The sequence below is a fragment of the Gambusia affinis genome, linkage group LG18, assembly GCF_019740435.1.
Source record: "Gambusia affinis linkage group LG18, SWU_Gaff_1.0, whole genome shotgun sequence".
Taxonomy (NCBI): domain Eukaryota; kingdom Metazoa; phylum Chordata; class Actinopteri; order Cyprinodontiformes; family Poeciliidae; genus Gambusia; species Gambusia affinis.
Window position 1 is genome coordinate 3,312,070 of NC_057885.1, and position 126,945 is coordinate 3,439,014.

The 126,945-nt window shown below is 38.4% G+C and overlaps 8 protein-coding genes and 1 long non-coding RNA gene across 11 annotated transcripts; 7 read left to right on the forward strand and 2 right to left on the reverse strand.

Moving 5' to 3' along the window:
* The first annotated feature begins 21,787 nt into the window (after window positions 1-21,787).
* Window positions 21,788-26,367, forward strand: serpine1 (serpin peptidase inhibitor, clade E (nexin, plasminogen activator inhibitor type 1), member 1). The gene is made up of 9 exons (XM_044097900.1): window positions 21,788-21,903; window positions 22,661-22,899; window positions 23,161-23,385; window positions 23,823-24,017; window positions 24,127-24,325; window positions 24,424-24,524; window positions 24,773-24,859; window positions 25,694-25,777; window positions 25,868-26,367. The coding sequence occupies exons 1-9, from the start codon at window positions 21,803-21,805 to the stop codon at window positions 25,909-25,911; spliced, it is 1,275 nt and encodes a 424-aa protein (XP_043953835.1). The 5' UTR covers window positions 21,788-21,802; the 3' UTR covers window positions 25,912-26,367.
* Window positions 26,368-27,580: 1,213 nt separating this feature from the next.
* ap1s1 (adaptor related protein complex 1 subunit sigma 1) lies at window positions 27,581-33,857 on the forward strand. 2 transcript variants are annotated; one of them, XM_044097902.1, is made up of 6 exons: window positions 27,581-27,876; window positions 28,708-28,818; window positions 30,858-31,036; window positions 31,538-31,646; window positions 31,739-31,876; window positions 33,021-33,857. In XM_044097902.1, the coding sequence occupies exons 2-6, from the start codon at window positions 28,816-28,818 to the stop codon at window positions 33,066-33,068; spliced, it is 477 nt and encodes a 158-aa protein (XP_043953837.1). In that variant the 5' UTR covers window positions 27,581-27,876; window positions 28,708-28,815; the 3' UTR covers window positions 33,069-33,857. The 2 variants fall into 2 exon arrangements, with proteins under 2 accessions (XP_043953837.1, XP_043953836.1); XM_044097901.1 differs by lacking the exon at window positions 27,581-27,876 and having other exon boundaries at window positions 28,626-28,818.
* A 3,257-nt stretch (window positions 33,858-37,114) lies between these two features.
* Window positions 37,115-47,564, forward strand: vgf (VGF nerve growth factor inducible). Its single transcript, XM_044097903.1, has 2 exons — window positions 37,115-37,357; window positions 45,317-47,564. Exon 2 carries the CDS (start codon window positions 45,367-45,369, stop codon window positions 47,518-47,520), a length of 2,154 nt encoding a protein of 717 aa, XP_043953838.1. The 5' UTR covers window positions 37,115-37,357; window positions 45,317-45,366; the 3' UTR covers window positions 47,521-47,564.
* On the forward strand, window positions 42,012-44,667 carry LOC122820462. The gene is made up of 3 exons (XM_044097906.1): window positions 42,012-42,798; window positions 43,042-43,210; window positions 43,358-44,667. Exons 1-3 carry the CDS (start codon window positions 42,030-42,032, stop codon window positions 43,485-43,487), a joined length of 1,068 nt encoding a protein of 355 aa, XP_043953841.1. The 5' UTR covers window positions 42,012-42,029; the 3' UTR covers window positions 43,488-44,667.
* Window positions 47,565-54,708: 7,144 nt separating the features above from the next.
* Window positions 54,709-64,974, forward strand: snapc2 (small nuclear RNA activating complex, polypeptide 2). Its single transcript, XM_044097907.1, has 7 exons — window positions 54,709-54,817; window positions 54,905-55,141; window positions 56,993-57,166; window positions 57,492-57,600; window positions 59,351-59,890; window positions 63,403-63,491; window positions 64,528-64,974. Exons 2-7 carry the CDS (start codon window positions 54,929-54,931, stop codon window positions 64,798-64,800), a joined length of 1,398 nt encoding a protein of 465 aa, XP_043953842.1. The 5' UTR covers window positions 54,709-54,817; window positions 54,905-54,928; the 3' UTR covers window positions 64,801-64,974.
* A 7,824-nt stretch (window positions 64,975-72,798) lies between these two features.
* On the reverse strand, window positions 72,799-73,289 carry LOC122820464. The gene is made up of 3 exons (XR_006368801.1): window positions 73,270-73,289; window positions 72,934-72,977; window positions 72,799-72,853 (listed from the first exon to the last, which is right to left on the reverse strand). It is a non-coding gene; the product is annotated as an uncharacterized LOC122820464 (long non-coding RNA).
* Window positions 73,290-73,298: 9 nt separating this feature from the next.
* LOC122820631 (golgin subfamily A member 6-like protein 22) lies at window positions 73,299-76,005 on the reverse strand. Its single transcript, XM_044098205.1, has 3 exons — window positions 74,296-76,005; window positions 73,361-74,253; window positions 73,299-73,308 (listed from the first exon to the last, which is right to left on the reverse strand). Exons 1-3 carry the CDS (start codon window positions 75,889-75,891, stop codon window positions 73,299-73,301), a joined length of 2,499 nt encoding a protein of 832 aa, XP_043954140.1. The 5' UTR covers window positions 75,892-76,005.
* A 19,031-nt stretch (window positions 76,006-95,036) lies between these two features.
* ache (acetylcholinesterase) lies at window positions 95,037-116,488 on the forward strand. Its single transcript, XM_044097908.1, has 9 exons — window positions 95,037-95,296; window positions 106,729-107,249; window positions 107,635-107,858; window positions 107,958-108,218; window positions 109,794-110,016; window positions 111,582-111,812; window positions 111,892-112,084; window positions 112,589-112,758; window positions 113,517-116,488. The coding sequence occupies exons 2-9, from the start codon at window positions 106,823-106,825 to the stop codon at window positions 113,636-113,638; spliced, it is 1,851 nt and encodes a 616-aa protein (XP_043953843.1). The 5' UTR covers window positions 95,037-95,296; window positions 106,729-106,822; the 3' UTR covers window positions 113,639-116,488.
* A 2,293-nt stretch (window positions 116,489-118,781) lies between these two features.
* si:dkey-6n21.12 (schwannomin-interacting protein 1) lies at window positions 118,782-125,944 on the forward strand. Of its 2 annotated transcripts, none has more exons than XM_044097909.1 (7): window positions 118,782-119,158; window positions 119,674-119,919; window positions 121,415-121,539; window positions 122,486-122,600; window positions 122,690-122,818; window positions 123,873-123,990; window positions 124,067-125,944. In XM_044097909.1, exons 2-7 carry the CDS (start codon window positions 119,674-119,676, stop codon window positions 124,165-124,167), a joined length of 834 nt encoding a protein of 277 aa, XP_043953844.1. In that variant the 5' UTR covers window positions 118,782-119,158; the 3' UTR covers window positions 124,168-125,944. The 2 variants fall into 2 exon arrangements, with proteins under 2 accessions (XP_043953844.1, XP_043953845.1); XM_044097910.1 differs by having other exon boundaries at window positions 122,693-122,818.
* The last annotated feature ends 1,001 nt before the right edge of the window (window positions 125,945-126,945 follow it).

Below are 126,945 nucleotides of genomic sequence, written 5' to 3' on the forward strand. Positions count from 1 at the left end.
TGACAAGTCATAATTGTTATGACTAATCCTCTGTCGTATCTTTTAAACCGTATCTTTTAAAATAATATTTTATCCAGATATGCCAGATACTATATCATAAATATAGGTGTGATAGGCCTGGAAAGTAACACCGATTTGGTAATTAGGATTTTTCTTTTTATAAAATTATGAGTATTTTTAAATATGGTCAATAATAATTCCGGCATTGACGACCAAGCCTTTCATAATTAGGAGTAAATGTTATAAATAAAAAATGCAAATGTAATAAATAAAAAAATAATAAATAAATAAAACTGTAATAACTCGTAATAACTCAAAGAGTAAAAGCAACATAAAATAGTTTTAAAAGCATAATATTTCAAAATCAAATCTACCCAATGGGGAATGCAGAAAAACTGTTTCAGCCATTTAAATAAGCAGATCTATTCATAATTCCATACATAATAAGAATAAACAATGAAGCCAGATTGTACAGGACCTTTAGACCAATACCTTCTTGGTTAGCATGTTCCTCCAGTCTCCATTCAGTGGAAACATTTTGTGCATAAAAGCTTTCATTAGTAACCTTTAATGAAGATTTCAAACTAAGTCAAGAATGCTAGATTTTATGAGCAGAACTAATCAAACAATGGGACGGTATTTCTAATTGAAAATAATATATCCTTTTTTAGAAAATCTAGATTAAAATGTAAGCAAAGATTTGCTTAAAAACATCTATTGGAAATGTTGAAATAATAAAGTGCCTTGTCCTTTCTGACTTGTGAACTCTCAGTGTGAGTTTTATAGTGGCATAAAATTTCTAAGCTGAAAGCATTTCTTTGTAAGAAGCAGTACCTGAATGATTTATGAATGCATTGAAGACGATTTGGGTTGTACATTAAATTGTGTAACTTAGCAGCAATAAAAATCCCTTTGCAGGGCTCTATATTTGGTCACATTTTTTATGGCAAAATCACTCTCCCAGCACCCCACTACCAAATCCCAAAGACCCAATCCTGAAATTCCTCCTTGCAGGAACACACACAAAAAAGAACATGTTGTCATGGAGAGCAGACATCTGTGAATCATTTGAGACTGTAAAGGGTCTTTTTTTTCCTCTCTTTGAGCTGAAAATACAGGAACTTTTCAACTTTCCATTTATCAGTGTTCTTAAAATAGAAGCACACACATCTTCAGTGTGTAGTGGATATGTTTTCCATGAGTAACTTCCTGGTTCTTATCCTCAAAACAGGCTTCTTTTTGGCTTCCTATGCCCTAACCACATACCTACTCTATTAGTACAACAGTCATCATTTGGATCAAACATAATGTTCCTTTAGTTATCTGCCTTGTCATGACAAATGCAACCATAGGCCAAAGTCACTAACAACAAAAAAATGTAACTCCGTCCTGCAAAAAATATCCCCACCTTACTAGTTAACTTTGTCTTTTCTAAAGAAATTCACCTGATGTTTAACAATTAAAAGACTGGTTCGGCAAAGCATCGGGGGCTGATGGTGCGATGTGTTACAGTAGTGATGGTTTCCATTAATGTACCATGAGTTCAGAGTTAAAAAGAGAGTTTATTAGCAACAGGTCCACCATCGAGAACATTTAACATAATCAACAAACAATAGACAGAAACAAAGTTCAGTTCAATCATAATTCAGTTCAATTATATTCACAAAATGTCATCTCAAGTCGTTTTGTTGAAAAAGCCAATCTAATCAGATCTATTCCAGTTTACATACGTATCAAACCGTGTTAGTTCAGTTCATTACTCAAACTAGTTTTGAAAGTTTTCTATCTAATTTAGCAGATTGGAGATTTAGCAAAAATGATTTTGTATTCATTGACTTTTAAAAACTGGAATACAACAAAATGACCAAAGAAAGTTGATTAAACACAGAACCCGTAAGCAGAACGGCTCCAGTTTTCTTGCTACAAGGATTCTGGGAAAGAGGAGTAAGAGCTGCTGAAAAGCAGTTATGGTTTTTGGTTATTATTGGCTGAGATGTATTTGTGAACAAACCATCATCAAGAACACAGAAAAGATTGTAGCATATGATCGCTCTTCTGCTGCAGTCCTCTGGGTTCCATGTCCTGATCTTCTTGTCTCACAGCTGTAAACTCTCCTTGTTTTCTGGTTGTTAAAGCTCAGTTTTTGACCCTGGGTCGTCTTTTAAACTTTACAACATGACAGTAACCATTTTAAGAAAATAAACCAAGATTCTGCTTTTAACTTTCTCAAAGTAAACTTGATACAACCTTTAAATCTTATGTTCAAATTTTAAAAGTTTCATTTTTTAAAAATTCTGCCTATTCTGAAATTCAAGCTTTTATGGATGGCCCCTGATGGTTTGGGCTCCTAAAGCTTGGTTTGTTTGTGCCTTGGGCTGGCTTTGAATCGACAGCAGGACATTGTTGAGCAGATGAAATCATTTGTTTTGTTGGAGGAGATGAAAGGCGACAGCGAACACGTCTGTGTTCCAGATCCCACTCTGAGAGAACGTTGGGCCGGAAAGCGTCCTCCCACATCCAGAAAACAGAGTTACCACATCTGAGTGGGTGGCAGGGAGGCTTGGGGTCTTTCCACACCCATGTTGTCTGTTCACCATCTGGACTTGGAGACTGGGAGCAGGAGCATTTTCTCTACCACTGCTGCAGTGGTAGAGAAAATGCTCCTGCTCCCAGGACTGAGTGCTTGGTGTGGTGAGGGGGGCACAATGCCTTTTCCAGCATGATGGAGCACCTTGCCATAAAGCAAAGGTGATATCTAACTGGCTCAGGGAACAAAACATAGAGATTTGGGGTCCATGGCCTGAAAACTCCCCTGATCTTAATCCCATTGAAAACCTGTGGTCAATCATCAAGAGACGGGTGGACAAACGAAAACCTAGGAATTCTGACAAAATGCAAGCATTGATTGTGCAAGAATGGACTATTTTCAGTCAGGATTTGGTCCAGAAATTGATTGAGAGCATGCCAGGGAGAATTGCAGAGGTCCTGAAGAAGAGGGGTCAACACTGTAAATATTGACTTGCTGCATTAACTCATTCTAACTGTCATTAAAGGCTTTTGTTACTCATAATATGATTGCAATTGTATTTCTGCATGTGATGACAACATCTGACATACACACATGAAAACCAGAGGGGAGCAGATCATGTGAAAATATAATATTTGTGTCATTCTCAATACTTTTGGCCATGACTGTACATTACATTAGTTCAATGTAATATTCTAATTTCAAATGTTCTGTTTTCGTTAACTTTTGTGAAATCAACCCATATGATGTTTCACTAGGTGATAAAGTTCCTGAAATAAATGGACTCTTCAATCAAATTCTAATTTGTGAAATGACTGTATTTCTTACTTTACGATCTGTACAGTGTTACTCATGGATGGTCACTTCTGGAAACAGAGACAAACCCAATAAAACTCTATTTTTTCACTCTTTCTGGATTCTACATTTTTAGTAGCTTTATTAGTTTCATTAACATGGATTATTTATTTTTAATTATTGCTTTTCATGTTTTGTGTTTTTAGGTCTATGGCCCATTGGAAGAGGATAAAAAAAAAGAATTCTGACTTTAATCTCAGAAGTCAGAATTCTGAGAAGCAAAAGTTATCACATACGTATGTTTCACCTCAGAATCCTGAGATTAAAGTCAGAATTCTTTTTTTTATTTATTTATTTATTTTTTTTTTGTCCAGTGGCCCTAATCCTCTTCCAAAGGTTACAGACTGAACAGGACTTGAATTTAATTTGTTTGCTTTGAAATATTTTTTCCTTGATCCTACAAAACACAAACATCCTTAAGAGAGGCTGTGGATAAAATCTCACCAGTTACACAATATTATTCTTTATTAGTGTGAATAGCTTTTCCATGAGAGTCAAGGCGGGTTGGTAAACACAGAAAGTTAAGTAATCCTGGTGGGTGTCTGGTTGAGTAAACACACAGACCGCAACAGCAGCGTATTTCAGTTATTTGATGTTTTCCTCTGTTCAGCAGAAACAATTTTGTGGTTTCCTCACTCCCTCCACTTTTACTGAAAGCATTAATGTTTGCTGACGGCAACTGCACAAGATGCTATTTGAGGAAACGTGACACAAGGCCAACTCCTGATCTCTAACAGATCTGAAAAGTTTCTCTTTCGGTTGCCAAGGAAAGCAGGAGAAACAGCAGAGGAAAGTTTTCTGTGGTAAAAGGGCTGGTGACTCATCAGACTCAGCTCTGTTTAGTCACTTTTAGAACAGTTTCTCTTCTAAAACAGGATGCCGGCAATTTTACATTTCGCATTTTGTTCTAAATATTTGAATGAGTGTTTGAAGTGTGAATTTCAGAGACACAAATAAAACAAACATTACCGCATCACATGTTTCAGCATGAAATGTCAAACGAAGAAAGGAACACAAACAACATCACTGAACAGATCATTTACAAAAATGGGACTGATTCATTTCCAGAAACCTTCCAGCATCTGGAAGCGCGCTCTGCATTTCTCTGCTCAGTGTCACTGAGTCTGTGGAATACAGATAAGATAAAAATCTGCTCCAAAGGGGGCGGAGGCACAGGAACAGGGCCTTATGTCATCTTCACATTTTCTGAGAGAATGAATTTTAGAATGTTACTGTCTGTACTGTACATCAGAATCAAAAGTAACAAAAAATAGACTTGAAATGTTTCACTCAATGTAATACACAACAATGGGTTACAAAAAAACTATTCTTTGAAAGTTGTCTTTGCTTTTTCAACTTGATTCTGAGTATATTTGCACCACTTATTGAAAAAATTACATCCATTTTTCTCAGTCAGGTCAGGTTGTTATTCTAATTTGATTTGGAGAAATTTGATCTTCTGACTAAATTGATGACATTTTGGTGACATTATCAGTTCATTTGCGTTAATGTTTCTCATTCAAAAGAGGTTTTAGAGAGGAAAAAATTGTTTTCCAACAGAGTGTATTAATTAAAGGTTAGAAACTTGTATTTCTGTAGATTGAGTAATAAACACTGATAAGGGTGAGTACATGTGAACTGAACGTTACGTCTTGATTGTGTAAAATCCTCCGTCTGTTTTCTGTCCTGATGGAATCTCTCCTCCTGCTCATCACTCATTGATCAGAGTCTCCAGATGTGAGAACAAGTCCTGCATTTTGATGCTCATGTTGCTCCACAGTTCAGAAAGTTGACCTGATTGAGTTGAAAAACTCCAGATAATTTTTTGGCTATTAGATTAGTCGCGCTTACACATCAAACTCTCCAAACTTAAGGTGTTGGAGGATAAGAAATTACATAAAATTAATCATCTAACAAAAATTTAAGCCATGACAAGGCTTGCATTTGGTAATATCTTGCTGAGTTTATTGTATATCTAAGTGCCTTTATATTGATGAGATTAATTTCCCATCAGCTGGCAAATAATAGCTGCCAGTTTAAACCTCATTAATAATCTGGATTTTACGTCACTTGACAGCCAAAGACTCTTATCTTCTGCCTCCATCACTTCCATTAACATCAGATATATCATATACACCTAAAGCTCAACAGACCCTCACATTATCTCAAAATTACTTTTGAATGATCATCATGTGTAAGATGATCATTAATTTTTGTCTGCTAAATAACAAGCACATTAAAAGTTGGTGTTTCATGGTGTTTTTGTTGTTGTTGTTGTTGTTTTTTTAATGCAAAAATATTGTCAGCAATATTGTTATCTGTCCCACTCAAACATCTCTTTCCCGCACAATTTGTGGAACAGGCAGCAAGTAATATCTGCGCTGCGTTTTGGTTTTAGACCCAAATCATCCTGATAGCGCTGCTGTGCCGTAAAATGATGATACGATGGGAATATTATGTTGTCCTACTGCTCTAAATCGCCTGAGATTCAAAGTGCGTAACAGAGGTGGCGAAAACACCCCCGCTCCACCACCACCTCAAAAATGAACCCGGCGCCTCTGCTACTGACCCGTCCACTCCTAAGTGAAGTTAAAGCTGCAGTATGTAACTTTTATAAAAATATATATATATATTTTTACATATTTGTTAAAACTGTCATTATGTTGTGACAGTATAGTATGAGAGATAATCTGTAAAAAATCAATTTCCTCTGACTTCTCCCATACTGAAAAAAAAACAAACTCTTTGGATGAACAGGTTTTCCACCTGATTGCTTTGCTTTATTTCAGCACCATGTAATTCTGTTACTACTATTTAAAGCAAATGTGTTAGGTCAACTTAATTTATTAAGGTTATTCCAATGTAAAGCTATTGTGTTGGCTCAAATTATGTTATTGTGGTTATTCTATGGTTGATTTAGAATCAACCAAATCAACCAAAATATTAAGTTCAGTGTTGGCTGAACATAATATATTATGGTTATTCTATTAAGTGTTGGCTTAACTTAATTTATTAAGGTTGATTCATCACTGTAACAGTGCAGTTCTTAAACACCAATAGTGCCCTGCAGAGAAAAACAAATATCTATAGTTTAATGTGTAACTAAAACCGCTTTGAAGTTTTCCCAGGCGCAAAACAGTTATGTCTCATAATCTCTCGTGATCCCATGATCTTGCTAGATCCTCTTCGGAGGGAAATGAATCTGACTAAATTGAATCATGTTATCTCAACATGATTAAATTTCATAAATGTGAAGTTGTTGAATTTCTTGTTTATCCAACATGATTGTATCACGTTTTTGTTTGAAACATGAAATTATTTAGTTAAAAGTACATGATATTCTTTTGTTAATGTAATAATCCCCTAAATTCATTTTTTACAGTGCAGTGCTCTGTAGAAACAACTAATCAGAGACAGGAGAGTTTTAGTGCTGTCAATCACAATCTCACGTGGCTGATCATCCCTAGGCAGTGGTAGCATAGCTCAGTCTAGTTAGCATAGCCACTAATAACAGTAGATAAACAATTTTCCTGTATGATAAGTTGTTTCCCTGCCATTAGCACAGTTAGCAGAGAGTGAAAGAGCTTCAGTCATTGCTAAATAAGTGCAACGGGTGTACCTCATTGCACTAATTTAGCAATGAGTGAACCTCACTGGACTAATTTAGTAATGAATGAACCTCATTGCAGAAATTTAGCAATGAGTGAACCTCATTTGATTAATTTAGCAATGGGTGTACCTCACTGGACTAATTTAGTAATGAATGAACCTCATTGCAGAAATTTAGCAATGAGTGTACCTCATTGGACTAATTTAGCAATGAGTGTACCTCATTGGACTAATTTAGCTATGAGTGTACCTCATTGGACTAATTTAGCTATGAGTGTACCTCATTGGACTAATTTAGCAATGAGTGTACCTCATTGCACTAATTTAGCAATGAGTGTACCTCATTGGACTAATTTAGCAATGAGTGTACCTCATTGGACTAATTTAGCAATGAGTGTACCTCATTGGACTAATTTAGCAATGAGTGTACCTCATTGCACTAATTTAGCAATGAGTGTACCTCATTGGACTAATTTAGCAATGAGTGTACCTCATTGGACTAATTTAGCAATGAGTGTACCTCATTGGATTAATTTAGCAATGAGTGAACCTCACTGGACTAATTTAGTAATGAATGAACCTCATTGCAGAAATTTAGCAATGAGTGAACCTCATTTGATTAATTTAGCAATGGGTGAACCTCATTGGACTAATTTAGCAATGAGTGTACCTCATTGGACTAATTTAGCAATGAGTGTACCTCATTGCACTAATTTAGCAATGAGTGTACCTCACTGGACTAATTTAGCAATGAGTGAACCTCACTGGACTAATTTAGTAATGAATGAACCTCATTGCAGAAATTTAGCAATGAGTGAACCCCATTGCACTAATTTAGCAATGAGTGAACCTCATTTGATTAATTTAGCAGTGTCTAAAGTGCAATGAAGTGCAATTAGTGCTTTTGTGTTGCACTCTTTGCAACACAAAAGCTTTATATTCATTATAAAGTATTCGTCTAAAAATTGATTTCTTCTTGTAATGGAAATGATTTCTGTTTAAGTTCTCTGTTTTCATACTTTTGTGAATTGTTCTTATATTTTACCTTTTCTACAGTTTTCATGTTAAATTGGACTTTTTTAAAAGTTTGTTATACTATCTTGAATCTGTTATTCTAAATAAAGACAAACAGAAAGATCACACAGTAACTTGTTACTGTGTGATCCTTTTGGTAATCTTCTTTAAAATACAAATTTAATATAGTATTACAAGCTACAATCCAGTGCAATTTAATATGAAGAGTGAGTAGAAAAAGTAAGCTAAAGGACAAACACAGACTGTTTATTTTCACAAGTGCGGTGAAAATAAACAGAATTCATTACTATTAAAAGAAATGTTGTTGTTGTGGCACTATGCCATCTTCCACTCAAACAGCGAAGGGAAAAGAGCTAATGTACGGCTAATTTGATTAATTTTATTAGTTTAACAATAATACTGCACTTGTGTTTGGAGTTTCTTAAACTCTTTTGGGAGCAATTTACAGTGACCAACTAACCTGACCTACATGTTTTAGGAGATGTGGGGGGAAACCGGAGCACCCGGAGAAAACCCACACAAACACCGGGAGAACATGAAAACTCCACACAGATCATGTCTGTGAAGACGCAGTGATAACCGCTTCACCACCGAGCTGCCCACGTTTTTCCAACTGGGTTGGGAAGGGATCTATCTTCTAGTTAGTCAATGGAGGAAAAACTTTGCTTTTTTAAATTTCCTCTTGACGGAGCGCCGCATTACAAACCTTTGACTTTTTCGAACTCAGCTGGGGCGCTCCTTTCCTTCTCTTCAGTTTCTGTTGTTGCATTTTCTTGGAGGACGGCATACTTTGGTCTCACATCGTCCTTTTCAGCTCTCGGATTCTCCCGGAGCTGTTGTTCTTCGCTAAGCCTCGCTTCATGACACTTTTGTGTCCCGGCCTCCTGCCTCACCAGAGCAACGTTGGCTTCATACCTAGAGCTCAGCTCCTCAAAGGAAGTCTGGAGTTGTTCCAGCTCTTCTTGGAGCGCCTTACTTTTCTTTCTCTCAGCCTGAATTTCTGCTACGAATGCTTCCTGGCTGAGGAGATGGGCCACCTTTAGCTCCACAAAGTCTTCTTGCAAGGGCTTCTTCTTCCTGTATTTCACATCGCTGTGAACCTTGGAAGCGATGACCGCAGCATTAAGGACAGCTGGATCACTGAACTTCTTTAGTCTTTCAAGTTCCCTCTTTGTGTCTTTGGCCTGGTTGATAAACATTTCTTTGAGAACTTTTTGCCTTTTCAACTGGACCTTCGTCTCTTCCAGCTCAGCCTCCAGTTGGGCCAGTTTTTGATTGTCTTCAATCCTCCTGGCGCTTTCCATTTCCAGACGGGCGCTCAGTCTTTGGATTTCCCCGTCAAAGGCTATCGGCTGTGCAGGAGGGAACCTGCTTTGGGAGATTTGCTGGACTCCCCTTCTCCCATGGGGTCCCATCATTCCACCGTGATATCTGGGCGTAGGATGAGACATTTTCTCTTAAATACAATCCCTAAACTCGTCAATCGGTAAACTACTTGAAGGAGCTTTGCGTGCGTCTGAACTGGTCAGTAATGCTGCAAGCAATGAAAAATATGCAGAATTGCGTTACATGCAATTCTGCAGTTGATGACATCACAGACTGCATCGCCAGTGACATCACAGAATCTTCCTTTGCTGGTGGAGTGACATCATTCCACCACCAAATGTCATATTCTTTATTCTTGTTTACATTCAAAATAGTCCATGATTCACTTGTTTTTATCCCACATGTCAGAACATCAAACTTATTTCCATTTTGGGCCAGATGAAAAATCTGTATTATTCATAAAGGTCCTGTTGTACCAGATCGTATTGATAAAAACCAATTCAATCGTTACAATATCAATAAATAGGCGTTTCAGCATTCAATAAGTGTTTCTTAAAATAACATAATAATAAACATCTTTTCACACTAATGAGTCCATCCAGGATTTTGCGACTGTTTTTGTGGTTTTCTGCAATCAACATCACAGATTTTATGGTGCTTATTTAGAAATATTTGTAAGGAATTTTTTAGGATATTTGCGCTAATATATAATGTTAAATGTAATTTCTTTACTTATCGCTCTATTGGTCAGGGGCTATATATAACTTGACATCAAGTAAGGCAGCAGTCACTTGAACCCAAATGTTTAGTTTGAAAGTTGGTTAGGAATGATTAAACCTTGTTCTTAATGTCAGGCTTATTATTCAAAAACTGTAAATGAGTAATAGTTGTAATGTACTACTATTGTTGTGGCTTGTTTATTGTTGTCATAGCAACTGCCCACCAGGATGACTGTCAGTTAAAACAAAGAATGTTGTAATCTATGTTTTCAGTATGTTTTCGTTAGCTTTTTTAAAGGCACGATGTAGTTCTTATTATAAATAGTTTCTAGTGAGCAAATAAATGTGTGTATTTTTTTATCCGGTTTCAACTGTAAATCATCTTTTCCAAATTTTTATCTTCTAATCAAAGTTAAATTACACGTTATCACAAAACTGTTCAGTTAGAATGTCAATAACTTTCAAGGACTAGAAGCAAAGTTTAGTGCTTTGATTACTGATTAAGCACAAAATTAAAGCACCACTTTCACATTGTTTTTACCGTGAAAACTGGTGAAAAGTCTGGCAGAAAAGGACACAATGGATGTGGTGAGCCCCAGTTACAGTGAATAAACTCACACAGAGACATGAGTGGGTGGCACCAACCAAGTTCCCCTTCACAACCTTTTATGGAATCTATCAGATCCTTGAGGATGTGGAAGTTTTTCCATGTTACAGTAAGAATGTTGATCATCTCTCTTGACAATGAAGGGAAAGCGAACTGAAGGAACAGCAAGGTGACCTCAGCTGCAGCAGCACTGCTGAAAAAAAGGATTCTTCTGACATGAATCAGTTGCCTGTTGATCTGTAGGGCTTCAAATGAACTGTCAGGTTTCGTGCTTTTCTGACAACAACTTCAGTAACCTGACAGTCCTAAAATGTTTGTGTTTTTTTGTTGTTGCCAAAGTCACTTTTGGCAAATAAATGACTGACATGATATAGCTATAAACACTTCCTAAAATCCATTAAATGTTGTAAAGAAAATCCCCATTGGCAACAACTAGAAAATAAAATCATATCTATTATTTGTCTCTGGAAGAAGTTTGTTACTTCATGTGTAGTGGAGTAAGTTTCCCTTAATCACTACTGAATTCTGGGAGACGACGCTACCTGCTGTCTGCTACACACACTAACAAAAAATTGATCATTGTTTGCATATTAATTGGTTGGAGTGCAGCAGGTGGGGCTTGCAGAACTGCAGACATGTTTACAAAGTTAGACGTAGAGATTAATTGTGCACTGTTAGCCGTTGCTGTATTTTCTACAGCTAAATACCGCAAAATGCCCAGTAAAACTAACATAAAACATCTTTACAATTAGTTACTGTAATTTGCATTGCATTATGGGTAAAGGACATAGTATTACAGTAACTTACTGTATGTTTTGAAGTTGCAGTAATTTACTGTTTACACATTGCAGTAGTGGTACTGTATTTATAATATCTTGCACTGTTAGCCTTTACTGTATTTTTTACAGCTAAATACCGCAAAATGCCCAGTAAACTAACATAAAACATCTTTACAATTAGTTACTGTAATTTGCATTGCATTATGGGTATAGTACATAGCATTACAGTAACTTACTGTATGTTTTGAAGTTGCCGTAATTTACTGTTTACACATTGCAGTAGTGGTACTGCACTTATAATGTCTTTGCGCTGGCCATGTAAGAATTCTATTTGATTTCCAACGGTCATCATAGATGTTTCATCGTGGTTCCCTGTTTCTGTATTTTTACTCCTTTAGTGGTTAACATATTTTTAAGGCAGAAAGAGAGCATGTACTTTTGTTTTTTTCACATCCTAGCTAACATTAATATGCAGTTTATCTGGCTACGTCATCAAGGGTGGCTTCGCTTCCAACGTTTTTCTGATGACGTTTGTTTTAAACTCCGAAGCTTTTTCCGTCCAAGTGCAAGTGCAGCTCTGTCGCTGTGGGCTCACACTGCTTCAGCTCTTCGCAAGACAGGTAAAAAAAACACTTAGAAAACTGTTTGAAGCCAATGTATATTTTAGATGGAGCTAACGTAACTTATAGCATCATGCTATAATGCTATAACTTAGCATGAGGTGAAAGATAGAAAAATATGATAGTGTTATTTTTTGAGCTGGTTCGGAATTAACGTTAGCTAAGGTGCTAATTTTACCAAGGTTTTAGCTTGGCTTTTGCCGCTAAATCTTCCTCGAGCGACTAGCTTTGGGTTGAGATAAGCTCAGTGCTGAGTGTCTGTTAGCATTGTTGTTACATCCTTTGTCGAACAATATAACGTTAACTTTTAATTTAACCACCCCCCCCCCCCCCCCCCCCTTTTTAAAACAATATATCTAATAACTGTTCATTTGTTTAAACCAGGGGTCTCAAACTCAATTTCCCCGGGGGCCGCTGGAGGTGGAGTCTGGGTGAGGCTGGGCCGCATCGGGTTTTCCACAAGAAAAGCTCTCACAAAAACATTCCAATGTTATCAAATGTCTTTATTTTTATTTTTTAAACACAAAATAAGATGAAAAAATAAATAAATTAACAATTCATAAGAAAAAAAAATTAATCAGTAATAAATAAATAAAATATAATAATAACACAGCAGCTATAGAAGACTAGATAAATGTAATTATTATAATTCAGATTCAAATGGCTGTATTAACAGTTCTTTAACCTTTAACTTTCTGAACATGAATGGAACATTGAACATAAACTGTTATGAATATAACAGTTTATAACTGTTATGAATATAACAGTTTATAAACTGTTTCTTCTGCCTACTTCATACAGCGAGAGGTCTGGCAGCGCTTCCTCTCGCATAGCCGAGCCACATTTGGCTTAAGGGAGGAGGCAGTCGAGACCCTAAGTAGAGCTTGAAGATGCTCGTCAGTAAGTCTGGACCTGTACTTGGACTTATTGAAGTTCAAGGTAGAGAAGAGCTTTTCGCACAAGTATGTGCTCCCAAAAAGACACATGGTCCGCTTGAACATTTGGGAAAGCTCAGGGAAGCTGGGTGGCAATTCTCTCAAAAATTGCCCAAGCTTGTCTGCTTTTCCACTCACCTCCCTGAACTTGGCTTTGAGTTCAGAGAGGCACTGCGGGTCAATGAGCTCCATTTGAAGCACTGTAATTGGTAAGTTAGTTCAGCTCCGCACACAACACTGAAAAGTGCCAATCATATCAAACTCGCGGGCAGTGTTGGTATAGTTACTTTGAAAAAGTAACTTTAATCGGACTACTGATTACTCCTTGAAAAAGTAACTTAGTTAGATTACTGACTACTTGATTTGGAAAGTAACTAAGTTACACTAAAAGTAATTTTTTAGTTACTTTCAGCAGCTGCTAACAACAACGCTCTGCCTCCTGGGAAAATCACATTGAGCTTTGCCAATACTTTTTTGTAAGCTATTTTATAATGGCAACATCAACAATGTGTCTCCACTGATAAGGTTGAACTGAAGAGGAGATTGTAGAAAAATAAAAAACGTGAGTAGTTTGTGTGGTCCACTGTTGTCTGGAAAACTCTAAGAAGGATTTTAAAGCCCCCCCTTTCCCTCCCCCCCAGCCTCCAGGTTCTGTGTTACGGCCCTGCATTTGGTGTCACTGCGCACAGATCTCCTCCTGCAGCTCACAGCTCAGATGGCTGCACAGATTTGCGACACTTATCTTAGTATTAATAATTAGAATTAAGTTGCCATTATAATTATTGGCAACTACGGACACGTTCATTCGTGGCTGTTTTCACGTTTATTGCGCTGTTCATATTGGTCTCGATGTTTGCAGTTTTCTGGAGCGCAACGCGAAGCTCGACGTTATTCAGAGGTAATATATTAACTTGACATTAACAAAGACACAGCGGGACGATCATCTGAGAAATGATGAACAGGAGAGACTGACTAAAACTACCTTAATGACGGACAAATTCTGGGATTTATTATGAGTCTCTGATTATTTCCAAGCCCAAATGAGAAACTTCACGTTCAAAAACGAGCCCAAAAAGGCGCAACCCGCCGCTCATTAAATCGGCAAGCGACTTTAAAAAATGAAGCCCAAAGCCGCTTATAATAATCGGACTTGGCGACAGAAACTCAAAATAGTTCCAGTTTTTCCACCAACAAAATGCGCATCTCCCTCCATTGTTTACATTTCCGTCGCATAGAGACGTCGGTCACTCGACAAGACGAGTAGAGGAAATACGATTAAATAACAAAAGACGATAGTAACGCAAAAATGATTTTGATAAGTAACTGTAGTCTGACTACTGGATTTGAAATAGCAACGTTAGATTACTGGTTACTGAAAAAGTGGTCCGACGTCAGTAACGCATTACAAATTAACGCGTTACTGACATCACTGCTCGCGGGCCACACTAACATTAAACTTTCATATTAAGGTGGGGGCCACAAACTATCGTCCCGAGGGCCGCAGTTGGCCCGCGGGCCGCGAGTCTGAGACCCCTGGTTTAAACCATGACCTTGCAAATGTTAAGAGTGCAGATTAGCTAGGTCAACAAGGATGAATTCTAACGTTGTTCTTTTTTTTCTTTTTGTCAGATGACTTTTTTTAGCTCCCAAGCTTTTTCCCTCCAAGTGGCTGCGCAGTTTTGTCCTGCTGAGTGCTAACATAGTTTCAACTCTTGAAAAGACAAGACAACAGGTAAAAAGACAGCTCTTCAAACATATTTGAAGCCACAAAATAATCTGGAAATGTAGAGGAGCAGCTAACCTAATCTATAACTTTGAGCTTGCTACAGCTAGCTAGCCTGCTAAAGTATCATTACATCTCCAACATAGTGTATAAGAGTCTGTAAATGAGGACAAAGGTGGAAAACATTCAAGTGGTTTCTGTTATTTTTTGAGTTGGTTCAGCCACAGTGGCAGGTGGACAAAAAAGTTAATTTCCAACCCTGGTTCCATATAAGGACTGTTCACCTGTTTAAACCATGCTCTTGCAAATTTAAAGTTAAGTCAGTACTAACAGGTGCAATTATGTACAGGTGTAAATTCTGCAGTATTTGTACTTCATAATTTAGAGAATTTTGTAGTCATGTGAAGAAACATCAACACACAGCTAATTATCGGTTTCGTTGTGGAATAGAGCAATGTCCTACTTCCGTCAGAGAAAAATAAAACATTTAGAAGAAAAAGACTCAATCTTCATCTGGGTTGATGTAATTTTATATCGACTCTTAACTTAAAACACACATCTTAAATCAGAATTGTTCAATTAATTTGTTAAAGGGATCAATTCACCCAAATTACAAACATTTTGTTAACCCATATTGTACTTAGCCATTCAGATACTGTATTTGTGGAATGTAATGCTTTAAAAAATCCGTTTAGCCTCACAAACTGTCATTCACATCCGCTGTTTCAGAGTGGTAGCAGGATGTAGGGGTAAAGTCTAGTCTAGTCTCCGGGTGAGGTTCTCAAAAACCTGTTGTAATCTGGGTGAACTGGCCCTTTAAATATAAATTACTACCAGTAATTCATATTTAAGAGTTTTCCTTTTATGTTTCAAAGGTATCTTCCACCAAGATGTCTGTTGAGATGGAAATGACCTTACCTACAACACTAAGGGTAATCATGCTTGGTAAGAGGAATATTTTCTATCACTATAATTTTTTGTAGCAATGTATGTAATAGTTATGGTAGTCTGTACTTTTACTCACTAGCGTTAGCCTGACAAGGGTTTGTCTATTTTAGGAAATAGCTTGATGTCTGCAACCCGGTGGATGGTCAGTATGGAGGTGAAGGTATTTTTCGAACCTGAGCAACTACATGACTTTGCCAGTGTCCTTGCTGTCTTTTTTGGGTCATATTATGACTTCAATCTGGAGTATCAGGAGTCAGCATCCACCACGCTGGAGATGATACAACGGTAAGTACTCTACACCAAGCCGTTTATGAATTAAATTTAATGACAGTTTGACTGATGATGAAGATCCATAGCTGATTGCTGTATTGTATGTCTTCATTTTAAAAAATACAATTAATATATTTTATTTCTGTTAAAAGATTCTTTGTGAGGATCAATCCAGATGTTGATACCAAATGCACAGCCAAAGTCAGTACAAGCTGTAAGATGGGAAGTCTTGTCAAGAGGAAAGTAGTCAGTGTCAACTCCCAGATCAACACCTTCCTCAAATGACTCGCTGAATTTGAATGGAGGACTTCCAACTAGGTAAGCATTTTACCAAATGTTTATTATTTTATTGTCTTTTCCTCCTATCTTGCATGTTCTGACTTTACTTTAGGCTTTTTAATATGATTTTAATGATTATTTATAAATAGCATGTGATTCCTACACAATAGCCCTTTAGAGTAGCCTGCATCTTTTCTGTGTCCGTGGTAAAAAGTGAATGTCGCTGCATCTCTTACTAAATCACAGAAATGTTTAAGTGTGTAGTCGTTTAAGTGAGGTGTTTTTTTATACTATGCAGATTTCAGTTTATTAGGCACACCTTTGCAGTAATCCGTCAGCACCACCAAAATGACTAAAAAGATTGTTATGACATGTTGTATTTCATCGTCTCCTTGGGGACATTTGCAGGGTCTCAATACAGTACGCAATCGTTTGAATTAGTGAAGACTGACTGACTGCTTTTGCCATAAACAATCCAAAAACCTGAAGTGAAGCCAGTCCTGCTCATTCTTTATGCAGCTTCTATTATCACTTCAGTGTAATTGATTTTTTTTTTAAACAAATTATCAACTTAATGCTGCTTTATGCCAATGATTTTATGCATTTGGACATTGTCACTTCAGTTTAATTTGTCAGCCTTCCTGTTGATTTGAAAATGTAGATAACTTCCTGACCATCTCATGACCTCCCACATTTTCTGTCTTATTCTTTACAGTTCAGCTTCCACAAGATGGATCTCACTGATTTTGTTTGACAAATGGAATAAAAGTTCTTCTGATGTAGGAAATGCATCTGATATAACAATATTTATTGATATGAATGCCTACCATATAGTACATTATCGCACTTGCACTGTTATTGTGATGTATTGTGTAACAGAGCACATTTAAGCTACTGTTAACTGCTTTCTGACAATGCAGCCTCTGCTGGTTTTTTAAATGAAGTATATTCTATATATTTTTTAAAAGTCAGTCTTTAATAGTTTATGGCTGGTACTTGATGCACACATTCATGTTGCTACATACATGTGCCATAAAAAATATTGAGATGACCTGTAGTGTGTTCTATGGTTTTGTTGTTTTATAGCACATTATATTGTATTGTGACATTGTTCTTTATGACATTGTGAATATATAAATGGATTTTATTTCAACAAATCTGCTGAAAATAAATACCTGTTTTTATTCACAGTACTTGGACTAAAATTTCTTTTGTGAAACTTTTCGGTTTATGGTAAAATATTCTTGTATTAAAAAATGTAAACTTTAATTTACAGTAAAACTGACATTATGTTGTGAAACAAGTTTACAGTAGACCAGCTTTACTATAAAATGCACTTACAGTTTTATGCTATAAACTACATTTACAGTAAAGCAGTCATAACTGTAAATCACACTCACAGTAAAAATTAACTGTGAAATATCATAACAGTAAAGGTACTGTAGAATGGTAATTACAGTAACTTACTGGCAACACTGTTGCCAGTACGTTGCCAGTAAGTTACTGTAGAATGGTGATTACAGTAACTTACTGGCAACACTGTTGCCAGTAAGTCGCCAGTAAGTTACTGTAGAATGGTGATTACAGTAACTTATGGCAACACTGTTGCCAGTAAGTCGCCAGTAAGTTACTGTAGAATGGTAATTACAGTACCTTGCTGGCAACTTACTGGCAACACTGTTGCCAGTAAGTTACTGTAATTACCATTCTACAGTACCTTACTGGCAACAGTGTTGCCAGTAAGGTACTGTAAAATTACAATAAAAAGTCTAACAGTGTGATTATTCGTGATTAATCACAGTGCCAGAGTGTGATTATTGGATAATTTTTTTTGATGTGTTGAAAGTAATAATCTTTACATAATACTGCCCCTTTAATGTTTTTTTATTTTTAAATTAAGGTTTTCTTTTAAATCGTTTCTGTTCATTTTGATTTGTTTTTATTTTTTGTTTAATTCACAGAATTTAGGCTATGATGTTTGAAAAGATGGGACTTCTAACCATTTTCCTGTCAGGATTTGTGATGTCAGAATCATTTTAGTAAAGGACAGGGTAGAGTTATGATCAGGCCTAAGATATCCAGCTCGACCAGAACCAGTCCCAGAAGCACTGTGTCTGTACCCGATCAAACCCCACTAATTAACTTTAATTATCTGCCTGAGCCTAAAACAGACTCAATATATTACATAAATTAAGGTATTACTGCTTTTGGTTTTAGGTTACACTTTGAATGAGCATTTTAACCTCTCCTGTTTTTAGCTGTGGTGTAACAGCTCCATGTTGTTGCTTGTTGTAACTGCAGGGTGAGTCAAGCGCAAATCAGGGATGATTGAGTTGTTGCAGTCTGATGAACTTCTGCACCTTCATTTCTTTCTTTCCTCAACAGAGTCGACACTACAGGAAGTAGATTAACATAACTTTTATAGGGAGCATTCCCGTTCAAAGTTTAATAAACACACCACAGAAGCGCGGGCACCACCGCACCCTGAACTCACCATCAAGCTGGTTATTTTTGTCTCAACTCGGTCCGAATTTTGGGTCAGCTCAGGCCTAAAATTTATGCTTTAGCTTGGGGTAATAATTCTTCCCCAAAACACGATGTCCATGCAAAGACGTGCAACGTGTATAGACAAGAAGGCAGCATGGGATAAATAAATACTGTGAAGAGTATCAGTGTGAACTTTATTGAAGGATTTCTGATGACGTTGCCTGAGGGAACTGACCCACAAAGCTTGGACAAATAATAAAATTGTTCTCTACATGCAAAAAGTGCCAGTTCAATTTCAATTCAGTTTATTTATATATTGCCCATTAACAACAAACATTGTCTCAAGGCAGTTAAAAGAAATCCCTTCAATTCAATCCCACATAAAACATTCCAGTTAACCAACAGTACAGCAGGCTCAGTTAATTATTCAAAGGTGTTTCTATCTAATAACACCCAGCAGATTGCACTGAGTCACACAACCACATCAGATATTCTGCCTCCAAGCTGTGCAGGTTCCTCACCGTGTTGATGAGTTTTTACTAAGGACTTCTGCTAGGACACACACATGTTCAGCAAGGTGAATGAGTAATGATCTGTCTTCTGCTTGTGACTGATACGACCAGTCTTGACAAGTTAGGAACATTTGAAAATGCTACCTGAGCAGCCAGAAACCCAAACAATCCAGATGATTTATTTTTATTTATTTATTTTTTTTTGCGTTGTCTTTTACAGATAAACAGATTTCAGATCTACAGGAAGACAGGCAGGATGCTGCGTTCAAGTCATGCTGTGCTTGTGGAAACATGCTCCGTCCGGAAATACAAGGTCACAAGTGTTTTACAATTCTTTTTTAAAGTTCTTTTCAGCTCTTGTAGCCTTCATTTGAACATGCTAAGACAGGAAAATAAGTAAAGAGAGAGAGAGAAGACATGCAGCAAAGGTCCCCAGGTCAGGAATCGAACCTGCGATTGCCGCTTTGAGAACTAAGGCCTCCTTTTGTGGGTTGTGCTTAACCCCTGAGCCACCACAGCACCCATGTGTTTATAACTCTTATTGTGTTAATTAATGAACACATTCTGTAAACACCATATTTGTCAAATTCACCAGTATTTAGATGAGAGCGATGGTGATCAGAGTTTCCAGGTAAATTTGAAGTTCTGAGCGTTTGTTCCTGTTCTCCATCCTGTCTGCTCGTGTATCAGTGAGTAATATTAGAAACAACAACACATTATGACAAGATGGCTGTAACACAGAGGCATTACAGTTAATTCCCCACAAATAACTAGAACTCTTGGATCTTTACTGTGCGCAGGAAAATTTCATGATTAGTCAGAGCAGCTCATCATTCTGCATAATTCATCCTGTCGTCCTCCAGACAAAACAGCTCCTGGATCCTGAGGACAAACAGAATCACATCAGCACATTTCTTATTCTGTGTGAAAATTCTTGTAAATAAACCCTTCAGCCTTTTAGCATGTCTGTAGCGTGTGATTCTGCATGTGGTCGGGAAACTCAACCTGACTATTACATTGTCTGTCTTGTTTTGCATGTAAAGAACAAGAAAAATTCACATATGTCAGAGAGAGACGAGGTTTTTGTTTTAATTATGTTGCAGCTCTTCTTTAGTTTCTTCTGTAGTCAAAACTCTAACTTAAATATAAAAACATGATCAACTCAGTAAAAACCCCAGTACATGATCAATGGACCTGCTTTTAAACACTGTTGGTGTGGTATAGTATATTTAATCAGTATGAATGTGGCTGTATTTTTATTATTGTCTCTCTGTGTTTTTTGATAATATTCTGTGTTCTGTTACGTAATGTTTTAATGTGAACATGTGGTTGCTGAAAATTACCTGGTTAAATAAAGGTTAAGTAAATAAAATAAAAATTAGTTTAACAATATCTGGCTGCCAATTTGACCATGTTGCTCTTCCTGGGTCTAATGGACTGGGGTGTGTGTGTGTGTGTGTGTGTGTGTGTGTGGCCGTTCATGTGTGTCGCTAACAGTCTAGGTAGATCTAAGAGGAAGTTCCTGCATTGACCAGTTGCTGCTGCTCTTTGTTTTTTTAATCTTTGCTCTGAGGGGAGTGTTGGTGAGGGTTTTCTTCCTTACCTGGTGTTTAATGAAACTTTCACACAGATCGGCTGGTTTTCTTACGGCTGGTTGTCCGGCCGTCGTCCAGGCTGCTGCGGAGGTTTGGGCGCTCTGCTCCTCTCCACCCCAGAAAGGAGGGAAGCAGCTCCTCTTTCTGGGACATGTTGTCCCACTGGGGGGATGTTACCTGGATCTGCCGGCACAGAGTTTGTTTGGGGAGTGCAAGTGGGAATATGACGTCCATTTTTGTGTGTGTTTACGTTGGGTGAATTGGTGTGAATGTCTGTGTGAGAATGGTGGGGGAGTTATCGTGTGTGTTATTGTGCCTGTTTTTGTTTTGGGCCGCCCCTCTACTGGATCTAGTTAAAGGCGACGCACTGCAGTCCACTCCAGGTGGTAAAAACTGTTTTGGGTTAAGAAAAAAAAAAGTCCCTGAACTTTAGTATCAACTGCTCCAAATCTTATTTGAATGCACTTTAATGTTTTATTTGTGTTTTTTATACTTAAAAGATCACATATGGTGGCATTAATCATGACGTTACTAACAAATAAATGCATCAAGAATTTCATAACAAAAGAAGAAAAAAAAAACATTCAAGGCATGGCCGTGTGCTTTAATCTTGAATGTTTATTTCTCAAGGGAGAAAGCCGTGAGAATAAATTGTCAGACAGTTTATTTATTCCTCACTTCAGCAACTTTTATCTCTTTCAGACGTTCAGGGACAAAGAAAATCCATGAATTTCCCGTCCATTTCTCCTGCATGACTCACAGGGGCACAGAGATTCGTACAAGTTTAAGCTGAAAAACAGTTCTCCAACTTTCCATATGCTCTGTCATGCTTTAGTCAGTAGAGGCATTGGAAAGGCTGTGTGTTCGTAAAAAGGAAGTGTCTCCAGACAGCATCAAGATGACATCAGAGTGTCTAATGGCTTTTCTGTGTGTGCACGTACACGTGTGTGTGTGTGTTGAGGAGTGGGGCGGGGTTATGCCTACAGTACAAAAAGACAGATTGGTTCAGTTCTTCAGAGTGAAGCAGCAGCAGCAGCAGCAGACAGCTCCAGTTTTATTTCTGAATCCAAGCCAAAGGTAAGAATCACAGTCAGCTGTTAAATCGATGCAGGCAAATGTTTAGATGGTTGTATTTGAAATCTGACATTTCAATTAGTTAGATTTTTCCAGAAATATCTTTAGTGCCTTTTTGTTTCTGTTTGTTTGTTTGTTTGTTTGTTTGTTTGCTTCTTTGTAATACACACGGAAACAGAAGTTCATCTCCATAAATACGACCACTGTCGGTGGCCTTTGTTTGAATTTGAAAACTTGACCATAGAAATAAGCTGGACACACACTAATGTGGGTGTGTCTCACACCCAGGCTCAGCTATGTATTTCTAAGAAGGAATGAGTTTAAAATACATTTAAAATATTTTAATAAAAGCAAAATGCACTAATTTAGAATGCTTATTGTCATATTACTGATATAGATTCTTTATTGTTTTCCTCCTGTTATGAAATCTTACATCTATTAACCATAAAGATTAAGGACAGTTTTTTAATCAATGCTGAACAATGTAAGATACCACAGATTTATAGTACTGTGTCAAACTAACATGTTTATAACTTTTAAGAATTCATGCTCAATTTTAAAAAAATATTTTCTTTTGAAATCTTGCGTCATTTCTATTAGATGTTCCCATGTCTGTAACATCTTACAGGTGTGTGTTAGGATGAGTCAGAGCAGTTTAAACAGTGCAGTGTGCAGTCAGTAGAAGACGTGAGTGGTTTATACAAACATTCAGTTTTTATGCAGACAACCACAGCTTTTTTTTCTGGTTCTGTCTCCCCAGCATGATCTGTGTGAGCATATTTGTGCTGCTGGCCCTCAGCAGTGGGGCCCTCGGGTCTCTGCAAGATAAGCAGACAGACTTCGGACTGAAGGTTTTCTCTCAGCTCGCTACGGACGCTGCAGACACAAACCTGGCGTTCTCCCCCTATGGCATGGCGAGCATTATGGCCATGGCTCAGCTTGGCGCGAATGGAAACACACACAGTGCCTTGACTGCAGCTATGGGCTTTTCTCTACAAGGTGAGTGGTAAATAAATGAAGTACAGAAGTGCTAAAGTCCTGAAGTACCTCAGATCTGTTAGATCAACTGCAACATTACCCTAAACATGTATCTCAAAATCTATAACCGTATCAATTTAAGGTAAGGACATCTAATCAAGTCAACAAGTTCTTGTTTTGTGGATTGGAATCAGCCATTTGCTGCCTCCCCTCTTGCATCTCCTCCTAGCATGTCCACATTATTGTTTTGTGTCAGCTAAACCAAAAATGCTCCTCTTGCAGGGCGAGGAATGCCTCGGCAGCAGCGCCTCCTGCAACGCGATCTGGCGAGTGAGGATGGGGTGGAGATAGCCAGCGGGGTGATGGTGGAGCGGAAGATGAGTCTGGAGAAGCGATTCCGCCGGGCCCTGGCCAAGACCTTCCAGACTCACCCTCACCAGATGGATTTCACCAAACCAGAACAGGCTGTCAGCATTATCAATGCGTGGGTCTCAGATCACACTGCAGGTACTAACTTCTGTCTGTTAACAGCTATCAACCATCTTCAGAGAGGCAGAACTCTTGGAGTACTGGTTAAAAGTAGAAGACCAAGATTTAGGGCACAGAAGGGGAAACTCTCATGTCCAGAGTTTCTTTCATCACAGCTTCAGATAGATGACAGACTGGTCAAATACCCTGACCTTTCAGGCACATCAAGGAACTCAATAATACAACCAAAACATAGATGCTAAGAGAAAACCAAAAGTACACTGAGAAACCTTTAAGGACACAAGTTCACAGACAGTTCAATAAATTTCAACAAAGTTCTGTTCTGAGATTTCTGTTTTGTTCAAAGTTCTGAGAGGCAGGCACACCCTTCCACAGCACCAGTCCCTGAAGTCTCTTATGGTTAATGAAGCATTTTATATCAACAGCTAAGTGGAATGTATTCTTCCTTCCTGTAGGTGCCATCCCAGAGTTCTTGTCCTCTGGATCCCTGGACGATGAGACTCGCCTGGTCTTCCTTAATGCTCTCCACTTCCAGCGTCTGTGGAAAGTTCCCTTTGACCCCAAACTAACACAGGAGAGAATGTTTCATTGTGCCAATGGCAGCACTGTTCCTGTACACATGATGAAACTCACGAACCTCTTCAACTATGGTACGCTGTGCCAACGATCTAAACTGCAGGTTCTAGAAGAAAACATCTTTATTTGTTCTTCCCAACCCAAACGCAAAATTCTACCTTTTTATTCCTTCTAAATCCTCAGGTGAATTTGTAACTGCTGATGGGGTGGATTACGATGTGATAGAGGTGCCGTATGAGGGTGACTCACTGAGTATGCTCCTGGTTTCACCCTTTGAGCCCGAAATTCCTCTGAGTGTCCTCAGTAAGGATCTGAGCAGCCAGAAGATTCAGCAGTGGAGGTCAGAGCTGAGGAAGGTCAACAGACAGCTGGCTCTCCCCAGGTGAGGAAGAAGGCCTGTGGCCATGGACTACATTCGTTTGCTTCTCTTGTCGCATGTTAAGCCTCTGTTAGCAAACTAAAGAATGTGTGTTTCTTCAGGTTTTCTCTAAACTCTGACATAAATATGAAAAGTGCTCTACTTAAAATGGGACTTGGAGGCGTGTTCAACCTGGCGACTGCTGACTTTACACGGATAACATGTAAGTTGATGTTTGTTTGAAGCTTTACTCAACAGACTCTTGTTCCACATGAATGTAAAACTCCTTATTAACTTTCAGATCATTCCATTGGTTGTAGCCAACAATACCTCTCCTTTACATATTCTGCTTTGTACTAATCGCTTTTTTTGTGGAATAGCTTTGGTTTGTGCAGCTTTTCTATAACAAAATAAAAGAAGGCGATTTATACACTTTGTGTCTGATCCGTTTCCATTTTTTTTTTACACCAGCTGATGAGAGGCTTTGCATTTCAAAAGTGCTGCAGAGAGTGAAGATTGAGGTGGACGAGCGTGGAACCAAGGGAGCATCAGTAACAGGTAGACTCCTCACTGAATATTTCATATTGAAATGAAAACAGGTCATCTAACTTAAAAATAATAAATAAAAAAAAAGAGTTAATTTGTTACAAGTAATCTAATTAAGTATATTCAAATAAATATATTAAGTTTATTCAGTTTTTATATGTTAAACAACCATAAATTCAATTGCTATGTAACAAATTAACACAATGTTTTGAAGTTGGAGTTCCATAACAATTTTCAGGTCAACAATAAATGGTGCTGCTATTTACAATGGTCCTCATTCATTCATCGACTCACACACACGCAGACACGCCCACACACACGCATACACACACACACACACACACGCAGACATGCCTATACACACACACGACTGTGATATTTTTAACTTAGCTGCAAAAGTTTGAGTTCAGAGATTTTTCCAAACACATGAAGGATCCAGGGTGAGCCTGTGACTGCTGGAAGTCATTTCAACTCTGACAATCTGTTGACAGCAAGAATCGAACCAAGTCAGAGTGGATGCATTTTATTGCAAAACAACACAAAGTTAATATACACTTGTGGCGGATAAAGGTATTTACAGATACATTGTGCAAACTTTCCTTTGGACGTAGGAGTGAGAGTGAGAATAAGAAATAATCCAGGTTAAAGTATTCTCAAAACTATCACTCATTTCGGTCTAAGATTATAAACTATAAATCCTCCCATTGATAGTTTCTCATGCTGACTGCTGGCTCACACAGACAACACACTACAATAATCAGTGTTCAGAATGAGGTTTCTGTAAAGTCTGAACGGAAATGATTGACTGATCAATTTGATTTTTTTTTCTCTTCTTGTCTTTGTTAGCTGCTGTCATGTTCTCCCGTATGGCAGTTCAGGAGATCACACTGGACCGACCTTTCCTCTTCCTCATTCAGCATAAGCAAACTGGTAACAGCCCTAAATATGTTTTATATATTCCCATAAAATAAAAGACCAGTAGAGAAGATTGATTCTGATTGTTTTCTCGTTTCTTTTCAGGTGCTATTCTCTTCATGGGTCAGTTGAACCAACCTCAGCAGTAACACTCAGCACACTTTCTCTTATCCGCACTGTGACTACTACTGTTTATAACTCCTCATGATGACCTACGGACCTGTGACACTCAGTGACTCTACATGTGTCAGCGATGGTTCAATTCACTGACACCCTTATTTATAATGACTGATACTTGGGGCTGCTTTGACTTTCCATGAGAACGTTTTTATATCTAAACTGTTTATTTATTTTTCTACATTCAAACTGAAGCAAAGTGAGATGCTACTATTGCTAATGACAGTGTTGCACCTTTAGAGACATGTCTGCATTTGTACCAAAACATTAAGTATTTTTTATCTGATTTGTGTCTCATTACATGTATGTGTATTTTTGGATTGGTTTCATTAAAAATGAATGGAATCATAAATGGTCTCGTGAGTTGACATTTGCAACCAAAAATGAAGAAGAATTTTGTTGACTTTGACTAAAGCCAATGAAAAAACGAAGTCTTAACTTAATCGGTTTTTCAAAAATGTCAACAGCACATATGCTTTCAAAATCATTCAATTATTTTTCACTTTAAGCGCAAAGGGTGATCAGCCTGGACAGCTGTAACTGCCATGAAGTGTTCTTTCTGCAAGATCAAATAAATATGGTCCAAGGAAGGAAAACGGGTGAACTGGTGACCGGGCCGTACCAAACACATACTGATGAAGGAGGGCAGTAAAGGTTGTCTGAGTTATTTGATCCATCAGAAAAGTTATTGCAGCTCAAATTATTGAAATCATTTCAATTTGCTTTTGGAGAAAGATGAAGATGAGCAAATTGATGCACAACTGGCCAATGTTTTAAATCTGCCTTGTAGCCCTCCATTAACAATTGTAATGGGTAGAGCTGTTACTTGAGTCTATTTAAGTTTTTAATGGAATCAACTGTTTTTACACAGAACCAGGCTCAAGATGAGAAGTCATTGCCTCAACTTCCTGTTGTGTCCAGACACTCTCTCCAAATGGTTGAATGCAAGTGTTCTAATTATTTCCCCTGCCTCTGGTGTAAAAAAATAATCAATCATCTACTGTAGATATGGAGGATGCTTTAAGGGTGAAACAATTATTTTTTGGAAGAAGTGTTCATTCCTCAATGTGTAAGAATTTAACTGGTCTGCACAAAGTTTTGACTTCAACCTGAATTAAATCACTTTTCACTGGAGCGGCTTTCGCTGATCCTGCACTTCTTTTCTCCATTTTTCATAACCACTTCAGGGGCACAAGCTGCACCAGGTTGTGTCTGTCAAATCCCTTGACAGCCGACTGCATTTGTTAATTGGCTCTTTCCAGAAGAGTTGAAGGACAACACCACATAAAATAGTATTAGTATTTAAAATGGGATTCCTTTCAACGTGATGTATTTGTAAAAACAATAATTTTGGCTAATTTGTTTTCAGATAATTACATGTTTTGAAGATTTTCTCTGTTAATATACCACTGACCTCACAGTCTCTATACAATATGTAGGATGAGAGCTGATATTAAAAAATATGTAGGTATACGTTGTGTCCGCCTTTTTTTGTTCTTTTCTTTAAAGTCACAGAGGTTTTGTTTTCCCACTGTGTGACTTGGAGCTATTGTGCTAAAGTTTACACAAAGTCAGTACACATAGAGTGAGTAAACACTGATCGTTTGGCACATGACATTAGGAGGATACGTGTCGTAATCTGAGGTCATGGGGACTCCATTGGTGAATGTACCCAGCTAGATTCCCCAGATACCTCACACTGTCCTCTCTGACATATCTCAGCCGTTTCCTCTCCTAACAGAAGCTGGTTACACACAGAAGTCCTGCATTAAAGAATCCTCCCTATTTGCATCATCATTTTTTCACTGACCAAGCAGAGCAGAGCCATATGTGTATTTTCAAATAACATTCTGGTGTTGTGGAATCAAAGGCAAAGGTGAAACGACTCTCCACTGCACTGAGGGTTCAGTTTGCTGTCAGCGTTCCTAAGGCGCCAGGTAGGAAGTGTATCAGTATTTTCACCAAACTTTAGCAATTTCCTTACTTTAAAAACTGAGTCTTGAGAATAGTAAAGTAGTGCAATTTCAGTTTGGACTATGTCTGTAGTTTGTATGGTATTACAACTACTATTTATTACTACTGAAAATAAAATTTATGTGTAATATGTAAAGAGTCCATTGTGTGATAATCATAGGGCAAATTTAAGCAAGATAAACAGAAATACATATTTTAAGAAAAATACAAGAACAACAATAATACAAAATATCTCAATCTAGAAAAAAAGAAAAGAAAGATGAAAAACAATACAGAAAACACAAAAGTAAATGACTAAGAAAAATAAAATCATTCAAGGTTTTGAGAAAAATATTTTTGTAATTAGAAATAACATTGCTCTTTTTGTTGTTAATCAATTTGAGGGATTCAATCAGAAATATTAGTTCAAACAGAAAATTAGTAGTAGGTATCGAGTTTGCAAAGCTTTGTTCATGAGTGACAATTTTATGATCGCAAAATTTAGCACATGTTCAAAATTACAATGTTCTGTCACTGTAATAGCAGATAATATCTTTGAGTCTTAATGTGCAGACGATTTTAGTTGAACGAAAAAAGTGAGTTTTATATGTTATAATAATAATAATAATAATAATAATAATAATAATAATAATAATAATAATAATAATAATAATAAAAATAATAATAATAATAATAATAAAGGTGGTGGTAATTATAATTTATACGTCGGTGTGCGCATGATCAGTATAGGCGGAAGTGCTCAGTGGTGGACGTTTCACGGCAGTGCTGTATTTGCGTTTCGTTGAATTTTTTAGGAACACCAGACTGCAATGGACCTTCAGCATTAGCCGCTGTGCAAACTGTAAATCGGAATCGGAAGTGAGAGGCTGTAACGTTCGAGAGACGTTCGAAAATCTTGCAGAATGGTAAGTTATTGTCCCTCACCAGGTTGAATGAGAGGGAAGCTAAACTGTGCTAATGCTAGCAAGGTGTATGTTTCCAGGAAGTGCCCACCTGCTCTACGTTTACCTGGCTGTAGTCAGCCAACAGGCCTTCGACATTTTAGGCAGCAGAACGGGTGAAAACAGAGCAGCCGTGTTAACTGTTCCAATCAGCCTCGGTATTGCTAATATTCACCATAGACCTGACAGTTTGGAATATTATCTGCTGAAGTTTCCAGATTCCCCTGCAGTCCCGTTTAAAAGCCTCAGAAACGGATCTTATTTAAATGTGTGGTTTTCACTAATAATAATAATTCACATTTTGGTTGTCATTTATACAGCATGTAAAATGAGTATTGGATGTACACGTCAATGTTTTTCTCAGTAGACATATTCCTACTGGGACCATTGACATAGAATCACACCAGATATTGGCAACAATCCGCACATACAAAGATTAAAATATTTGTTATTTCATAGATTTCGCTTATGGGTAAAAACTCTCAGCTGTGATCTCGAGCCATTCTCACACAAACTATTCAAAACTGGAAGGTTCTGTCAATCATTACATGCTGTCTGATCTTCAGTTCTGTCAGTGGATTTAATTGGATACAAGTCAAGTGTGTCGGCTTTTTTATGGTTTCTGAAAAAGAAGAATGCTTTGTATTTTCATTTTCATTTTTGAACTTTAAAAACAAGCAAAAATACCCCACTTATTTCTTATTTTTTAATATCCATTTCTTAAAAGGAAAATCAAATGACCATAGGATTCACTGACCTATCAGTGAGCTTGTCACTCACTTAATCTCTTTATAAGTAGCTTTTCTGTTCATCAGAAAATGTTGCGAGATGTTGTTATATAGCAAAACGCTTACAAAAAGTTTTCTCTTTTTTTTCTAAAGCAAAGACAAAATGATTATAGTTAAAGATAGCATTTCCAAGTTTGTATTCCTTGTATAATACGTCCACCTTTACCTAATATTTCATAATCTAGAATCTGTGACAGAGTCGGAGTGGTGAAAGGATAAAACAGAGCAGCTGGAGAATGAACGTCCATAGAACACAGTCTCTTTCCTAGAAGCATCTGATTGATGTTGTGTTTAATTGGACTTAATTCTAAAAACCTAAATGATACTCGCAGTTACTAACTTTGAGTGTTTTTTCCTTCTGTAATAAATGGAAAGGTACTTCACAAAGTGAACAGATCTGATGTGCATGCAGGGAATCATTATTAGATCAATTCAATAATATAGACAGGTACAAAAACACTTCCATTTATTCCAACTCAGTCCAGTAATGCATCCCTTGTCTTTTAATGATGTGAGATCAGGTTGTGGGGCAACAGGTCCAGGAAGGAAACACTCTCTCCAGCTCATTCTGGGGGGCTAAAGGTGTTTGTTTCCAAGCCAGACGAGACATAAGGCGAGTTTTGACTGCCGGGCGCTTTAAAAGACAAACGAACAAGCAATACATTTTTTACTTTGACTAGGGGCAAAAACACAAGCTAGTCTTAGCTTCTGCAGGCTTTTACTGATGTAAAGTCTTTTTACATCAAGCTTTTCTAAAGGTCTCTGTTTCATTTTAACCCCATTTTCAAGAAGTAAATTGACCCAAATATTTTCCACATCAACTAATTGTTTTATCCATTTGCTGTTGTGCTGCATAAAATGACCAACACCACATTTGTGTTGGTCAGAAAGGCCAACCTCAGCTTCTTTCTCTCGTCAACTCTTATCTCCTTCTTTCCCTTTAAACGTTTTCCTCACAGCTCTCCGTTCTTTTTCGTCTCTGTGTTCATTACATTTGAAATAAACACAAAGCGGCTTCTAATTAAAGTTTCTTGTCTATATTAAATGGAGCATTATCTATTCACAGGCAAATGCAGCATTATGGTGAAAGCCAATGTTGCCAAAGTAAACGTTGTGCTTCATCTTGGCACTCAGACAGCAATTCTGAGTGCCACACTGCTGTACAGGACACGCTAAAAATAAAATAAGATTAATGATATCTCCGTTTCCCTCTAGATGCGATTCATGCTGCTGTTCAGTCGGCAGGGGAAGCTGCGGCTGCAGAAATGGTACACGGCTACTGCGGAACGAGACAAAAAGAAGATGGTCAGGGAGCTGATGCAGATAGTTCTTGCCCGCAAACCAAAGATGTGCAGTTTCCTTGAATGGAGGGACCTTAAGATTGTCTATAAAAGGTACTAAAACAAACTCCCTTTTTTTTCCATTTCAAGTTGTTAGTCATTTTTAATACCGACTGGCGCTTCAGTAGATATACGCTCAACCCACAGCTCTGAAAGCGCGACTAGAGGTTATGTTTGCGGCTCACGTTGAGCTCAGGCTGTTAAACTTCACTCAAACATTGATGAAGAATCCTCTAAAGAAACATCAGTCCTCACCGAGGGTTGATGTAAATGTCTGTACAGGTGAACCTGTGTCCAGTTTGAATGAAATGAGGTGGGGGGAGTAAAGTCTGGCAGCCTACTTGGCTCGTACTACACTGGGGGGAAACCCTGAGTTGATGTCCTGCTTTGTGATATTTGGATTGATTCATTTTGTCTTTTTTTTGTCTAGAACAAATGAGTAAATGATTTACATTTTCACATTCATGGAGTGACATGTATTTTTCAGACCGATTTTATTCATTTTGACCATCTTCCAGATGTAATCGTTCTTCTCCTATGTTTATACCCACCCAGGTATGCCAGCCTGTATTTTTGTTGCGCTATTGAAGAGCAGGACAACGAGCTGATTACACTGGAGATCATCCACCGCTTTGTAGAGCTGCTGGATAAATACTTTGGCAGTGTGAGTCACAGAACTGAAGCACTCTCTGTTTCTGAATATTAATGGTTCTGTGAAAGCCTGATTGTAAAGCTGTTTGCTGTGTATCTTTGCAGGTGTGTGAGCTGGACATAATCTTTAACTTTGAGAAGGCGTACTTCATTTTAGACGAGTTCCTGATGGGAGGAGAGATCCAGGACACATCCAAGAAGAGCGTCCTCAAAGCCATCGAACAAGCTGATCTGCTGCAGGAGGTAACACCGTCCTCCTTCACCCAGTCAGCCAGTGTTTAGAAAATTACTGTTAAAAACACTTCTGGCAGTCATTATTTCTCTAAACATGATCCAAATCTGTATTTACATGCTGTGACTCTTTCTTCCCTTTTCACTATTTTTCTTTTTCTGGCTTTGTGAAGTCAGAGTTTGTAGTAAACCTATATTGTCTTTTATGTGTTTAAAATTACTGGACTTTGTGACTAGATTGCAGCAAACTGAGCTTCACTCCATGATTCATTTGGTCCAGTGGTGCCAGCTCACATGAGCTGAGATAAGCTGGTTTGATTTGTGATTGATAGGAGACAGATCAGAGACTGACTGCTTTATCGGAAAGACTGTAGTGTCTAACTGTGAAATCTTTTTTTTTCATAAAGCGTTTGGTAGTTTCTAATATCTTTATTCAATGACACGAGTGAATGCAAAACCTATTTGAATAAGCAGCATTAGAAGCATCAGTCTTTACGGGCTAAACTGTGTTTGTTTTCCAAACGTCTCTTTAATGCTAGAAATACTTTCTTCAGGCGTTTACTATGCAGGCCTGGATGTCGGCACTATTGTGGAATAAGTAGCAGTTTGCAAATTTTGACCATTTTGGTTCTGGATTTTTATCAGAAAGCCCAGTTATCAAAGAAACCAGCAGTGCCCATGTTATACAATGAATGTGTTTGCATTGTAGCAGTGCAGAGTAACCCATCCAGCTTCAGTCTGTACTTTGCCCATGTTTTTGATCAACACAGCCAAAGATATCCATCAGACTGCTGGTGGAGCAGAAAGATCCAGATCACTCTGCTCACTAGGAATTAATATCTTCTACAGCTCTGTTTCCTTTTCCTTTCTGTTTTTCATCCCTCCCTGCCTTTCTTTTAGTCGCTCACATTGTTAATCCTCTGATAGTCTTCCTAGTTTGATATATTTTTATTGGCATGGATAATAATAATAATATTAATGTTAATAATATAATCAACATCCCATCAGCACCTAAAACAACTTTGTTGCTCCGGTTCTTACATTTTCTCTTGCGATGGCTACAGATAGAAGGGACATTATCTCCATTTGTCTTTACTTTTATGTGGATAATGCAGCAGTGTTCTGTTTTCATTTGGGGCTTTTTTGCTGTTTGCAGGAGGACGAGTCTCCCAGGAGTGTATTGGAGGAGATGGGCTTGGCGTAGTCCCAGTGAAACTGTACGAAGTTTGAGACAAAAGGCAGAAGGAGGCAGGACAGTTTGGACTCTGGGATCCTGGAGCAACATTTCCTCTGGGGTTAAGACTCAGTGGATCTTTGCATTGGACTGGCCCTTTGGCTCTCTTTTTTGTGTGCGTGTGTGCGTGTGTGTGTGTGTGTGTCTGCATTATCTAAGTGTGGGATAATGGTAATGGGCTATATTTAACTTTTATGTGCCTGGAGGAGCAGTGCATGTTCTGATTGTTACAGATGTGACACAGTTTGAAGCTTCGCTGTGATTTTAGTCATACTGAGGCAGGCTTGCAGGCTGATATAAAGCGCTTGTCAAACAAGCAAAGCCAGGCCTGGATGTAGGCCTGCCGATCACAACTGAATGTGAACGAGGACCGGGTCAGAACATCGGAGGACTGCGTGAAGTCACAGAGTCCAGAAGCAGGTTTATTCCAGGCAGGTCAGGTGAAAACAAATCATTCTCAATGACCTAAAATGATGGCTGTAAAGACTGAGTTCTCGTTGGCGTATTAGAGTTCAAGCCATGTGCCTCCAGCTATCTCCATGACAACGGACATTCAACATGCTCAGAACCGGCTCAGGACTGAGGTTAGAGTTTTGTTCCGATTCGTTTTCTGTCTTCATTCAAATTGTTCCTTAATCTAGAATTGCTGATAAACTGTCAGACTTGTTCATTCTACGCTTCTTGATAGTTGAAGATTCCACTTTGTTTATGTAATCTCACCGAAAAGCAAAAATGATAAACTTCATCAATGAAAATGAACCCAAGACATTCAATCGTTTCTTGACCCATTAGCTTGAGTTGACTGCAGTACAAAACCAAAATGGAGATGTGAGAGAGGTCCATATCTTCACTGGCTGTTGGTTCTGGGTTTTAGTGTTATAGAGGCGTAACTATTATAAAACAAAAAGTTATTTAAAGGGGATGTATTACGCAAATTTCTCCTTTTGCATATTTTTGTACTTCCATTTATGTTTCTACTACTTCTAAGTCCAAGTGCTTAAAAAAAACACCCCGGCAATAAGTTGATGTTTTTTGGTGTCTGGACAATGAGACTTCTCTAAAACCTCCAGAATGTAACATCACAAATTAGCAGGCACTGTCCCTCACCTGTCAACCCCATCAAAGCCCAACCCGTCACCTAGCAACCCAAGCTGAGCTCCAGCACCTTTGGTCAGCTGGTTTTACTGCTATATATGTACAGCAGCTTCTGGAAAAAACTAAAGTTTTGTTGTTGACTAATTGCTTAGAAATTGCCTTCCTGTTGGTTGTGCAGGATGCTCTTCTTCTGCAGCCAATTTTACATTTTGTTGGAGGGTGTGGCCAGCAGCAAGTTATTTGGCTTTAAAGTGACAAGACGCTCTGCAACAGCTCATTCTGAAAGGAACTGGAAAGAACTGGCAGAACTGTGCAGACTGAGGTTTCATTATCTCAAAATGATTTTGTGCAAAAACCGTAATGAACCTTCTTTGTATAGACCCAACCTGTTTAAGGAAACATAATAGGTAACTTTTAAATATCTGCTGAAAATGTCACTGGCATAACAGTATGATATGAAAGGTAATCTGGGAAAAAAAAAAACCCATCTCCTCCACCTTCTCCCAGTGCTCCCAGTTGTAACTGCAGAAATACGCTGCTCTCATAAACAGCCAATCAAAGTCAGGAGGAGGGTCGTAGCGCTGTCAATCATGCTCATAGAAGTGCTGCTCCCTCCCTCTTCCTCTCTGCTATGCTACAGCTTCTTCCTGGCACTAGTGAGCATGGAAACTGCTGACTGCAGATAAACACTTCCTTGAAAGGTAAGTCTGTAACACATTTAGCAGCATGTACACAATCTTGACTGACAGCACTAACTACCTGCTCCTGGCATTGAATGGTTGCATCTGTTTTCCACCTTGCCACAGTAGCTCGCAGTTTCACTAATGTTTCTTTCTTCACACAGCAGCGGGTGCGCCCCCTGCTGGCTGCTCAGCGTTCCTGTATGAACCCAGGTAACCTTGTTTCGGAACAGCCCAGAAGAAGAAAGCTGTTCTTTCTGCCAACCTTAGCTTTGCCTCAGTTGGATGAACTCGGGACCACATTAGCACAATAAAACATTACAGCTAACAAATTGAGTTGGAAAAAGTTGACATGCAGTGAGTGTGATGTTAGACAACGTGGACCTGATGAAACGTGACAAATTATTTTTGTTTAGAACTGATACCAGCTGGTAAGAATGTGACGTTCCGTCTCATTCTGAAAAGAGCTGTCAGCTAGAGAGGTTTATTATTGACAGCACTCTTAGCTAAGGTGAGTAAAGTAACATGAGGACTCATAAGTAATCTAATTGAAAGATGTGGATTAAACAAGTTCAATACTAAGCAACCGCCAATAGTACAACATTCACGCCCCCTTGAGGTGAACGAGAGTTGTCACAGTTTGAATTGCAACACTTTGGTGTCTCGGTGCTATAAAGTTAATGAATGACTAGCAATTTTATGGCATTGTTTCTGGTTGCTAACTTGGGATGTTTTATAATAAAGTCATGGGACCAAAACCTGTCGTTTAACAGAAACCTCTTCAACTTTCTTATTAGGTGATTTGTCTGTCTGACTTTAATATCATTTCTATTTAGCCAACTTCCTTCATACCATATTACATTTGAGGTTTTTGGTTTTCACCACAATGAAAATAACTTGTAAATGTAAAAGTCATCATGTATATCCAGATAGGAAGCTACAGCCCTCTTGCCAGGATGGCTTACCTGTGACAGAGGTACAACTACTGCTCATCCTTTAAATTTTAGTAAATATGTTCAGTTGGTTAGGATGAGATTTACTGTTTTGTGTTTGATTCTAAACTCCTAATAACATCAAAGCTTTACACAGAGAACTGACCCATATACAGCTGGAAAGTAACTAGTAACATTTACTCAGTTGCATTTACTATTGAGGAACTTTTATTGGGGGAAAAAAAAATCATTTTCGGTGTAACTTTATTACACTACTCTTTACTCTTGGCGGAAATTTCTCGATCCTCCACTGACTGTGAGCAACTTATTAGAAAGAAGAAGAAAAAAAAAATGGATCACAGACAAACACAGTTTATGTTAATGTGAGATGTCTTATTTTGTGATTGTAATGCCATTTTCTGGGCCACTCAGCACTGGAAGTACTTTACTATGATCAAACATACAGCATACTGTTTTATATTCTTTTGTGTGCTTAAAAATAAAATTGGGGAAATGGTCTCTTTTGCTTGGATCTGTTTTGTTACCACGTCATTTGCATACAATTTTTATTTTTATTATGCACACAATTTTTATTTTTATTATGCACATATTGATTGCATTATTTTAAAATATTTAATCAGATGTGATTAGTTAGCACATGAGTAAGATTTTAAGAAATTACTTTTTTATTTTTGAGTAATTTCTTGGCTGGATCCTTTTTAGTCTTGAGAAAAATATGTTTTAAGTTGGGCTACCTCTTTCAGTACATTTTTGGGTGTTCTACCCACCTTTCTCTCTCTCTCTCTACATATATATATATACACACACACAATTTATCCATTTAGTTTCTAGATTTTCGTTTGTACAACACATTTTAGATGGTAACTCCCTGTGTGCTATGAATAGTGTGGATTACTACATTTGCTATTTTGAGCTGAACCGAGATATTTTTCAATACACAGAGACTCCAAATATTTCAGGTCATAAGCACCTTACATATACACATAAGCAAGTTATATTACTTTTGGCCGAATTGCTAAGTACAAACTTTATAGCGACGCAAAGATTTCTGGCACTAATGGAACCCCATGTTTTAGGGCTACCTTGCTTGAGATTGTCTTTTGCTATTTCTTGTCATCTGGTTATTGAGGACATATGGAGAAAATCTGGGCTCAAATTGCCATGACAGCAGGGGAGGGTCGGGGGCCCTCTGGGGAGGGTCAGGAGGGTTCTTCTGTTGCCCAAAAACTATGAATGAAATGCAAGTTGGTGACGTCAAAGGGACCTCTTGACGCATATGTCACGTGAGTTTGGAAGGCGGAGAGATCCTGAGATTCACAGCCCCGCTGTCCATAGTTCTGAAAACAGGCATTCCAGGAGAGGAACCCCGAGAGGACACGTCGACAAAAACCAACTCCAACATCTGACTGCGACTCAGAAATATCAGCGACATTTGGAGCTGGTTGTGCGCGTGACCGCGGGGTTTTCTCCACCTGACGTGACGAGAAAACTGGACCTGGAATCCCCAACGCCCCCCTCCCTTCACCTGCAAGTAAGTGGCAATTAATCAATCAGCCTTGTTTATCTCCTGCCCCCCACTCCCCTTCAACCCCCAAAGGTAGAAAACCGTTTCACCGTCCAGGTCATTCCTGGACAAGCGCTGAAGGAGTTAGTTGGAGCTGCGCTCAGGTGAGCTTAAGCAGCAACAAATGCGAGGCAGACAGCAGGCTGGGTCCCGCTGCGCTGGAGCGGAGGAGCAGGGACGGTGTCACCTGCACATCCAGTCCAGTCATGGTTGTTTCTCCAACAGTTTGAACATCTGGAATCCAGTCAGTGGAGAGCAGAACCTGCACTGGCAGCGCGTCGTTGGACCTTCATTGTATGCTGGTCAAATCTGCTGGGAGCTTCGGTTTCTCATTCTCCTAATCCTTCTAATCCTCCTCCTCCCACCCCCACCTTGTCCTCCTCACCTTCCTCATCCTCCTCTTCCTCCTTATCCCCCCATCCCCCATGGTTCTTTGTTATGAATGGAATTTGGGTAACAAATGGGCCAAAGAGGAGGTACCCTCATAGATTACTCTGCCAGTCTTATCTCTAGGTTTTCTTCGCCTTGTGTTGAGCTGCAGGTGTCGGTTGGGGTGGGGGTGGGTGGGCAGGGGGTCGTTACATCCCTTTCTTTTCTTTTTTCTTTTGCTTTCTTTCTTTTTTTTCTTTTTTGCTGTAGTGATATGAGTTAATTGGACCTTTGGAGCAGGTGGAAGGAATGTGTTTATTTGATAAGTAGGATGGAATAAGGCCGAAGCGCTAATGAATGTCGTCATCTTGCGTCAGGATGGCAGAATCAGGAGCAAAGAGGGCAGCACGCATCAGGTCCACAGCAGAATAATGATGCTGTTGAAAGCTGTGAGGTGAAACATCGTGAATGTAATTAAAAGTATGTGGAGGGAAATTAAAAATATTCAATATTCCGTTTTTAAACGTGGAATATTCATTTGCTGATTGTTGATATTCATTTGCTGGTCGTTGTTGCATTTTTTTTTATCATGACATTGTTGAATATTAAGCTGCAGGAATAATCACAAACTGATCATGGTGTGATGGATTAATGGTGAATTGTTCAAATAAAATGATTTATTTATTTAATGTGACATTGCTTATCTAAAGCGACAGATCTTGGAGGAATGGTTTTTCATCCATTCCTTGATTAGAAGACATATGTATTCCTTGGAGTGAGTTCTGATTGTGTCTGAGGATCTCTCTCTCTTTTAGGTTATGATAATTATTTTAATATTGAACTCCATGACTTCCTGTCGTCCCCAGGTTTTTAATCTTGGACGACTCTGTGCTTGGATTGTGAACACGTTGTTTGAACTCATGATAACCTGACACCATCTTTGTTGCTAAGTTATGTCTTTTTTTGTTATTATTTTTTATTTTTTAATGGGTTTTAATATGTTTGTGATAAATGTGATTTCTGACTTCCTACATACGTGAAAAAGTGATATAATCAAATGTGTACCCCCCTGTATGGAACATACAATTCTTTATTTTTCTGAAGTGTACAAAGAAATAAATATTCAGAAACAATAAACATGCAGCGTTATGAAAACGATTTCTAGTTCAGCCACAAGAGGGCTTAAGTGGTGGCATCACCATAGCGATGTTTTACAGGTAGTCACCCCGGTGACCTACAGTCACTCACTGCACACTTGGGGTGCGTTACACTGTAAAAAAAGTTTGTAAAATAAACAGTAAAATTCTGTTAAATCATGACAGAAAAATTTTGTAAAGCAAAACACAATGATATTTTGTTAATTAACCAGTATTATGTCGTATAATGTAGAACCGAAAATTATTGTAAATTTTAAAATATAAAATTGCAAATAATACTGTATTTTGTTGTGGAAAATACACATTTTGTATTTTTAATGGAAAAAGTTGTACCCTTCACAACATTTTAACATTTCAGCAGTGTAAAACTAACATTTACATTCTGTGATTATTAAATCCAAATGAATTGGAAGTTAGCTTACCCTTTTTTTGCTAGGGAGAAGTAAGTTTGGGCTTCCCTGTTTGTCCCTGTGACCCAACTCCAGATAAGTAAGATGGATGGATGGACAATGAAATAAATGAATAAATTAATAGATTTGGAAATTAATGTGGAATTAAGTAATTATGATTCCACATTGTTTACTTCCAATTTTGTTTACTAGTTATCTATTTATATTCACTTGTGTTTTCCCACTTCTTTAGATCGTCATTTCCTCTTTAATTCATTTACTTTTCTTTGTCAATTTTGATTGATGAAGAATATGAAGAATGGATCATTTCTTCATATTTCACGACTAACGTGGAGGAAACACCTGAATCAACAAGGAAGTCATGTAGCGTACTTGCTTATTGGTACATGTATTTTATTTATATATTTATTTTTTTGCTAACACTGGATTTTTTACCTTCACCGTTGCCATTATAAGCTCAAAGTTCGGCTACTGCAAGAAAGACAGAGATCACCGCTTTGTGCTCAAGTTCTCCCTTTCGCTCGCGGAGCGGTCTGTTCTGCTCTCTAATTGGTCCGCTTACCTGGCGCCGGAAATTTGAACAAGTTCGTACAACGGTTCTCATCTCAGAAGAAGCTGAATTGTGCTCAAACCTCGACAAAGAAAAGAACGCTGTTTGGACCTCGTCAGCTTTCAGCAAATGTAAGTTAAACTTTATTTTCTTCAAACGTAAAAGGCACGGTAATTTGTGTTTCTCGGGAGATTAAATTTTGTTTTTAAGGCGTCATATTGCTTCTTGGAACAATATGCAGTAGAATCATTTTTTGCTACACCTGCAACACGTGTAACTTGTTGGGTAGGTTGAAATTGTTTAAACATGATTACATGTAGGTTTTGCTGTAAAACACTAGAATCATTGAGGGGCTATGTGTTGCATTGCAGAGTGCACAGAAACGAGCCCAGTTGTGTATTCAAATGCCTCAGCACAGAATGTAAGCGGACATTTTGTACATATGCAGCGTTTAAAACTCATTTTTTACCGTGTCTTCACAACCCGAATCAGCCAAAGCCATTGTTGTTAAATTGAAATGCACCATTTCATTGTGTGGGCACCAGCTCAAAGACATTGTGGATTTGATTTGTGCACAACAAATTTCTTTGCCACAGGTTGCCTTTCTTGAAATAATAATCCAAGAATATTTGGAATCAAGAAAATCTTTATTTCCTGAAACTTCACTTAAACCAAAACATCATTTCTTGCGGCACTATCCAGCCCTAATTTTGAAATTTGGACCTTTGATTAGGTTGTGGACAATGCGTTTTGAGAGTAAACATGTCTACTTTAAAAGATGTGCAAGGCATTTCAAAAATTTTAAAAACATATGCTTGACACTATCAGAAAGACACCAGATGTTTCAGGCTTACATCTCAGCTGGCCCTAGATGCAATCAACTGCTGCTGGTCAAGGACAGTTGTGTTTTTTACTCAAGCCTCTACAGTGATGAAATAAAACATGCAGTAAAATACCTGGGATTTTCTGAAAAAGACACAAGTATTTCCACAGAGATACAATATAAGGGAACAGTGTATAAAAAGGGGCATTCCTTGGTTTCAAAGAATGATGAGTATATGGAGTTTGGAGAGCTGGTTTTAATTCTGATTCAAAATGAAACTGATGTGTATTGTGTTATGGATGTACAAACAGCTGTCTATCATCCTGATTACCATCTGTATTCAGTGACAAAACAGACTTCAAGCACTTTGTGTATTAACATAAATGACTTGGTTGACTTTTACCCTTTGACCTCTTATCAGGTAAATGGACAACAAGTTGTTCCTCTGAAACACAGTGTGTTTTCAAAATAAAAATGTCTTTATATACCATGATGGAAAGTCCACTTAAAACAGATAGGTTGATGTGAACAAAAATAATAAAGAAAAAACAGGGAGAGAAGTTTGACTAGAAATTTAAGGAAGTACATGACTAAAAAGTGTGAATTGGGCACAATATTTTGTTTGACACTAAGTATGAGTCTCTTTAATTTGTACATAGTTGAATACATGTTATATTATGGCGATCTTGTTTTTTTTACCATTATTTTGTCTGATTTTATTCCAGAAATGGCTGAGCAAACATTTTTACGCAGTGCTATCAGTGAAGTGTTGCCCGATCTTGCAGAGGCTTCAAAAGACATTCTTGAGGAGACTTTACAGTCAATTGGAGTAGAAACGTATGATGACTTCCAGTTCATTGTTGAGGAAGACTTGCTGTCAGCATTAAGACCAATTCAAGCCAGAAAGGCACTTGCTGCTTGGAAATTCAGATGTAAGTAAAATTCTAGAAAAGCAAAAATCAATCATTAAACACTAATATTCATATTCCGTTCTGATAACTTATTTGTTTTTTTTGTGTTTTTGAAGGCCGGACCCCTGAAACCAGCAGGTCCTCAAGTAATGCATCACCAGATACTCCTCCATCACAGCCGTCTTTGTCCCGCTAAGTGTGTCATCAAACTCCTCCAGCAGCAGACATCTGCAGCAGACCGGATGGACACCTTTGAGATACCATGGGAAAAGTTCTCAGAAGAACTGATGCAGGCATTAGAGAGAGGTAAACGGCCAAGTCCAAAAATGAGGAAGGAGATGGTCAGGATTGTGGTGTCTGAAATGATGCGAAAAAGTTCTTACTTGGGTAAATGGAGTTCTACAGAGGTTGCAAAGAAGATGGTGGCAAAATATCCAAAATCTCTACAAGATGTTATCGATGGAGATGTCATTGGCCCTGGCTATCATTCACTCGTCAAACAACTTCAATATCGAATTGAGAACGTGAAGCGATCTACAATGCCTAAAATAAGAAAGCGAAAGCGCTGCTCTGAAAACTCTGACACAGATGAAATTCCTCAGGAACAGAGAGCTGCAATTCAGGACACCTATGGGTGTATCAACTGGAATGTAAAATTCCTTCCTCTTGGAGAAACTGCTGAAAGTCAGCAACAGAAGAAGGACAAGCTCAAGATGATGTCTCTGCAGAAGGAGGCCAATCCTGAGGAGATGAAACAATTACTGAGGACAACTTTCTACTCACAGCGCAAAGATATTAACCAGGGGAAAAGCATTCAAGATGTCTTGGAAGCCTGGCCTGTTTTATTTCATGACATTGGGATGGCTGTACACTACAAGGAACTTACTGGACTTGGATTGAAGGAAACCTTCATGAGGAACATGGATATGAAGGTGAAAAGACTGCTGAACTACATGAACACTGTTTGTGTGAACAAAAACAAAAGGTTTTTCCAGGCTCAGACAAAGTTGAAGATGTTAAAGGGAGAACTGGACGGTTACTCTGAAGATGTTAAAGAGCTGATGCTCCTACTTCTCTGCTACTTCAATGAAAATGAAGAAGCAATGTTCTTCTGTGTGGAGGACACATGCCTAGCTGAAGAAGTACAGATGGAGAATGTCTCCTTGACTCCCACTATCATTGTGTGTGGTGAGTTCATTTTTGTTTTTCCAGTTTCTTTGACCTGTTGTCTTTTTTGTTGTCTTGTCCCCTTTCTTTGCCCTTTTGTCCATCTGGCATTTTGTTTAATATTGGGGTTTTTTTTCAATTCTTTTCTTATCCTTCTACTATACTAATTTTTTTTCATACTTTTCACTTAATTTGTTATGTTTTATATAAATGTCATTGTTTTGTTGTATCAGGAGTCTAAATTTATTTGTTCTTTCTCCTTAGGTCAATCCTGCTTCCATGCTAAACGATTCATGCTGAGTGTGGATCAACAGATTGGAAACAACAACATCTCCTGTTTTATTTCTGCCCTCTGCATGATGTTTGGGAGCTATTATTGTTTTAACATACATTATCCATCGGGGCTGGCGTCTACACTGGAGTTTCTGCAGAGGTATGAGTTTTATTTTTGTTTGTTCTTTTTTATAAATTGGAGGGAGTTAAATTTGACTTTTGACCACTTTTATATCTTGAATAAAATGTTTATTTCTGTGTGAGGCACATTTTGATGTAGTTTTCTGTTTGTCCTCTTTATCTTAAGGTGTTTCTTCTCAATCAACCCAGACAAGGGCAGTAAGGTGGAAGAAACCCGTAAACCCAGACTGCATGTGAACCCCCGTGTACTCACCTTGATCCAGGAACTTTCGGATTATGAGTGGCGTGATGTTTGAGAAAGGACTAAAGTCAGTGAGTTATCAGGACAGTGTTTAATCTTAACAGAGCTGAATAGATTTGTAAATGTATGTTGCATCTCACACCGTGTCTGCTGAAGTTAAAAAAGTTGAAAAGACATATTTATATTTGTTCAGTGGTTAAATTTTGCTCCATGTCAGAAAGGACAAATGAGAATTTCATTGAAAATATGTTTTCAATTAAAATGTTTATTTGTTTAAAAAAAAATTGAATTATTATTATAGATACAGTTTATATTGGGCTTCCTTGTGTTTTTAATTTGCATTTAACTGGTAAATGTTTGTTGAAATTTGATGTTTATAGATATTTGAAAATAGAATTGTTTCTAAAATAAGAAAAACTTTTGAAGCAAACAAACATTATTATTGAAATGTATACTGGAAATAGAAATTTATTGTATGTTATAATCTTCAAGCCCCCCCTCCAAAAAAAGGGGGTGAAAGTTGGTTCTCATACTGTTTCTGATAAAATTAAAAAGGTTGAAGAAATTTATATCTATTCAGCAGGTGCATTTGCTTCATGATGTTCAGAAAAGATGTTCAGAACTTCATTGAAAATAAATATTTCAAAGGCATGCAAGTGTATGTTTATTTTTTTAAGATTATCATAGATACAATTTATATTGGGCTTCCTTGTGTTTTAAAGTTTCCTTTAAGTGGGAAATGTTTGTTGAAATGTGATGCTTATGGATATTTAAAAATATAATTATTAGTAAAAAGAAAAAAAATTTAAAGCAAATTTCAGTTTTTCAGAAAGTAATAAAAAATGTTTTAAATTGACATTTTAACAGTTTTAATCTGTTATTCAAAGGTATTTTATCAGTAGGACTAACTGAAGTTTTTTGTACAACAAACAAAAACTGGGTAAATCTTACTGGAAAATTTTTTAAAAATAACAGCATTATTATGATAATTCATCAGAAAAAGTTGGTTAAAATTACTTGATAAAACTGTTTTATTAACAAAATAACCCTGTTCAAATCACAGTTAAAATTTGTGCAAAACTGTGGGACAATCTGTTTATTTCACAATTTAAAACTGTAGTAATTACTGTTTGGTCAGTAAAACAGTTTACATGTTCACTGTGTTTTTTACTGAATTATTCTGGCAACCACAGCTGCCAGTTTTTTATTGTAAAAACAACGGAATTTTTTTTACAGTGTAGAAAACATTACCTGCACTAGATGTAGTTCAAACGCCGTCCGTTAGCATTCATGAAACCAACTGAGCTCTGGTCTTCTCATCCAACAGCTTTTCCGGCATTGCATTGCTCTTAACCTGGGTCTCTCAGTGAACATGACTGTTGTCACAGTTTTCTCAGCAAAAGACGTGGCATAGATGTTGGACTGTCATGGGTTCTTTCCTCGGTATTCAGAACTAAATCAGTAAACACAAACAATAACAAAAAAGTTGGAGCGAATACAGCCACGTTCACCCTCCAGCCTGAAGAGATGCCATTCCTATTTTTGAGTTTTAAACTAAATCTTTCACTGACTGGCGGTACAACTAAGACATGCTGAGTCCTGAATGATCAGAATACAATAGTTCACTCAAAGAAATGGTTTAATATGCATCTTAACAAACACTTTCTTCTAACAGTACATAAAGGTTCCTCTGTCTGAGCCTTGGGCAGATGAGCCATGTGAATGTGAAACGTGTGTTTTTCTGGATGTCTCTAATATTTTACTGGTAACTTATTTTTCAGCTGCTGATGGCGTTGGCCCTGCAGTGCCTGGTTTGGTTTTCTGCTGTCTGAAAAGAGTTCTTAAAGCTTTAAATATGATTTTGTGTTCTTATTTTTCCCCTAGGTGTTTTTGGTCACTCTCTGCTCCCAGTTCAGGATCTGTTCCATCAGGCCATGACAAGAAACTGCCATGCCTCGTGTGTCCTCACCATCATGGTCCTCTTCACATCTTTATCCTTCCTTCATCTCTCCACACCCAATCCAGTTTCTACGTTTGGAGATTATGACAACGCACCCAGAGAGATTCTTCCCAGGCTTCCAGTTTATGAAAACACCGAACGAACGCAGGAGAGACGGAAAAGAACCTTGAAAGACCAAACTGAGCAAGAAGAGGAGCTCTTCAAAGATGTAGATCCCAAAAGACTAGCTGCTGTGTTACTGGAGGCTCTGAATCACACACACATGGAAAGAGAGAGGGATGAAGAGAACTCTAACAGCATGGAAGAAGAGACACAGACTGAGAGAGACGAGATTCAAAAAGAAGAACCACATGGTGAGAGAGTGTCAAGAAACAGAGAAAGAGACGGGCAGAAAGAGCTGGAGCTGTTTATTGCTTCACACGGCAAGGAACAGCGACGGGAGGAGGACGAGGAGAAGAAGAAAGCTCTGGAAAAGGAGGAGAAGATGACTGAGAAGGTGACAAGCCACACCACAAGTCAGACGGTCCAAGTTCAAACAAAGCAGCAGCCAAATGGATCAGACGGAACAGCAGCGAGCGGCGCTGCTAACCAGCAGGGACCATCCAACACCGAACAAAGCAGCTACGAAGAAGAGGAGCAGCTCAATCCTGAGGAGCTGAAGAGCCTGGAGACCGTGATGAAGGAGTTTCCACGTCTTAACAGTAAAAGAGACGGTGCTTTGGAGGAGCAGCAGAGAAACACTAGAGGTTACAGCAGCTACAATGACATCAATCCGATAAATAAGGGCAGTGACCTCGCCATGACCAAGAAAAAATTAAAATGGCAGGAAGAAACACAGAAAGCAGTGTACTTCCCAACATTTACGGGAGGCAATTCTGTAGAGGAATCAGAGGTCGGCAACTATATTAGCAAAGCAACCCCGCCCCCGACTCCAACTGAACAGAAAGGGGTGCAAGACGATTACACAGAGGAGGAAGAGGAGGAGGAATTGCTCAGCCCAGAGGAGGAGGAAGCTCGAGCCAAAGTGGAGCAGGAGGAGATGATGAGGCAGGCGGCAGAGGCACAAAAAGCCAAAATGGAAGAGGAAAAGCTGGCTGACATCGCCTCAGACATGTTGCTGAGCTACATGGGTAAACAAAATAAAGGTGACAAGAAGCACAGCTTGTCCATGTCGAATGCCGCAGAGGATAAGAGATCTGATGAGGAAGTGACAGAGGACGACGACCTTGACCCTCAGACCATTGACAAGTTGATTGAGATTTCCAGTAAATTGCACCTCCCCGCTGATGACGTTGTGGACATAATCACTGATGTCGAGAAGAAGAAGAAGAAAGATGTGCCACCCGAGATGGCATCTGTTCGGCAGTATACCTCAGCGCCACTGTCTCCTTCTTTTCAATCCGATTGGCAAGTGTCGTCAAATCAAAACAGCTTTCCGGTCTCAAAGCAACCATCTCCAGCTGTAAACATCTTAAAAACCTGGTTTCAAGATCAAAACACACCAAAATCAGACGTTTCCCAAAGGAAACATCCTAAACCTTTGCTACCGTATAATTTCTCACCCAAACCTGAAAAAGCCTTTCCGGTGAAACAGGAGCGCTGGTTCAAGTTACCAAAGTCTGTCTGGACTGGCTACTCTTTGTATCCATACTCCTACTCCACCTACCGTCAAAGGAAACCCATCTTGGGTTACTATCCTTTCTATTTTCCTCCCATGCCAAGACCTAAATCCCATTACTACCGGCCTAAACCTCCTCTAACACGCAACAATTTCTTTGGTAATTCTGTGGAAGATCCGTACATTTTCCCTTCGAGAAGGCACTATCAAAGCTGGGTCCGACCTCAGCTGAGAAAATCACCTGCCGCCCTTCAGCCTAAGTCTTTCTACTCCAGCTACTACCCACGTCCTTACTCACAGCCATTTCAGCGAATACCTCCATCCCAAGCCAATTCCCCTCCTCAGACAGCTGCGCAACGAAAGCAGTTCCTGATCTCCGCTCTGGAACCCGCGGCATTAAAAAACAAAGACTATCACAAGGGTGCAAAACAGCCAGACAGCAGTATCCATGACGATGTGGAGAAATACATCCAGCAGATTCTCATGAGCAGAGCACAGAGGCTGGACTGAAATGGAAGTAAATAAACATTAGTGCAAGATTCCGACATCTTAAAGATGAACCAGCAGAAAGCTATATTTCTTTGAGATGTTTTTGGGTTATGTTTTTTCTAAAGGGGCAGTATTATGTAAAGTCAACATTTCGGGGGCTTTCCATCATTATGATGTTATTTCCTCATCAAAACCATACCTGGAGTGTTTCTTTGTTTTTTTATGCATGTTTGAAAAATCCTTGAATCTCCCCTGGCAACCATTCTGGTTTGTAAAATGTTCAGGGAGCCGAGCGCCATTTTCACTCACAGCTAATCCTCAGAGCAGTTTTCAAGCCGAGCTTCTGCTCCTTCAAACTAGCAGCAGCAATTGGAAAGCCGCTGGTGGAACTGTGCATCTCCTGAGCTCATTATATGAACCGTTTCTCAGCCCAGTGCTGTGATGAACGTTTGTAAGCGCTTAATAGTGAAGCGTTGTTATGATTTCCTGAGAGTCAGAAAGAGCACACATTTCTTAAAGAAACAGAGTATCAATTTCAAAGAGCTAAATTGCAAAATCAAATCTCTTTTGAGCCATGTTTGATTTATATGTAGAATTTTTTTAATAGTTACTTGATTGTCTGGAAAACACATAATACTGCCCCTTTCTCATTTGTTCCAAGTTCTTTCTTTCTGTTAGAATTGGTTGAGATGTGAACATGGCCATGTTCTGAATCCCAATGTAAAGTGTAAAGTGGTAGGATGGAGCCGAGAGGAACACGATGAATCTAGTCAGTTGATCCAGCTGTTGTTAAATTCCAGCATGAAAACTTTCTTGATCTTGACATTTCTGCATTAGACAATTGGGGTAAAAATGAAGTGGATGAACCATGTGATCTTGTGGTCCATTTTACAGAAATAATTAAATTGTTCATATAAGCATGTGGCTCCAAATGGATGAAGCTGGGCACAGTTTCTACTATCTGCCACCACTGTCACTATTGTGGTTGTGTAGTTGCCTCCACCTTTTAACTTGTTGTGGTGGCTCCGTCTGCATGGCAGATGAAATGTAAGGAGCTCTGATCTCCCAAGTTAAAGATTGTCTTCTTTTTTTTTTCATAACAGTGAATGAAAACTCTACACTCTTCACCCTATTGCTGCATTTATCAAGGTTTTACATTGGAAAAACATAGTTTCACATCAACCCCAGACTCATTGGATGCAGATTACAAGATGAGGCCACGCCTTTAAATTTCTAATAGTCAAAAATAACAAAAGATAAAACTTTTAATATAAAATCCCCATCAAACAAATCCACCCCACAACAGCAATGTGACGTAACTATATTTTGTGTGAGTTGATAGCTAAGTGGGAAGGAGCTCAAAAACACCCTTTCTAGTTCTGTGTCGGTTTTATTGACGTGTGTGTGGCCTGCTGCCCTTAAAGTCTCACCAGAAAAAAACAAACTTAGAGCAGTGGTGCTTTCTGATATGGGCAACACGGGCAACCGCCCAGGGCAGCATCTTGTGTCAACAACTTGGTGAAGGGCGGTTGGGGGGCGGTGCCAAAGAGGCAAAGACCGCCACTGACTCACAGACGGCAAGATCCTGAAATCAAGCCAAAGCCGTAGTTTTCCCTCTGGTGTCGCTTCACAGCTGACACGAGATGTCTGCTCCTCTCTGGTCGCTTTGATTTTCTCCAGATGTGGGGAACACACATCTTTGCTTTTTCTTGTCCAATTTTGTTAACCTCTTTTTGTTTCAGATGTTTTATGATTATTTTGAATGTTCAGATGCAGCTCTAAAACCTAAGCAGTGCAGTATTATGTTTTTAAAGAGAGAATGTTTAATCCTATTCATTTTAAATAAGATTTTAAGCAAATTCCAGTTTAGTAGAAAAGTTTGGGTCTATTAAGAGTGAGTTTGACTCCAAACTTATTGAGATTTAAGATATTCCATCAAAAACTGGGCAGAGTTTTTTTTAAAATATATATCTAAAGTTTCTTGATATTTGAGATAGATATTAAATAGTTATTGTTCTGTCTCCTTAACAACAAACTTGAAAAGCACACTTTCATGAAAAATTCTCATTAACAAAATATCATACAACATTGCAGAGTACATTTCACACATAAACCAGCAAACATCACAAAACAGCTTGCTTTCATGATGAGTCATCTTTTTGCATAACTTAAAGTACCTTGTTGCCATGGTGCCAAACACTGGCATGTTTGGCATTTCTTATACAGCTGATGCCTTCAGAGGGTGCAGCTTGGACACATCAGCTGAGCCTGGTGTCAATCTGTACAGAGGTCATTATTATCTAAATTGCATATCCATAATTACCTTTACAAAAACAGATGGACAGTTGTTGCTTTTCAATAACTAATCACAGGGGAAACTTTGCTTTTTGATAGCTTAAAAGTCCCACAAGTTTGCAACAACATGTAAGATTTGTATAGTGTATTTGTTGAGTACTTGGCCCTATATGGAAATGATATTATAGTAAAGTATCTTAAGTGTGAGCCTTTGAACTTGTAAACTTTTATCAAGATTAATTTAACCTAAATTAACTTTGTGACTATTCAAGTCTCTTTTGATCTAAATTTCTCTGTTTTTATCTTTTAAATTCTGAAATAGTTTTGAGATGATGATGATGACAGTTGCTATGAAATGCCATTTGTAAAGTTAAACATTCAAGATTTAACAGCCATAATTTGGCTTGTGTAGCCTGTCATAAGAGGGAGAAATAGACGTGCATTTTCCAAAGTCATATTTTCACCATTTTATGTATTCTTCTTTACTAAATATCTAATTAGTAAGGTTCGAACTAAATAATTAGCACAGAGCTACCTAAATATTCCCTTTTAAGTTAAATATTATATGGTTAACTAAATATTTAGCTTACTAAATAAATTTAGCTTCAAACTAAATATTTAGCTTGTTTACATATTTGTTAGAACTGTCACTTTGTTGTGGCAGCATAATATCAGATCTATGAAAATAAATGGAGCCCCCTTGGTTCTCAGGTTGTTAAATATTTGATTGTGTAACTTTACAAATGGCAAAAACATTGACTTTTTTTTTCTCCAGGGTTTTTAAGTCTCAATTTTAGAAGGTAGTTTGTATGAAATCGATATTGAACCAATGTGAAACAGATGCTCGGTTGGTGTTGGTGATCTCAGAATGTGTTTCCAAGTCAGAACAGAAGAATTTAGTGGAATAAAAAGAATTTCAACATTGTGCCTTTCATCAACAAAAGAAGTGAAGTGAAAGCAAGACGTTGTCTAACTAACATGTTTTCTGTATTTTTGATCATTTTTTGGGTCTGTTATGAAATTAAGACAGGAACTGTTGGTGGGCTAAAAATGCACACTTCAGAAATAAGGGCGCAGTCTTGCACGTTTCTGTATAAATGCATCCAAAAATTGCATCATTTTAAAAAGTAAAAAAAAAATAAAAAATCCTCAAGATTAAGGAAACAATGACTTCAGTACAAGTAAAAAATAGTGAGACGTGTATGAGTGAGTGTCAGTCTTTCTAACTGTACCTTGTTGTAAACGTCGTAATAAACATGCGTTTGCTGAATGTAAACAAGCACATGTTCATGACTACTTTTGCTACCCATGAAAAAGTGAATAAAGTCAATTATTTTTGTTACAATAATGTTTTCTTGTGGACCCACACATTCTTTTTACAACAGAGAGGACAGCCAGCTGAAGCCCAGCTCACATCTAGATTGATCCAAAACCAGAAGCTACAGCATGGAGGATAGAAAGCCAGCGACCATAGATTATATTTGTATTTATTAATACTCAACACTGGATGGAGTAGCTTGTCAATAAATAGCCAACAGAAGAGCGAGACAAACTAACAACAAGCAGAAGAAAATGAATTAACTGGGAAAAAACAGAGAGGGTGAGGAAAGAGAGCAGGGAGGAATGCAGTGGTGATGGTTGCAGCTCTGCCCACACAGAGGTGCAGTGATTCATGATGTCACGTGGAGAAAACAGGGTGACTCATCCACCAACATCATTGTGCAGCCACTGCAGAGCATCAAAGTGAACACACACACACACACACACGCACACCGAAAAACCCACACGATCATTCTACTCAATTAAATGGAGCTGCTTTTAGTATGTAAGGCAGTAAATGCTTAAAGGTGTTCAAACATCGATGGTGGTCCTACTGATCACACACCTCTGCTTGTGTTTATGTGGCTACCTTTCAATTCTGTGAACTGGTTTGAGCTTCGGCTCATGAGGGAGACTCAACATAAAATGAGCTGAACTTCCACCGTTTTACTAGGATTATTGATGACATGTTCCGAAAGCATCAATGATAAACTGCAGATGACAATTGCTAAAACAAAAGGAGTTGAATACGCAGCACCTGTACTATTGGTACAGCTGGTTTGGATGTTGCCCATCAACAGCAGCCAGTGGGGGTGGGGCGGGACGGACCAGTCCAAATCAAAACGAGGCAGAGACAAACAGCCGTGCAGACGTTCAGGCCTAAAGGCATTCAAGGTTTACAATATCTTTAAATCAAGCAAACAGTGGCAACAGAGCGACTAATCAAATAAAGAAGAAACAGATTACAAACAAGAATATTTAACAATGGAGCTTGAAAGAGAACTCTAAAAAGATCATAAAACCTCAGGGAGGATTTGTATTCTGAGCAATGGAATCTAATCCAACCACAACAAACAGACACAAAAGCAAAAATGCTGAGAAATGGGATGATGACCAGCTCATTTTGAAGACCAAATTCGGCAAGAAAAAGTCATAAGACTGATGAAAATATGTGCGAAAACAGTGAAGTTCTCATGATGTTGGCTGGTGGTGTGTTGGACCCAAATGCAGAGAGGCGGAGGCAGCGGCTGACTTAAGTGAGGAGCTTAAATACTGGGGAGTTGTGAGTGTGGCAAAAGACCTGAGCTGATGATTACAGGTGTGAGTAATTAGAGCAGGAGTCAGGCTGAGGAGGGAGAGAGAAAGTGGCACAGGAGAACAGGAAATGATATTAACACTAAAGAATAACTTTGACTAAAGAAACATGATAACCTGGAGCAGAAAATAACTGACCCTGAAGAGTGACTAGACCTGGAGTAAAAGCAGAGAATGAACATAACTATAAACACGGCAAAGGGCTAAAATGATGGGGAACCATAAACAGGTCAAATTTAACAAAAACAAGAAATGTCAAATAATGAAACCAGAATGACCAACAAGGGTGAAACAAAAGTGGTGGCGCCGATGCATGGCAGCCACTGGGCCAATGCAGCTGAGGCTACTGCCAGTAGATCGCTACAATCAGCATATGAGTGTGTGTGTGTGAATGTCTAAATGACTGAATGTGGTGTGAACCAACCCAATGAACATGATAAAGCCTATGTTTATAGTCAAACAGTACCACATATTATAATAGTACTGTATGGTTGGAGTGAAGTTCAAGTTTGTCATTGTACCAGTATCATGTAACATTCACCGTTTGAAAGGAAACACTCTCCTGTTTAAGCCGGACCATAAAATAGCATATAGCACTGAGCTGTGCCATACCACCCAGTGGAAACAAGGCATAGGTCAAATTAGGATAAACGTCTGTGATTATGGTGAGAAAAACTATATTTAAAAAATCATGAGATAGAAGGACATGGACATCTGAGGTGAAGAGGTGAAAACAGGATGAACATCTGGTCTCACACTGTCAGGTCTGAATGAACATTTTATGAACAAAGGCGAGAAAAGGAGAGAAATCTAATGATGATCTGATGAGGAGAGAAAAATTATAAGATTATGTCTTAAACTAGGAACACCATGATTAGGTGATGTTATGACAGAATGACCATCTAATATATGGCCGTCTTATGTTTTAACCTAAGAATATGGTGACCATCTGACATCAAAAGGCTAGAAGAAATACATTTGATATGTGAAAATAATATGACCATCTGATGTGTAAAGTCACATTTAATTTATTGTTATTATTTTTACATATTTAAATTATACACTTTTACTCAAAATCACACTCATATCTCTGTTATTATCCACTCCTCTATGTAGACTGAAGGCGGACTTATTGATGTAAATACAATAAGGTGTGTTATTGTATTTGAGGTAAAATACTCGTAATTCAATATGCACATTTATATTCCAGGGAACCCAACATTACAACAGAGAATATTTCACTGACTTGACCAGCCTACCTGCTGAGTAAATAAAATGCACAAAAAAGACAAAAAAACAAACAACAACAACAACAACAACAACAACAACAACAACAACAACAACAACAACAACAACAACAAAAGATCTCAGTGTAGGGTCACAGTCGCTTAATCTGACCTGAGAACAATGTTCCCCGGAGCGCTTATTCCTGCAGCCGTAAGTCCGTCATTTACGGAGCAATACTGACCCCTGCTGGCAAATCACTGACACATTCCTATCACTCAGTGGCAGGTAATGAATAACAGGATACCTTATATTTTTATGCTCCAACACGAAAACATGCGCCATATAAAGAACCTACAACATCAAAACAGAAATAACATATAAACTACATCCAAATATACTATCTAACTATATTTGCAGAAACTTTTATGCTGACATCTAAACATCATTAGATTAAAGGAATTTGTTTTAGCTCATAAGGCATAGCAAAATTTATTAAACGTTAAAACAAAGAGGAAAGGGCAAAAACAATGGAAGAAAAGAACTGTGGTTTTATCAAACCCAAAGGAAAGACTAGAGAATTAAGAAGTTCAGAGAGAAGAGACAATCATGTCCAAGATTTTGAAACACTATTCATTTTAGGAGAACACTACAACTAAAAGTATGAGTATTGTGGAGATGATAATGTAGCATGTCATGCTACAGTCATCAGAATGAGGACGAAAGAAAACAAATAATTCAAACAGGTTTAAAGGGGGAAGGAGGAGATTTGGACACACACTGGATGGATCTGCACACTCTTTAAAATGGGGGGAAAATAACACAGGAAATTGTGACTTTTGTGATGCGGAAGAGATTGTTTATCATGTTATGTTATATGCTTCCTTATCATTGTTACAGAAACCTTGAAAAACGTTTAAATAAAATTATCAGAAAAGGTGGGGAGGATACTATACATTTATATTGCGGTTAGTTGGAAGGATTTCATTTATGAAATAATTAATGAACTTTTTTTTGTATTGTTTGTATTAGAATCCTGAGCCACACTCCTTACCAGTTGGTGGCGGTAATGCACCATTACGCGTCTCGTCAGTCGTCAAGAAATACCACAAGAAGAAGAAGCAACACCAGAAGAAGAAGAAGTTGACTAATAACAACAATAAATGTAAAATAGTTCAGCTTCAATCTAAGCGGAACAACTTTTCTTCTCGTAACCTGCTAAGACTATTTTGCTGCGTTTTCTTGTCTTTAGATCCAGTGAGAAGAACCGGTGAGGATGAAGCCGCCCCCTCGGAACAGAACGAAACGAGAGTTGAGCTCCTGGACAGAGACGCCGGAGTCCCGCAGGAAAGCGGCCTGTAAGTGGGAACGGCCTGAGCTGAAGAAGCTTCTGAAAGCCCTGCAAGCTCTGAGCCAGACCACCAGAGGCCTACAAGAGATTGACTATGCTGTCCTGAAGAAACACATTCCTACTCGGTCCATTTCAGAGGTAACCCCGAGACGAGTCTAACAAACAGAACCCTTCCAAAAACCTTTAGCTTTTTGTGGTTATGACTCTGATAGTTCAGCTGTTGTGTGTTCAGCAACAACTCTTGGCAGCAGAGACTGGGGCTAATACAGTTCTACAGAAGAGGTTTTTACTTTTTTTTTGTCTCACTTATGTTTTAGAAGGTCCTAAACTTTAATGTTGAATAAAGGCAACCTGAGTAAATACAGAAAGTAGTTTTTGAATGATAATTTCACTCATTGGTGGGGAAATGGCTACCCCAACCTCGCAGCCCCCTTGGGGGGAAAAGTCATTGACCCTTTGGTATATCATGTATTAACTGGGGTTAAACTAGAGTTATTTTGAAATCTGAGTTTGTTTGTTTTTTTAGTGACAAGGACTTAATAAGGAAGACTGGCTGGTCAGAATGGGCTCCATGGGAGATTGCAAAGGCCAAAACCGCTTCTGACTCAAAAGAACATTAAACCTCATGGTGACCTGGAAAATACTGTATACATGTAAAAAAAATTATATTTAATGGTGCAGAAGAAGATTTTTGTTTCTGCCAAGTCAGTTGTGCTTCTAAATTACAAAAAAGACCTGAATGTTATTAATGCACACAACACTTGTGCTTTAATGATATTTCCATGTGTTTGACATCATGAGCAAGCTTAGAATCCACACTTTCAGAATTATATAAATGAATCAGACTGCTCTCAGGATAATTGTTCATGACAATAAGTGAGTTAAGAGACTAATATTTTAATTTTAGGTTGTATATTAAGATGTTGTGTTATTGTGGGGCTATTTAGGTGGTCCCTGAGTGTTTCCTACAACCTACATGGGTTAAGTGATCTTCAGCCTGAAAAGGTTTGAGAAATACTCAAACCTTTGTGTTTGTATGGTATAGAAAAAAATGTAAAATATGTGTCCATATTTAAAAACAACACATTCAGCACTGTGAACAGGTGTAGAAATAGTAGAATGGAACATGTGTACATTACACTTAGAGATTTGATTAAGATATACTTTAGGTATCAAATCTACTCAAACTATTTTTGTTTAGAGTAATCTAGCTCTATGAAGAGTTTGATAATAGTATCTTTGTTCAAAATTGACTAACAGAAAAAAAATTACTTTCATGACTTTCACAGATTATAAAACCTGGGAGTTTATACTAGATTGCCTGTTGATCACAGATATGTCAGACCAACAGAAGCCATAGAAACATACCACTAGGTGGCGGTACTAGAATATCTTTTTCTTTGAGTTTGGACAGTTTATGTTTCTGTTCCCCTGCCCTATAAAATAAAAAGAGTCACTCTTTTTATTTTATAGAAAAGAGCAGCTTTTAAAATACTTGAAGCTGAACATACAACAAGTGAGTTTGATTTGGTTAGTGTTGAATGTATGGTGTTTGTTAAACTGATGTTAAAAATTTGGGATGTTTATTTTCATATTAGTGATGTTTGAAGCGACTTTCAAAGACTTGGCCCGCTGACCTTTTCACCCCAGAGGCTGCTTCTGGCCACACGCCAGAACCTGGCAACCCGGTCAGTCAGAGTGGCCCCCGGTACGCCTCCTGACTCCCCAGTCCATCATATATCCCAGCACTAACTGCAGTCCGAACAGACCCAAACCAGTCGGCTTTTGTTTGTGGGCCCACGTGTCTAAATTTCTACCAATTGATGGGGCAGGAGAATCAAATATCAGAGGTGCAGCGGTACTCATGACTGAGGCCTCAGTCATCGTTCATAGACCATTATTATGCATCTGATTACTCTGCTGAAATAAAATGAGTGTGAAGTGTCAGCACAAAACTAATCCTGTGAGGTGTGTTGTCCTGCATTGCAGATCAGTGCTATGGTGGACTCTCTGAAAAACAAGACCATATCATCTGCACGTTTCCAGCTGCGTATGAAGAACTGGGAGGAGAAGCAGTTCAGCAGGCCTATTGAAGAGTGGACATACATGGCCTCTACTCTTGCTGGGACCCTTGAGAAAGTCATATCTGCTGCCTTCTCTCAGGTATGCGAGAACAAGAGCAATCAAGTGACCAGTCAACCAAAATGAAAATGACTTGTGCCCCTCGAGATCATAGCAGAATAGACTATTCTAATGCTTAAAGGACTTTAAATATAGTCAAAGTTGTTAAAGTTATGTCCCGTTGGCAGTATGTTATCTTTATTAGAACCAACATATTTCTACAATCAGGCGGACACTGGGAGATTATGCTGTCTTTTGGAGGAAAAAATAACCCAAACTGTTTTGATTCTTGTCTGATTTTAAGAAAACATCTCACAAAACTAAACCAGTAAATATCCCACCATCCTTTCTTTTCCTTTTCCTTCAGATGCTGGTTGTGTCATCGACAGAGCCCTGCACTCTGATGAACTGTGACCCCAAGCAGGACCCCAGGCCCGCTGTTGGATGTAGACCAGTGCCTCGCGTGCCGGTGAAAGGTTTGTGGATTCATGCATTCACTCTCCACAACAGACCTGTAAAAGATCTGCAGATTCATCTCACCTCGTCTTCAAAGTTGACGGGACGTCGTTTAATGGGTTTTTTTGCTTCACTGCTGAATCAATCATGAATGACAAACACCATAAAAGTTTCATCATAAAAAAGATATAAAGAGTTCAAAGAATTTATTTTATTTTGTATTTTTACTAGTGACTGTACGATAACAGAACAATAAACATCATGTTCTTGATGTGAAAAACCTTTTGATTGTGCTCTGATGTCATGAAAGCTGTAAAGGTCTCCATTTTTCAGTTTTAATGTTGAAGCTCTGGACCTGAACATTATGAACAATAAAGTCTAAATTATTCCAGGAGAAGATCTGCTGCCTGCCAGAGGGCCAAATGCTGAAAATAAAAACGATTTGATAAAGCTTTATTAGTAGTAAAGTCATCGGATAGTAAGATTAGTGCAAATGGAAAAGCAGTTTTCCAAGTTTCACCTTCTGTGTTCTGTGTGTTAAAAGGCTGCTGATCCAGCTGAACCTCCGTTGGCTTGCTGGTGGCTTTATGTGAAACAATTTTATTACTAGCAGAGCTGCAACGCCTATGAAAAATATTCACCGCCTTAAATATTTGAACCTTTCCTGCTTTTGCAAAGGTATCATAATCAACAAAATGTTTTACCTATTTTTTTTATTTTTTTTTTAAAGAAGAAAAAAACAAACTTCTGGTCAGAGGGTAAACTGATTCCTGCAAAATGACTCATAAAAATATGTAACACAAACTAGTGAGTGCATCACTTGTTTGTGTTACTGCGCTAGATTTTTTTGATAACAAAATATTCAATTGCATTCACTGCAAAAAACTAAATCTTACCAACTATCTTTGGTCTAGTTTCCAGTGCAGATATCTTATTACACTGGAAATGAGACAAACCAACTTAAAAGTAATGTTTCAACAAGATATAGGAGCTTGTTTGAAGTAAATAATTCCTTAATATTGATGAAAAAAGTTCTAGTTCTATTGGCAGATAAATTAACTTATAACATCGGGAAATGTCTTATTAGTTAAATAATTCTCCGATGGAGGATTATTTCATCAATATTAAGGAATCATTTACTTAAAACAAGCTCCTGTATCTTGCTAAAAAAAGTTACTTTTGAGTTATTTTTGTCTTATTTCAAGTGTACTAAGATATTTGCACTAGAAACTCGACCAAAAACACTTGGTAAGATTTTGTTTTTGCATTTGTTTTATTCAGTTTAACTGGTATTAAGTCAAAACAAGCTGAACAGAGAATCCAGTGTGTGTCATCACACCTTCAGCAGATGAATACATGTAACTAAACCCACTGACTGTCACCCCAGCAACCACACATAAACAATGAAATGAAGTGATTGTACAGTTATGACCCAGCTGTGATCTTTCTCATGTAAATACACACAAAACAAGGCAATGTTTTTAAAATAATTTTTTAAATAATTGTACAAAATACAAAAAAAATCCCCCATTTTCATAATTTTGAGGAAAAGATATTCCTTAGCCTTATTCCAATACAATTTGGAATAAAGCCGTAACATAGAGGGTGGAAAAAGTCAAGAGCTGTTAATATTTTCTGCCTTCACTGTCTGTCATATGAGTTGGCTCAGATGCTTGTTCATCCTAAATAAAGTTTGAAATTTGTACGTCTTGCAGTTTAAAAGAAAGTTTTAGCTTTGAATAAGAAGTCTCTCTCTCTCTCTCGGCCCAGGTCAGCATCCTTCTGCCTTGCTGCTCATCACTCCGGCTCCAGCCGGGTCAGGGAGCAGGAGACTCCCAGCACCATCTCAGGCTGTTAGAGGTCAAACCAGGAAGATCCTTCCACGTCAGAAACAGCCAGCGGTTCCTTCCGCTGCTGCTGCCTCCACCTCCACCTCGCTAACTGGATGTCCAGATCCGGCCGCCCCGCTGCTCTCAGAAACGCTTCCTGCATTCGTATCTCCTGGTTCTCTAAAGCCTCTCGCTCCGTCTGCCCCTGGCCTCTCCCCTGGCCTCTCCCCTGTCTCGGCAGCAGCTCAGTCTGCTGTTGCGTTCTGTTCGCCCGTCGCCAGTTTTTCCTCTCCCCACTCCACAGTCCCACTTTCCAACGCAGCCGCTGTGCTGCCGGCTACGTTTGGACAATCAAGTAGACACGCTGCGGTAGACGGCCCAAAGACAGTTGGAGCAAACTTTACTGTGAACTTTGAGAAGATCTACAAGTTCCTGAGTGTTGTCCAAAACCCCAGTGAGGATTATAATCTAACGCCCATGGGTGAGTCAGTGATGCACCGTTTAGCGTATGCTAAGGTCCTCCTTACACCATCTGATGACTAAAGGGAAACTTTGTGTTGCTCTGAAAATGTCAGTAACATTAGTATTACAATACTGACAAACTTTTAGGTTTAATTAGTTTGTACTAACTCCCACATTTAGTTAGCTTTTGAAATATCCATACAAGTACAGACATTCAGGAAAAACTAAGAGAAAATGAAGAGTTCTGTTTAATATTCTGTGTTTTTTTTATTTTTTATGGCACAAAACAATGGTGACCTACATGTTTCCTTGACTAACCTATTTTAAGCTAACAAAAATCAACAAACTTCACTCAAATTCTAAAAGGGTTGTGCTGATTAGGGGTAAAAACCTGCTCTATCACTTTGATATTTTATGGATTTGTTTGGTAAACAACACAGTTCCTTGGTAGGATTTTAATTCACAAGTCTGCAGTTGATACGATGTGATATCATATGTCCATCTAATACAGTCATTTCTGTAAATATCAGCTTACAAAAACAACCCAAATATGACCTGACCATTTTATTTGTAGGTTATTACAGGGCATCAGGCGTTAACATTTAAAAAAACATTTTTGCTAAAAAAAGAAAAGAAAAAAAAATTTGATCAGCTGTTGACCCAGTCTCGCATGTCTCACGTTTTGTACTTTTTAAATCGGTTAATTTAACGTACCCTGGACGGCCTTTCAGTCACAACGATACAAACAGAATAGACACTGAGATTTAATACATTCGCATAAAAAGCCCAATTTAATTTCATATTTCTATACACTTTGAAGCAGAATTTAAACTTTCATCCTTTTTTTTTCTCAAGCAAAACAGTCGAAATGAACTTCCTCAAAGACGCCACTTGGTCTGTTCTTCATTAAGTGCAGATGCAGTTCAGTCAGACTGCATCATATTAAAGATGACTGTGAATCAACATTTTTATTTTGGCTCGATGGAACTGGATCATTAATCATTTAATATCGACATGATAATAAATCTCTAGTGGGGATATAATGAAAAAAAAAACAACGATTTAATTAGATACCAAACGTACCTGTGTATGTGGAACACACTGATGAGAAATATTGAACACACTGGAGGTTGTTCCGTTTTTAGCTCAAACAGTGTGAAAAGGTATTTACCCCTTGACAGGTTTTCTGTTTCAGCTTTTTTATCCCTTAAATGTTTAAGGTCAGTAAATATAAGCACATTTAAAACTCGTTATAAAGCAAACATGCTTTATATTTGAATCCACTGATTCAAATAGATATGAGAAGCAAAGCCATTGGAATGTGTCTGTCTGTAAAATGGGGTTGAATAATGTTATGTGTGTAATTTCACTTTGTACATTATGCACATGGCCCAGAACTGCATAGTCAGCAGTTAGTGTTGGTGAATTATTTCAGTCCCATCCATTCTGCTTCTAAGCTTATTTGGTGCCATTTGTTGTTTATGAGAACAAAGCCATTGGAATGTGTCTGTCTGTAAAATGGGGTTGAATAATGTTATGTGTAATTTCACTTTGTACATTTTATGCATAGACTTTGCCCAGAACTGCATAGTCAGCAGTTAGTGTTGGTGAATTATTTCAGTCCCATCCATTCTGCTTCTAAGCTTATTTGGTGCCATTTGTTGTTTAATGAAACATAGAGTCTAGTGGCTTCTTTTCCCCCCAAAACCAGTTGATAACAGCCAGGAGCAACATTTCTAGTAACACTACGTTGTTGAAATAAAATGTAGAAAATCCATACAACACTCCCTCATAAGTTAAGTTTTTCTAGAAATTGTATAAATTTATTGTCTCCAAACTTTAAAAACTCACTTTGGTCTACTCTTAGACAAATAACAAAATCCATAATTAAAAGTATAAAATAAGTTGAAGTATATATATATATATATATATATATATATATATATATATATATATATACATATATATATACAAAAAAAAAACCTCAGCCAGTGTTTTTATTCATTTATTAATTTATTTTTTTTGACTGAATGAGAGCTAATACTGGGACTGAGTAGAAGCTCAACTTATGTGTCAACATTGTCTATATATCATCACCATCATTGTCTATATATCATCACCATCCTCATTCATTCGTTTGATCAGTAATAAAAGGATCGAGGCATTTCTCCTTTTTATAAAAATCAAGAAAATTGATGTACAGTTTATCAGGGGAAATTTAGCCAATTTATCCTCAAAACTCCACCTATAATAATAATAATAATAATAATAATAATAATAATAATAATCAGAACACTCCCTCATGTATCAGTTGCAAGTTTTTTATAAAATTGTAGATCAGCCTCTGAAGACGAGACCACCACTTTACATTTGATTATTTTTAGTGTTTCACCTTTTAATCAGTGTTTATTGGCTCATTAAATATATTTAGCAAATAATCTGGGGACTAAACTAAAGGCCGATGCACAGACACTGACTGCCTCCCCGTTTATATTAGAAGTGCTTATATACTCTTGTCAGTGCCTCGTGCTGGTTTAAAGCTAAGCTGATTATTTAGGGAAGAGATTTACACAACCTAGAAACTATGATAAGATAAATGTTAGTGCAATCAGCCTACAGCTATCCAGGCTGCAGTTTTTTCCAGTGTTGTTCTTGGCGACCAGGATAAGCAAAATACAAAACATTGGATGGAGAAGAATGTTATGAATCGTAAAACCAACAGAACAGAGCACTAAAAAGAGTAATCGGGTTTAAAGTATCATTTTTTATTTTATTTTATTTTTTTAGTTCTGCATGAATGCAATCTAAACCACAGGCTTCATATTATGTGGTAATCAGTTAATCGCTCCGTATGCCTCATGTCATTATGCATGAGGTTTATCAGCAGGTCAGAGTCGTCCTCACAAGGTTCACTTTTTGTACCGTGATGCTGTTTCCATAAAACTGTTATCTTATCTGCCCCAGAATCTCAGGCCTTCCCAAAGCTACCAGAGCGTCACTCTGATTCACGGATCACCGTGGCAACATGTTGTTTCCAGTCAGGCCTCATAATGGTTTCTTATTATGATTCTGTTGTACATTAAGCAATGTACAATTTTGTATTTAGTAATACAATCACTATAATGTCATGCAAGGAACAACCTCTACATATAGACATTCTTACCTTTGACGTTCACATGTAATAAAATCTTTAGGCAGATAAATGTTTAGGAAGTTCAATTCAGAAATCGTTTATTTATTCCCCCAGTTAAATGCATTTAACTTTTGATTCTTTGAAGAACAGGCAGTCAGGATAGCAGATGACATCACCGCCGTCTTACCTCTACCCACCAAAAACACACACACACACACACACACACACACACACTGTAGCTAAAAGATGAAAAACGACCCAGGAAAGATTTGTTGGCAAGAAAATACGCCACTGAAACATTTTATGAAAAGAGAGTTTACTGTTCAAAATGATGCCATAATCCTAACAGCCACAGTAATGAAATCTGTCTTTTCTTCTTTTTGTCCTCTGCCGTCCAGAAAGTGCGATAGTCTTGGATCTGCTGATGTCTCTCCCAGAAGAGATTCTTTATCTGGACTGCAAAAACCTGCAGAAACATCTGATCCAGGTAGATTCTGCTGTTTTTAGGAAAGCTATTCAACATTAAACGTGTGGTTTTGGAAACGTTGCAGTGTGGGATTCCACTGGCAGACTGAAGAACCCAGTGGATATGAAAAGTCTACACACACCTGCTCAGATGCCAGGTTTTCATGATGTAAAAAAAAAAAATAGCAGCAATGTAATCAATCAATCAAACTTTATTTGTATAGCACATTTCAGCAGCAAGGCATTTCAAAGTGCTTTACATCAAATCAAACACAAAAATACAATGCAACATAGAATCAACAATAAAAACACAACATAGTCAGATTCCATCAATAAATTTGCAATTGATTACGTTTTGAATACAACTCTAAGTGGGTTTTTAGTTGAGATTTAAAGGAAGTCAGTGTTTCAGCTGTTTTACAGTTTTCTGGAAGTTTGTTCCAGATTTTTGGTGCATAGATGCTAAATGCTGCTTCTCCTCGTTTGGTTCTGGTTCTGGGGATGCAGAGCAGACCAGAACCAGAAGACCTGAGAAGTCTGGAAGGTTGATACAATAACAGCAGATCTTTAATGTATTGTGGTGCCAAACCATTCAGTGATTTATAAACTAACAACAGTATTTTAAAGTCTATTCTTTGAGCTACAGGGAGCCAGTGGAGGGACTTTAAAACTGGTGTTATGTGCTCTATCTTCCTGGTTTTAGTAAGAACACGAGCAGCAGCATTCTGGATCAGCAGCAGCTGTTTGATTGATTTGTTGGACAGACCTGTGAAGACGCCGTTACAATAATCAATACGACTGAAGATAAACGCATGGATGAGTTTCTCTAGATCTGGCTGAGACATTAGTCCTTTAATCCTGGAAATGTTCTTCAGGTGATAATAATAAATAAGATAATAAATAATCTTACAATTCACAATTCAATTGACAAACCATCTAACGGTTTCGACTTACTTTAGGGACTAATTCTGGTCATTCCACCGACATTTTTGTCCGTGTGTAAATTTTCCTTGGTTTCCATTAACCCGAAAGCCTTCTCCCTCCTGACCTGGTTTCAGATGCATCAGAGTCTCTCTGCTCCTGTCTGCTCCGTGCCCGCAAAGCAGCTGATGTCAAAGCTGAAGAATGCGCGGCGTGTTGAGAGGGGGCCAGCTACAGCTGCAGATCCCAGCCAGAGATGCAGCCAGGAGGCGGAAGCTGCTGGCGCTGCCGACAGAGGAGCCACCTCTTCAGGCCAGCCTGAGGATGCAGACGCGGCAGACTTCCTCCCACCTCTTAATCCTTTCCTGGTTCCACTGAGCTTGTTGATGCGAAAACAGAGTTCTGAATAAAACGTTGTGAACTGTTTTAGTCCTTTCACATGTGTGACCCTCAAATATTAAGTGGGTGTAGAAAATTAAGGCTGAGCCATAGCAGCTCAGTCATGACCAACTGCATTGTCACAGTATCACTCTGCTTTTGTATTTTACACAGATTTTGAATAAATGTTAATTGTGTTCAAATTATTCACATGCAAACTATTTACAGAAGTAAGTTGTCGATTTAATGCAGAAAAGATATTCAAAATCAACAGTTGGTAAAAAAAAAAAAAAAAAAGTCCTTTTAAACCAACCCAGACGGTGGCTTCGAGTCTCTGACTTTTCTACTATTCCTAAACAAACTGGTCAGCAGTGGATTGAGTTTTGTGAAATGTTTTCTGTTAGTAGAAGTTGCGCTGATTTGACCCACTTACATCTTGTTCATGATGAAGGCATGCCATTAAAACCTTAAAACAGTTGACGTCTTTAAGCGGCATATAATGTCACAATTTTCGTGACAAGCTGCGTCGACGACCACAATAAAAGGCTAATCAGTCAGTCTTTTCCTTTTTAATTGCAGTGGAATGGCTGCATTATGTAACTTATTATTACTACTGACAGTGAATCATGTTTTTATCACAGCGTTGACAAGTAGATATGTTGCTCTACGGATCAATGTTCAGAGTTCTGTTTGTCTTGAATTAAGTCCAGACTCCCAACACTGCACAATGAAAACCATTGTAAATTTCTTGATTGCACATAATATTTAATCCTCCCAACATACAAATGATTGATTATTTAAACACACAATTAAAATATAATGTTTACAGTCAGTCGAAACTTTTCCTCTTTCGGGAAAGTTAGAATGATCAATCATAGGAGTGTTTGCTGAATGTCAGAGTAATGGCACTAAGTTTTTACTTTTTTCACATTTCTAGGTTTACTTCCATCCAATGTAGGGCTGTCAATAATAAAATATTTAATGACAGTTAATTGGTCCAGCAGGATCAGAACCTGACTCGGTACAATGAGCCTTCTGCCATGGCCGACTGGAAGTTTGAAAAAACAGAGCAGAATGCACAAGAAGAAACAGATGAACGGAAGTAGGATTATTTTTTGATGTTCATGAAAGTAAAAAGTTTAATATCAGGAGCGGGAGAACGATTCGTTGATGGCAGTGTTATCTCAGCCGATGCTGTCCTCCAGGAAGGAACCACAGACTGACCAGCGTCACCAGCAAGAACCACAGGTCAACCAGGGTTATAAGAGAGAAGTTATATTCATATTCATAAACACAACCCACTCAAAGGTAAAGATCACAAGTCATAATTTTTGATTCAAGGGTTTAGCTAATTTCTCTGTTACAGGAGGAACCCCGGGGCTGCCCTTGTAAAGAGAACTTAACAGTCTTGGACTTGAGTAGGACTGGATAATAAATTAATAATATATTGACCTTTTGCACTTGATGTCACGCTCTCCAGAACTCCGCCATGACGAACGTCAAAACAACCAATGAGCTTCTTTAAAACTAGTCTTAAAACAGACGTCTGTAACCTAATATTGCTTATGTTCATTTCATTTCCCTTTAAACATGGTCATAGGGTACTGCGTGGTCGGCTGCGCAAACAGACAAGGATTCAAACCAAACTTGTCATGTTTGAATTTGCAGCCAACGGTTTTTACAAGGTAAGAAGATAAATGTTCATATACTTTATAAGTAAGTATAATTAGAAATATATCAAATATAGCATTATGGAGAAGGTAGGCGGCTAACCATTAGTAACCATGGAGACAATGGCGCACTTCATTTATGGGGGAGGAAGAATGGTTAGCATTTCGTCTTTTGTACATTTTTAAGGCTGCTTTGGTGTAAAGGAAAACACTGTTTATGACAGTGATATAAATCATGCGGTGGGAATTCAACCATAATAGCTAATTTGATCAACACGACAAGAGGGAGGAGGCTTGGGTCGGTTTCTAAGCTAGCTACCCCAATCTATGAGCCCCAACCAGGTGTGTTACGTTCACGGACAAATTAGCTTGACTGGAAGAAGTAGAGACACTTCCGACGTCATGGTGCTTTGCAAAGGGTCAATATTATGACAGAGGTATGACCAATGTTAGATAATATGTGTGACACAATATTCAGTATATAATATTAACTGAACTCTGAACCTGAACCACACAACATTCTGGGGGATGTAGACAGAGGAAAGGCTTTATTTAGCCACTCAACCGCTAACAAAAGTTGGTGGCATCAACTAACTCGCCTGCTCTTTGGTTACCTAGCAACAACTTGTTCAGAAACTTGCACAGCAGCAATTTCAGATTTCGCCACCATGCCTCATAACTGCTTAAAAGTTAAAAAAATAATGGCATGGAGTGAAAACTGGATAAAAGAATTTGGAAGTACTTCAGATATCTAAAACAAAAATCTAATAAATAATTATTGATATTAACTGACGTGAAATGCTTATTGTGATATGTTTTTCTGCCATATTGTCCAGCCCTAATCAGGAGACAGAATATGAATAAATCCAGACATAATTCATGTCACTCAGTGATTTATGTCACTGAATGACATAAATCTTATGTTGTGCAGCAGGTTATGTGCATTTGAGGCACATAACCTGCACATAAATTGAGGCACATAAATTCAGTTCATATTTTCCAGACTTCAAAAGATATGTGTGTGAAGCCCACATTTCCACAGAATATTTCTCACGTTCCATCTAGTCTCTAATCCACCATTTGCTAGACCAACAAACTTCTAATGAACATGAACAACAAAGACTGATTATTAAATCTTGTTTTATCTCCAGTCACCCAAGCAATGAATTGGGGTTAATGTTCAACCCAACACTATTTTGAGATGATACACACAGTCATGTGTCTTGGACTCGAACATTACTCTCTTAAACCAGAACAAAAAAGTGAGGATCTCTCTCACTTTGTTTTGCTAAAATACTGTTGATTTAAAATAATATTTTTTTCCATTCCACGAAAGTGTTTGAAGCCACAACTTCTGCTCCTTCAGATTTGTTTCAGTGAAGTGACTTTAACTGTGTTGCAGGTTAATAAAACTTACCATTTCCACAAAGCAATAAATAGCACACAGGTACCGCTGATTACTTGAACATTGGAAATGAGTGGAAAATTGGAACCAACCCATAGGGAGGCGTTGACAGGATGTACTGGTTGATAAGGATTTATAGTCTGAGGAGAAATGATTTCATAAGGTTGTTTGTTGCCGATCCTAGGCCTGATGTTGCACACCATCAATGTTCAATGTCACTTCTCAGATACCAGAGATAAGCAAGTAAGCACTTTTTTTTCTCTTATCCATCGTTCAAAATAAACCAACATCAGCTGGACCTGCTCTGTAGCTTATAAATGGAAATTTGTAAAATACATTTTGCAGAGTTCAATAGCTGTGAAAACATACACCAAACTGGTCCTTTGGTTTTTGTGTGCATTTTATAACAACGGTAAAGTAAGATGAGAATAAAAGCTAACAGAAATGTTTGTCATAAGGTACCAAAAAAAAACCAAACAAGTTAATGCTCTCTTTGACAGGGAAATTCTGGGGCTTATCGGGACCAATCAGTTACAGCTTGTTTAGAATGATTTAATCCTAAATAATGAATTTAGTATTATTTCGTCAGGACAAAGGCCATAAGAGCTAACAGAAATAATTTGTCCTCGGCTGGTGGCTTCGTGAGCCGTCACTGAAGGGACTAAAGTCTTCTGCAAAGTATTAGTATGAGTGGGAATTATGGTAAAATGAATGCAAAAAACTTGTGACATGTTCAGAGTTCAGTGCTCTTTTCTCAGCACTAAAACTTGAGACTTTATGGAGGGGTAACATACAGAAAAAAGACAAGAATTACACCAAAATAACATTATTTTTGCATAAAAATAAATAAATAAATTATTATTATTATTATTATTATTATTATTATTATTATTATTATTATTATTATTATTATTATTATTATTAATATCAAAATAATAATAATAATATCAATAATAATAAATTCAGGTAGAATAAAACTGAAAATGTAAAAGGTTAGAATAGTTAGAAAGCAGAAAAATGTAAACAATTATTTTCAAAATTGATTGATCTTCACTAATTAATATCTTGTCATAAAAGTGTGAAAATTCTCAACATTACAATTGTTGCAAGATGTGTGTTATTCAGTCTGACATAAAACATGCATAGTAATATTAGCCCACAGAGTTCTGTGTGATTTGTGAACAAAATATTAGTTTTGTTCACGAACTGCGTTTGTGTAAATTCATTTTATAGTTTTTGTTTTCAAAAAAATCCTATAAGGCTTGAACACTACTGGACTTGGTGACCCTTGTTCACGAATGAGGGAAGAAGGGAGCGGGAGATAGACTGGCGGATTGGCACAGCGTCTGCCGTCAAGCGGGCGCTGTACCGGTCCATGGTGGTGAAGAGAGAGCTGAGCCAAAAAGCAAAGCTCTCGATTTACCAGTCGATCTATGTTCCCACCCTCATCTATGGTCATGAGCTTTGGGTCATGACCGAAATAACGCAGGGTGTCTGGGCTCTCCCTTGGAGATAGGGTGAGAAGCTCAGTCATCCGGGAGGGACTCAAGAGTAGAGCCGCTGCTCCTTCACATCGAGAGGAGCCAGTTGAGGTGGCTCGGGCATCTGGTCAGGATGCCTCATGGACGCCTCCCTGGTGAGGTGTTCCAGGCACGTCCCACCAGGAGGAGGCCCCGGGGAAGACCCAGGACACGTTGGAGGGACTATGTCTCTCGGCTGGCCTGGGAACGCCTCGGGATTCCCCCGGAGGATCTGGAACAAGAGGTTGTGGAGAGGGAAGTCTGGGCCTCCCTTCTGAAGCTGCTACCCCACAACCCAACCCCGAATAAGTGGAAGAGTGGATGGATAGATGGACTTGGTGACCAACTCTGATAGATAGCCAAAGGTCTAACATTAGTACAATTTTCTCTTTGATGTTTGGCACATTCATCCATATGCATATGGTCCTACTATGGGCACAATTATGTATTTGAATAAACACTGAAAATACATCTCTAGCAGAGTTTCCTTTACATCCACATTCACTTCAAGATGGAAATTGTGATATAGTGGCTATCTCTCCCAAGATGAGCGTCTCTCTGAGAAATGAAGGGTCCTTGCAGGTTGAGGCTCTTCATTTTTACTTTTGAAACAACACAATGTGAAAATATCTGGCAAGTCGTGTACTTTCTCATGTCGTATTAATAATCACAGTTAGTCAAAAATGCCAAGGTCATTTGTTGATCACAGTCCAGCCCTGGATGGGTGGGGATTATGGAAAAATTAATGCAATAAACTTGTGACATGCTCAGTGCTTTTATAACATGTTCATTGCTCTTTCCTCAGCACTAAAATCTCAGATCCTGGACTATGGGTGGGACCATTGTCATTACAAGTTAGTCTTCTGAAGTCAGTCACTTTATAGAGCAAGGTGTCCTGTGATATCCGGACACTTTATATTGGAAACACCAAGATTTAAGATTCAAGATTTGTCTTCGATACTTCTAGGAATATATTTGGACAATGGCATTTTCTTTACATGTGTTGTTAATTTCGGCTTTAATCATTAGCTCGTGTTCATCTGATGGTAAGATTGAAAACTACTTCACTTTTACTTTTTATATAAATCCTTAGTTTATGTTTGATCAGGATTTTAAGAAAGAACATCATTGATACAATATAACGAATATGGAAAAATGTCTCCTCTGAAACCTTTAGCTAAACAAGTTGCATCAAAAGATTAATCATTTAATCAGTATAATTGTTTGACGAAGTGTGGGGAAATGTTCCTAGTTTTATTTTACCTGCTTATCGCTGCAGAGTCATGGAGTTGGGTAGACTTTGAGCATTGTAGCGTTGTAAAACATTCAGAACAAATTTAGTTGAAAAAACTATGTTGGAAACTAGTAATTTTAGAACCAAGTGTTTTTAGAACGGCTTTCTGATAGCCATTCTGTTATCAATATGTTTATTTTCAGAATATGGTGGAAAATTAATTTTCAGGCTGTTAACCATAGAAAACAAACTAATCACCAATAAATGGGTGTAAGGTGGAGTATAAAATGACTTATCCCAAAGAAGATAGACAGACAGACAGACAGACAGACAGACAGACAGACAGACAGACAGACAGACAGACAGACAGACTGATTGATTGATTGATTATAAGGATCAGTAATATTATTTGTGTTTGTTTGATGCCAGAATTACTTATAGTATCCTTCTACAAGCTTCTCTTCATGCTGAAATTTTTGCCCATTCCTCTTGAACAAATTATTATTATTATTATTATTATTATTATTATTATTATTATTATTATTATTATTATTATTATTATTATTATTATTATTATTATTATCAAGCCTTATTTAACCAGTTAAAAAATCTTGCTGGGATCTACAGTCTCGTTTTCGGCAATATAGCAGCACCATTTACAAGTATCGACATCTACATTCAGCCAGAGAAATAGATTTATTTAGTTTTAAAAGCATCAAATCATAAAATAATTAAAATGGCTAATAAAAAACATAGCATGCCACTTAAACTGTCTTCTTCATGGTTTTTAGTTCAGAGAGCTACTTTCCCTGTGAATTTAGACTCTTGTCACTCCAAGCTGAGGGGGCAGCATGTTTAAAGGCTCTCTTGCCCAGATCTGTCCTAACTCTGCAGCCTCCCTTTATTCAACAGAGTTTTTCAAATATGCTGACAATTTGTCTACAGGATTGTGTCTGTTGTTTTGTGATTGCCTGTCCAAAACAACAGCTGTGCTGTCTTGTGGCTTAATTCTCTGGTCTGATGAGCCAATCTGGAAAACTAATTTAAGACAAAGCTTCATATTCTTGGTTGATGTCTTGTTATTATGTTTCAACATTTTCCTCATGGTATTTGATATTTGTCTAAAACATTCACAAATTGGAGTTGTTTGAAAGGTAAAGTCTTTTTTCATTGCTCCTAAATTGTGACGTTATACAAAAAAAAATGAGAATGAGACTGTATTCCGGAATTATTTATTTCTCAGAATGACAACATAAGCAATTCAGTTGAAAACTGAGCAATTGTGCTGTATCTACTCACTTACAAAATAAAGAATTAATCTACTAGTACTCAATGTATTTATCTGATTATTGAAAAAAAGACATAAGCAAACATAAAATCAAATTCCTTAAAGGCAAACATGAGGGGAATGGCAAATTATTGGTCAGATTATAAGCTGATTAAAAAAATCTAACTTTGTCAAATTTTCTTTCTGTCTAAAATAAAACTCCAAAGTGTTTTGTTTATAATCTAGATTTTAATGTTAATGTAGCACAGACTGCAGCACAATAAGGACACAACAGAAACCACTGACTGGAGGTTTGAGAAGACAGAGCAGAAAACACACAAAGAAACAGACGAACTAATGTGGGATTATTTTCAGTGTTCATACAGTAAAATGTTAATAGCAACACAGGGAGAAGGATCAGTTAATGGCAGCATTATCTCAGCCAGCTCTGTTATTAGCTCTGTTATTATTATTATTATTATTATTATTATTATTATTATTATTATTATTATTATTATTATTATTATTATTATTATTATTATTATTTGGGGAGAGGGTGACAAATAAGCCTTTGACATACAGCATATAATGCAGAATCTTTAAAATTATGCTTTTTTTTTCCATTTTCTTTCTATTTAAGATCATGGTAAGATAAAAAGTGTTCCTGAATTACTGAGCCAATATTCAAGAATATTGATATCCCTATCATTTCATTTCACAGATATAGTGCCAGAGAAGACTGGTGTGACTGACGGTCAGACTTTGAGAAACGCTGACACTGCTGAACCATCCTCTCCACCTGTTTCAGTAACATCTGGCCCTGTTGATTCAACCTCTCCTGTTTCAGTAACATCTGGCCCTGTTGATTCAACGTCTCCTGTTTCAGTAACATCTGGCCCTGTTGATTCAACCTCTCCTGTTTCAGTAACATCTGGCCCTGTTGATTCAACCTCTCCTGTTTCAGTAACATCTGGCCCTGTTGATTCAACCTCTCCTGTTTCAGTAACATGGCCCTGTTGAGTAACATCAACCCTGTTGATTCAACCTCTCCTGTTCACAGATATTCAACCTCTCCTGTTTCAGTAACATCTGGCCCTGTTGATTCAACCTCTCCTGTTTCAGTAACGTCTTGATTCCCTCTCCTGTTTCAGTAACCTCCTGTTGATTCCCCTGTTTCAGTAACATCTGGCCCTGTTGATTCAACCTCTCCTGTTTCAGTAACATCTGGCCCTGTTGATTCAACCTCTCCTGTTTCAGTAACATCTGGCCCTGTTGATTCAACCTCTCCTGTTTCAGTAACATCTGGCCCTGTTGATTCAACCTCTCCTGTTTCAGTAACGTCTGGCCCTGTTGATTCAACCTCTCCTGTTTCAGTAACATCTGGTCCTGTTGGTTCAACCTCCACCTGTTTCAGTAACATCTGGCCCTGTTGGTTCAACCTCTCCTGTTTCAGTAACATCTGGCCCTGTTGGTTCAACCTCTCCTGTGTCAGTAACGTCTGGCCCTGTTGGTTCAACCTCTCCACCTGTTTCAGTAACGTCTGGTCCTGTTGGTTCAACCTCTCCACCTGTTTCAGTAACGTCTGGCCCTGTTGGTTCAACCTCTCCACCTGTTTCAGTAACGTCTGGCCCTGGTGGTTCAACCTCTCCACCTGTTTCAGTAACGTCTGGCCCTGTTGATTCAACCTCTCCACCTGTTTCAGTAACGTCTGGCCCTGTTGGTTCAACCTCTCCACCTGTTTCAGTAACGTCTGGTCCTGTTGGTTCAACCTCTCCACCTGTTTCAGTAACGTCTGGTCCTGTTGAATCAACCTCTCCACCTGTTTCAGTAACGTCTGGCCCTGTTGATTCAACCTCTCCACCTGTTTCAGTAACATCTGGCCCTGTTGATTCAATCTCTCCTGTTTCAGTAACATCTGGCCCTGTTGATTCAACATCTCCTGTTTCAGTAACGTCTGGCCCTGTTGATTCAACCTCTCCTGTTTCAGTAACATCTGGCCCTGTTGATTCAACCTCTCCTGTTTCAGTAACATCTGGCCCTGTTGATTCAACCTCTCCTGTTTCAGTAACATCTGGCCCTGTTGATTCAACCTCTCCTGTTTCAGTAACATCTGGCCCTGTTGATTCAACCTCTCCTGTTTCAGTAACATCTGGCCCTGTTGATTCAACCTCTCCTGTTTCAGTAACGTCTGGCCCTGTTGATTCAACCTCTCCTGTTTCAGTAACATCTGGCCCTGTTGATTCAACCTCACCACCTGTTTCAGTAACATCTGGCCCTGTTGATTCAACCTCTCCACCTGTTTCAGTAACATCTGGCCCTGTTGATTCAACCTCTCCTGATTCAGTAACATCTGGTCCTGTTGATTCAACCTCTCCTGTTTCAGTAACGTCTGGCCCTGTTGATCCAACCTCTCCACCAGGATCAGTAACATCTGGCCCTGTTGATTCAACCTCTCCTGTTTCAGTAACATCTGGCCCTGTTGATTCAACCTCTCCTCCTGTTTCAGTAACATCTGGTCCTGTTGATTCAACCTCTCCTGTTTCAGTAACATCTGGCCCTGTTGATTCAACCTCTCCTGTTTCAGTAACATCTGGCCCTGTTGATTCAACCTCTCCTGTTTCAGTAACATCTGGCCCTGTTGATTCAACCTCTCCTGATTCAGTAACATCTGGTCCTGTTGATTCAACCTCTCCTGTTTCAGTAACGTCTGGCCCTGTTGATTCAACCTCTCCTGTTTCAGTAACATCTGGCCCTGTTGATTCAACCTCTCCTGTTTCAGTAACGTCTGGCCCTGTTGGTTCAACCTCTCCACCTGTTTCAGTAACGTCTGGTCCTGTTGGTTCAACCTCTCCACCTGTTTCAGTAACGTCTGGTCCTGTTGGTTCAACCTCTCCACCTGTTTCAGTAACGTCTGGCCCTGTTGATTCAACCTCTCCTGTTTCAGTAACATCTGGCCCTGTTGATTCAACCTCTCCTGTTTCAGTAACGTCTGGCCCTGTTGATTCAACCTCTCCACCTGTTTCAGTAACGTCTGGCCCTGTTGGTTCAACCTCTCCACCTGTTTCAGTAACGTCTGGCCCTGTTGGTTCAACCTCTCCACCTGTTTCAGTAACGTCTGGCCCTGTTGGTTCAACCTCTCCACCTGTTTCAGTAACATCTGGCCCTGTTGATTCAACCTCTCCACCTGTTTCAGTAACATCTGGCCCTGTTGATTCAACCTCTCCTGTTTCAGTAACATCTGGCCCTGTTGATTCAACCTCTCCTGTTTCAGTAACATCTGGCCCTGTTGATTCAACCTCTCCTGTTTCAGTAACATCTGGCCCTGTTGATTCAACCTCTCCTCCTGTTTCAGTAACGTCTGGCCCTGTTGGTTCAACCTCTCCACCTGTTTCAGTAACGTCTGGTCCTGTTGGTTCAACCTCTCCACCTGTTTCAGTAACGTCTGGTCCTGTTGAATCAACCTCTCCACCTGTTTCAGTAACGTCTGGCCCTGGTGGTTCAACCTCTCCACCTGTTTCAGTAACGTCTGGCCCTGTTGATTCAACCTCTCCACCTGTTTCAGTAACATCTGGCCCTGTTGATTCAACCTCTCCACCTGTTTCAGTAACATCTGGCCCTGTTGATTCAACCTCTCCTCCTGTTTCAGTAACATCTGGCCCTGTTGATTCAACGTCTCCTGTTTCAGTAACATCTGGCCCTGTTGATTCAACCTCTCCTCCTGTTTCAGTAACGTCTGGCCCTGTTGATTCAACCTCTCCACCTGTTTCAGTAACGTCTGGCCCTGTTGGTTCAACCTCTCCACCTGTTTCAGTAACGTCTGGCCCTGTTGGTTCAACCTCTCCACCTGTTTCAGTAACGTCTGGCCCTGTTGGTTCAACCTCTCCACCTGTTTCAGTAACGTCTGGCCCTGTTGGTTCAACCTCTCCACCTGTTTCAGTAACGTCTGGCCCTGTTGGTTCAACCTCTCCACCTGTTTCAGTAACATCTGGCCCTGTTGGTTCAACCTCTCCACCTGTTTCAGTAACATCTGGCCCTGTTCATTCAACCTCTCCTGTTTCAGTCACATCTGGCCCTGTTCATTCAACCTCTCCTGTTTCAGTAACGACAACCTCAGTAACAACTCCTGGCACATGTCACAATGGTGGTACTTTTAGTGAAAATAAGTGCATATGTGTACTTGGGTTTTCTGGTGATATGTGTGAAACGGCGATACCAGTTGTTCCAGGTATAATGAATTTTCTATTGCTAAGTTTTATTTCTTTCAACCATAAATTTCACTCTCATGTGGAGAGCCCTGTAACTTTGAATGAATGAATTAATTTTTTTACTCTTTTCTCTTTCCAGATACTCTTAATCAGACAGTGATCATTAATGTGGTCGTTGAGGAAATTTACAATGATGCGTATGACAACAAATCATCAGATGAATACAAAGAATTTGTAAATCGCTTTGTGACAAAGGTAAATTGATTTGACTTTAGAGTTTTATTTCTAAATGTTTAATTTATAATCTGGTCTGCAAAAATAAGTATCTGCAAGTAGTCATTTCTTATACTTCTCAGTCTGATGATTTAATCATATCTAATTCAATTTATTTTCATAGCGGCAATTAACAATGTCGACTTGAGGCACTTTCCAAGAAATTCTTGTAATTCAGTCACAATCTGGGCTTTAATCGTAATGTAGCACAGACTGTAGCACACTAAACATAAAAAAATGCATTACATTTATTTTATCTGTTATGTAGAGCATCTTTACTGCAAGGCAACAGCCCTAACCAACTGTGCCACTGTGCAGTCCATAAAAAAGTCAAGATTTTTCAAAACATAACAGCACAACCATCAAGTTTAAGTAAATCTAATTATTGCTCAGTCCTACATTTTACTCTAAGAAAACATTATTAAAGTCTGCATCTATAGTCTATAAATCATTGTCAAATGCTAATTGTTAATTTGATTTAAATATATATGTATTTTTAATTCTAAAGGTTTAATGGTTCAATATTTAATATTTAATGCCATTATTATAATAACAACAAAATCACATTTTGGCATCCTCTCACATAGACACATAGCTAGAAGTGCAGATAGTACAGCTGCAATACTGTAAAGTGCAATAATAATGATTGTAATAGTTGACATATAACTAACAAAAAGTTCCATATACTAATATGGTTTTAGAACTTTTCATAGTATTCAAGAGAGGTCAAAATCTTTGACCCATTTTTCCAAATATGGTTAATTTAAAAAGAATAAATAAATTAACAAAAACATTACAGTAAAACAATATGACCACAAGATACTATAAGTCACAAAACCACCAATTATTGTTTAGTGTATGTTTACACAAGACTGCTGTCTGAAAAGGTTTTGGATGTTGATTTGGGGAAAAGTTCCACATTTGAACAAGATGCATGGGCACCTTGAATTTACTTTAGTTGTTATCTTAGGGCAATAAATGGGACATGTCACTGAAATGTGCATGAGCTGTTGACCTTCAGTTTCAGAATATATATTCCATATTAGAAGTTGTGTTAAGCTGAACAAATTAAGTTGCACACTTAGCACAATACTATCTGCCATTTTGTTTGCTGTTGTTGTTATCAGTCCGTGAAGAAACTCAGTGTGTTCTGTGCATTTGTGCTATGGAATATTTCACATTAACTCGTTAGTTTTCAGGAATCCTTTTCAGGGTGCTCCTGAAAAGTTTCACTCTCAGAACTAGTTTCAAAAAGTCCTGGTGTCAGAGACTCCAATTACTGGAGACATGTAATCTTGGGTGACAAAGCGTCCTCTTTTCCCCAGACATGTCCACTTTGTACGTTCTGTTCAGGTCATCTGGGAGGCTGCCTGTGATGGATGAAAATGTCAAGGTTTTCACTGTTTTTCAGGGTATCAGTGGGCATATTTAAATTGCCTGGTGCTCTGCATGCATTCAGACAGCCTTTCTTTCATGTGATTTCTTCTGAACTGCTGCATAGTGACTGGTTTGTATTCGTTCATAGATGGAAGAGACAGTGCAAGTTGCACTGCAGCACTGTTTCTGATGTTTGCAAGTGTAGTTTTACGGATGAAACAGAAAAAAATAACATGAACAGAATTTATTTTCCTTCACCCCATTTGGCATGAAGGAAAATGGCAGCAGAGTTCATTGTGCATACAGCTGGCATATAAGCATCAAGGCTGTGTGTGATAAATATGCCTAAGATCTCACAGGCGTACACAAAAAGTATAAACAGGCTGTGCAAAGTGACATTACATCCTCACTAATTATTTCTAATATTTTTGTACTTGTTAACTGAAGTCAGTTATTTAAAGGTGACCCGCTTGCTGTCAGGTTAGAGTAGGTCTATGGGTTATACAAAAAAATCTTCATTGCTTATTTGCACAAAATAATTGTTAGATAATGAGGTTTCAGTTTGCTCAGTTCTGCCTACTTTGAGCCCCTTTCAGAGCGATCTGCTTTAGATTCGGTTGTCACTTTAAATCTAATTAAGCTGTTGGCCACGCTCCCTAAGTCAATGTTGAACTTGCATGTGAAGATGGCAGCACACAGATGCAGAATTATACAGCCATGCAATTTTGAAAAGCAGAAGTAGAGTCTCCTGCACAACTAATGAGAATGCAGCAGTGGTTTAAATCAACAGCAAAACACTTCTCTTTTCCAGTAGCCATTGTAGCGGTAAAACCAGCTGACAAAATATTGTATTGTAATAATTCACTTGGTTTTCTTGGTGATGAACTGGACTAGGTTGAGGTTGCTAGGTAACAATGCAGTGTGACTCAACAGTCAGGAGGCTTTTGAAACGGCTTGTTTTCAAGTCCCCAAAAAACATGAACTTATTGCCAAGAAACAGCTGGATTAGTGTTTGAACTTTTTTAGAAGCAGTTGAGTCTCAAAAGCAAGAACAAAAACAAGAAAATATGAATTTTGAATAATAGGTCCCCTTCTGCTACTCTTGCTCAATACTTGTAGAAGGCACAGTTTAAATATGCTATTAAAAGTCCCATTTAAGTAAGCATTTCAGGACTGGGCAAACACAGTCGCCGTAATGTAAACACATGCCTGGATCACACCAAAAATGTTACAGTTTTACTGAAAACCAGCTCCTTGTAAACATGTTCCACTATCCTCACTTCCTCATTTTATTCTAGAACGTTTTTTTTTTTGTTGTTTTTTTTTTACTTAAAGCAAAAGTAGCATAGCAAGAAAAAAATTTGGTCAAATTTAGAAAATGGGTCATTGGAAAAAAACAAAACAAAACAAAACATCTCTTCACTTTTCTAAAAGTACTTCCACAGGAACAAATCCATAAACCTGTAGTGGTTCACATTTTCAGAGCTGTAACTTAAGCCTCTTTTTCTGATCTCTTTGTCTTTTTCAACTGTAATTTCCTAGAGTCTTTGATATTCAGAGACTTTACTGTGGCTGCAAAGTGACCTAAACACAGTTTAGCACTCATCAAATTACAACTAATATGTTTATAACAAATAGTGGACTTATTTGTTCAGTAGCTATAATTACTGCCCTTTCCTTTCCAGATGAAACCGAAATATGAAGGGGTTCCACATTTCAAAGATGTTAATGTGACCAATTTAAGGTAAACACGCCTTTAAAAGTCTATTTTTATTTGCTTATAATGTTATAGTCAAGATATGGTAATTCCAAAAGAAACATTTTAATAATGCGATTTTAAGCAATAAACTGTATAAAACTCTTTTTAAATTGCAAAGTCATATTTGACGAGATTCTTGTCATTACTTGTCTTAGCCGTGCAGGTCCTGCTTCAACATTTGATCACACTGCGGAGGAGGTAAAGCAGTTTAAACACTCCATCAAACTAATAACAAATAATAAACCAGAGTGTGAACTTCATAGCTGACTAATTTCTTTCTTTCTTTATCTTATCTTCATTTCAGATAAGAGAAGCCAAAGCAGAGGCGTTCCACTTTCAAGCAAGGACAGACAAGTAAATAAGTGCATGTGTTTTTGTTTTTTTTTGTTTTTTTTTCTCAAAGCAAAAAGTAAAAACCTTTTTGTTGATGGAACTAAACAATGCTAAATAGAATCTAACTAAAGAAACTCCTTCTACAGATAGGTGTAAATAAATGAAAAGATTTAGGGGAAAAAGAAAAGATTTTTCTATGAATACTTCAGAAAAAGAAACAAAACAAAACAAAAACCTCTATTTTTCTGTTGATATTGATTAATTTTCAATGGAAATATTGAAAAATAGAGGTTTAACAAACTCAGAGTGCCTCCATGAACTCTTTGTTGGCTTTGCTAAGCAAGCAAGTACTTAGTTATGGAACAACTAATATTAATAAATAAAATGAACTCTGAGTATCTAAACCTTGAGTAGGCCTTGTTCAGAGTGAAACGTCATTATGAGAGGAGCCCAGATACACTGATTCACCACAGTACATCTTTAAATCAATAAAAGGAGGGACACTCCAGATCACTTGCTTGAAATGTAACAGCTGCCCAGCTTAGTGTAAATAAAGCTCTCTGACCTTTTAACAGATGAGGGATGAATAGTCTCAGAATGAAGGTGAGGGTGAGGTTCCCACAAGTGAACCCTCAAGTGAGCTTTTTAGTTAGTTTCATATTAATTATGCAATATGTTTAATAAGTAAAAATCATTGGTGCAAATCATATGTCTGATTGTTCTTCCATCCATATGATTGCCACTAATCTGAATGACATCACAGGCTACCCCTGCAGCTTCTTGTGGATTAGCTCCCGCTGCTAACTCACTTTCCAGGGTAGCGTCTTTGAGGTTGATGGTTTTTAAGTACGCTAAAGACTTTGCTTTCCAGATGTGGTAGCGGACTTTGTCTCGGTCAAACCGCACCAGCAGGCCTTTTCCTTACATCGTTATACTGCGAACTTGCCTTGGCCTATGATGCTTTTGCATTTGGGTCCTTCTCAATCAACCACTTATGGTGGTTGATTGAGAATTGAATTTGTACAAAGATCCACCAGACCTCATAGACATGGGAGACTGTTCCAGAGCCCATTGAAAAAGCTCAGCTGGTAACAAGCCGAGTTCTGGGAAGAGTCTGTCGTTGGTTGAGCTCTTCTGTGCATGAGGTGCCAAACCATTTAGACATTTCAAAGTAATAACAAGATCTTATCAATTTTTTAAAAAAGGGAGTCAGTGAATGAAATTCAATACAATGGGGCAAAATGTTATTTCTGCTTTATCCATATTAACAAACAGCTTGAATAAGCTGAAGATGACGAAGAAGAGACACGTCAATGCAGGTAGAGGGAGTTGGGAAAAATTCAGCCTAAAAGTAATAAAAGAATAAATAACCATCTCAAAAGCATTTGGAATAATGGAATCTTGGGGTCAGACGAGTTCAATGATCCATCAACACTGGTGCTTCCTGTCAGCAGGTTGGATTTACCAAAAAAAAAAAAACTTCTGTCTTTCTATTGTTTATATACAGTAATTTCTGCTCTGTCCAAATACTGTAGTAGATTCTCTGCTGAATGGGATCAACTGGCTTTTACAGGAAGACAGACTTCCTGAATGTCATCTACTGTACATAAACATGGAATCATGTATTATAGTTTTGGAAAATGGACCCAGCTGCATTAAAAGTATAACAGGACGAAAACGGAGCCTTGTGGTACACCACATCTGAGAGGAGCAGCAGCTGACATTGTCTGATATTTGAAAGCTTATAACATTCACAATATTTTGGTGGACTCAAACACAAACAATAACAGTGAAAAAAAAGTGTATTTCATATATAGAGCAGTTGTGCCTGTATTTAAGATAAGGATTAATGTTGTAATTTTAGCTAATTCAGAAAAATGTGTCTCCCTCAGTGTAAAGGTCACACATGATGTGGTTCTGGAAGTTGTTAATAATGGCAACCGTTCACAACAATATAAGGAGGGCTATACAAAGGTGGAAGAAATACTTAAAGATCTGAAAGGTAACATAAAAAAATCATCCTTATAGAAATCACAGCTCAAATTCTCATTGATGCTTAATTATTTCTGTTGAGATCAAATAACTGTTTTCTTTCTCCTCTGATTATTAGATTCTAATGATATCACAGACTTCACAACGACCGAAAAAGAAGTAGACAAGGAAGGTACGTGTTTAAGCACTCTATCGGCAAACTATGTTTTACTTAAGTAAAACCAAGTAAAAATAATATTATCATATAATAACAACGTGTGAGTGAGCATTGGGTTGGGTTAGTACACTAAAAGGAATTTCCGTAACATTGAGGGGAAAAAGAGGTTTAAGGAATGTGTCAGATTTGTTCTTTTACCAAAACCAATGTGATTTCTGGATATTTCTAAATGTAATTAAATTACTAAAATCTTGTAATAAATATTAAGCAGAAAGTTTTGTGCTTTTATGAGCATCTGCACATTATTAATAAAGTTAAGATAGGTTCTCACTTCTCATGTCTTTTGGTGTATTTTAAATTAAGCTGGTGGATGTACAGTTTGTGTGATCACTTGTAGTGGACAATTAGTAAAAGGTTACGCTCAGCGAGCAAAGCTCATCTGGACAACAAAAAAACCACAATGTCCTACACACATTTATCTTCTCTAGACAGAAAAGCTCGTTAAACACATCCCCCAGTTGTGAGGAGTTTCTTCACAACACTGAAATCAGGTATAAGCACTGTAGAAACACAGCAACTGAGTTCTACTTTTATCAGCAAATATAGGAGTCAGGAAAGGAAGAGAGGAAGGAGATCACTGAGGAGAAGTAGAAAGTAGAAAAGTACAATGCATAAAGAGACTTAAGACTTGAGAGAACATAGCATTAAGTGAACAAGACAAACTTTATCAGTTAAAATCTGTATGACACCAATCAACCTCATTAAATGCATTGGAGTGGAAATACCAATAAAATGGTTTTTACCTCCAGTTCAGTAATTAGCAGCTTATTTTTACGTTCACATCTTTAGCCACATGCATGTGAGATTTTACTGCAAAGGGTCATCATCACGTTTTGTACATTAGTATTGGCAAATAATTGTTTTTACTGATTCACAAATTTATCTACGATTACCCAAACTATGGATGAGTACTCCAGAGAGCATTGTTAGTTACACTAGAGTTTAATTAGTTGTTTGACTAGGATTTTAAAACTATTTTTACATGTTTTCCATTAAGATAAACAAATTTATATAAGTCGTCGAGGTGTAATTCACTTGCAACAGTCTACAAAATCCTCCCACAGTAACCGTCCCATTCCAGAGAGAGAAACAAAAAAACAAACAAATATTCGCAAAATTACATCAGGACTCCAGTAAATGACCTGTTGGTTTTCTTTTATTATCAGTACATCAAAATAAAATATCTCATGTCCTGATTTGATCTTGTTCTGAAGGTCTTTTAAGCACCACCACCCACAATCTTTGTACTGACCTTAATGACATGCTCATCAACCTCTTCTTGTTTGCCATGCTAAGGTTAAAAAACCAGTACACCATCACAAAACTTCAGTAAAATAAAAATAATGCATTCTTAAGAGATTGATAGGCATTAAAACCATTCAATTTTATAAAAAAAAAGTCTCAGCTTGGCCTTCTTGCAGATGGTTAGCCTCAAAGCTAGCCTGTTGTCTGGACGCCCATACTGGCTGACAATTTCTATCATTTACCACTGATAAATGTTGGTACGATCATAATCATAGGCTGACTTCTTCAAAAATCCATCACTATATTTGGTTTTTGAAACATTTAGCTGCAAGCATGAGTTATTGCAACAATGAATCAACTGGTCTAAAATTGGATCCTGGCCTTGGTCTCTGGCTGGGCTCTTTCTGTGGGGAGTTTGTACGTTCTCCTCATGCTTGCTGTATGTGAGTTCTCTCTGGGTTCTCTAGTTTAATCCCAGACAAGGATGATTGTTCAGATAATTGATAACTCCAATTCACTCCTGTGTGTAAGTCTGCGGCTGCCTCGCTGTACTCTGCCTTGTATGTGTGTGATGGAGTAGTAACCTGTGTGCCCCTGGCGTATCCTGTCTCTCAGCCTCTTGTCGTGGGAGGTACTCTCATGGTCTCTGAAAGGAGTTGGATGGATTAAGTTGGCATGATCTTACTAAAATCTTCTGTCTTTTTTTCTCCAGGTCTATGTATGAAGCTACTACAGGGCTCGGATATTGCTGAATTCTTCAGTCCTTATGACTTAGAAAATGGCACAATCGTTTGTAGAAACAGATGTGACAAAGATCATAGGGAAAAAATAGAGTGCAAAAATGGGGGAACCTGCAACATCTACAAAGCTTTGGGAGAGATCTGCATGTACGTTGATGTGTTTGTTTTTTTAATACTGATTTTACAGACAATATCAACTTTTCACTTTTCCAATTTGATGAAGCCTCTAACTCAGAAAAGCTGCAGTTTATTATATCAGACTGATTTTAATAAACATTCCTGCTAAAATACTAAATAAACCAAAGGATAAACAACTTTTAGTGAACAGGTTGCTATACAATTTAGTTTTTAGCATCTCAATTTTTTTTTTCTATCAATATTTAAATGAGTATTTCATTACATTCTGCACTACATTTTGTTGTTTGTCTTTAATTGTGTTTTGATTTATTCCCTCCTTAGATGTAAAAATGTGAACAACATCTGGTACTTGGGACAAAACTGTGAACTTCCCATACAGAAAGTTGCGTTTTATGCAGGGCTAAGTGTGACCCTTGCTGTCCTGTTAGCTGCTGTGGCAACCCTGGTTGCATATGCTGTTGTCAACAAACGCAAACACACAAAGTAAGTAAGCTGTGATATGTTTTTGGTTTTTTTGTTACAAAACATGACACCAACTAGCAAAAGGGAAAAAACAAACCACTAGGTGCTTTGTCTTATCCATGAAACATGCTCTGTGCTTCACATTAGCAAGCAGAGCTTTCTACAGACATGGTGTAGTGATGTAGTGTTACATCCTTATGGTAGAGAGCACTAACTCACATGAAAAACTAAAGCCACCAACTATGAATACTCAGGGAGGCTGGGATGGTAGGAACCGTTGGCTTGGGATCAGTAAAGAGTTATTTATGGGTTTTTGAAGGGGTCACACACACTTTCGTTCTACCAATCTTTAAATACAGAAATGAAGTATTTTTTCACTGAGTTCTTCTTGCTGTCACTGGATGTACAGAGTATGAAACATTGGTTGTTCACTTTCTTGTAGCAGTGTGTGCTGCACACAGAAAATGATGCTTTAGCAAGAGACTTGTTTCTGTTAGTTCCTTATCTAGCTACTAACACCTTCGCTGATCTTACAGTAGATAGAAAACTGAAATATATTCCAGTAGCTTCCATGTTGACTAATTTGAGAACATGTTTGATGGATGGATGGATGGATTGCAAATAAAATATAAGTGGGGTAGTGTTAAATGTTAAAGGTTATAGGCAGCTATTTTCAGCTCAGCAATGATCTAAGAACAGAAAAGAATTCTCAGTATTTTACTTAAACTCTGTTTCTGCAGAAAGAAAGACATGAAGCAGAAATTGGTGAACCAGTGGCTGGATGACGACTATGAGTGGACCAGAGCTTCAAGTCCAATAGGCAAACATGGAGCAAGTAAGTTTATAATCTATATGCACTGTATGTGTGCATGTGAGTAAATGGGTCCAAGATATAGAAATCAGAATATGAATGATTTTTTTCTTTATCAACTATTTATATCTGAGCTAAAATAAATAAATCTAAGAAAAAATGTACATGCACAAAAAAGTGTTTTTTCATTCTGAAAAAACACTTTATTCTTAAATAATTTGCAATTGCGGAACTCATAAAATAATACTAAAGAGAAAGGTTTAAAATTTGTATGCAACATTTCTACTATTTGGTTTGAGTTTAAGAAGTAAATCGTTGGGTACAAATTTGTCACGTACAGCTCTGAAAAACATTAAGAGACCACTTCAAATGATCAGTTTCTCTGACTTTACTTTTCATAGTTATATGTTTGAGTAAATTCAACATTGTTCTTTTATTCTATGAACTACTGACATGTTTTTGAAATTCCAAGCAAAAATTTTGTATTTATTTGCAGAAAATGATGCAGCGCTTTCAGAACCCAAATAATACGAAGGAAACAAGTTCATGTTCATTTAGAAACAACAATAGTAATGTTTTAATAGAGGAAGAGTTCAGAAATCAATATTTGGTAGTGTAACATTTCAATGGGATTCAGAGCAGTGGTCTATCTCTGGACACTTTTCAGAATTTTACAAGAACACACAATGTTACAAGACCAAGTAAAGCACAGAGAACACATTTAATCCCTTTGAATGATGGAGAGACTTTGACAGTGCTCATTCTGGTGGAATGTGACGTGAGTCATCCACTGACGTTTGCATCGTTTTGCCATATAAACCTGTTCCTTCACAGAAAACGGATCAGTTATGCACTGGAACCAGCAGACGCCTTCCGCATATGGCAGCAATCGGTCCAACCCGACAGAACACAAGTTTTCACTGCCACAGAACCTGCACAGATATGACTCGTCCTTTGCTAATCCTGGATATGGCAAGCCTCCCATGTCACCCTCACCCAACATGGGTTTCCGGTTCGATCTGCCGGTTGGTGAAGACAAACATGAATTCCTGGTCAAATTTAATCTTGAGGTTGCCCATTTTCTGACTTGTTCTTTTCTTCTCTTTTTTTTTTTCTGAAGATGAGGATTGTCAGGCCGGAGGTCCGGGGATCCTGGGATGTCTAGAAGAAACTCATTCTTTTTTTCTGTTTACCTGCAAAATTAGAAACATCCGAATGTTTTTTTTATTTATGTGTGTCTGTGGATGTTTAGATGCCAGATTATAGATGTTTCCTCTATAAGCTCTTGCTTAGAGTTAAGTCTTTGTCGTTGTTGAAAATATGACAGATGTACCTGAAATCCCAGCTTTTTGTACCCTGGGAAAGGAAATCATGCGGAAAAAAAAAATAATTGTTACTACACAAACTGGAACAAGTTTGACTGATCAGCCAGTGTAATGCTAACAAAGCCTTTGAACAAAGCAAGCAGCTGATCAGACAAAAGCAACAAACCACTGAAGATGTTGGAACTTGTTTCCAGTCTGCAGACCTCTTCTAATAAGACACAACATCACAAATCCTGTGATATTGTGTGGATCAGCCCAACTGCATTGTAAAATACCAGTTTATGAAAAGCTATATGGTGAAAAACAGCTTGAACTGAATGCTCTCGTCACTTATTTTCCATATCCTCAGTCAGAATATGGAGCACAGTTTAGATTGTAATTTTTAGTTAATGTTAGAAAAAGCACACTACTAAGTATTATTTCATAAGATGAAAATGAATAAAGTCCTTATGATGATGCACATTTTACTGTCAGTGCTTTAAAAGCACTTTATTCTAATCTAGCTGTGCTTTATGATGTATATTAAACTGTATATGTTCACTTATTTAATGAGCAAAGTTCACTCAGAATCAGTGTTGATGTGTTGGACCCACACCACAGAGTGCTGTGACCGTCCTCCATATAATTTGGGTGTTAACCCTTCACAGGATCCTGGGTTTGTAGTTTAGTCCTAAGTTATTCTTTATTTTGTTTAGCTCAGTCTTTTACCTGTTTTACTTTAGTTTGATCTGTTCTAAGTTATTTTACCCGGATCGTGTTATTAATTCATTGTGTTTAGTTCTTCTTTGTTTCACTTAGATTCATATTTTAAAGCTCCACTGTTTGTGTTTCCATTTCCCTCACAGCTGCTGTCAGTCAGTAATGAGTCTCAGTCCATTGTTTCACCAAACTCTCAATATTTAACTACAGCTCTTTCTCCCAGGACATGTTCACACACAGCCAGATTTCTGATAAACTCAATAGACTTTTATCCGATTTGACCTCTTCAGCATGTAACTTACATTAAATATCACAGAAACTGTTAATAATAAAACCTCCAGTCGAAGTGAAGACTTGTGAATTCTCCTTTTTTGCGTTTGCTTGTGAACGTTGGACACCTGAGATTTAGAGGTGAACACATGACCTGTAAATCATAATAATGCAACGCTGACATCCCATTGTTACTCTTTGGCCATACAGTGGAGGAAAGATGGCTGCTATCAGAAAGTTGCTGATTTTTATGTTTGCTCAGACACTTTCTACTTGTTTCTAAGTCCATCTGCTCCAATACATTGAGTTGCAAAGGACAGAGTGCTTGGAGGTCAACTGTTTTACACCAGCTGTCCCTCCCAATATGGATGCAAAATGACCTTTGACCTTCAACCTCCATGTGTCCATATCATGTGTCAACACATGGGCACATACAGACTTTAACCGTATAATAGCGCTCTATTAGTTTTAAAGCTAATAAAGTTTTATTAGCTTTATGATAAAGTTAATAAAGTGTTTTATTGACTTTGTATTCCAACACGTGATTTGAAAGTTGTTCAACCTCTTTATCTGTCCACACAAATGGATCTCCTGGTACCATGTTTAATTCCAGACAGGAAGTCGAGGTAGATGATTGGCTGACAGGTTTTAGCTTTGCCCTACACTTCCCCTTATGTTTAAAGCAATGCTCTGCGGTGTAATTCAGTGAGTTTGTGTGGATGGACACTTCTTAAACAGATCAGGTCTGGACGAGATTATTTCATAGAAACATATATCACTGCTTAGCCCAGGCTATGTATGGACTAGGCCTCGCTCCTTACCGGTTCATCCTGTTTATGCTGCTGACTTCATGTTACCAGGTCTCAGTGTTTTGTAAGTTGTCTTTGGACTTTTTATTAAAACTTATTTCACCGGTTACCTCAGAATACTGGCATGCATCTTCGTCCAACTTCACACAGACAAATCCTGACAGTGTGAGGTGTAAGAATCATCACAAAGACATCTGTGCTCAAATCAGTCTCACTGCAACACAAACCTCTAAAAGTGTGACTACTGAATTATATTTGCGGTTCGCGTTGAGCTGAACAAGCAGTGTTTCTTTTATTCTTGATGTCTACCTTGGTGGAGGTTTCAATGAAAATGAGCTGGCAGAGTGTTCAAATAAATGCCAGTGCAGGTGAACCTGCTCTGCAAGAGCACCTTTCAAATCATCCAGCTGTAATGAGATAACACTACACTGGGAGAAAGTTAACACTTGGAGTTACTAGGAAAACAAATTTATTAGCAAACCAGGTCTTGGCTTGTAGCCTTCATTCAAATATTTTGTCTTAAAACCAAAAAATTAGAGCCAGAAAAAAAAACAACAACAACAACACACAGACAGACACACAGACAGATCAATCAGCATTCAAGCTTGCTGACTGACTCACAGTTATGCTCTGGGTTGAATCCCATCGGACGTAAAGGAGAAATCACCTCATATATCTAACAGAGGTTCATTCCCAAAGTTTAAAAAGGAAATGAAATAGACAAAGAAACACCCACATAGAAATCCAGAAAAAATATTAAATCCACAGCAAAAAAACTTGATGACTCCATTTAACATCACTATTAACAGACTGACAGGCAGATGGCTGACCAATGGAACTGCAGGTAAAACACCAGACAGAGATACTAACTGTTCCCCAGCTGCTTGTGCCTAGATCTACTTTCTTGTCGAAGTGGAAAGTGATTCCTCCAATTCAATAGATCGCCTCTATAAATACCCCAGCTCATATAGGATTATTACGGTAAATGCTTTTAAACGTGTACATTTTTATATGTTTTGGGCTCTCCGATAATAAGCATTTCTTATGAATAATTTTAGAGATAAATTGACAATCAGATTTCTGCTTGTTCTCCATTTATTAATAGAAATTAGCACACACTGTATTTATTTATGCATTGTTGAGACAGAGTGCATTTCTCTGCAGACACGTATATCTGGGTTTCACTTTTTGGTTTCTTCCCCAACTCAAATACAGTATTCAAGCACAGCAATGTGAACACCAGTGACAGCATAGTTACTTTGAAAAAGTAACTTTGATCAGATTACTGATTACTCCTAATTACATCTCCCTCTTCCCTCCATTGTTTACGTTTCTGTCGCTGCTGATACTGTCGCATAGGAACGGCGATCACTCGACAAGACGCATAGACAATTAAATTCCAAAAGAAAACAGTAACGTAAAGTGATTTCGATAAGTAACTGTAGTCTGACTACTGGATCTGAAATAGCGACGCGTTAGATTACTCCTTACTGAAAAAAGTGGTCGACGTCAGTAAGGTGTTACTGACATCACTGGTGAACACAATGTGGCACGAACTGTGAACATTTGAAAGACTTCACGTAAAAAAATAATTGTGATGTGAAACCAAAAAGTGCACAGCAGTGTTACCATGTGGCTGTGTTGATGTCAGTGAGCACAGGGTCTGTAAGTGGTGCAAATTACAGCGTCTTAAAGTGGATGTGAAGTGGAGCAACAGGGAGGCTAAGCAAAAAAGCGGATTGATGTATTATGCCAAGACAGTGTTGCTGCAGTAGCATTTAGATAATAGATCTGGCTCAGCAGCACACAGTATTCTGTGTGCCATTAGAGATTAGCCTGAGAGAGCTGTTTCACTGCCTGCTGGATGCAGACCAACAGAAGCACTTAACTCTGTGTATCTCATTTGTACACTAACAGAACAGCATATATTCTCTAAATGTTTGCTGATGCAATGAAACTGGAAAGTGTAAACTGGTATATTTGTAAGTTAGTAATAGTCAAATATTTATTATAAACAGACAAGGTGACTTGTTCTTTTCTCCAGCAATACAATCCTCTCTAGCCTTTTGTTGGATTACTCAGTAATAGTGACCCTTTTCTATTAGCCTTCTTTCTTGTCTTTAACATTAGGTCTGAACTATCGGAGCCATTTACTTGCATATTTTACTTACCTAAAATTACCAAACCAATTTAGCGGAGGGATTTATCAAATCAAATCAAATGTTATTTGTACAGAACATTTCAGCAGCAAGGCAGTTCACAGTGCTTCACATCATTAAAATCAACAACTGAAACAGTGCGTTTTTCCAGTGCTGCATTTACACATCAAAATGTTGGTTGGTGTTTCACTTATTATGGTTCAAAATGAACTCTAACCAGGTGGGTTTTTAGTCTACATTTAAAGGAACTCAGTGTTTTGGCTGCTTTACAATTTTGCTGAAGTTTGTTCCAGATTTGTGGTGCATAGAAGCTGAATGCTGCTTCTCTATTCTGGGGATTCAGAGCAGAACCAGATTTAAATTTAAATACTAGCATGACTGATGGGGCTTCCAGGCGCATTGTACAATAAAGTGGCACTATCAAGAAACTATGTTACCTTCACTTGTTAGAAAAATAACAACTATGTACACATATACATATAAGTAAAACCTGAAAGAAATATGACTTTTCTGTAAACAAAAATGGAGCTGCATGGAGTTTTAGGATTTCCGTTTTTCTGCGGCGCATGTACCAAACAAACCTCTTTCAATGACGGACTCGGGAAGATGAGCTGAAGAGTTGCTAAGAAGAAGCGGATGGATTGCAGTGAAACTCACTGAACAGCATCTGCAGTTCCAGACCACACTGTATTGATCATGTAATAAATAACTTGAGCGTCGGCCTCGACTCTTTAATTCCCTAAAAGCGGTCCACTTGTGGATTTGGTTGGATTCGGTAATCGTAAAGGAAAAAGGAGAAGACACAAAGAAAATCAGACACGTTTGATACTAATGGAGCATACTGCATACTGGTAAGCAGGATCAAATTTAGGCGTCAGCCAACACATCACTGCTGACCTCTGTCTCACATTGTCCTTATTTGACCAGTTTTATGTTCTGCTTTTTACACTTTTTGTTGTACAGTTAATTAGGGAATTAAAAAAATACATGAATCTGAACGTAGGGCCAAATGTTGTTCAGCTTATAATCACATCAGTCACTGCACATTATTTATTTTCAGGTTTTACACCAAGTTTTAAAAACTGAAAGTGAAGCTTATGTTTTTGCATGCTGTCGTCCAATTTTATCAACCTGTCTGAGCCGTAGACGGGTTGATACGGCAAACAGTTTGCCAGAAATTTTACTTTTTGGCCAAAATGAAAAATGTTTTGAGTGGCAGAGAACTAACACTGCACATCACTCTGAAAACACCATGCCCACTGTTAAATGTGGTGGAGGAAGCATCATGCTCTAGGGGTGCTTCTCTTCAACAGAGACAAAGAAGATGGTCAGAGCGGATGGGAAGATGGATGGAGCCATCAGAGCAATGCTGGAAGAAAACCTGTTGGAGTCAAAAGACTGGAGAGTGGGACGGAGGTCCAGCTTCCAGCAGGACAAACTCCCTAAACATAACGCCAGGGCTACAATGGAATGGGTTAAAATCAAACATATTGATGTGTTAGAATGGCCCAGTCAAAGTCCAGACCTGAACCCAGAGAGTTTGTTCACAGACATTAGATGTGCAATACTGTCGGAGACAAACCCTAAAAGAATAGCAGCTGTAACAGCAGCAACAGTGGTTCCACAGAGTATTGACTCAGAGGAGGCCGACTGCTGTTGCTCATTCCTTCACAGTTGTATGCAACTTTATTTGTTGTTTTCAGTCAACCAACAATGTTGACGGAAAAGAACCAGTCTTTCACACAAAACAGTGCATTAGAAATATATATAAGAAATATATTTCTGTTTGTGGTTGTAATGTGATAAAATAGGGACAAGTTCAAAGGGTATGAATACTTTTGCGAGCCACTGTAGATGAACAACAAAACTCTGAGGGAATCTGAAGCTCCAAAAACCGATAGAAAAGTCAACAGCAGACAAATACAACAACCCAGATTACTGACGCACACACACACACACACACACACACACACACACCCACACACACACACACACACACACACACACCCACACCCACATGCAGTCTGTATAACTTTAAACCTTTGCATGACATGTTTATGGGAGTGTGGGGAGGACAGTTGTTCCTTCAGGTTTGGCAGAAGCATTGATTGTAGGCATGAGTGTGTGTTCTTGATTTTTATTTAAAAGTTCTTTGAGATACTCTTGTGAGCACTTGGCCTCTTGTTTGAAATATGTATAAATTGTTAATTTATATAATTAAACAATTTGAAAATCAAGAGACTTAGACACCCAACTTTCACACAAATCATCAACAGTCCAGAGATACTTCAGCATCAGGTCCTTTAAAGATGTAGTAGGACTGCTTTGTATAGATATTTAGCTTAAAGCTGCAATACTTTTATAAAGAATATGGTTTTTCACATATTTGTTAAAAGTGCCAGGACGTGACAGTGTAACATGAGACAGATAATCTGTGAAAAGATTGTTCGTGCTCTTCCTCTCTGAGCTTTTCCTGCCACCTGAAGACCTGCACCGCTCCTGACCGAAAACATCCAATCAGAGCCAGGAGGAGGGACTTAGCACTGTCAATCATCCTAATGTACTTGCTGCTAAATGTGTTAATGGCAGATAAGCTACTCACCGCTACATTTATCCACCATCCTCTATGGCTATGCTAACTAGCCTGAGCATTTACAACAGGATCTGCTGATGGGGAGAAACTGTAGCAGCGCTGCACAATATTGTGATTGACAGCACAAAGACCCTCCTCCTGGCTCTGATTGGTTGTTTCTAGTTAGCACTGGGAAGAGACTCATTTTTTTCACAGATTATCTGTAGTGACATAGTTTTAATACAAAATATTTTTCATAAACGCTTTAAGGTAAAAAAAAAAAAAGAAAGAAAATAAGGGCTTCTACAGTATTGCTTCTGGGATGCAAACCAGATAAACCACTTTAAGACAGACATACTTGCAACATAAGTTAAGCAGCATTTTGGATATGAAATACTTCATTTCATCTAATCCATCATTTTTTTCTGAAATATAACCCAATAATCACTGAAGAATATGGGTTTACCCAGAGAAAAAAAATCATCAGTTTAGTTTAGTTTTCTTGTAACTTGATCCCAATTTTAAAGCAGCCAAATTTTGTTCAAAAACATAAAATCCAGACTGTAGTTTAGTGATTGCTGAATCTAATGTAAAACCAGAACAGTATATACTTTGCCATCAGTTGTATAGTGAATGATAATTTACATCTTCATACATCAACAGGCATGGCTCCAATTAACTCAAATGTGTCAGTTAACTTGTCAGAAGCTTGTGGAAGGAAACATGAAAGACTTTGACCAATTCAGACTCGTGAATTGGCATTATATCAACGACGGACACCCGGGAGAGGTCAGTGCAGCTGGAGGTAGAATAGTCCTGGAGCTGAGGATGCTGGAGTCTGGAGCAGGAACACAGAGTGAGCAGTGGAGGGTGGATAGGTTGTACACAGGAGGGTGAAGCTGAAGAAGTGGAGTAGGTTGAATCCAGAAAATATTGCTGAAGTGACTCTTGGCCACAGATATCTAGGAGATCTAAAGCAGCTGTCACTGCGGCAACTACGACTCAGAATCAGACCTTATGGCTAAACTGTGGGAAAATATAAAATGTAGGGCGGCACAGTGGGGGAAATGAAAGAACAGACAGCTAGGAAAGGAAAGTTCACACACTTCCACATGTCTGAGTAACCTGTAAGAATATGAGCATTCTCCTCAATTAATGATTAGTGTCTGAAGAAAAAAAGGAAAGTTGATTTATTGACCTTCACTTATGAGGAAATTGGCCTGATCAAAAACATTGTAGAGAATTTCTGGAAAATGTGAGAGCCAGAAATACAGATGAGATTAAAGTAAGAGGAACCCGGTTTTTCTTCATAATTCAGCACAGACTGACTGCATCCATCCCACATGGTTACGATTCAAAAAGATCCTGGACCAATAAGCATAAATTGGTAAATAAGCAGGATATTCTTTTCACATTTCTTAAACCGACATTTGTTTACTAAAAATAAGTTTTACTTGACTGATATTCCAGTTTCTTTGGGAAAGTGAATTTTGAGTGTGGATTATTTTTTGGAAGCCATAGACATTAAAAAATACCACAAATTAAACGTTTAAAATGTATAATTCATATAATAAGTAATTAATTTCATTTTATTTTTTTTTTATTTATTTTTTGAATCACTGCAGTGTACTGACTTTTCGGTGATGTTGTAGTGTATTGTAATGCACGTTGAAGGTCCTTTTATCTTTAACTCTGTATATACATTTGGCTCCTGATGTTCACTTCTTGCGACGATTCGTCTGTTTCTGGCTTTTAAGTCGATGCGGGAGAAAATTTGGCACCGAGAATAACAGGTGCTCTCGCGATACAAACTATCACTATGATGTTTGCATGCAGTATTTATTAGCAGCAGTCTCCCTCTATAGTTCGGCTCAGTTGGTAAACGCGTTGCTGCTGTAAGGAGGCATTTTCGACATTTCTTCTTTGACAGCACATCACCCTATATTTTGGAAAACAACTATTAGCAACAGAGCAGAGAAACTCGGACTGGCAAAGGGAGGAGGAAAATAATCCCTCCGCTCGAGTTTTCCCCGCAGAAGCAGCCGGGTAAGACCTTAGCGTAATGTTGTTGTTTTTTTTTATTTATTTGTTTGTTTGTTGTTGGGTTTTTTTTGTTGTTGTTGTTGTTGTTTTCCCCACCCGTTTAAGATTTTCTATAATTTTCTATAATTTGTATCAGACTGACACTATCATTGGAGAACATCTTTTCAGGGCTCGGGTTGGTTGAGTGCTAAATTTTCTTTTGACAGTCGCTCGTGCTGAAATAAATACTCCTTCCCTGTCGCATGAAACATTTATCAGAACATGTTTCTCCCTACGTCATTGGTTAATACAAACCCAGTCCGCCGAATCAGTGCCATGTTACACCGGGCTTCTGTGGTGCGTACGTAGGTTTTTCTAACATGGCACGGTGACAGACTGTTCTGTGCTCTGTTTAATGTTGTGGCTGCTCACGAGCAGCACTCGAAAGCTCCATGATTAGGTGGTTTGAGATCGTCTCTGAACCGTAGAGCGGAGTACCGCACTTTGGCAAATTAAGAGTCAGGGAAATCAGATTGTTTGCAGTGAAATGCAGCTGCGACTGCGAAAAAAAGAAAAAACACAATGAGGCATAATGTGTGTGCTGCTGCCCACTGTTACACAGCCCGCAGTACTGTCTAAACTGCTGTACAGTAATGACGCAAAATGTCCTTTTACTACAGAGGATGAGGATGGAAGCTTGTGGCTGTAGGAGACAGTTAGGAAAATCAATGCGTGACGCGCCTCTCTGGCGAGACCCTTTCGGCTATGGAGAACTGTTCTGCTCGAATTTCTTTCGACAGTCCTCGGTGCGTTCTCAAATAATTCAAAGTCTTTGACTGTCACAGGAAAAAAGGTATTTGGGCTGGTTTAGAACTTTTCACAGTATTGCTATAATATTCAAATTTATATTTTAAATGTGCATACACATCTATCTATCTAATCTATCTAATCTATCTAATCTATCTAATCTATCTATCTATCTATCTATCTATCTATCTATCTATCTATCTATCTATCTATCTATCTATCTATCTATCTATCTAATCTATCTAATCTATCTATCTATCATAATAAACTCATGAAAAATGTGCCATAAACATAACAGTCGTTGCAAAAAGTTGTAGTTGGCTGTTTAGTAAAAATGGAGGAAAAACAGAATGAATACAATTTAATTTATTATTGAACATAGTGTGTGGTCAGTAAATTAGATGTGCAGCACAGTCAGGTGACACTCATGACAGCATCAATATAAGCCCTTGTTGGCCAGATGAAAAACTGCATAATATAATAGGAAATCTAAAAATCAAACATAAAATCCTCTATTTAGTGAAGGAGTAGTGAAAGTGACTGCTACTCATCCAGCCAATTATGCACAGAAACACAAAAATATATGTATAGATAGATAGATAATGCTTACATTCTCAAAATATCACACTGAATTGCAATAATATTTGCAATTCTGTGTTGTTTTTCTTTTATTATTCTTGTGGCTTTGTGACTAGGAAACACCACAAAACTGTAAAACAGGGCTGGCCACGGTTTTCAGATTGAAAACGTTAAAGTCAAAGTGATCTACTGTTGGACATTGGGAGGGCTCTTCTCTAAAATGTTAAGTCAAAATAAAATGTAACTAAAACTAAGCTATTTGTGCTTGATGGAAAATAACATAAAAGAGAAATAGAATGGTTTTACACAGCACCTGGCAGAACTCAAGTATCTCACGCTTTAAGCAGATTCACACACCTCTCTACATGGAGGTATATCTGACTCCAACACGCTTTTCCAATCGACCAGGAAATGGCAGCTGTCATTTGCTGTCCAGCAACAGTTAAAGTGCTACAGTAACATTCCGACACGCCACTGACATAAAAATGTGGTGCAGCACAAAGGATATATGTCCTTGTAGTGCATTATGAGTGACGTGTGGTCTAAAGTTTTATTGACTGACTGTAGCGAAAAATATGTTAATCCAGAAATTATAAGACACCTAACTGTGTTCTGATCACTCTCTCTCATTGGAGATTACAGTGGCGTATTACCTTTACAACATGTACAGGCTTCTCTTTAAAAATCCTTTTAAACCTCTGAGGGATCCAGTCTGAGTATCTAGTGCTCAAGGACTATTTCAGGGTCTCTACATTATGTCTATGTGGCTTTGATGGGTCAACTTATCTGGCTTGACACCACGGTTATTGTTTTAACAATTAGGCATGTAAACAAGCCTGAACTATGTCAATCTTTATGAGATGCGTCACTTAAATGTAGCTACTGCATGATTCTATGTTATTGCTGAAGCTGTGTATCTCAGGTTGCAAACTCTGTATGATGGCTCGGTATATGCTAGCAGATCAGATCCCATCTCCTGCAATAATTATAGCACTGCAGTGTATACTGCATTACACTTAGCTCTCATGGAAGGCTGCTTCGGTGACCTAATTAAGCACAGATATTTTTGGTTGCTATAATGTTGCTGTATGTTTTTGTATGACGAGGCAAAAAAAACACCAGTTTTCTTCCCGTTGTGGAATCGCTGGTTCATTTACTTTTAAATCACTTTTGGCAGCTTGCACTCCACAGTACCTGCCAATTAGCTAAGTGCAATATTAGGCAAAATGTTTAATGGATTGGACTGGATTAAATGGCGTTGGTAACAATAAGTCATATTTTTAATGTACTTTGGGATAACATTTGTGTCTTGTGACATTTTGCTCCCAATCTTGAGTCGCTACTCTGCTTTTGCTAATTTGACAAATTTAGAATGTTGTCTCTAATCTTTTCACCTTTTTATTTATGAAGTTACACAGGGAGAAACTTTTCACCCTGAGTAGTACTGTTGTAATGCAGTCACACTCACAAACTCAACAAAACATTGAAACCAGCATACTCTTTGTAAAATCTTTATATTAGATTTGTCTGTTGATATTGTTCCTTCTTTTGGTTACAGATACTTTTTTATTTGACTGAGGGACTATTTATGTAAAAGAAAAAGCTTTTGCTAACTTGTTTACCTTTACATTCAATATCCCTTTTTTATAAATAAAAAATAAAGTGAACAAAATACTTTAAAAAAAAAAACAAAATTATAATACCTTAATCTTTTCTACCAGATGTGCAATAACTCCAGTGTTTTTTTTGCACCATTCATTTTGTTACGGTGGGTCCTGCGAACTCTTGATGATCAGTTTATTATTTTTTAATAAAGTGTAAGATAGTGGGCTCAGCAGTGTCAGGTACTTGTACTTGTGAAAACAAGCCATTACTGCAGGGACGTTCCTGACTAGTACATTACTCCATTGTCTTGTTTTATGTACTATTACAAGACTTGCTTTGGACCTAAAACCTGCTTAACCATGGCACTACGGTCTAACAAACTCCTAACCGTTTTATTGTTTTCGCTCAGATCATCTGTCTTTTAATACTTTGATACTTTGTTCTAGATCTTTCTACCCATTTGTGTCTACAGCATTCCGAGATCTTTGTGAAAATTTTCAGCAGTTTTTCAAAGTAAAGACAATATTTGATTTAAAGTCCTCTGTTAATAGGACTACTTGTGATACTGATTGTTCTTGTTCCTCTGGGGGGCAGCTTGCTTGGTGTTCCATTTTGCGTGGCTGCTTTTAGCCAGGTTGCTACTTCTAACTGCTACTGTGAAACATATCTGTGAAGAAGTTAAGCTCAGACACACAAAAATCCATTTCACTTTACTTTCTGTTTAAAAGTCTGTTTTTTATATATATATATTTCTTGCAACTGTCACCATGTTATGACACTGTGGTGTGAGACAGATAATCTGTGAAAAAAAATTTAGCTCCCCCACCTCTTCCCTGAACTACCATCACCATCTGTAGAAATGCACTGCTCCCAATCAAAATCAATTAATCAGAGGTAGGAGGAGGGTCTTAGCGCTGTTAATCAACCTGGGGTATTCACTGATCAGTTGTGCTAATGGCAGAGAAACATCGTACAGTTACAGAAAACCGTTTATGTGCCGTCATGCTAATTAGCCTTGGCAATCCTGGCAGAAGCTGTAGCGTAGCAGAGAGCAAGCGGGACAGTGTGATGCATGTACACAAGCATGATCGACTGCTCTAAGACTCTCCTTTTGTCTCCGATTGGTTGCTTCTGACCAAGTGGTGTATTTCTGCAGTGAGTACTGGAAGCTTTGGGAGAAGGCAGAAAAAACTTCCTGATTATAAAATTGTAGCTGATCTGTGAACTAATGTGCATTTGTCTGCTCTTCTTCGGAAAATTAGAACTACAGACGTATACTCAAAGCTGCAGCTCCTGAAGTGCCTATCCTGTGCTTGGATGAGCATCTGTGGTACTGTAAACAAGTGTTCCTGCACATTTTACACAGATGCTGTTGTATTTCTGCATCATGTCTAAAAGCATATATTATCAGCTTCAACATTACGCAAAAGTGTAAAGCTTGCGCACTGAGTGGAGAGTAGCCTACCATCATTTATTATTTACTGTCCAGATGTGCTGCTTGAGTCGTTTGTAAGGAACTGCAGCTTGGCTGTTTATCTGCTAACAGGTAGTTTACAGATGTACTGTTTCTAAAGTCCAATTACTATAACACAGCTAATCAAATCAGAATTTATTAAAGATCTACAGCTAAAGCCCAGTCTTACATTTGTCGTCTTGTTTAATTTGGAGACAAAATTAATTATAACATTGGTTTCAACATAAGGCTTCAATTAAATGGAAGCATAAATTGAATATTAACAATATATTCTGTTTTGTCTGAATACAAGTGCTTCTTTTTGGGGGAGGGGGAGGTTTTGGAGAATTGAATTATGAACTAAACAAATAAAGCAGTATAATGCTACTTTATTGTACCATTTGTAACATTACGAACATAAAACATGCCGTTCCTTCAGAGTGACACAATGAACATAAAAATAATAATAAAGTAAAAAATATTACAAGTAAAATATATCATACAATAACATCAGAGGTGTTGGTTTTGAATAGATACAATCACATAGCAAAATTATTAAACCAGAGACTGCACGAGTTTTTTTTAAGCCTTCCTACTTTTAAAATAATTTTCACGTGGAGTCAGATAATGTTGCCTCAAACTTTAATAGGCACAAAGAACAGTACTTAGTTTTGTGTTGTTATGATGAGGCTTCATTACAACATCTTGTATGTCTCAGGATCTAACTTAGTTTGAGATTGCTTCCTGGATAACCGGTCCCGCCTGAACTGATGGAACCTGTTTTGCTTCATAATTCTCATGTCATTGTGTCACCAGAGCCTTAGCCTTATGAGTTTGGATAAAAAGTTTGTAGAGTTTCATAAGCAGGTTCGTTCTCTGCTCACAGGAAAGTGGGAAGGAGAAAGTGTGTTAGGGAAGCGCCCTGTTGGTCCTTTCCAGTACAGGCAGAATGATGCTTCCATGACAACACAGAGTTTCCTTCTGAATCTCCTCCTCTTCCTGCTGCTGCGACCAGAGTTTACACAGTATTTTTAAATCTTCTATTAATCACCCCAGCTTATTCAGACCTTCACTCTTCCATAGCTGGATGCCCAACAGTGCCCATGTGTAAACATCATGTTTTTATTTAGACATTATTGACCTATGTGCACTTAGTATTTGTATTTAACCAATGGAGTTATATTTGATGGAAATATTTTTTTGCTCTTAGAAATCCATTGTTTTCTGAATAAAATAAAGAACATTACAACCTTTCCTTCCAAGGTTTCATTTAGAGACACATGACGCCCCCTCCCCCCCCTGCATCCCCCACCAATGTGAATCCGATCCTCATGTGAACACAGATTCCACAGCCTAATTTGAGAAGTGACACAGTTTATCCCCTCCAATCCTAGACCGCGCCACATGGTGTTCCCCTCTCACCTGTCTTTTATGTTACCAGGTTTCTCATCTTTTCCCATTTTTCTGCATGCGAAACCAGATTTTTTTTTTTTTGTCTAGTCCCTTGGATGTTTTGTCGTTATGGAAAATGTAGACAAAATTCACCGGTGGAATCACTTTCTTTCACCATCATTTCTGTCATAAACCCACAAAGACGAGCTTCCTTTGAATGCTCTCTTCCCAGTCATAAATCATAAGCAGGGACAGAGCACATGAGTTTAAATCAAATATGTCCAACGTTGACATCAGCACTATGTTCCGTTGGGTCGCGGTCATCTTCAGAACCAGCACCTTAAAAAAGAGAAAGACGATGATAAAGAGTAGTTCTGTTCTGAGGCCTTTAGAGCTGATTGTAAAAAGATGGATGTATCCTAAACTATTTTGTTCTTAATGGAAAGCCCTGAACATCATCTTCACGATCCGGAAACAGAGATTCTTTATTCTGAAGCTTCTTCACACCTGGTGGTACGTAAACCACTACAACCGACCCTTCTTGGGGATTCCCCAAGAATCCAAGGTGGAGCAGGTTTGAGGTGGAACTCTGAAGATAATGAGAAGAAAGAGCTCTCCCATACTTCATCCAAAGGGTCAAAATCGGCTTCCAGAGACATTTGCCTCCCCTTCTCAACACAATGCCCGAGTCAAACTGCACTGTAAAAAATGAACTTAGGGGATTATTACATTAACAAAGGAATATCATGTAATTATAACTAAATAATTTTATGTTTCAAACAAAAATGTGATACAATCATGTTGGATAAACTAGAAATTCAACAACTTCACGTTTATAAAATTGAATCATGTTGAGATAACATGATTCATTATAGTCAGACTGATCTTGTGCTGAAGCCGAGTGAGATCACGGGATATCACTCGAGTTCGTTTTTGTCTCAACTTGAATAATGTATTCAAGTTGAGACAACGTGATTCAATTTAGTCAGATTCATTTCCCTCTGAAGAGGGTCTTGCGAGATCAGGGGATCACGAGAGATTATGAGACATAACTGTTTTGCGCCTGGGAAAACTTCAAACCGGTTTTAGTTACACATTAAACTATAGATATTTGTTTTTCTCTGCAGGGCACTATTGGCATTTAAGAACTGCACTGTAACCATAATAACATAAATTGAGCCAACACAATTGCTATACATTGGAATAACCTTAATAAATTAAGTTGACCTAACACATTTGCTTTAAATAGGAGTAACATAATTACATGGTGCTGAAATAAAGCAAAGCAATCAGGTGGAAAACTTGTTCATCCAAAGAGTTATTTTTTTCAGTGTAACAAAACCTGAGGGAAACACCTCCTGTTCTCATACACTCATACACAGGTATTTTTTTCAGTGTTCAGTTGACCACTGCCTTAATAAAACTAATGTTCAGATTCCAGGCCATGGATTTCCAAGAAGCCAGTTGTCTTTTCTGTAAGCAGGAGAAATGAGTGATGGGAGTTGTTGCAGGGGCGAACTGCGGAGCAGCTCTGCTCCATTCTCCAGTCACTCTGGAACTTTCCCTGGCAATTTTTATAGATCCTGTTAAACTGTTGAAGTGCCATTAAACAGATAAAGATTTAATATCTTTGAAACGGTAACTTTTTAAACTTGTGGTATACTTTGAGACATGTATTCGGCCAATGGCTGCTATAATTTTGTTTCTGGATTAATGTGTGCACAAAACCTACAGAAACACTGTTCTGCTTTGTAAATTTAGTACTTTGCATTCAATGCTGTGAATTTTAATGGCTAATGTTTCAGCTGCACGCTGTGCCGCTCTCCTTCACAGGGACAGCTGTCAGGGGATATTTGAGCTCAGCGTACAGAACAGGTCACAGGACCCAGACAGATAGAGAGCTGCACTGGTTAATATAGTCTTCAATGGAATGTATATGGTTGGTGAGGGATGACAATGCATTGAGTAAAGTTTCTGTCCTTATCACTTTTTAAAAATATTTCAAGTTTCTGAAGTATGTTTAATAATGTCCGAGCTTAAGTGAGAACTTGTTACATTTCACATCTGGTTCAGAATTTGATGTCAACACACAGTGTCTTTGATTTTTGACAATTAAAGCAAATATAAAGCAATTATTATTTGTCAACCCTGCCAAGTCCATACACATTTGATTTGGCACAAGTCTCTTTATTGCAGATAAGGACTGTCTTTACTCAAGCAGTGAGTTGTTGGGCTGTTAAAATCTTGCTTTGTTTATTGTGTTGCTATGGTTTGTTCACATGATGCTGTCATTGAACAAACCTGTAATTACCTGTATTAGAAATTGTGCATTAGGAGTGTGTCATATTGCCTCATGTAAGGTAATGAGGCAATATGACACACCCCTCATGTACCCGGGTACGTTAGGAGTATTAAGGATATATAATATACCCATATTATATACCATGGGTATATATGTAATATACACTTAATAATATGTGTATATTACCATGGTAATATACCATGGGTATATGAGGTAATACCCGTAGAGTCTTTGTATTGCGATACCAAATGATGACGTCATTTAACTGAGCTATGTGGACATGCTTTCTGTAGTTGTTTGCCAACCGCCATTAAAACAAAGCAGAAGCTGGTCAGCTGATCCACAGTCTGGACTGGACTGAATTCACTGAATTAGCTGATATCTGTGAGAAGGGAAGGATATACAGTAGTGGTTTGGCCACTGCAGCTCCTGTACCTGCTGTTACTTGGATGCGCTGAGCTCGGCTCTGTGTCTGCTGACAGAAAGAATGAACCAGTCAGTCTTGGCGAAAAAAACTTTCTGAAACACAGATGTCTTCCCAAAAAGTCAATAACTGGAAGCTTAGAGCAAAGTTCAGGGCCAGAGAGTTAAATGAAACCAGGCTACTCAGAAACATAGAGAAGTAGCAAGCTAGCAGCAGCTAGTCCCATCTGCTAACTCCTAAACATTTAAATAAATCAGTAGAAGTGAGAGTTGCTCCTCTTTCCTGAATCAGATATTCCTTTAAGAAAAAATTAAACAAACTTCACTCATTTTGATACAGCATTGAAAACGACGCTGCAGAGTTGTGGGATAACAGTGGAAGAAATGAAAATGAACACAGTTCCTGATCATGAGGAAGTGAGAACTAACTTGTATTTTTTTTCATGTGATATAATTTTTGGTGTTAAGCACTTTTAAAAGGAAAATTTTCTTTTGTATTAAATTGAGATTCTTAGCTTTTCACATGTTGGCTGACTTAAAAATGAGAGGGAAATACTTTTTAACATTTTGCTCTGTTGAACCACAGCAGCCTGTTTCATTTAATGTATTTAAGTATTTTAATTTAGCTGATTACAGTCTGTGTTTTGAAGGCCAAAATCAAAAAGCATTTATCTATTCTATATTGTCTTTGATGAACTGTGTGATTTTGTATAAATCCATATATCAATATATTTTTATTCTAGTAACTGTTTAAAAAACAACTTACATTGGTTGGTCAAACTGGTTGGACAGAAAATGTGGAATATTGTTTGGTGTCGTTATCCAAGTATATATATATAATTTATTTGGCAATATAGCCCACCCCTATTGTGGATTACTATTTCTGTCAAAAAAGCACATACACAACAGTCAGGATGTTGACACAACATAAATAAAGTATCACCTCGAACAGGTTGAAATGGATTCTTTTCTAGCCAATCAGATTTTCTAAAATTATTGACAGTTGAAGAGTTATTTTCCAAAATGGCTTAAAAAGAACGACCTTGTCCCTGTTGTTTGAGATGCACTGATGAATTGGTAAGGATGCCTTTGGACAGTTGTCTTCCTCCCACCTGTTCATCTGCTGTTTATGTTTCGCAATGTATGGTTGTCAGAGTAACAAGACCAACTGAGAAGTGATGTAAGGGATAGACAACAGCTGTTTGTGATGTGCTTGTTCCAAGTGGTGGGGAAAGAAGGACATTACTTTCCAACCTTTCTCTGTACTAATGACTGTTTTAGATGAAATAATGGATTTTTACTTTTATTTAAGATAAGCAGTATATGTAAATATAGAATAAGAAACCTTTTTTTTTCTTCTTTTTACAGTCTTTGTTGTAAGTGCATTAAAAACATTAATTATGACACTGGACAGCAGAGGCCTTTCTAACAAAATGAACTAAAACAAACTGGGATAGGATGAAATAATTACAGTAACTAACATAAAATGAACCCAGAAATCAGAGAGATTTCACCAGGTTCTGCTGGAACCACAAGACCAAGCAAAACCCCCAGATTTATTTGACAATCTGGAGCTCAGCAAAACCTTGAATATGAATGTTCATAGACCTGAGTCAGCAAAGGGAACTTCCTCCTTTTACAACAACACATCAAAATGGTCATCTGACCCAGATAATGTACATTAGAACAGCAGCAGAAGAAAAGAGCATAATCATTATCAACACTTAAAAAAGAAATCTTATAAACTTATCAATAGCAGCGTAATCATCACACTAATCATGCCTGCTAAGAATTGCATTGTCATTGCTCTAAAATCCCACATATTGATGAGACAACTGAAATATGACAGACGAGGCAACTTTTAAAAATGTATGTAATGGGATCCTGCGACAGATTGGCGACCTGTCCAGGGTTTGCCCCGCCTCTCGCCCAGAAAGTGAGCTGGAGAGGCACCAGCACCCTTCCAGACCCAACTAGGGACAAAGGTGTTAGAAAACGGATGGATGGATGGATGGATGTAATGAGATCATGTTTCTTATCCAAGAAAGTACTAAGGAGGTGTTTTTGTTTTTTTCTTTTGCAGGTTAATTGACATAAATACGGTTTTGACACTTATCAAAACCATTTTGAGTCAGATGCTTTAGTCAGTGCCTGATGAATATGTCCTCTGCTCAGTTGTTTGTAGTTTTTCTGTATTGTTTGATTTATGCGTTATTTATGAGTTTGTAGATGTGCTGATAACCAATTTGTACCATCAGGGAACGTAAAGACATTCTTGCAACAACCTCCCCGTTCTGCCAGCACTTCAAGCTTTACAGTGGAGGATGTTTGTTTACAGTGCAGGCAACTTCCAGTCAGCTTTTTAGTATTGAACTGGTGAATTACAAAAGTCACGGGGGTAAAATTTAAATCTTCAGCGCAGTTCACGCCTCCAGGAAGCCATCGTTTCCCAACAGTTGAGAGCTGAAACCGTCAGGACAAAGCAGACAGCATAGAACAGAGGCTGTTTTGTTACCAGGCTAACATGATCCAGGATTGATTGCATTCTACAAAACACATCTTAAGATTTTCATCTTTTAACATATCAACCTGTACTAACTATTTGGTAGCAAGGGTATTTGAATGGCTTGACCAGGCAATTAAAACAGGATTATATGATTTCCCAATGAAAACATTTTAGCTGATGTAACTTTAAGCTGTCATTGACCAAATTGTTTAAACAAACGGCAACTTGATTGTCCATCTACCTTAGCAAATCATGAAAACTGCCCTTTCTCTTTCTCTTCAGTCTCCCTTTTTTCCCCCTTCAGTGTAATCTTACCTGCCTCATCAGTATTATCCTTCTTTATTGTAATCGTATTTCTGTCTCTCTCTCTCTCTCTCTTTCTTCTGTAGATCAGAGGTCAAGTAGAGCAGGCCTTTCCCTCCCTGCCAACGAGAGGGAATCACGACTGCAGTTCCCGGCACACAAACACGTTTTACCTCCGTCATGCAGTTCTCCACTTATCTCATCTTTTTGTCAATCTTACTCATCGCTCTCATCCCAACCTGCTTTTCCCAAAATGACGGAGACCTTGTTAATACACATAGTGGTCTAGTTCAAGGTGTGCGCTTTCCGGTGCCGGATGGGAGCTATGTCACAGCTTTCCTCGGCATCCCTTTTGCTGAGCCACCAGTGGGTAAGCGTCGCTTCCGTCCTCCTGAGCCGAAGCGAAGATGGACTGGGATTTTTGAGGCTAATGCCTACCCCAACGCCTGTTACCAGTATGTGGACACGTCGTACCCAGGCTTCCATGGCACTGAGATGTGGAATCCTAACAGAGAGATGAGCGAGGACTGCCTGTACCTTAACATCTGGGTGCCTGCCTCGCCCAGGCCCCACAATCTCTCGGTTATGGTGTGGATCTATGGTGGAGGTTTGTGTTTGTGGTCACACATTTTTTTGCCAGAGTGTACGCTAGGTGTTCTATTATTATTAATATTATTCCATCCTCTTCATTCCTCCTCTGTCATTCAACAACAGGGAGTCTTCAGTCAGAGGCTATTTCAAACCTACTGTATCCCAGACAGCTACAGAAGATCCTTCCCACCAACAGCCATTTAATTTTTTAAAATAATTTACAACAACCTTTAGTTTCCCTTTGGAATTAATAAAGTATTTTTACTTTGCTTTTGAAATTGGACATACACGGCTTCCTAAGGAGTACAAAATAATATCTATGATTTTGCAACTTTTATTTAAAAAAATCTATTCAAAACAAAACAGGCTAACTCTAACTTGTAATGATAATGGCTTTTTAGGTTTCTACAGTGGCTCTTCTTCGCTGGATGTGTATGATGGCCGTTATCTTGCTCACAGTGAGACAGTCATTGTGGTCTCCATGAATTACCGTATTGGAGCCTTTGGTTTCCTCGCTCTTCATGGCTCTTCAGAGGCTCCTGGAAATGTCGGTCTGCTGGACCAGAGGTTGGCATTGAAGTGGGTGCAAGAAAATATCCATTCCTTTGGTGGAAACCCCAAACAGGTGTTTTGTTTTTTTCAGTTATTGTTCATCCTCTATATTGGTATTAAAGACGGTTTCATAATTTTCCTGGTCTCTTGGTTGTCCATTTGTGTAAAACAGGTGACAATCTTCGGTGAGAGTGCTGGCGGTGCTTCGGTCGGGTTCCACCTATTGTCTCCAGGCAGCAGACCTTTTTTCACAAGGGCCATCCTTCAGAGTGGGGTCCCCAACTGTCCTTGGGCCTCTGTCAGCCCTGCTGAGGCCAGAAGACGGGCCACGCTCCTGGCAAAGCTTGTTAACTGTAATGGAGGCAACGACACTGAGCTGGTGGACTGTCTGCGCAACAAAACTCCACAGGAACTTATCGACCAAGAATGGCTGGTAATGCAGATTTAATTTGAGCTTACATTTTTCACTGTTTTCACAAAGCGTTTTTGAAGTTTTGTCTATTGAGCACACTTCACTGTGAGGTTGTAAAGATAATATATCATATATAATCACTAATGAGTGCACCGTTTTGACTTGCAATGCTTGATGTAATCTAACACTGTCATGAAACTGAGTTGCAAATATTATTTAGAGATGATTGTTACCCATTACGGGAAACTCTTAAGGTAGCAATGGTATAAAACAGAAGTAATAACTTGATGAAGTAATAACTTTCATTCAGAATGACTTATTAAATAATTTTATTAGACCTACACAGAAAGTAAATTAGCTGAAAAAGAAGAGTTCATGCAACAATTTAGCTGCAGATTATTTGCTCAGTTAATGTTTTCCATTTTGGTTTGAGTCTGGGGTAAGTGTTGTAAAACTGAAATTTTAAGTCTGCCTGATCTAAAAAGAATTTGTTATTCTGAATCTGGCTCCCTGTGCCCTTGACGGCTATCTCAAATCTCCTGGAGTTTATGTAGACCAACTGCTCCTTCCCATCTCCTCACCCCTCCCGAAGTCACCTGTGGAACCTTATGGCTGAACTCTCAAGAACTCGCTCTTGATATTTCCACCTTTATCAGAGACTTCTTTGGGAGAACAGAGACTTGTTTGTGAGAGACATGGGCTAATCTGCAAACACGTCATAGTTGCAGGCAAACAAACACTCCCTGATCTCAACGTCTTTGCCAGCATGTCTTTGTTTTGGTCTTGCTATATGTGCCATATCCTACCCAATGTTGTCTTTTCATCCTACTTATCAGTTACTTTTTAGATTATTACTTGTTAGAAACTGTGGAGTACCGTACTCGCTTTTAACCCAGAAAAGGAATTAGAACAAACTTGGAACCCAGAGACTCTAGTTTTTTAGTCACTCCTTAGCTTATTTTTTAGGAACTGTAGAGTACTCACTATTTAGACCAATATTATACTTCTTAGATTGATTTTTCGATTGTTATGCAGAGAAACTCTTGTTAATGCAACCCAGAAAAGGAATTAGAACAAACTTAGAATCCAGAAAAACTTCTTCCAGAACAGGAACATTTAGTTCTTATTATTACTTAGAAACTGTGGAATACTCGTTACTTTTACAAATTAAGCGCACACTTAGAAAGTCCAGAGAATACTTGTACTTATATAGCAACCCAGAAGTCCAGAGGATACCTACTTACTTACACTTATTTAGCAACCCAGAAAAGGGATTAGAACAAACTTAGAATCCAGAAAAACTACCTTAGCAACTACTTTTTAGATTCCTTTTCTTCCAATCCAGAAAATGAATTAGACCAGAAGTTATTTACTTACAAGGAACAACTAGTTTATATACTTTGGATCAATATTATTAGCTTTTTTCTTCCTTTGGTTTGTTATTTTGTTTGTATTTCCTATAAATCTGCTATATAAATAAAATTACATTACATTATATTACTGCAGACATTTTCCTGTTACACTTAGGTTTGACTTACTGAATCCCTGAGACCTTCATTTGTCCGTGTGGATTCATTTTTCTGTGTTTCTGGGCAGGTTCTACCATGGTCAGCTCTGTTCCGGTTCTCCTTTGTGCCACTTGTGGATGGTGATGTTCTGCCTGATACTCCAGAAGCAATGCTCAACTCGGGCAATTTTAAAGACACTCAGATTCTTCTTGGTGTCAACCAAGATGAGGGCTCTTACTTTCTGCTGTATGGAGCGCCGGGATTCAGCAAGGACAATGAGAGTCTGATTTCCAAAGAAAACTTCCTGGAAGGTAAGAATGAACCAACTAAGAAATTCAGTTCAAAGGTCAATATAAAACCACCAATTAAAGTAGAACAACTTCAAAATGAAAAGCTGTTTGTGTTTGGGAGCAAAGATGTTTTCTTACTGAAACTGACCACCGTGTCCTTGGTCTTGTCTACATTTAACTGGAGTTGGTTCTCTTTGCACCACGTCGTAAAATTATCCACCGAAATCCTGTAGTCCACATCTCATCCCTCCGACACACACACACCGCACTATAGCCGGGTCATCTGAGGACGTTTACAGATGGCACAGTTTGGAGCAGTACTTAAAGTCAGAATAGGAAGGCAGGCAGCACAGTTCTCTGGGGAGCTCCAATGTTACGTATCTGACATGGAGCTCTGCAACCTCACAAACTGCAGTCCAGCAGTCAGACAGTCGATGATCCAAGTGATAAGTGATGTGTCAACATCCATTTTTTTTTTCAGCTTCTCACGTAATCCTTCCTGGATTAAACTACTAAAATGTCTTCAATCATTACTGCATCTAAATTCAATGTTTTTGCATTTGTTTGCTAGTCGTATAACAAGCCAAACTTGTAAAAAAGAAAAAGAAAAGTAAAAAAGTAGTCTTGATCTTTTGAAGGTCTTCTGGGGATTTTACTTCCGATCAGTGTACATCCTTCTCAGCATTTTCATTTTTATTTGCTGGTCTTCCTGGTCCTTCTGCAGGGGTAGAGGCCTGAACAGATTCCTCTGTCTGTTGTTTTATTTCTGGAATGAACCAGATTCTGCAGTAGCAGTCTGGATTTCATCCTGATTGTGAAATAGTGGACAAAATCTTTACCCTTCTTGAACTGGATAAAGGGTGGCAGCAGGTTGGTAATCCAACTGGTATGTGAATATGGAAGATCCTTCTGAGTGAGTACTGAGTACATACACTGCAGAAGAACCAGACATTCTCAGGACCTACAAGCAGACAAAACCTACATTGGTTTCCTGGTGAAGAATCATCTTGTCTTTCATTTTATTGTTTTGTTTAGTTTTTTTATCTGGATATAGAAATACCACTGTAAACCTCAAGCAGTAGTAAAAACTACCTCTGTGTTAAACTCTGATTGAAATTGAGTTTAAAATACTGTTGTGCAACAGTAGATGGTTTGGCTATTAGCAACTATAAATAATTGCAGAGGGCAATTATTAGCCAAACTATTAATTTAGATTAATTTAGTCAGGTCACCGCCTGATTATCAAGAAATAAAAGCCAAACAGTTCTGTTTCTCAGTTATTGCTCAAAAATACCTTCCTGATGAGGCTTAATCATAAAACCACAAAAGATGAAGGAAGAAGTTCAACACAGGTTGTCTTGAACATCAAAGTACTGCACATGTATCTAACAAACATAAACCAATATACAGTATGCAAGTTTATTAACAAAAGGAAAGGACTAGTTCAGGGGAAACAGAAACTGTAAAGACAATACCAATGTTTCTTTTATATATATATATATATATATATATATATATATATATATATATATATATATATATCTGGCATTATTTATTTATCTATTAATTTCATTTTATTTTGCCAGGTGTCCGACTGAGCGTACCACATGCGAATGATATCGGTTTGGAGGCAGTGGTGCTGCAGTACACCGACTGGATGGATGAGAATAACGGAGTGAAAAACCGCGACGCCATGGACGACATTGTTGGCGATCACAATGTAATTTGCCCACTGGCACATTTTGCTCGTTCATATGCACAGCACCACACTCTCAAGGCGAACCTGGGCATGATGAACAGTGCAGGAAACTCACAAGGTGAGTCACATGTTAGTGTCTCTGTGCCTGATCTGCTTCATTTCCTCATTAGAAACTTTTCTTCCCATGCGTTCCAAAGGCGGCGTGTACCTCTACCTGTTTGACCACCGGGCTTCTAATTTAGCCTGGCCAGAGTGGATGGGAGTCATCCATGGCTATGAAATCGAGTTTGTCTTTGGGTTGCCACTGGAGAAGAGACTCAATTACACCACTGAAGAGAAGACTCTGAGTCAACGCATGATGAAATACTGGGCAAACTTTGCACGGACAGGGTAAGACATCAGAGACTGAATATGATTAGCCTGCTGTGATGGACACCAGTGAAAGTAGAGCGGGCCAAAGAAGACAAATCAGTTTACATTCATTAGGTCCCTTTGTTTGAAAGTAGCCTTAAGCCAGCACGACACTACAAGTAATGTTATCAACTTACTGTGCAGGAAACCTCTGTGCAGCATTTGGCAATCCTCATTTAGTGTTCAGAAAGAGAACTGAAAGGTTGTGCGAAAGATGGACGCATCATGCTCTAACATTTAAAACCAAAACAGAATTACCTCAAAGGACAATCTAATCAAAGGCCGTTGATTCCTGCCTTCAGAAGACTTATAGTGAAGTAACATTTTAATTCCCTGGGCTACTCGTCTTTAAGCATGTAATGTAATAGAAGCCTTCCAACACTGTGAATTTTATAGTTGTGGAATGTCCTGTTCTGTCCAATTTGACCATTTTTAAAAAAATTTTCTTGCTGTCTTTGTTTACTTCATTTTGCTACATGTTAGAAATCCTAACGACGGAGTGACGGACACGAGGAAACGCTGGCCTTTGTTTACGGCGAATGAGCAGAAACACGTCACACTCAACACCGACCCTCTCAAAATCCACAAAGGTTTGCGCAACCAGATGTGTGCTTTCTGGAACCGCTTCCTGCCACGCCTTCTGAACATCACAGGTAAACTGTGCCACACGTGTTACACGTGTTTACACATAAGGATTTATTGAGACAACCTTTATTTTAAGAAAAAAAAAACTGCTCATTTGAAGATAGGCGTTATTTGGATATAGAGCATCAGACTTTTATTGAGGATGTGACATCAATCATAATTCTAAGTCTCCAACAGTCTTTGATGTTGAAGTTGTTGATGTAGAAAAGAACTAATAGGATTGACACACTCGAAGCGACCAACAACAGAGGAAGGCGAACGTTTTCCGCCTTTCTGGGTGAACCCGACACACAAGACATGATCACAACACCAACGATAAAAGTTGAACATTTTTTTAGCTTTCTTGCGTCGCGTCGAGCTCGATCCTGGAAAATTCACAGGATCGAACCTCCCCCGTGTCTTGGCTGGTGGAGGACAAGCGGTTGTCGCCTCATTGTGCAACTTGCACAGAAAATGAATGGAGAGGGAGCAACGTTGCCTCCCTGGTGTTGAGCCTTTAATAGAAGTGATTGACTGTATTTCTTTCAGTGGGATTAACAGCAACTCAACTATTTAATGTCACAACTCATTTCATGTTATTTTACGTTAAAATGCGAAGTGCAAATAATAACAGTGAAGGTGTCTGTCTGATGTCATTCACAACAGTCGTAAATTGCTGACCTTTGCATCTGCTGGATGCGACTAGTCTCTGCATTACAGCATTGCGACAGCATTTTATTGTGGCGCTCTAATCCCGACCTGCTTCCTGCTCCTCTTGTGGTCTCAGGCAACATCGATGAGGCAGAGCGTCAGTGGAAGGTGGAGTTTCACCGCTGGTCCTCCTACATGATGCACTGGAAGAGTCAGTTTGATCACTACAGCAAGCAGGAGCGCTGCACCGACCTCTGAGAGCCACACGCTGACCACCGTCACGCTGTGGAGACGGCGAAAGATCGACGACTTGTTTAATTTTGGTCTCACTGACTTTGTTCCTGTTTGGTATCTCAACACACACAAGCTCACTCTTTTTATCTTTATTTATATTATTTATATTATTTAAACTATTTATTGACGTGTCGTTTCACTGAATGTGGGTTTCTGTGTCTGTAAAGGGAAGACACTGGAGGAAACTAATCATGAAGACTAGATGTTACCATCTGTGCGTGTGTGTGTGTGTGTGTGTGTGTGTGTGTGTGTGTGTGTGTGTGTATGTGTGTTTGAATTGCTTGAAAGCTCTGAGTTTAACTTGGATCCTGATCAAAGTGTGACACCGATGCATGGGGGGTGAAGGTTATCTCTTTTTATTTCCCCCTCTTCACAGTATTTCATCAGTGAACATTTGCTTCATGACGTTTCCTTTCCTGCATCCCTGTATGTTTTCTGTTTGAGCTTTTACAAACGTGTTTTACTTTTGTTGCCGTCTCAGTGTCCTATATTTTATTTTTAGTGCTTTTAACACCGTAATACTCATCATTTGTGATTTCTTTGCTTAGTCATAGCAACCTGGGTTTTAAAGTCATAGGCAGCGTTACTCAACATGTCTCAGTATTTCTTTACCTGTCAGGTTTAGTTTGTTTTCTCAATCTGCGCTCTCCTTCTCCTTTTCTTCTGTCCTGATTCTACTTCGTTATTCATCCCTAACTCATTTTAACCCTTCGTCTTTCTCTCTAACCTGTCATCCACCCACTTTCTGGTCTTTCCTGTCTCTTCATTTTGCTGTTCACTCGCTCCACAGAAGCCTTTTTCTACCCTTCCATCTCTTAGCTGCGTCCTCTCTACCGTCTCTCTGAGCTACATTTCTGACCCATGCTTCGTTCCTTCCTTGTCCTCCTCACAGTTTTTATCACCACCCACATTTCCATCTCCCTGTGTCGTCCTCCTTTCTTGTTAGTCTAATGGAGGCAGAGTAATTCACTCAGCAGAAAGATAATGTGACAGAGTGCTAGCTCAGCCTCTGGCCTGCCAGCCAGCATGATTCGCTGAATTGATGCAAAATGGAAGAGAGAGGAGGCAAGGACGGTAAAGAGGGGGAAGGAAAGAGAGAGGTGGAGATGTGGGGGACAGAAGAAAAGCAAGCATTGCATAATCTTTTATTTGCGTCTTTTTCCCTCTGGCACTAAAAATGTGACCCAACTGCAAATTACATGCCGTATTTGTTGCACCCTCCATTTCCAGAGCTCTCGAATCATTTTAGTTCTTCAATGCCAACATAAATGTGAGACTGTCTGTTTGCTATGTAGAGCCAGATTTCTCTGAGTTCTTTGTCTTTGCCTGTACTTAGCATATAATAGTCTTTGGAGCCCCTAGTGGCCAAAGCTGCCTCTCATAACACTGACATCTGTCTCAAAGAATGGGTTCAAGTTTTTGCATGTTCTAAAAAAAATCTGGTGTTAGAGCAAAATAAAGCAGTGTTGAGTTGTGGGCACAATCTCAGTTCTACTCCGTCACTGATCTTATCTAAAACATTATGACTTCATGATATTTACTTCCAATTATTCTCACAAATGCAGCATATTTTAGATTTTTAGTGAGTCTAATTTAAGACCTCTGTAATTTAGTCCGAAACATTAGATCAATAATTTTTTTAAAGATCTTTTTGTCAGAGACTATCATTCAAACAGCTAATGGTGTCTTTTAAAAACCTTTATCTCGGTATTAAACATTCACTGAGAGTTATTTTAGTGAACTAAAACAAATCTGTGGTTTTATGTGGACAACAGACCATGTTGTCCTTCAATCTAAAACTTTTATTAATTATCTTTTTGATACGCGCAGGTCCTCAGAGTGACTTGTTCTGGTCTTCACTCCATCTGCTTGAATTCCAAAGAAATAGAAAATTCATTTCCTTCATTTTTTTTTTTTTTCCTTTTCATGAGCATTTCATTAACCTCCACTTGTGTGCATACGATGTGTATGAGTGAACAGAGTCAGGGTTTAGAAGATTTAATTCTGGTATAGGGGTTTATTTTACACAAGTGGTAAAACAAACGGGTGTGTGTGTGCATGTTGGGGTGTGTGTGTGTGTGTGCGTGTGTGTGAGACGTTAAATCTCACCATCCTAATTGACTTCTGACTCACAAGCACCTTTGTTGGCATGTGAAGCTCCTTGTCGTGGCTCTGACTTGTGTTGCCGGCTTTAAAAAGAAATACATATAAAAAATAAGATTGTACCTTGTATCTAGTACAAGTAAGGACTGCATGTCAGAGGCTGTATGAGAGACAAAGTCCTCCACTCTTATTTAATGGAAAACGCTGCCTATGTACCTCTACCACTGTCCTTCAATACAACTGTTGTGCATGTCCTGAAGTCTGTTATGCCCAGATTATCCTGCCAAACTCGGACTGTTATTTGCTGTAGAATTTGTACTGTACACAAAACTATTATACAGCTAAGTCATTTTAACATATATTGATAGCTATGTTTGATGTTAGCAATAACATAAATAGACCAGTAAAGGAATATATTTGATATTTAAATGCAGTAAAACTAACAAACTGTATCAAGGATTGAAAATGTGTTTTTAAAGCAATATTATTGTGAGTATAACATATAACCTATAAGTGCCATAAGCTTTTTTTTTTTTTTTCCCTTTTGTTTATTCTGTTTGTATCAATGTTCTGCCTAATGGTCGTTTGTTCCAATCACTAATACTGTACGTGCTAAAGGCTTTCATTAGCTTCATAGTACATTGTTGTGTATCATCAATGCTAACCTATTGCAACAAAAATAAAGATTCTGCAGCATCTGTGTATTTAACGCGTTCACTGAGTCGTGGCATGTGTGGCAGGGCTTTCCTGTGCTCTGTGTACCAAACTGAAATCTGTCCGGCACTTAACACGTTAAACTCAAACAGCTTTGTGAGTACAATGAGTAATCATTGTACCAAGATCTTAACTTCATTAAACATAGTTCAAAAAGTAAAAACCGAAGACAGAAAGGGACTTAATAAAACACTTCTCTGACAAGGTTCATCAAGCGGCTGAAGATCCTGATTTGTTTGGTCCCAATCATTCAGACTTTCTTGTTTGGGAATCATTTTATATTTGATCTTGCTTTTAACAAGAAACCAATAAAGAGAAGTTTAAATAGGAGAAGTAAGATTTAATTCTAATTAGGACTCTTGCTTCAGCATATCAGAACCATAAAAGTTGTATTTAATTTATTGCAACAGTCTAATCCAACAGTCAGTAATGCATTAGCACCCTGCATTCTATTGACTAAAGGGAAATATTCAGGTTGGTGCTCATGGTTCACTCTGTAATAGAGAAAGACATGATATTGTTTGATTCAACTCCTCAACCTCAGATTGTCAGGCAACAGAAGGGAGGACATGAAGAATTCCTCTGTATGCTTTTCAGCCAGAAGAGGTCGCCATAATCAAACCAATGGGACGGATGAAAGGTCTGCACGTATTCATCCAAAATGAAAGAATAGAAAACATGGAAAAACGTTGAAGAAAGAGACCACAGCAGCAAGCCAACGTAACTGAGATTTTGTCCTATTACTCCAATGTTTTCTATTACACTGTCTGTTTATATACGTCTCTTTATATAGAGAGATGTATATAAATATCTGCCCATTCTTTTATTGTTGCTTCATTATTCTGTTTTATCTTAAGCATACTGTTTATAAAAGCTCATTTAGGGACAAGAGCTGCAAATTAGCTCATGCTGAAAGCATCATAATATAGGAATCTGTCTCAGTTTCTCTCTTAATGTGTATCTGTCGCTATTAAATAAACTTATCAAAAAGCATAAATAAACAAATGATCTTACTGTCACACCGCATGCTTGACTCATGGTTTTTAATATAAATTTAAAATTATGATTCTCATTAAAAAACATTTTTTCATCAGTCTCCTGCCCCTTTATTAGGGAGCCTAAATTGTACGAATCTTGTGGCTGTTAAAAGTCTAAAGACAATTAGATGTTTAGTAGTTCCTCCCTGGAATCCTTAAGCCATTGAAAACTATCTCTCTGAGGGATTGGCTTCTTGGCTCTGTGTCAACTGATCAGACTTCTGTCTTTGTTTTCATCAATTCATATCATTCTTTCTGACTCAACTCTCAGAAGCTAACAGAAGTTAGATTGCTATTGTTTTTGGTTTTTTGCACCTTTGCACTTAACCAGGTCATAAAAAAACCAAAACAGAGTTACTTTATAAAACTGGTTTAACAAAGAATATTTCAGAATATGCCTTGATAACGTCAGTGCCTAGAATAGTGTTTAGTTAAACTGATGAAATTATTAATATCTTTTTACATGTATCCATTTCATGATAAGAAAACATTGTATTTTGGAGGAATTTCAGGATATTTCCTGTTAAATTAAACATTACAGAAAAATCTCCCAAGTGCTTGTGGGAATATGAGTCATGGTCTGATGAAAAGTAAGTATTTTTACATAGTTTTGTATCAGTTCTGAACAGTAATTGTTACAAAAAAACTTTTCATCATCATATCAACATTGAAAGATTGTTGCAGCAGCATTATGATCTGGGGATAGCGCGACCCACGTTTAGAGACCTTGAGTTCTCGACGCGGCTGTCGCGGGTTCGATTCCCGGATCCGTCGACATTTGCCGCATGTCTTCCTCTCCTTCCTACTTTCATTTAAGGGACACTAGAGCCCACAAAAGACCCCTCAAGGGGAAAAAAAACAACAACTACAAATATGCATGTTATAATTAACATATGTTAATTTGAACGGAAGCTACACTTACAATGACTTATATCAAGATGTTTATTATAACACATTATAGCACGCCCAATTATAACACATGTTATAATTGGGCATGCTGTGGTTGCGTATTCTATCTATCTATCTATCTATCTATCTATCTATCTATCTATCTATCTATCTATCTATCTATCTATCTATCTATCTATCTATCTATCTATCTATCTATCTATCTATCTATCTATCTATCTATCTATCTATCTATCTATCTATCTATCTATCTATCTATCTATCTTTTCAATCAGGTTGTGTAAATTTGTGACATTCTATGTCACTTTGCCAAAATGTAACCGCAATTATTTTGAAGGCAGCAACAGGAAGTTCCTTTTCTTCTTCTCCACTTTTGCTGTCGCTAATGTGTTTCTTTAAGATTCCTCGAACTTTCTCCCGATTTTTTTTTTTTTTTTCTTTTAGGGAACAATCAGCAGAACAGAGATTTCCCTGAAAGACATTAAAACTAAAGTTCAAACCCCGACACACGGGAGCTGAGGGTGTCTTCTGAACAAAGCTCCTTCTGGTTTTGCTCCAGAGAGGACAGACAGAGTGAGGCATCTGAGAGACGTTGAAGACGAGGTAAAATGGCCCGGGAGGAGCCGCGGAACAAGATGAGCTAACTTCGAAAACTTCCTCGGCCGTTTTTTCCTCTGGAAGACGTAAAGGTTCCTGTGAGAGGTTCGCCGCACAGCTTCAGGTTTGCTTTTTGAAAACGAGTCTACTAGAGTCTCCTCGGTTTCTAACAGTCTGCACGTCCTATAGTTCTGTCTAATAACCGGGTAAAAAGTTTTATACAGGTTTCAACCAACGAGTGTTTTCATGAAACAAATTGAAACGCCCGTCTCTCCACTAGTCAAATATAAACTCATGTTTGATTTTTTTATTTTTTTAAAAGTGAATTTCATGTTTGGGTTTTTTTTTTATTGTTATTTTACGGTTTTATTCATTTTAATGTCGTATAATACAGTATTCACAATGATTCTAATAGTAGCACGCGGCAGAATAAAGATAGGATTTCAGAAAAAAAAACCCATTATTTTTAAAATAATAGCCTGTAACGCAATGTACCGAGCCACAATGTTATGTGTGAAGACCTACATGTATACAGTATCTGACACCATCTAACATTTTACACTGCTGCAATGTTTCTAGTGTTTTTTTTTTCCTCTCCAAATCATGTTGACTTGTATCAAACTATTTCCCCTGTCAAAGATGGAAGGAGAAAAAGAAAAGCAGTGGGAGCAGCAAGAGGAGAAGGAAAGCAACGAAGCAGAGGACGACACAAGAAGCGATGATGAAACCTGCAACGAAGTGGAGGATGGAAACTCTGAGAGGGCGGTGATGGTTTGGCAAGAGGGCCATGAGAAGGACGAACTGGGCAATCCCATCATGCACTGGGAGGCTCTGAGCCTGTGCATCGCTGAGCTTGAGAAGCAGGAGGAGGAGAAAAAAGCGAAGGTCAGGACGTCTTTCCTAACGACGGGTTTCTACCGTTCGTTTTCCAGCCCTTCAGATCAATGGATTCTAAATTGTAGCTCAGAGTGATCCAAACCTGTCGACCTTCTGCATTAGAGGCTTCCACACAACTCAACTTGGTGCCAAAAGGTCAGAGGTCGCATCTCTGAAGATGCTACCTTCATTTTAGATGAAAGGTAGCCACCAGTGTGCGACACTGTTCTTGTTGAGCATCTATTCACGTAAAATCTGAAGCAGTCAGGCTTACCATTATGACATTCTGAGGTCAAAGGTCGCTGTGTTTCAGGAAGACTTTGCTGATTTAGATGTTATGTTGTTTGCTGGGTTAAAAGGGCTTCTAGTGGTGGTACATAACATTTTGTCTTAGCACCAGGAATCCTTATTTCCCAACTTCTGATTTCAGTAAAAGATAATTTACTTGAAACTATAAGTCATATTTGTAAGTTTTGTGCGTCAGACGACTCTGAAAAGTTTGCCTTTCGTTTATAAACTGGAATATTATATTTACGTACGTGTTTGAGATTCGTCTTCCATGACGACGGAGAGCTGCAAATATTTAACAGTAAAGCATCAGAATGCTGTTAAATATGTGCCGACGTATCCTCAGAACCCGAATCCTCCTCCTGTAGACCTTATTCGTCATACACCAGCGAAGAAGAGCCATTCATGAATCCCAGGTGGACGTGATGAACCTGCACAGCTCCGAGTTTAAAGAGACAGAGCGATGTTTCATGCAGCGTTTAACCTCTGCAGCCGAGTTGCTCCTAAAACCACGGCGACAGATGAACTCTGTGTCTCGTCCAGATTTAAATCGTAGCTTCTTCCTCTTCCTGTCGCAGTCAGACGGTGATGGCCTGTGACTCCCACATGGCGAGTTATTTATATGCTTTATTGTTCTGTGAAGAGTTTTGATGCATCATACCAGCAGTGAGTTCAGTGAATGATGTTTGGAAACCCCCCCCTGGTCTCCGGGTGTTGCCATTCCATCCGTCTGGGTGCGAGATGACGGGGCCAGACGCTTTCAGGAGCATTTAAAAAATAAAATAAAATGAAAAATTCAGTCTGTAGCATAAATATGTTGTTGGAAACACACAGTGACACAGTTCAGATAAATGCTGTCCTTCTGGAGTTGGAACAGAGAACTATATTTCAGTTTAATGGAGTCGGATCGGCTCTGACTGAGGAAGAACTGATTCATCTTTCATGTCGGTTTGGAATAGTTTAATCAATATTTAATGGAGGTGCAATATAAGAGAAAAAAAACAGTGTGAAGTGAGGGCTTTTCATTGGTCGTAAAATTTAAAATAAAGCAATAATTGTGATGATTCAGCTTATGAAACGATGAAGGTCCTTGTTTCAGGTTTAGAAAATAAGGATTCTTGGTGCTAAACCGCTTTCTATTTTCCAGCTATCAAATTTAAAAATGTCAAAAGTGACCCTAGAAAAGAGCGCGATGAACGGCTGCTGCTGTTTCCAGGCCGGAGCCTCTCTGGAGCGTGACGGGGCCCCCAGGGGCCGCACTGAGGACCGGGGCAGGACCGCCGGCAGCTGGGACGACGGCAGCGACGCCTGCAACAGCCACGTTCTGGCTCTGACATCACGGTGCGCTCGCCTCTCTCACACACACACACACACACACACACACACACACACACACACACACACACACATTGAATTCAATTAGAAGGTGTGTCCAAACTTTTGGTCTGTACTGTATATATATTTAAAATGTATATATATACAGCATATATACTAGCAAAATAAATTTTAATTGAAAAAGGCTCATTTGTGTGAAAGTTGACACAAACCGACACACTCACATTTTGAATGAGTGCCAGATAATTGAAGCCAAAATTGTAACCTTAAGCCACAGGTGTCAAACTCCAGTCCTCGAGGGCCGCTGTCCTGCAGTTTTTAGATGTGCCACAGATACAAAACACTGGAATGAAATGGCTTAATTGCCTCCACCTTGTGTAGACCAGTTCTCCAGAGCCTTAATGAGCTAATTATTAAATTCAGGTGTGGTGCAGCAGAGGCACATCTAAAAGTTGCAGGACACCAGCCCTTGAGGACTGGAGTTTGACACCCCTGCCTTAAGCCATCAGTGTTTGTCTGACTTGTTTGGTTAATATTTTTCATACCACTTGGGGGCGGTAATGAGCAGCGAAGTTGCATTTCCAGGTGACCAAACTGACAGCGCAGTCTAATCCCAAAGGAAGTTCATTAGACACAAACTTAAGCAGAAATGTGAAGTTTGAGCAGAAGTAAAGAAAAGTTGAGATTGTTGTTCCTCTACTTTCTTCATGTTTTCCATTCTGTTCACTATGAACCTTTTTAGCTGATATTATATAGTGTCAACTACTGTCTCCCTTATGTGATATCATTTCACTTTCATACATAAAAAGGGATTTTTTTTTTCCTCCCATCTTCTTTAAGCCTGTGTAATTCTACAATTGAATCCATTTGCAGTGTTTTCTAGAATTCTTACCCAGAAAAAGATCTACTTTCTCTATTTTTGTAAAAGAATTGGGTCTATTTTCTGCTCCAGCCTGCACACACAGATGAATCTCCAGCTCTGCTTCATCAACAACAGTGAAAGTGAGGAGGAAGCGGATGAAGAGCCGGGGAAAGACGCGTGCAGCAAGAAGAGCAGCAGCTCCTGGGTAACATTTTGCAGCCTGTGACCCGCCAGAATCAAGCCAGGCCCGTTTATTTCCTCTCAGCGCTTCTGCTTGTTGTCCCTCACCGACAGCAGAAGAGGACAGCGCCGACTCAGAAGAACTCCCAGAATCCTTCCATGTCTGAAGAGCCGAAGTCCAGAGGCTTCCGGAACACCCTGAGGAACCTTCGAGACCGGCTGAGGACCGACCAGAGAAAAAAGGTATCAGCTCCGGTGTGCTGCTGCGTAGAGAACAGTAATGTAGAAACGTGCAGCTGCTGTGTGTCGCGTGGGTTTCACAGAGCTACATGCTGCCTGCACCAATGGGCGACAATATAAATATTAACATTATTTAACATTAACTCTTTTTTTCCAAGTGTTTATCAAATCAAAATCAAATTGCATTTTATTTGTATAACACATTTCAGCAGCAAGGCGGTTCAAAGTGTTTTACGTCATAAAGACACAAACACACAAAGTCATAGAACACAGTCAGCAGTTTTTAGTCAAGTGTCTTTGTTAAATGTTTCATTGATTATGTTTCAAAAGAAACTCCAACCAGCTGGGTTTTCAGTCCACATTTAAAGGAACTCAGTGTTTTGGCTGTTTTGCACTTTTCTGGAAGTTTGTTTCAGATTTATGTTGCATAGGAGCTGAATGCTGCTTCTCCATGTCTGGTTCTGGTTCTGGTTCTGGTTCTGGATGCAGAGCAGAACCAGAACCAGGAGACCTGAGAGGTCAACAGCAGCAGATGTTTATTGCATTGTGGTGCCGAGTCCTTCAGTGATTTATAAACTACCAGTAATTTAAAGTCTCTTCTCTGAGTGGACAGACTGTAGAACTGGAGTTTTAAAGTCCCGGTTCATATATTCCAACGTTAAGTTTGACATTTTTAAATTACACATTTCAAAAATGGAGCTGGATTCTCAACTACTTATTAGTTTTGCCTTAATTAAAGAAATTAGCATATTGTCATATTGTAATTTATTGATCATATTTTAGGCTGTAAACTAAAAAGCATAAAATATGATCTTTCTTGTTCTTTCAAAAAATGTTGCCACGGCAGCAAGTATTGTTTAATTTTCATATTGAAATTGAATTTGAAATGTTAGCACAGTGACATTCTCCAACACACAGACTGACACACAGGTAACCCTCGTTTTTTATCTGTGTTTGGCTTTCAGTCAGACTTTGGTGTGTGTGTGTGTGCGTGTGTGTGTGTGTGTATATGTGTGTTGGGTAAATGTTAAAATGCTGAGCTTTCTTGTGTTCTCAGACAGCCGGTCGTAGTGAAGCGGCGGCCCAGCGGACCCACCTGGAGCTCAGCGATGTGGAGCGGCTCAGTGTGGAGCAGCTGAAGGCTCTCTGTGCGTCTCTCAGGCAGGACATCCAAGGTGAGTCGGCGTCTGAACGCCCGGCCAACGGCTCCGCAGCGCTTCCAGCTTCATTGGGTTTCCTCTGTAACAACAGACCTGAGCTCTGAGCTGGTGAGTCGCCTCCACATCCGGGACCAGCTGAGGACGGAGCAGGACGCCATGCTGCTGGAGGTGCAGGATCTGACCGCGCTGTGACGCGTCCCGACTCCAGCGTCGCTTTTTTTTTTTTTTTTGCACAGAAACCGTTTCAACAGAGAATGAGCACCTAGCTCAGGTAGACTCAGACATTCACCACCACAGTGTTTCTGTCGGTACGCTGAATACAAACCTCCAAAGTTTGCACTGGGATAGAAGAAACTCTCGCTCCAGTCAAATTCGCCTGGCTGCTGAGAGTCATCACCACTTCACCTGCCAGTTCCCTCACTGCATGAACACATGAGGGAGAATAATCCCAGTTAGTTTCTCTCACTAACTTGCCCCTCAGGCGACCCAGCTGTGGACGGTGGCTTTTGGAAACGTTTTAAGGTCACACAACTCAGAAAGTCAGAAGAACATCCAGGAGCTTCGGTCAGAGGCAGCTGGACTTCTTCTCTTGTTTTACTGATGACGTTTGGCGTCTCATCCTGGCTGCTTCTTCAGTTCCGATCATGTTTGAAGCAGGCCTGTCTCAATAAACAACAAATCAGTTGATCGCACGATAAATTATGAACAGTGTTTAAATGTTCATTAGAATTTAAAGTTTATCAATCAGTGAGAATGTGTTCTTGCGATTATTGTGCCGTCGTTGCTGTTATATTACTTGAAACTAACTCAAAACAACAACATCATTTTAGCGCAATAAGTTGTGGAACAATACAGAACAACAGAGTAACAGTAAAATCTGTTCCTGTGACAGGCCTAGTGGGAAGTGAGAGTCTTATAAACGTCTTCAGAACTGAAGAGGTTTTTTTATTTTTTTTCATGAAGTCCACTTGCCTTCTACTCAACCACTGAGGACTGCTGTGTTCTACATGTTCTAGATCTACACCCGCAAATAAGAACACTTCCTGTTTGCTGAGGATGTGAGGAAAGCTGAGATTGGATCAGAAGGTCTGATGGTTTGATTGGTTTCATTCAGTCCTTTCAGCAATAACAAAACACCCAGTTTCTCTTGTTTTGGCGCTCCGCTCTAACTGAGCCAGAGGTTCACGGCTTCTGTCAACGTAGAATTCAAATGTTTACAAGAACAAAGACAATCTTAAACAAAGACTCATACTTAAAATTTGCTGTCGTTTTTTTAACACCAGCATCCACATAATGGTTGTTCTGGAACAAGAACCAGAACATGTGGGTCTACATCAGCTCTATATATTGTTTTTAATTTAACATAAGTTTTCTTATTGGGACAGCAGTAAAAGAACTAACACTAAACTGTGGAGCATCGACCTTTCCATCCCACCTAAACTGTTTCTTATGGTTAAATAAATGATGTGAAAGTGATAATGTGAGATTTTTTTTAGGACATTTATTTCTTTTAGTCACTAAAATCCAAAATGAGCTTGAAGGGAAATACAAACTAGGGAATCGGTGTCTTTTCATAAGGGACTTTTTAGCCTTTCAGTTTTTGTAAATTCAAGGCGGAGCATCTTGGAGCATTTTGGTCTCAGACCCAGAGGTTGTCGGATCGAATCCCGCTCCCTCCCTGACCCAGGATAGTCGGGCCCCAGGCTGAAGATGGTAGTCTCAAATATGTTGAGTCAGTCAGAAGTTTACATACAAGAAGCTCTGTTTATTTAGTTGTTATGTTTTGTTTTGTTGTTTTTTTATACTAAAGAAATTTGTCTCACTAAACTTTCACCAGTTGTGTAATTTCATCATGAACCTGTTAAACTTTTTAAAGATCTCATGTACGGTCTGTCATATATTCTCTATACTGATAATTTTTTTTATATATGTATAAAAAAAAAACATAACATTAAAGAACATAACATGAGCCTTTTTTTGGTTTATTTAATTTAGCAAATTCATAACAGATCAAATTCAGCTGTAGAAATGAGTTTCTATAACTGACCACGTTACTCTGTCCACTCACGTTCACACACACGCACACACACGCACACACACATGTCACTAGGCAGCTTGGGAGCAGCTGCCCTGCTCAGGAGCAAGTTGATGTCAAACCCACAACCTTCCAATTCCAAGACAACTACAGACTGAGCAGCGATGGCTTTCGTCAGAATTTCTTTTTAAGTCCTTTCTCGTTAGTTTTAATTTGAAGGTTCGTGTTAATGGTTGGTTTTATTCTATTTTATCTTTCTTACCAGGAATGAAAGATATTTTTTTTTAGCTTTAAAATAATCCGTTTTACTTGAGGGGCATTGAGTACCTTTTCTCTGGAACTATACAGTATATTTAGAGATAATCTCTGGGGTTTTCTTGAACATAATTAGTAAACTACTACTTCTAGAAAAGTCATAGTGAAGTCCATTCATCACAACCAGAGCAGGTAAAGACAACATGGTCTCTCCAAGGCGAAGTGTGGAAGAAGAACCAGATGACACGCACTGAAGCACAGAGGGAGGGACTGGGTCACCATGGAAACCACTCTGACTGTTCTGAGAAGCAGCAAATTGAGGCGAAAGCTGAAGTGGTCCAACCGTGTGAACGTCTGCTGATTCCTGCTGCTGTTTGCCGACGACCAGGAGGCGTTCTGCCTCAGGGAAGTCCTCTTGTGTTCTGCTGGGTATTCTGTGTTGAACTCTTTAAAAATTTAGAATTTTTTTTTTTTGTTAGTTTTTTTTGTTTTCCATCTTGGGAGCTGATGAGCAACAGATGGACCTGGAGCTGTAGGGTCAACTTCCTCCTGAGATCAGGTAGGCAGATCGTAGCGATCAACTTGTTCAGAGTTTGATGGAGCTTCCTTGGCCGAACCTGTTTATTTAGTTATGTAATAAGCTGAGCTATTATTTGATGTCAGTGTTTATTTGTGGATCA

Excerpts from the sequence above, each read along its gene's own strand:
- serpine1 (XM_044097900.1), top strand. The coding sequence starts at position 21,803 with ATGCCTACAGTACAAAAAGACAGATTGGTTCAGTTCTTCAGAGTGAAG. Across the intron at positions 22,900-23,160 it reads TATGGGCTTTTCTCTACAAG|GGCGAGGAATGCCTCGGCAG; the intron begins GTGAGTGGTAAA and ends CTCCTCTTGCAG. Across the intron at positions 24,525-24,772 it reads TGACTTTACACGGATAACAT|CTGATGAGAGGCTTTGCATT; the intron begins GTAAGTTGATGT and ends TTTTTACACCAG.
- ap1s1 (XM_044097902.1), top strand. Across the intron at positions 31,037-31,537 it reads CTTAAGATTGTCTATAAAAG|GTATGCCAGCCTGTATTTTT; the intron begins GTACTAAAACAA and ends ATACCCACCCAG. Across the intron at positions 31,877-33,020 it reads AAGCTGATCTGCTGCAGGAG|GAGGACGAGTCTCCCAGGAG; the intron begins GTAACACCGTCC and ends TGCTGTTTGCAG.
- LOC122820462 (XM_044097906.1), top strand. The coding sequence starts at position 42,030 with ATGGTGGCAAAATATCCAAAATCTCTACAAGATGTTATCGATGGAGAT. Across the intron at positions 42,799-43,041 it reads TCCCACTATCATTGTGTGTG|GTCAATCCTGCTTCCATGCT; the intron begins GTGAGTTCATTT and ends CTTTCTCCTTAG. Across the intron at positions 43,211-43,357 it reads ACACTGGAGTTTCTGCAGAG|GTGTTTCTTCTCAATCAACC; the intron begins GTATGAGTTTTA and ends CTTTATCTTAAG.
- vgf (XM_044097903.1), top strand. The coding sequence starts at position 45,367 with ATGACAAGAAACTGCCATGCCTCGTGTGTCCTCACCATCATGGTCCTC.
- snapc2 (XM_044097907.1), top strand. The coding sequence starts at position 54,929 with ATGAAGCCGCCCCCTCGGAACAGAACGAAACGAGAGTTGAGCTCCTGG. Across the intron at positions 55,142-56,992 it reads CTACTCGGTCCATTTCAGAG|ATCAGTGCTATGGTGGACTC; the intron begins GTAACCCCGAGA and ends CCTGCATTGCAG. Across the intron at positions 57,167-57,491 it reads TATCTGCTGCCTTCTCTCAG|ATGCTGGTTGTGTCATCGAC; the intron begins GTATGCGAGAAC and ends CTTTTCCTTCAG.
- LOC122820631 (XM_044098205.1), bottom strand. The coding sequence starts at position 75,891 with ATGTTACTGAAACAGGTGGAGAGGTTGAACCAACAGGGCCAGATGTTA. Across the intron at positions 74,254-74,295 it reads GGTTGAATCAACAGGGCCAG|ACGTTACTGAAACAGGAGAG; the intron begins ATGTTACTGATC and ends CAACAGGGCCAG.
- ache (XM_044097908.1), top strand. The coding sequence starts at position 106,823 with ATGCAGTTCTCCACTTATCTCATCTTTTTGTCAATCTTACTCATCGCT. Across the intron at positions 108,219-109,793 it reads TTATCGACCAAGAATGGCTG|GTTCTACCATGGTCAGCTCT; the intron begins GTAATGCAGATT and ends GTTTCTGGGCAG. Across the intron at positions 111,813-111,891 it reads CAGTGCAGGAAACTCACAAG|GCGGCGTGTACCTCTACCTG; the intron begins GTGAGTCACATG and ends TGCGTTCCAAAG.
- si:dkey-6n21.12 (XM_044097909.1), top strand. The coding sequence starts at position 119,674 with ATGGAAGGAGAAAAAGAAAAGCAGTGGGAGCAGCAAGAGGAGAAGGAA. Across the intron at positions 119,920-121,414 it reads AGGAGGAGAAAAAAGCGAAG|GCCGGAGCCTCTCTGGAGCG; the intron begins GTCAGGACGTCT and ends TGCTGTTTCCAG. Across the intron at positions 121,540-122,485 it reads GTTCTGGCTCTGACATCACG|CCTGCACACACAGATGAATC; the intron begins GTGCGCTCGCCT and ends TTTCTGCTCCAG.